The sequence below is a fragment of the Haliotis cracherodii genome, unplaced genomic scaffold, assembly GCF_022045235.1.
Source record: "Haliotis cracherodii isolate W230 unplaced genomic scaffold, xgHalCrac1.p SCAF_7, whole genome shotgun sequence".
NCBI classification, from domain to species: domain Eukaryota; kingdom Metazoa; phylum Mollusca; class Gastropoda; order Lepetellida; family Haliotidae; genus Haliotis; species Haliotis cracherodii.
In genome coordinates this window covers 35,724,592-35,868,770 of record NW_027266330.1, presented here as the reverse complement: position 1 = coordinate 35,868,770, position 144,179 = coordinate 35,724,592, and the positions used below count along the sequence as shown (strand labels likewise).

Genomic DNA, 144,179 nt, shown 5'->3' with positions numbered 1-144,179 from the left:
ACTGGTGTTTGATACTGTGATGGGGTTAGACTTGTGGCTAAGATTGGGTTGAGGTTCGACGTGTGATTGGGGTTTGGGTGGGTTACACTTGTGGTTGAGATTGTGGTGAGGTTACACTTTTGGTTGAGGTTTTGGTTGGGTTACACTTGTGGTTGAGATTGTGGTGAGATTACACTTGTGGTTGAGGTTGTGGTGAGGTTACACTTGTGGTTGAGGTTTTGGCTGGGTTACACTTGTGGTTGAGGTTGTGGTGAGGTTACACTTCTGGTTGAGGTTTTGGCTGGGTTACACTTGTGGTTGAGGTTGTGGTGAGATTACACTTGTGGTTGAGGTTCGGGTGAGATTACACTCGTGGTTGAGGTTTTGTTGAGATTACACTTGTGGTTGAGGTTGTGGTGAGATTACACTTCTGGTTGAGGTTGTGGTGAGATTACACTTTTGGTTGAGGTTGTGGTGAGATTACACTCGTGGTTGAGGTTTTGGTGGGGCTAGACATATAGCTAAGGTTAGTTTTAATGTTCTGAAAATATTCACAGTTCTGTGAAGCTTGTTATATGAAAATTGTTTTTCAATGCCCTAAACTCATTTAATTTTTAATTTTAATATTTTTAAGCATATATTTTAAAAGCAGAAACCTATTACTTTCATGTGTGCACCTGATTCCGACGTTTAAGACCCGGAGCCAAAGGGGGCGTGACCAAAGGAGATTGCGCTGTACGTTAAAATACTCGATATACATGGAACAATCCTTGAACAAAATGTGTATTCACTTGTAACATGCGCTGTAGGGTATGATGCCACCCACAGCATAACTACACGTATGGATGTCAATATTTCTCAGGACAGATCATATTGTTTTTTGTTTATTGACGCACAAAGCACTATTCCAGCAATAGGACGGCGATCTGTAATTAATTGTAATATGTCGTTTAATACTCTTTCATCTGGACACCCTAATTCACGTCTCGTTATAGCGGCCATCTTGCACGGCTATAACGTACCCATGTTGTTGTCCCACAAATACTCAACATCCCAATATCTCCAACATGGTCATTGTCTGTTCTGACGTCCATGTCAATAATAATAATAATAATAATAATAATAATAATAATGATGATGATAATGATGATAATGATGATGATGATGATGATGATGATACTACTACTACTAATAATAATAATAATAATAATAACAACAATAATAATAATGATGATGATAATGATGATGATGATGATGATGATACTACTACTAATAATAATAATAATAATAATAATAACAACAACAAATAATAATAATAATAATTAGGGATGTGGCTTAGGGACAAACTCCAGAATGACCATATCAAGGAGTACAAATGTGGACTAAAGACATTCTGTAGTTCAGAGCTGAACGCTCGCAATAAAGTGAGATTATTGTTGATTTGTTGATTGGACGAAACAGGTAATTCAGGCTATTGACACCCTCACACGAAGAATCATGCCACCACCCTGGTACTTCACTCAATCGCTTATATTTACCAATCATAATGAGGTGTGTGGTTTGATTAACACGGAGGCTCTTCATGATAGAATATCATTGTGCACTTTTGCACACATATATTTGTCTGATGATCCTCTTGTGAAGCATGTCAAGACTCATGGTGAAAACAAGGCATTCCACAATTTTCCTGAACGAGGAAGGGTTGTGGGATATAACCTCAATGTTAGTGTTGATTTTGTTGATGGTTCTGTACTGCTGGACGGTACAGAAATGAGTGTCAACGACCTCTGCATCGAGTTTATGTGCAGTTTGTTGAGAGGTTCAGCAACCCTGCAGAGTCCTTCGCTTGGATGAAGTCGCCTGGCCTGGAAAGTGAGACAGAAGGCTTTCTGTTTGATGCTCAAGACCAGTCACTTCCCAATCGAAGCCGTCAATGTGTGATTTTGCATCAAAATGTAAATATGAAATGTAGAATATGAAATGAATTTTTTTTTTGAGACTGTCTAACACATTGTCAGTGGATGCCCAGCTTGGCACAAACACAGTATCCTAAGCAACATGATGGAGTGGCTAGGTCATTTTATTACCGTCTTCGCTAGGAGGTCCATCCATGGTACAACCCAGAATATGTAGAGGGCGTCATGGAAACTGATAAATACAAAATTCTTTGGAATAGGCCCGTATACAGCCTCAGATCCATCCAGGCCAACAAACCTGATATTGTCCTTTTTGATAAATCCAATTAAATCAGTTATATCATTGAATTTTCTGTCCCTATTCACACTAATGTCAAGTTTAAGGGAAAACACGGCAAATATGCGGACCTCGCTTTCGAAATGTTACCCTTGCATCCCAAGTAGACCATTGACTCCCCATTGTTCTCAGTTCCTTAGGTTTGGTACGTCCCTATCTGTTGACAGACATTGGGAGAGTACCCGGGTTTGCTACCAGGAATACAGCCCTTCTGACAATTTTCGTAATGCAGAAGGCTGCAGTGTTGGGGAGTCTTCACATTCCCCGAAAATGTATGGGTGGGTTCGACTAGGCAGCGCTTCCTGAGAGAAGTCCCATTCGCTGTCTGGGCTGCGTGTAGAGGGGGCAAGGGCCCTGAGCTGATGATAAGCCTGACCAGTCTGACTGCCAGGACAAACCCTCTTTGCTGTATTTTCTATTTTAAATAATAATAATAATAATGATAATAATAATAACAATGACTGCTGTTTGTGGTTAAATCATGTTCACGTGGCACCTCGTTCCAGCTTCATTATATACTTAGAAGTTATAAATGTCCACCGATACCATACAAACATATCTGGTATGAAAGTAACGTCTCAAGGGGCGTTTTCGACACAGATTTCTCCCGAGAAACGTTTCCCAAATAGATTCATTTCTTCCAGCCTTTAAATCAAGTGTAAAATGAAACAAAAACGACCGTGACGTTTTTCACTGACATTTGTAGAAGTCGGAAACGGAAACCATTGCCCACTTAATCTGCTCTCAAACACTGGTGTCTCCTCGCCAGAGACATACCTACATTGATTGTCTATATCCATCAACCGCTACAAGCAATGTGACTGCATTTGTGTAGTTGTGGACGTGATTCCAGTGAACTTCACCGTATCTTGTACGTCATTTCTTCATTTTGGAGTATTAGTGTAACCTACGTTTACAGCACGACAAACAAGAAGCACACAATAGCCTATCAAAGACATAACGGAATGTACGTCTTTAAAATCCTACTTATATCGTTCTCTGCTTGAAAAAGGGGACGGTTGCAATTAGATAAATAAAAAGAGCAATACTTTGATATTTTATTATGACCTAAATTGATTTCTGTCTGGCTTAAACGTCACTGCGTTTGACGTCACAGCCACTGATGTGTGTTGATAAAATTTGTTTTTGCATATTTTTTAGTCTGTTGATACATGATTTTGTGGAATATACTATACTATATTCAACGCAGGTACTATCCCGTACGTAATAAACAAAATGTTGTACCCTTTCTTCACCGAATTAGTATCCATGTATTGTTTCCTGACAGGAAAAAACTGTGAGTGAGTGAGTGAGTTGGCCTTTGGGGCTGCTTTGAACACTAGGACAATATCTTGCGTGACGCTGGTCATACTAAATTTCGGGGGGGGGGGGGGGTCACTTTAGTGTCAATGGTGATAACCATTGTAAGAATTAACATCCGTTTCTGCAACACCCGGTGTTGTTAGTGTTGGTTTAGAAGGATTCGTGACTGTCACCCGTTTCTGCAACACCCGGTGTTGTTAGTGTTGGTTTAAAAGGATTCGTGACTGTCACCCGTTTCTCAAACACCCGGTGTTGTGAGTGTTGGTTTAGAAGTATTCGTGAATGTCACCCGTTCCTCCAACACCCGGTGTTGTGAGTGTTGGTTTAGAAGGATTCGTGAATGTCGCCCGTTCCTCCAACACCCGGTGTTGTTAGTGCTGGTTTAGAAGTATTCGTGAATGTCGGCCGTTCCATCAACACCTGGTGTTGTTAGTGTTGGTTTAGAAGTATTCGTGAATGTCACCCGTTCCTCCAACACCCGGTGTTGTTAGTGTTGGTTTACAAGGATTCGTGAATGTCGCCCGTTCAATCAACACCCGGTGTTGTTAATGCTGGTTTACAAGGATTCGTGACTGTGAGTATCATTTTTTTAACTTTCATTACATTGAGGTTTATTTCTTGACTGAGACTGAATATTAGTTCCCGAATTTCCAAAGGGGATGACGTTTTAAGTTACAGTTTTGGACGTACATGTGCACATTGGACGTCGTACATTGTCCGGATGAATGAATCGTTGTTAAGAGGCGGAGTTCAATTGGATTTCTACAATCGTTTCAAACAAGAGTGTCCATTAGATCGGGTATCCTCTTTAACAGGGTCCGGCCTACGAGATTTCACTGAATGCAATGGCATGAATGTCGTTGTTTGTGTGGGGACGTGTCTGGGTGCAGCGAGTGCACGCGACAGCATCTACAGACTCTGCAAGCCGTCAACAAATAAACAACACGAGGACCTCGTGCCCCTGTAAACCTATCTCGGTTGGTATGTTGCGCATTTGAAATATTGCGCAAACCTTATAAAGTGTTTTCGGACAGAGTACACAAGAACATTATGTAAAATGTTCAGAATAACTTGATCAGTTGTCAGTTTTCGATGAGCCTGTCTGTCCTGAAGAATGAAGTCTTTAAACTTGCTACATGTTTGACGTTAGGTAAATATATACGTTTTATTGCAATCACATAAACTTCTGGGCAAAAGAAAGTATAAACCCGTGTTTGATAGTGTCAAAAAATGAAGCAAACAAGAAAGGTGATGCGGTATCATAATTGTATATTGGATCTTACGTTTGCAGTGTTTCGGCAACAGTTTCAGCCTGGAGAGGTGAGGTGGGGTTCAACGTCTCGTCCAAGATTATTCCACTTATATAGCGACCTTACATGCACGTGTATGTGTGTGTGGCTGCTACTTCTACTAGTCCGGACTGATGCCGATTTATAGTGCTAGCCCACTGAGATACTATGCCGCAGTTTAACATGAATACCCTACTCAGACACAGTATACTGACTCCGAACCGACCCGTCCTTAATGCCGAGCTCCGGACACGGTAACAATAAGTACTATCTTTTAACGAGATCGAACCCCGGACCTTCCGTTCTCCGGGCAGACGCTCTACCACTAGACCACGGAGGCGGTGTTTCAGCTTAGTTCACATTTTTATGACGTTTATCACTTTTTGGTTAAATCCAAATTATTCTTTCTTTTGCCAGGTATTTTTTTCCAAGTATTTATTCTTGGGAAGTATATTTTAAATTAGTTTAAACATTATTTGAACAATTTCTTTAAAGTGAAATTGTAAAGCATTTTACGCCCTTTGGAAAACATATTTTATGAAAATTATTGTATGGTCCGACTTCAACCACATCATGATTAAGTAAAGGAGAATATGAAAAACATTTTAACTTGTGACGGAAGCTGGCGGAATATACATATTATATAGAAAATTACACAAAAATCATAACATTTTGATATCTAAAGGTTATATAATTGTTGAAGTGAAGACAATTAAGGAATATGTAATATTTATATCTAAAGGTTATAAAAATGTTGGTGAAATAAAGACTATTGAAGAATATGTAATTTGGATATCTATAGGTTCTAAAAATGTTGGTGGAGTTTAGACAATTAAAGAATATGTAATGTTGATGTCTAAAGGTTCTTGAAATGTTGGTGAAATAAAGACAATTTTATATCTAAAGGTCCTGGAAATTTTAGTAACCCAAAGTCAATTAAAGAATATGTAATTTCAGATCTAAAGGTTCTGGAAATGTTGGTAAAGTACATGTAATGATAGTTAAAGAATATGTAATGTTTATATCTAAAGGTTCTAAAAATGTTGGTGATGTAAAGACAATTAAGGAATATGTAATTTGGATATCTAAAGGTTATAAAAATGTTGGTGAAGTAAACACAATTAAAGAATATGTGATCTTTATGTCTAAAGGTTCTGGAAATGTTGGTAGAGTAAAGACTATTGAAGAAAATATAATTTTGATATCTAAAGGTTCTAAAAATGTTGGTGAAGTTTAGACAATTAAAGAATATGTAATGTTGATGGTTCTTGAAATGTTGGTAAAGTAAAGACAATTAAGGAGTATGTAATTTCATTTCTAAAGGTTCTGGAAATGTTAGTGAGGCAAAGACAATTAAAGAATATTAAAAGTTCATATCCGATGGTTTTAAAAATGTTAGTAAAGCAAAGACTATTATAGAATATTTACATTTAAATTTATAAATATTGGTGAGGCAAAGTAAATTATGAAAATCTAAAATGGTGTTCCTCGTGCAGAAAATATTTTATGAGGCCGCGTGAACTTGATATTATGTGGTTTTATTGCGCTTTTTGGGTTGTGCATGATAAAGATGAGGTGTTCATTAAATCTCAGTCATCTGGAATTCAAAGATTATTTTTTTCTTTATTAAAGTATTTAAACAAAACCTTCAAATCGAACACGGTACATATTTTTGTCAAACCTTGTTTTACTTGAAACACTGGAGAGTTTTGTTTGAGGGAGAATATTATTTCTAGTCACTGCTTCAACACATTTACTGAATGAATTTTTTACCGACAATTTCTTTTCAGAATATCCAGCATCTCCAGAGATTTGTTTTGTCTTTTTGTAATACCTGAAGAAAAATTGTTATTTTCTGGAACCAGTTATGTTTTACCCCAAAATAACATCAATTGCATCACATCATAACGGAAGTTCCTATCTGCCATGTTAAAAAATATATCTATAGCGTTCCCTCGTAATGTCATCACGGGACGAGGACGAGTTCTTAGCCAGGTGTTTTCATGGAAAGCACATCGACATATATGGCAAAGGGTGTGTTTCTCTTAATTGTGTTTATCGTGCGTTGTACTTTTATTATTCTTTACTTGATTTATTAGAAAATAGTCAATTCTTAATAACCTAAAAGGTGTTTTTAGGACTGCGAAAAATGATTATTGACAGAGCATTATTCTTCACATGATTTATCAGAAAATAGTCAATTCTTCATAACCTAACAGGTGTTTTTAGGACTGCGAAATATGATTATTGAAATATGAATAATAACTAAATATTATTCCTTTACATTCTTATTCACACAGTGATAATTGTTCATATCAAAACGAGTGTTCTAAGCTTGCAAATTAGTTTAAGTTGAAAATTCATTCAATTTTATATTTTAAGGATAAATGTCTATGTAAAAACAGTTTTACAAATAACGAGGAATTCAAAGGACGACAAAACTTTACACGATAAATCTGCTTTGAATGTTCTTTCGGATACGGGGGCGGTGGAATATTCTTGTGGAAAAAGCGGACGACAGTCCGGGTTGGATTCACCACACTGGTACAATGTGTTGCTCGAATGATGCCACAAAGCTGCGTAAAACCACATTCTCATTCACTCACTCACCCGTTAATAATAATTGGTCCCATTCGCTGTCTGGGCTGCGTGTAGAGGGGGTAAGGGCGCTGAGCTGATGATGAGCCTAACCAGCCTGACTGTGTCAGGATCACCCAAACCCTCGTTGCTGCATTTTTTATTTTAATCTGTAAATAATTAAATAAATAAAAAAATAAATGAATGAATGAATGAATGAATGAATGAATGAATGAATGAATGAATGAATGAATGATGATGATGATGATGATGATGATGATGATGATGATTGCATTCAGTGCAAGGCTCTAGCACCACGGTGGATAAAAAGTACAACTTACTCTCCTATTCGGCCGATGCGCTTAAAATCAACATTAAAATGTTGCAACAACACATTCACTGAAAATGTTCACATATGTATGGCAGCGAGTTATGTTGATGTGTTGGGAGGGGCCTCGTGGGGGATCAAATACGGCGTACCTCACCTACCAAAATGAAAACACCTGTAACGGTGCGAACAAAGAAGGATCAGGTCCCGGTATTTCTCTATGAAAAGTAACAACAGAACTCAGGCCCGTTATGGCCACAAAGGAATGGGCAGGACACTGACAACTCGACGGTAACTCTTCAATGCCGCTGTTCCTCCACGAACAGACAAACAACAAAACACAACAATCAAGAATGTAGCCGGTCGATACTTTGGCTCAGGGTCATTTTTAAAGTCAAAACAAACTCCGACCCCTTTCGTTCGCGCTCCCTGGTTCCTCGATCAATTAAACTCATCCGCAAATTAAATTATTCGATCAGAAAAATCAGTCCCCGTGTTTGAGATGGGACTGAGAAATCCTTTGATGGCGGGTCGCGCCATGATAAATCGCGAGAGGAATTTAAATTTGAACTTGTCCATGTTGACGTGCGGCCTACCAGGGAGGATGATGGACCTGTGGTATGAACACAAACAGCTTGCGAATTTGATAAAGGATCAACCGCTTCCTACATATTGGCCGACCCCCTCTGTCGTCTGCTCGTCTTCATTGCGCGGGAACTCTGTTTATGATCAGACAAACATCTGATACAAACATTGACACAGCAGGAGACGCCGCATATACATTCTAGAACGTTCTAACGCGTTTTCAACTCATCTCCTCCGTTTGGTATGTTATCAGCGCCATTGATGTAAAGTTTAGCGTTATTGGCTCATTGGTGTCTTAATCTGAAAGCGATTTTTTTTATTTCATTGGGAGAGGTGAAATATGTCGGACGGAAATAATGTAACGTGGGCAGAGTGCAAATGAACAGCATAGAGTGGTTATCTTAAACTCGTAGCACTGGCCTGGCTGTCGTCATCATCAATGTGACTCACGTCGCTGATGATGTTGCTGCATGCTGCCGACTCACGTCCCCGTTGCGTCCAATCCGCTCCTCGACATGCGGTCAGAAAAAAAATGAAACATTTTGTTTACCGACTTCGATTCGTAAAGAAAATGACATTCCTACTTTGATATTATTCATAAGACTATTAGAAGCGCAAACTGAAACAGAAGGAGTTGGGTGGGTTGCACTATTTATTAGAACAACATCAAGAAGGTGATCGATTAGCGCTGCTCCCCATTTTCTAACCTCATCTGTTTCTTTATTACTGTTAGATTGGGTAAGTTGGTCTTTCACTGTGGTATCGCCTATAGGTTTGCTCGACTTGTCCCCTTTTTAGAGCCTATATAGACAGGTCAGGTCTATTAGTCCTCAGTGTCATAGTCTATGAGATGGGTCAACATGTTTTCTGTTTCAAAGACTATAAAGTTAGGTCAACGTGTTTTCTGTCTCATAGCCTATATAGTTAGGTCAATTAGTCCTCTGTCTCATAGCGTATAAAGTTGGGTCGATAAGTCCTCTGTCTCATAGCCTGTAAAGTTGGGTCAACGTGTTTTCTGTGTCATAGCCAATATAGTTGGGTCTCATAGCCTATAAAGTTGGGTCAATTAGTCGTCTGTCTCATAGCCTATAAAGTTGGGTCAACTTAAACCTGTCTCATAGTCTATAAAGTTGTGCCAAATTTATCCTGTCTCATAGCCTGTAAAGTTGGGTGAACTTGATCCTGTCTCACAGCCTGTAAAGTTGTGTCAACTTGATCCTGTCTCATAGCCTGGAAAGTTGGGTCAACTTGATCCTGTCTCATAGCCAATATAGTTGGGTCAATTAGTCCTCGGTCTCATAGCCTGTAAGGTTTGATCAACTTGATCCTGTCTCATAGCCTGTAAAGTTGGGTCAACTTGATCCTGTCTCATAGCCTGTAAAGTTGGATCAACTTGATCCTGTCTCATAGCCTGTAAAGTTGGGTCAACCTGTCCTCTATCTCATAGTCTATAACGTTGGGATAACCTGTCTTCTCCAGTCTGAATATTTGATAATCCTGCGCCAATGTGTCTTATAAATATTATATTGGATGAACATGTATTATAATACTAGTATATCTCAGATTAGATTAGATTAAAATATTTTAGATTCCAGCATTATTAAACTTGTTGCCATCGGTTAATACATTAGCAACAATGTAGGTTTGTGGTAACACGTTTATCGCAATCAAAACCTGTTTACGAGTATTATTTTGTCACAAAGACTTTACAAGCAAGCTATAGCGTCATCCGAATGGAAACCTGAAGCTTCCCATGAGTAACCAAGGTCAATCACGATAAATGTTTACTTTGTTTTAAATAGTTGTTTACTCTCCACCCACACGTCCGGAGTTCAACTTCTTTCTCTCACGGGACGATGGGTAGCCTCGTGGTTAAAGCGTTGGCTCGTCACGCAGAAGACTCTGGTTCAATTCCCCAACAAAGATTCGATTCTCCATTAAGTCTGAATCTCCACATTATCTTGGTGTTGTTTATTATTAAATGTGCTGACTACAACTAACTTTCTTTGCCTACAACTTGAACCAATTTCCCCAGTCACTCCTGCGGTGGTAGAAATGTATTAGCTCACATAATGTTTTGTTTTCGATCACAGATGATCATTACTTAGGGAAGGACTCAATTATGTCGAAGACAGTTGCAGCTAGGAGAACTAGTGATAATGGATCGTCAATTTCCTGCAACAAACTCACTGTATTTGTCGGAATGAGAAGTAGAACTATTTGCGTACTTTGAGTCTTCTGTGATGTGTTATCGATTCCGGATTAAAGAGCGTTTTTCAGTGTACATTGTATATTGGTTTGAGTTGTCCATAGGGTTAGAAATAACCGGGTCCATAAACATCGTATGTGCGCAATCAAATTGTGACGAAAGGCCTAAATGACGTCACAGCTGAATATTGTTTTCGTCATTCGAAACTTGTGGTTTTCAAAGACGCCGGCCGTGATCAGTGCATTTTTCTAAAGGGAAGCTCAAAAGGATTGAGAAATAAGGTAAAACAGAATGATAACACTCGCATGTGTGTCATACAGACTTTACGAAACTCGTATTATTTTGCTCGAGCAATACAAGAATTCGTAAAATCACGCGCGTCTCTCTCTCTCTCTCTCTCTCTCTCTCTCTCTCTCTCTCTCTCTCTCTCTCTCTCAATTAAAACTGCATACCTATAGTCAGCTGGCGTGGATGTACGTCACTTCAGAATGAGACATTGTCTTAGGTGTACGTCACTTCAGAATGAGACATTGTCGTAGTTGTACGTCACTTCAGAATGAGACATTGTCGTTGGTGTACGTCACTTCAAAATGAGACATTGTCGTGACTGTTCGCCATATCTGTAATGAGACATTGCCGTAGGTGTACGCCACGTCAGAATGAGAATGTCGAGGCTGCACGTCACGTCAGAATGAGATTGTCGCTGCACGTCACGTCAGAATGAGATTGTCGAGGCTGCACGTCACGTCAGAATGAGATTGTCGAGGCTGCACGTCACGCCAGAATGAGATTGTCGAGGCTGCACGTCACGTCAGAATGAGATTGTCGAGGCTGCACGTCACGTCAGAATGAGATTGTTGAGGCTGCACGTCACGTCAGAGTGAGATTGTCGAGGCTGCATTGTCACGTCAGAATGAGAATGTCGAGGCTGCACGTCACGTCAGAGTGAGATTGTCGAGGCTGCACGTCACGTCAGAGTGAGATTGTCGAGGCTGTACGTCACGTCAGAGTGAGACAGTGTCGTATGTGTACTTTACGTCCTGTACGACATATCAGGAACGAGACATTGTCATAGTTGTACGTCACGAGAGCATGAAACGTTAACTGTTGGCAGATGCTATCAAGAAAAACGTGTTTATCTAATGCATATTGTTATCTACACGATAATCTATTCGGATAAATCTTCACGATTCGATAAATATTCGAAATATATCATCAAGCGAGACTATGATTATTTGCCACTAAACTGTCGGAAATGTTCTGATAAACAAACTTGACTGCAAGCAGGGACCACATATGTTATTAGACAAGAATATTTTTAATGAAGTTAAATTTATACGTGTTAGTATCCACCTTATCGAATAGCCTGAATATATACTACTCAGAAAAAGTTACGGAGCATCCGATTCTTTCATATCATTAAAGTTGTTCTAATACAGACATGGCATGACAGATTAACCATAGTGATAAAATTTATAATGAAAGAATCGGGTGTTCCTTAATTTTTTCAAGTTTTATGTTATAATATTATACCGCTTTTGAAAAGAATAAATGCATGTCAAGTTTTCCTCGCTGTATTTCATCGCTGGGAAGTTCATACGAAGAATGAGAGTGACTCTACCCAAAATTCCGTCTTGTCAGTCCGCTTTTTTTTCTTGTATAAAGCTCTCATCACCGACCCAGATTCCGATGCGCTACCTGTAGATCAACAACGATGCCTTAAGGTTACACACTACCAAATGTTTTCCCATAGACTTCTATAGTAACGTTATAATTTTTTTTAAATAACTAAGCATTCATCAGCTATTACCTGTACGTGTGTGCACAGTTTGGTCTTAGAGCAGCAATAAAAAAATATAAAATGACAAGCTAAGCCAGCTCCTTTTCCGAGTACCGGAAGCTAAACACACCAACCGCAGTTTCGCACCAAATGTCACCTACTTGAAAATAGCTGTGGTCACATTCAGCATAAGTCATCATGTTGAAAAAGACAGTACTAAATATAGAAAAACATGGTCAGTTTTAATAACTGGATGGATGTACATTTGAAAGACATAAAAATCTTACAGAATATCCTCCAATCACAGCCTGCAGATATCTCTCTATCTGCACTGAAGGCTCCCTACGAAAACCGCACTGTCCAAACTGGTTCTGATTTGGTGTAGTAGAACTTTTATGAGCATGTGGAAAGTGAAACCAATTTCGAACTTTTTTGTACTTTATGTTTCTAGGTTTGTCAGCACCATACCCGTGCTCGTGGGTTTCACCGACGTGGTAAACGTCTAAGACCTGCATCACTTGGGGGTTTCCTCCCACATTAAACTGACACGCCGTGATATGACTGGCATACTGTTAAAAGCGGCGTTAACCCCAACTCACTCACTCACTCACTGAAACTCTCGAGTCAAGTTTCAAACTGTGAACCATAATAGCACATATCAATTTATGTATATAAGAGCTTTATTTTCAACCCAAAGTGGGGTTGTTTTGTTTGTTAATTTTTAGCCTCCCGTCCCCCCTGAAGACGAGCATGGATGTGAGAGGCACATAGGATGATATGAATGGTCTTGTGTTGTGATGGATGGTCTTACTCTACTGAGTCGCACTATTGAATCAACTACACTTGGCGTGATTGTGGGGTCTCTTGTTTAGCTTGATAGGTAAGCCGTTGTCTGCTGCAGGCGACGTATAAAATATTCACGAGGTTTATTTTCCAACAGGATATTTAATTTGCAGTGAGAGTGTTATTTGGTCCCCGTGGCTCGTAGAGAAGGAGATCTCATTCCGAGCGTGGCTTGCGGCGAGAGTTGGCTACATCCGGGACATTAACGTAATTTGGAAGGGAAACAGTCCGCCTTTTTTGTCAATGATGAGTGTTGTGGGATAATTGAAATTATTCTCAATCTAAATTATAGATGGGAAACTTCATGAAGAACATTCAGTCATCAATCTACAGCGGTAATGAATGGCGCCCACTAGGCTCGGCGATTTCTCCAGCAAGGACGCCATCTTGTGCCCCGACAGGCAGACGATTGGATACTTTGAAAGAAATCTTGAAATGATGTTTTTGACGTCGAAACATAATTCAATTGATTTCTTTTGACCAAAAGTAATAATATATTGCTAAATTCAAGTTGCTTCATCTAACTATTTTTCAACTGAGCAGTTTGTGTTTGAGATTCAGAGACATTACTGAATAATGTGATGTTGCGTTTAACAGCATATTTATATGTTACTTTACTGCGCTTTATACAAACACTTAACGTGAGTGAATGTGCGTTTGTCGCTGCGTTTCCATATAAATAATCTGGTCTTGGCAAGAAAAACAAGAACTAAAATAAAAGCGAGTGGGTAGGTGAATTTGGTTTAAGGCCGCTTTGAATATTACCTCAGTTATGTCACGGGAAGAAGCTAACTTTGGAGGAAAGCCCGAAGTAATGCAGGTCTCAGATGTTTACCACTTTGGTGAAACCCACGAGCACAGTTATGGTGCTGACAAACCTAGAAACATAATCGGGGCGAACCGCGATTCGAACCCACAATCAGAGGTTTCTGACGTAGCCAACGGAAGCCACTTTGCACAGCGAATTGCGGCACCTGAGACGACTGGGCCACCCGTGCTCCGAAATAATATGAGCAACGATTCACCACATGGGTCACGCTTGCAGACAACAAGTCTGTTGTGTTCTCAACATATTTCGAAAGTCACATTATGTTAGGTCCTCACTATCCACAGTAGCCTATGGAAACCTAGAAGGGACATTGTCGCGTTGTCGCAGTGTCGCCCTTCAAAAAAGTGTCAAAATGCATCAAAGCGCGACAATGCGACAACGCGATATTTTGGCCATTTGGCGCATTGTCGCGCTTTGAATAATCGTTTTATTTTACCAAGGGGCGACAATGCGAAATTTTCAAGGTCAAAATATGTCGTGTTGTCGCATTGTCGACCCGTAAAACGTGTAAAAAAAGGCGTTAAAATGCGCGACAATGCGACAATTTCATAATGTCGCGTTGTTGCATTGTAGAGCTTTTGTTAATTTTACACTTTTTGTTTGGTTTTAGAAGAGCGACAATGCGACAACGTGACAATGTCCCTTTTAGGATTCCATAGTATCCCTTTGTAAGGAAATCAGAACAGCAGAATTAGGACATGGTTATCGCAATATGTATCATCGTATCTGTCGTGATAAAGCAAAGGTGTGTCCAGAAACCTATGATTATGGGTTCGAATCCCAGATTCCCCACGATTATGTTTCTAGGTTTGTCAGCACCATACCTGTGCTTGTAGGTTTCACCGAAGTGGTAAACGTCTGAGACCTGCATCACTTCGGGCTTTCCTCCCACATCAAGCTGACACGCCAGTTTTCTGTCTTCAAATATATTCTCGGAATGTTCACTTGCTGTTGATGCAGAAAGACCTGCATTATAGTATGACTATATAATCGCGGTCTCGATAAATCTCGTAATCCACACCCACTGTCGGCTGTTTACTTAGGCAAATCTTAGCACGATATTTCATCGCTTGATCGAATACAGGACTCGTCGCGGTTGTCACTGCAACTCGTAAGTGCGTGACACGTTAACCTTTTTTCATAACAGTTTCTGGAAAGTTTTTGAAGTGGAGTGACCCCTAACTCGATTCGAAATTGGTTTGAAAAGAACCCATGGACGATGTCCTTTGACCCAACCTAGGTCGTATGAATACTGATCATGCATAATCCAAAACAGGAAGTGATGTAAACCACATAATCCAGACGTATTACACCACAAACCGCTATAGTATAGAGTTACCTGCCCTTGAGTCGCCAATGTCAGGTACTTTGTTTACCGAATTCGGTAAAAAAAAAACACCATCGATCAATCCTAATTAAAAGTTGAAAAATTGACAAGAAACATTTTGCGTATGAAATATTTAAAAAGTTACTAAGCTTTACTAGACTTCACGATATTAAATAGGTGAGGGGTTTAACGTCGCGTCCAATATTATTGCACTTAGATAGCGACGTGCATGTAAGTGTGTGTGTGTATGTGTGGCTGCTTGTACTAGTCCGGACTGATGCAGATTTATAGTGCTAGCACACTGAGATACCATGCCGCAGTTTAACATAAATACCCCACTCAGACACAGTTTACTGACTCCGAGCCGACCCGTCCTTGTTTTAGCCCTTTAACGCAGAGCGCCAGACAGGGCAACAACAAGTACCATCTTTTTACCTCTTTTGGTATGACGCGGTCGGGGAATATTGCTGAGTGCAGCGTTAAACAACAAACAAACAAACAAAACAAACATCATCCCCCAATATGTCCCTGCTGCGGCTACCCCTGAGTAGGACGGACACACTCGGACAGTCCCATTCATAATGTGTTTCAAAATAAATAACCAGGGGTAATTACTGGGCAAACATATGCCGCAACATGGCCCCAAGACTGACCAGATAACATTGAAATGTACAAAATAATTGCTTCATCCATCAACGTCTGCCCCTCCGTCGCAGAAGCCCCCCTCCCCAAAAGCTGCACATACATTATCTTAGACCCCTGTCTCGTCTGACCCCGCCCCTAATGTTTCAGAGGGTTAATCATTATCTATGTCCGAATGTGTCATGTGATTGCCACGTGACTTTGATGCTTGACATGACGTCAGTGACGTTAACGAGGCTGATACTGAAGAGGTGCTGTTGCTTCATCTTTACAATTTGTCACTGGCTGATGAACTGGCCATTCCCGTGTTATCGGGTCTTCAGAGACGCCAGGGTTTGGTGGTGAAATCTTTCATTAACCACTTAGTGCAGAAATACCCCTGCTAATAAGGATAGTCAGGTCACTGGGGAATATTAATTACGGAGTCGGAATACCAGCAATTAAAGCGCGATACTTAGTATCGCGTGGTACCTAAATGCGGTATTGATAAAACTCTTCTGCCCGAAACAGCACAAAATCGGAAAATTAGCAATTAAAGGAATATATCGAGAGATACCCAATGGCTGGACGACCTACAGTAACACGTGACATAACTATGTAACAATGGAAGACCCTTTCTGCACAAGGTACTGGTATTATTTCTGCCAGTTAGGATTTATGTGAAAAAAACACACTCGTCGTCAAAAGTAGCACAGGGTCGGAAAACCGGCAATTAAAGGAATATATCGAGCGATACCCAATGGCTGGACGACCTACAGTAACACGTGACATAACTATGTAACAATGGAAGACCCTTTCTGCACAAGGTACTGGTATTATTTCTGCCAGTTAGGATTTATGTGAAGAAAATACTCGTCGTCAAAAGTAGCACAGGGTCGGAAAACCGGCAATTAAAGGAATATATCGAGCGATACCCAATGGCTGGACGACCTACAGTAACACGTGACATAACTATGTAACAATGGAAGACCCTTTCTGCACAAGGTACTGGTATTATTTCTGCCAGTTAGGATTTGTGTGAAGAAAATACTCGTCGTCAAAAGAAGCACAGCGTCGGAAGATAAGGTTATCAAGAGATACCCTAAGGCTTGAAGACCTATAGTTACACGTGACATAAATACATTACAGTGGAATTCTCTTTCTGCACAGAACCCGTGACGATCTCGGGTTAGAATAGGTGTTCTGAAACCCATGCTTGCCGTAAAAGGTGACTATGCTTGTCTTAAGAGGCGACTAACGGGATCGGGTGGTCAGGCTCGCTGACTTGGTTGATGCATGTCATCGTATCCCAATTGCGTGGATCGATTCTCATGATGTCAATCACTGGATTGTCTGGTCCAGACTCGATTATTTACAGACCGCCGTCATATAGCTGGAATATTGCAGAGTGCGGCGTTAAGCAAACAAATCTTTCTGCACAGGCCTAAGGTGCCACAGGAACAGGCCACAGATGAACAATTGACTAGCCTTTGCGCGTGTTTGTGGCGGGTGCCGTCGGTGGGGCGGGATACGCTCACCTTTTCGCGAACACCTGGTGTCATCACTATTTGATAGTCATTCATAAACACGTGCTCATGATATAGTCGAAATCACACAAACGTTTTTAGCGGAGATTTTTTTCGTCAGTTATGGCTTCTGTGTTAAAAATAGCCTTGCGCTAAATACCACAACATTTGAAAAACATCAAATAAAGGCAGCTATCGAGCAATAAGCAAAGGTTGGAAGACCTAAAGTGACACGTGACATAAATACATTACAGTGAGTTCAAGATGTTATAATGAGTTAGTGAGTATGGTTTTCGCCGCTATTAGCCATATTCCAGCAATATCACGGCGGGGGACACCAGAAATGGGCTTCACACATTGTACCCATGTCGGGAATCGAACCCGGGTCTCCGGCGTGGCGAGCGAACGCTTTAACCACTAGGCTACCCGACCGCCCCACAGATGTTATAACTACCACTTTGGACATACACATTTATGTTGAAAATCTCCTGCGCCAAAAAGTAACACGATAATGTAAACCTTGAGAATTAAGCAGCGCATGGAATGACCGCTCGACGACAGTCTTTAACACATCTACCACGATATTTAATTAACCAAGATTGATGTCGACATTTATGTTAATTTCAAAAGCTTTGTGTGTGCATTTCCTGCGTAGTTAATTAAAGGTGACACGATCTAGTGCAGAGCTACCCGAACTCTATTACCGTAAGCACTCTAACTTAATAGAATTATTAAACAACGGGAATGTATTTAGAGATCACCTGGTTATTGCATGTTTGGTTGAAATCACTCACTGTTACGTCACAGACGGAACCCACTCACGCGACGTCGTTGTCTCAGGTGGCGTGCACGTTGTAATAGGAAAACAGATTAAATGTGTCGTGGTCGTCGTGCCCAGAGTCAGGTCGCTTCAGGTAGAGGCTAATTGCCGTCGTTAACGTCGGTTCTCACTTATCACGACGCTGTCACGACAACTGGGAGGTTAACGGAACAGCTACATGCTAAGGGTGTACGAGCACGCCTTTGTTATTTGGAAACTTATCGACTGATTGGAGTGAGTGAGTGAGTTAATATTTAACGTCACATCGGCAATATTTCAGCCATATCGTGACGAGAAGATAGACATTAATAATACATATATTTAAACTTTATAAAATCCTGTCATCGAAGGACAGTACGATAACTGGCATATCACAGATTAGATTTAAAACTAGTTGAGGCACATTTAAAAGAAGAAAGAATGTGTTGACAACACAAAATAAAAATGGGCTAGAGATCGCCGGCAGCTGAAGGTAGCTATATAGATCACCATGCTAGGGTCCATGGGGACTTACAGTACTTTTGCTACCTGCATGGACCCCAGCCGGGGTTACATCATCCCTTCGGCTGTTAGCGATTATGACAAATTTAGCCAAAGTTAAACGAACATATATACTACTATTAAAAACGTGGCCGAAATAAATTTACTTTGAAAGACGTGGTCTTACATACTCTCTTAGGGGGTTGATGATTGGAGACAAAGGGAGAAATATGTGTATCTTATCAACGTCATCCTGTCATTTTCTCTGTAAACTCAGGATGAAGAGAAACTGAGTGAGCTATGTTTTGAACAGTATTTCAGCTGTGTCTGAATATATATAACGATTTGTTTGTTTTCTTTGTTGTGTAATTGAGTCTGCATCAGACAATCCAGGGGTTGAAATCATGAGCATCGATCGACGCTATTGGGAAACGATGACATTCATCAGCCAAGTCATCGAGTCTGACCACCCGATCCCGTTAGTCGCCTCTGACGACAAGCACTGACGCTTCATACGACAAGCATAAGTTGATGAAGACCAATTCTAATCCCGATCTTCATGGGTGGCATAGAAATAACGGTATATCTTAAAATCCCAATCCCGTTAGTTTTTAAGCCCCGTCGTCCGTGCGTGTACCACGGAGAACGCCTCCACATATACTAACAGATATCTCGATACATACACAACTATTTCATCTGGACACTTCTTAAGCCGGGCAGTACTGTGTGGGGGCGGTCGGGTAGCCTAGTGGTTAAAGCTTTCGCGCGTCACGCCGAAGGCCCGGGTTCGATTCCCGACATGGTTACAATGTGTGAAGCCCATTTCTGGTGTCCCCCGCCGTGATATTGCTGGAATATTGCTAAAAAGCGGCGTAAAGCCATACTCACTCACTCACCCAGTACGCTGTGAAGAGTTGGGCACAGAAAGCTATGATCATGGGTTCCAATTCCCAATTCGCCGTATGTTCCTTCCAGTCTTGTCAGTGCCACATCATGCTCGTCCGTTTCACTGAGCTGGTAAACGTCTGAGACCTGCATCACTTCGGGCTTTCCTCCCACACCAAGCTGACACGCCAGTTTTCTGTCTTCGAACATATCCTGTGAATGTTTACTTGATCAAGGGCAGACAATGATAGTGTACACGCGGAACAGATGCTAGAAAATATTCTCCTGAGCATCTGAACTTTCTTTCAGTTAAGGCGTCAAAGTTTGGCAATGACAGGTATCTTATATAATAACTTTCTAGTTTCTCATAACTTTCTAGTCACCTCTAAAAATGATACTTTCCACCAATATTTCGTTTTTGAACACGATTCTGACGATCAGCACCTCTAGCCATGTGGCCATATGAGTTCACCTGGTACATTAGAATCAATTTTACATTAACAGCTTTGTAACCTACAAAAGAAACACAATAAAATACAATCCCCCCGCCTACCCAGTCAGTTTGGATTTTTTAAAATAAAACGTCGCGGGAAAAAGGAACATTTTTTAACTGGCCTAAGGAAGAACATGAAGCTGAATATTTGTAAGCTTGTATGTGCAGAATACACTCCTCATTCTCGGGGTGGCAACTGGGTATAATGCACTTTTGCTGCGTGCAGACAGAGTTGATCTTAAACTGTCTTTACTCTCTCTATGCGACGTTTCGATACAGATGCTAGTACCTACATCAAACAATCTAGCATCATGAAGACAGGGTTGTGAATGTCAACTTTCTTCTTTTAGTGCCACATGTCGGTACACATGCTGTATCTTTATCAAGTTTTCTTGAAAATCACACAGCAGTTGAAATCCTTCAACCCTATCTTCACGTTACAAGACTGCTTATAAAGGAACTAGCACTTGATCGATAAAGGTACTAGCATCTGTTTCGAAACGTCGCCTTGAAATAATAAAGAAGTCATTGATACTACAGTCTCTAATATGCCACTTAAAGATATTTCCTGCCTACTAACCCAACTATCAAATTGAAGACTTACTCTGCCTAAATGTCTGCAGTGAAACAATCGACAATTTATTATTAATGAAATCTAACATTAAAGAGATTTTAATACGTTAATTGTTTAACAGTTAATCCACTACCCTATTTTGTCTCGTAATATAATAAAGCTGGCGGCAAACGTCTTATTAGTAATCGTCTTAGGGAGGCGAACGGAACAGCTGAAATGATCGACAACGGCGAAGTCTGTGATTTATCTTTGTCGGCGACATCCGAACCAATTACTAGTAAACATGAAATATTCACTCCGGACGATTCGGGGCATATTTCAGGAATTTAACGTGTACTCGATCCGTAATTCGTTGATTAGAAAGTAAATTGGATATTCACGCAAACATGCAAACTAAATCGTGAACGCGACAAAAAAGATAATTTGCTAATGGTTTATTAATTCAGGTTGAATCATGATATCGAATGGTTGCACTTATAACGTAAACGTATTTTCCAGTGTTTTAGGGTAGGTCACGTAAAAGAATTCTTATTTGCCTATTTTTTCTCAATAAAATAGGTAGGTCCAATATTAACTTTATCTTTTGTTTCATGAAATATGGATGAGAATTATTTCAAGAGTAGACATTGCTTGTAGCCATGACTGGTTACGTCAAAAAGTGTAACCTCGGAAAGGATAATCAGTCGGAATCGGAACCAATTTAACTGTAGCATGACGCAACTACAACATCATTGGGGTTGCGCCGATTTCTAGGGACGGTTGTGGATTAGGATTAGTATACTTTTTATTAAAAAAAAATAATTGTTAAAGCGAAAAGATCGGTAAGAGATAACAGGCGTTCTTCAGAAAGCGTTGGATTTCAAGCAACCATTAGCAAAGGTCCTCCAGCTAATTACTGGCGACGTTTGTGTCACCTGCTTCTAACGGAATACAGTGTGGCAGACATGTTTGTTGTATATCTATCTGGCGAGGAGACAAAAAGTTATAAAATACAAAACACGTGGAATTTTTTTATGTTTCAATCATTTCTTACAGTGGGAAATTTTCAAAATAAAATGATTGGAAAAATGTTTAATTTTCGTGTTTTTGGATTTGGCAGCATGCCCCCTTCAGACGCCCACGTTGGGATTTAAGGGAACAATAGGTCGGAATGTTCAAGGTTGGTCATTCAAAACTGCTCTCTTTGTCTGTGAATGTACAAAATGCGCTGATGTTTCATCAGGCTAAAGATGGATTTCGTAGGCTTTCAAAGTAGTTTCTATATTATTTAAATAATAAAAACACATTCAAAATTTCAGATTTAAATTGTGAGCATATGTGTGCTCCTTTTGTGTGGTTTCTTTTTATTTTCCAAATCGCTCCCTCCCTCTTTCCCTCTCTTCTTCATGCTCACTCACTCCCTTTCTCACTTACTCATTCACTCACTCACTCATTCACTCACTCACTCATTCACTCACTCACTCGGCAAAAACGGCAGCAAGCTACCATAGGTTGGTAAGTGAGGGGTTGTGCGCACAGAGGACCTCAATCTGTGAGGGGGGGACGGGTGGCCCAATCGTTTAAGGCGCCGCGATTCGCTATGCAGAGCTACGTCCCTTGGGCTCACCAGAAACCTATGATTGTGGGTTCGAATTCCGATTCGCCCCGATTATGTTTCTAGGTTTGTCAGCACCATACCCGTGCTCGTGGGTGTCAGCGAAGTGGTAAACGTCTGAGACCTGCATCACTTCGGGCTTTCCTCCCACATTGAGCTGACACGCCGCGATATAATTGGAATACTGTTAAAAGCGGCGTTAAATCAACTCACTCACTCACTCAATCTGTGAGACCTTACATTCACCCTATTTATTATATTCAGTTAATATTAACTTATCAGTTAAATATCGCAGTCATTTGAGCCTATGCGTATATTATACAAACGTACAAGGGCAACTATATTCCTGTTTTAGTTTCCAAATAGCTCAATATAGTTCAATTCTTGTTTTCATTCCAGAGAACTATTTCATGGACAGACATGTTTGTCGTAATAGCCGGTAATTAAGAGTGAGTGAGTTGGGTTTAACGCCGATTTTAACAGTATTACAGTTATATCGCGGCGTGTCAGCTTAATGTGGGAGGAAAGCCCGAAATGATGCAGGTCTCACACGTTTACCACTTCGGTGAAACCCACGGGCACGGGTATGGTGCTGACAAACCTAGAAACATAATCAGGGCAAATCGGGATTCGAACCCACAATCATAGGTTTCTGGCGCGTCCGAAGGGACGCAACTCTGCAGAGCGAATCGCGGGGCCTCAGACGACTGCCCCCCCCCCCCCCCCCCCCCCCCCGGCAATTAAGAGAGGTCGGGAGGCTTATATCTAGGTTAGTGTAACTTATCATAGACGCAGTCATCGATATTCCAGCTATATTCTGGAAATAATCGACTCTGGATCCCGCAAACCAGTGGTTGATAGCATAAACAACTATTCTCACCGTCGGTAAGGTGGCATACAAAGAGCCAGGTCATACACTGAAACCATCGGATCTGCATGCAAGACGAACAGCAGTTGTTTTGTGCACTTCGATCTGTGTAGTGTACGAGTTACCTTTACTATAAGGGACGGTGGGGTCGCATGGTGGAGTGGATAAAGTGTTGGCCCTTCACGCCTATGGCCCGGGTTCTATTCCTCACAGGGGTATGTATGTTAAAAACTTTTAGTTAAAAATGTTTCTAAAAGCGGGGTACAATTTTACTCATTCACTCACATTTACCATATAATATTGTTAAGGAAGAGAATTTATGGATGTCAACTTCTTTATCATAAACACAACATTTCGGAGTATATACTTACTCTTTCATCGGGTGATTAAATGCTATGTGGCAGAGAACACACATATGACAAGACAAGACAATTTTTATTCAGTTTTGAGGCCAGTGGCCCAAAATACAGACATATAAAGGTTTCACTTCTTAGAGCTATTATATATTTATACACACATACACACCCATACATATATAAATATATACCCATACACACATATACACATACATATATGTATACATATTTACACACATGTATATAGGAGAAGTACTAAGAGGTGCATATAGTATTGGGTTGTACCCAATTGTACCGGGTTGTTAAATACATGTATAAACATATACACACATATAGCACAGACACACACGTCGTATGTAGCATTCTTGGAAAATAGGTATATCAAGTGGTATTGAACATATTTCTTATTTTTTGCACATTGAATAGGTATAAACAGATATCACTTATCGTTTGTGTATTTTGAGTGTTCATAATATTTATGAATATGTTTACTGCACTGTCATTTCTGAAGTATTCACTAATATATTTTTTTATATATTGGTATATGCATCACATACAAGTAAAACATGAATATCGTCTTCTAAGTTTTATGTCATTTAGCCTACAATGAGGGCATAGTCTTAAATGGTATGGTATATTAGTGTTTCGTCCTGTTTCTGTCATAAGTCTAAAATTGCAACATCTAAATCTTGTGAAACAGATTCTCAAATGTAAAGGAATAGCAATGCATAAGTATGTTTCCACATGTAAAAGTGTCTTGTATAACACATAGCACATTTATGAGAAGAGTGTAGTGTAGAACATCAGTTTTGTTTAAAATTATCAAGAAGTCTTATTTCAAATAGTCTGATGAAAATGTTAATATTCCCAACATCATGACTAATCCATACTAAACCAAACCCAAATTGAAATAGAATATGTTTGATATGTGTAGCCCATGTGACTCTGCCAGCATCATCAAGAGACTTTAACATTAAATAACATTGATGAGGTAGCCTATTTCCATCTAGAGTGATTAGTCTACACCAGTACTTAACTACCACTGACATGTATGTTAGCTGAAGTGGAGCTCTACCACATTCACCCAGTACCATACTATTGCATGTACTTATACCAACTTTCCGAAGTATTTGCACATTCTTATCTGAACATTTTCATTAGTTTTACAATATGTTGTTCCCCAGATTTCTGACCCATAGCACACTATTGGTGTAACCATTGCATCAACAATCCCGAAAAGATCAGTACAATTAATATTACCTACTCTCTTTTGATACCTGTATATTGCCATAAGGGCTTTATTTGCTTATGAAGCAAGGCAGACTGTGCTTTAGTCCAAACTAGTCTGGGTGTAAATACTATACCTAAATATCTATAAAATGACACCACCTGCATACATATGTACCGGTAAGAACAACAGTAATAAGATAACAAAGGTGGAAACTAAACTAGAGAAGCCTTCTTTATGTGCATCACTTCCAAATGTCCCCTAAAGACTTAATATTGTTAATGTTCGATTAGCCCTCCTAAAAGTCGTTTAATCAGCATGTCTGGCTCCTAAAGGGCCCATCCCTCTGCTTTGATTCACTACAAATATCGGAGAACGACAGTATTTAAAGAGACATTGTACCAGCGCCTGTTAAACATCGGATAAAAAGTCTTTGTCTGGATAAAAATCTTGCTTGCTGCGGTAGGGTCTGCCTGCCTGGTCGTACCGGAAGCCGCCAGGGACGACCAATCATTACCGGTGTGCGACATGGTGGCGAGGTTGAACCGTCTTCCGATCATTGGTCAACAAGCAAATAAGAACTTACCGGTGTAAGGTTGTTTATGTGCCCCCCAATAAAAATATCCGGGGGTCGATTCCACATTTCCGATAATTTGATTTGTTCATCAATTTGGTATCCATGGGGACATTTCTTTTTTAGGTAGTATTCAAGTTTCTTGATTGTGTCGATCTTGTCATCAATTGAATAAACAACCATTCTTGCGGCCGGGTTCCGTCTTAGCGCAAACGGGCGTACCTAAAAGAATTGTCAACTCGTTGCGTAATGGTTCGCACATATTTCCCATGTATTAAATATATTTCAGATGCGATTTAAAGCACATCGTGATATGCTGAATTATACAGTATGATTGAACACATTTAATTGTCTTGGGTATATTTTTAGGTGCATGACGTATGTAAAACCAAAAATTATTTCTAAGGGATTCTTTGACGAAGAACTTGAAATCATACGCGCATTCTGATTGGTTCGACGTATTTTCGCACATGACATTCATCGATAGGGGGACGAGTCTTCTTGCAGGTTACGGAAAGGGACGAGTTGTGACGAATGTTTACAGATCCTCGCTCAGACCGGAAGTGTTTTCTGTATCCCTTACTCCTCGCAGCGATAGCCCGTTCGTGGAGCTGTCAATACCATCGCGGCCACCAGTGAAAGCTCCACACTGTGATAAGTAGCTACAACCATCCTTGGAGTTGAACTCGCAACCGACTGACAGTTATGTTTACAAACAAGTGACGCCTAACGTGACGGCGAATACTCTTATACCTGCTAAATTATTTTCTTTGTTTGTCAATTTGAATTTCTGTTTCTTTACAACTATCATCTAATTGGTATGCTAAGAATGTAAGAGGGACGTTGGTTGATTTTCCGTTCGTCTACAATCTCGAGCCAATCTGATCAAACAAAAAGGTAAATGAATTCATCTGGGAAATATGGTCAAAATTCTCTAAAATGGCATTCCCAAAGTCATAAACAAATGTATAAACATTACAATCATTTGGGGTCAGAGGCCAAATTTCAAGATTCTTGTAATGGCCGCGCCCACACTGGTGGCAGCGATGTTACCAAGAGTGTTAACGAAGGTGTCACGCGCTGGGAGGGAGCTTGATTACTCCCACGACAAGGACAGATAACTCACATTTCAGGAAACTTTTGAGGAGAAAAAAGACATCCGTGAGATCCAAAAAAGCACGTAACCCAGTTCCTATGGTCTAAATGTCACTGGTATTTCTAAATATAAATGTGTGATCTGTTAACCTTGAAGGTCACAGCCCTAAAGAAATCCTCAAGCGACAGCCGAAGACAGGTAGATCTTACATAACACGATCACAATTCCCATACTGCACACGACACCATATAAACTGTTCATGAACACCCTGCGAAGGTGAGGTGAGGTGAAATGGGGTTTAACGTCGCGTCCAAGATTATTGCACTTATATAGCGACGTGCATGCACGTGTATATGTGTGTGTGTGGTTGCTTGTACTAGTCCGGACTGATGTCGATTTATAGTGCTAGCTCACTGAGATACCATGCCGCAGTTTAACATGAATACCCCACTCAGACACAGTATACTGGCTCCGAGCCGACCAGTCCTTGTTTTAGCCCCTTAATGCCGAGCGCCAGACAGGGTAACAACAAGTACCATCCTTTAACTTCTTTTGGTATGACGCGGCCGGGGATCGAACCCCAGACCTTCCGCTCTCCGGGCGGACGCTCTACCATTAGACCACCGAGGCGCCCCCTGCGAAGGAATTTGCGGGTAGAAAACCCCCGTGACACTTATTGCTGAGTGCGGCGTTGATCAAAAACCAACCAACCAAACAAACAAACAAACTATTGCTAGCGTTGTATTATAAGATCTCTGGATGATGTCTCTGGTTAACAAGTTAATAATTGTAACCGTGTGATCTAATACTTTGTTATTTACGTTCTGTAACCTTTGCCCTTCTAGGATGAGTGGGTGAATTTTGTTTTACGCAACAATAAATAATATTCAAATTGTATAACGGCGGTATGTTAATACTCAAGTCTGAACCTGGAAACCCAGTGGTTGATACTATGAACACCGACCACTCCGTCGGGGCAGGATGTCACACAACGCTCATTATTTTAACCACCCTATTCTTACTTTCTTTTGGTCTAAAGGCAAGGATTGGGAACAGGGGACCCACTCCGCCCAAACTGTCTTGCAAAGTTTAAAACTCTATCCCGCGTTACGCGAAACACAATGCATGGATTGTTTTTGATACGTCGCAGATGAACACATTCTATCGGCCACCGTTCTCAACCAAAACTAGTATCAGGGTTTCATATTTAACCATTCCATATCAGGCGTTCTTACTTATATGGTTAACAGTCACAGAACACAACACGTCTGTATTGATTTTATCGAGGTAAAATTGAAATCCACAGGGAGGTATTTGTATCAACACCGGTCATGGCTTTTGACTGGTTTATTGGACGAAATTACACAAAGAGGACGGACACACGCCGGTTTGAAGGCCAAAATACACAGTTTTTTCACGTCAAAAGTAAACGAATCCACGTCACGTCCCTTAATTCACTAAATTGGGCTTCTAATCAGGTTTATTAAACGTTGTTAGTTTGTTGAATATAGGTTAACGTTGAAAGTAAAAACAACAACGTGAAGTGCACTGTGTAAAATAACTATATGGGATATATTCGGAAAGAGGTTTGTATGAATTATTTAAATCCTGATTCGGGAACAGTTTTTGCACTATACATATTTGTATGAATATTTACCATACGACACAAATTATTTATTAATGTAGATGCTGTGGAGATCCTTGGACAAGTGTGATATTTTTCCTATTTATTAAAAAAGTATGGATTTTGTATCAATAAAATAATATATTTACGTTCATAGTTAATAAAAAATCGATGGTCGCCTATTGAATAAAGCGAATATTTTTAGTGACAACAGTTTCATTAACGGTTACTTTGGACAACTTCACTGGCTGTATTTTTTAAAGTTGTTTGTTATTTTTAACTGTTGTTGATTAAACTAAAAAAATCTAAAATCACATCTAAAATTTAAACAGCTTTGTGATTTGTTATTTTTTGTAAAACTTCTTTTGGTCATTGGGTGGCTGACGCACTGTTCCATGGCCGTTATATCAGGTGAATAACATTGTTACATAGCCGTTATATCGGGTGAATAACACTGTTACATGGTTGATATATCAGATGAATAACATTGTAACATGGTTGTTATATCAGATGAATAACACTGTAACATGGCTGTTATATCAGATCAAAAACACTGTTAAATGGTTGTTATATCAGATGAATAACACTGTTAAGTGGTTGTTATATCAGGTGAATAACACTGTCACATGGCTGTTATTTCAGATGAATAACACTGTTACATGGCTGTTATATCAGATGAATAACACTGTTACATGGTTGTTATATCAGACGAATAACACTGTTAAATGGTTGTTTTATCAGGTGAATAACACTGTTAAATGGTTGTTATATCAGATGAATAACACTGTTAAATGGTTGCTGTATCAGGTGAATAACACTGTTAAATGGTTGTTATATCAGACGAATAACTCTGTTACATGGTTGTTATATCAGATGAATAACACTTATCAATGGTTGTTATATCAGATGAATAACACTGTTAAATGGTTGTTATATCAGGTGAATAACACTGTTAAATGGTTGTTTTATCAGATGAATAACACTTATCAATGGTTGTTATATCAGGTGAATAACACCGTTAAATGGTTGTTTTATCAGATGAATAACACTGTTATATGGTTGTTATATCAGATGAATAACACTGTTAAATGGTTGTTATATCAGGTGAATAACACTGTTAAATGGTTGTTATATCAGGTGAATAACACTGTTTTATGGTTGTTATATCAGATGAATAACACTGTTATATGGTTGTTATATCAGATGAATAACACTGTTAAATGGTTGTTATATCAGATGAATAACACTGTTAAATGGTTGCTATATCAGGTGAATAACACTGTTTTATGGTTGTTATATCAGATGAATAACACTGTTTTATGGTTGTTATATCAGATGAATAACACTGTTAAATGGTTGTTATATCAGGTGAATAACACTGTTTTATGGTTGTTATATCAGATGAATAACACTGTTTTATGGTTGTTATATCAGATGAATAACACTGTTAAATGGTTGTTATATCAGGTGAATAACACTGTTAAATGGTTGTTTTATCAGATGAATAACACTTATCAATGGTTGTTATATCAGGTGAATAACACTGTTAAATGGTTGTTTTATCAGATGAATAACACTGTTATATGGTTGTTATATCAGATGAATAACACTGTTAAATGGTTGTTATATCAGGTGAATAACACTGTTAAATGGTTGTTATATCAGGTGAATAACACTGTTTTATGGTTGTTATATCAGATGAATAACACTGTTATATGGTTGTTATATCAGATGAATAACACTGTTAAATGGTTGTTATATCAGATGAATAACACTGTTAAATGGTTGCTATATCAGATGAATAACACTTATCAATGGTTGTTATATCAGGTGAATAACACTGTTACATGGTTGTTATATCAGGTGTATAGCACTGTTAAATGGTTGTTATATCAGGTGAATAACACTGTTAAATGGTTGTTATATCAGATGAATAACACTGTTATATGGTTGTTATATCAGATGAATAACACTGTTAAATGGTTGTTATATCAGATGAATAACACTGTTAAATGGTTGCTATATCAGGTGAATAACACTGTTAAATGGTTGTTATATCAGATGAATAACACTGTTAAATGGTTGTTATATCAGATGAATAACACTGTTAAATGGTTGCTATATCAGGTGAATAACACTGTTAAATGGTTGTTATATCAGATGAATAACACTGTTATATGGTTGTATATCAGGTGAATAGCACTGTTATATGGTTGTTATATCAGATGAATAACACTGTTACATGGTTGTTATATCAGATGAATAACACTTATCAATGGTTGTTTTATCAGATGAATAACACTGTTAAATGGTTGCTATATCAGGTGAATAACACTGTTACATGGTTGTTATATCAGATGAATAACACTGTTAAATGGTTGTTATATCAGGTGAATAACACTGTTACATGGTTGTTATATCAGATGAATAACACTGTTAAATGGTTGCTATATCAGGTGAATAACACTGTTACATGGTTGTTATATCAGATGAATAACACTGTTAAATGGTTGTTATATCAGATGAATAACACTGTTAAATGGTTGCTATATCAGGTGAATAACACTGTTAAATGGTTGTTATATCAGATGAATAACACTGTTACATGGTTGTTATATCAGATGAATAACACTTATCAATGGTTGTTTTATCAGATGAATAACACCGTTAAATGGTTGTTATATCAGATGAATAACACTGTTATATGGTTGTTATATCAGATGAATAACACTGTTATATGGATGTTATATCAGATGAATACGACTGTTATATGGTTGTTATATCGGGTGAATAACAGTATCGGGTGAATAGAACTGTCATATATTCCCGTGCTATATCATTCTGATAATGTTACCGCAACATAAACTGTACAATCAAGACACGTGTTTTGTTTGTTTGTTTCTTTGTTGTTTAACGCCGCACTCAGCAATATTCCAGCTATATGACAGCGATCTGTAAGTAATCGAGTCTGGACCAAACAGTCCAATGATTGACATCATGAGCATCGATCTCTGCAATTTGGATGCGATAACATGCACCAACCAAGTCAACGAGTCTGACCACCTGATTCCGTTAGTCGCCTCTCACGACAAGCATGGGTTGCCGAATACCTATTCTATTCCGGATTTTCACGAGTTTTGAAATCCCATGGGGTTAGTGGGATTTGTTGTTTAATGAAGCAGACAGCAATATTCCATCTACATACAGCGACCTCTAAATAATCGAATCCGGGTCAGGAAAACAAGTGGTTGATAGCATGAGCAACGGTCCACTCTGTTGAAGTATAGCACGACACGCATAGGTCATAGTTCTGAAGAAGTGGAGCTGAAAGGCGTTTGAGTTTTTGAAATGGTCATTGTACCTGCCTCCTCAAAATATACTTAAAATAATAACGTAAATTTAAAAACAAGTCCTTTGTTTCTTCCCGATTAGCCTTACTTCAGCATTACCTCAAAAACATGAAAATTAAAAAAACAATATAGTATTTGTATTTCCATCACACGGTTTTAAAAAGTAATCCACAAACCAAAATTAAACGGAGGCTTCAATGGGTTCCCCTGGCACATAATTGAGAATGTTCAACCTTTGAGTGCGGTACTGATATATTTACGCTGAAAATGCGCCAGTTCCATGGCAACGTCGAGTTTAATCACCTGGACAAATAGAATATCCATTTCATAGAGTGGTGGCCAGTTAGAAGTCGAATCCGGGTTTTGACTTTGTAATTTATATTGAGGTAGTCAATATTTATCATTTAGTCTTTCGTTTTCTTTGGTCGTTTTCCTTTTAAAACAAAGCGTAGAAGGTTATTCCATTTTTGTGCCTCGCTTTACCTCGTGCGTGTGAGAGCTGAGTTGGATGGTCAGACTAAATGATTCTGCTGCTTGTTTTCCTGGTCCACACTCTATTATGTTTAGTGAGTGAGTGAGTATGGTTTTACGCCGCTTTTAGCAATATTCCTGCAATATCACGGCGGGGAACACCAGAAATGGGCTTCACACAATGTACCCATATCGGGAATCGAACCCGGGTCTTCGGCGTGACGAGCGAACGCTTTAACCACTAGGCTACCCGACCGACCCCTATATGTTTAGACTGATGTAATATTTTTGACTGCGGCGTAAAACAACATTCATGGTCAACGCTATGCGTTGACACTCTTTTTGAGAGGGGATGTGTGTCGTCCACAGTGGGATCCTCGCCCTTAAAAGTACGTTAATGACAGTTGTTAGTTGACAAGAGGGTAGACACACTCGATCATGCTGGCCTACGATCGTGGGTTCGAATCCCAGATCCTCACTGATTATGGTTCTGTGGTACGTCAGCGCTATACCTCTCCTCGTGGGTTTCACCCAAGTTGTAAACGCCAAAGGCCTGTACTCTTCGGATATTCCCCCCACATTGTGATCACAGCTCCAAACTGATTTAAACAAAAGCTTTATCGGAAATGGTGACTCTTTTACGAGCGCTTCGAATGCTTGTTTTTCGAGCACGACAAAGCAGTGATTTTGTTTGTTGTTTAACGCCGCACTCAGAAATATTCCAGCTGTGTGGCGGAAGTCTGTAAATAATCGAGTCTGGATCAGACAATCCAGTGATTCACATCATGAGCATCGACTAACGCAAATTGGATACTATGATATGCATCAACCAAGTTATCGCCTCGAGTGAGTGAGTTGGGTTTAACGCCGCTTTTAACAGTATTCCAGTTAAATCACGGCGTGTCAGCTTAATGTGGGAGGAAAGCCCGAAGTGATGCAGGTCTCAGACGTTTACCACTTCGGTGAAACCCACGAGCACGGGTATGGTGCTGATCGCCTCTTACGACAAGCATGGGTTGCTGAAGACAAATTCTAACCCGGATCTTCACGGGGGCAGTGATCATGAGCATCACTGGTTATTGTATAGAAAATACACGTCAAAATACAAAGTTACACAAGACAAATATTTTATTAATTCAGTTCATCACCGGCCTGTCAGCATCACCCCTTGTCATTGTATACGTATTCCAGGATCTCTCGGAGAGTGCAGTTTCTCATCTTACCAATGCCATCCGGACTTGTTGGCAGTTGAAATTCTCGATGCCACTGTAGATGTATTCCATAATTTCCCCGCCATTCATAAGAATTCTTTATACCCAGGAACCGTATTTGATTCTTGTCTGGGAAGAAGAAGCTCGCTGTTTCCATGTGGACGGACGATGGACTCTCCTTCGACAACTGGCGAACTGTTATTTCCGACAAAGTGGCGAAATCGTCATCTTTGAAGTCGTTGAATTTGAGGTACCATTCCCCGATGAATGTAGCGCCCCTTTTGGCTAGTATGACAGCATTATTCAACCCCCTATCGTTGTCTTGATGACCAAGAGTGACGTCATAATGCAGGATTGGCTCAAGAGGACGAAGAAGCAGCATGTCAAGGTCAAGGTAGATTCCGCCATTAACTGAAAAGAGTGTTTCATACAATGAACCGCAAAAGAAACGTCACTTCCTGAAAGTTTTCAATTGAAATATCAATGCGGGTTGTTTTTAGGTATCTCGTATTTGTCGCTAGTCTGTAATTTAGTAAGTCCAAATTTAAAGTTAACGGCCCAAAATATGTATATATTGGGTTGCCAAAACGCAATTTAACAAACGGCTATGGTACGAAGTCCCGAATGCTGTCTATAAAAATCAAAATGCACTTGCGTTTCCTTGTAACTTTCTGATAAACGGCACCCCAATATTTGGTTCCAAAATTCTTGAACCGATACTAGCGCCATTCCAAGACTTGAAGAATCTGAGAAACCAGGCTTTATGGCGACTGCATCCTGATGGTGACCTGGTATCGTTGCTGTATCTGTAAATGGTTCTCGCGTGGACATTAAAAGCATTGGCAACCATTCGTGCAGTCTGACCAGCATGCAGTCGTCATAAAGCATGTATATATTTGAGATCAGGGGTAGATCTTGCACGCTTGCTGTAAAAGGCGACTGACTATGCTTGTCGTAAGAGGCGACTAACGAGATCGGGTGGTCAGGCTCGCTGACTTGGTTGATGCATATCATCGATCCAAATTGCGTGGATCTTTGCTCTTGATATTAATCACTGATTTTTTCTGGTCCAGACTCGATTATTTACAGACCGCCGTCATATAGCTGGAATATTGCTGAGTGCGGCGTTAAACAACAAACCAACAACATGTATATATTTGATATAAAAAGACAAGAGGGTGAGATTTTATTTATTATCCAACATGATTCTTCCAACTTTTTTAAGTTTGTAATTAAGAAATAAACGAGTGTTTATCGACCCTCATGGTTTATTCTCCCTTCACTGTTTTATTGTACGATCACGAGTCGTTTATTTCTTATATGAGATATCAACATTGTGTACAGCCTCTTTAAGACGTTAAGAAAATGTACAAGCTTTGAAAATATTTACCCCTATTTATATAATGACGACTCCCTGATTACAATCCGACCTCAGCAAGTCGGACGAGTCAAATTATAACCAGGGGGAATACGTTGGTATTTCCCGGATATTCTCACAATCCCCACATCGATGACCTGTACCTTTTCTCCCAATACCGATTGTCATATCTCACCCGCTTTTGGATACGCTCGTTCCGTCATCGCATTTATCGGCGTTGCCCATCTACATCTATGGGGAACAACTCACTACTATACACACTCTCCTCTCAAAAAATAACATCGTCCAATATATGACGTCATCAAGTTCGGTGCGCATGTTCGAATCTCCAGAAATGACGCCATGATAGAACAATGTTTTATCGTCTAATAAACCACGCTTCGTTCTTCATTGTTCTCTGTGATTTATGGCGTAGCTATCTTATATACAGTAATAAGCAGTGTATTGAGTGTAAAAAGTACCGCTAACAGCTTCAGCAGAACCATTAGCGACGTCATTTGTTTGTATCGTGATAGTAACGATGGATGACGTCACAATGGTCTGCAAAGCATTGTGATGCGATTTCATAGCAGCGATATCTCCCGTGAGAGCCAGTTTGGATGATACATAATTATACGCATGGGTGCTTTGCAAAGCGCAAATCGCTTGTAAGCGATGTTCAGCGATTCGCCTTACAACGGTACAACTTTAACAAGCGCAATAATCGCCGTATAAGTGACACAGACACACACACGTGAACTGATGTGTAAGTGACACACACACACACACTCACACATGAACTGACGTATAAGTGACACACACTCACACATGAACTGACGTATATGTGACACACACACTCACACATGAACTGTGGTACAAGTGACAAACACACTCACACATTAACTGACGTATAAGTGACACATACAATCACACATGAACTAACGCAAAAGTGACACACACGTGAACTGACGTATAAGTGACACACACACTCACACATAAACTGACGTATAAGTGACACACACATGAACTGACGTATACGTGACACACACATTCACACATGAACTGACGCATAAGTGACACACAGACTCACACATGAACTGACGTACAAATGACACACACATTCACACATGAACTGTCGTATAGGTGACACACACATTCACACATGAACTGTGGTACAAGTGACAAACACACTCACACATTAACTGACGTATAAGTGACACATACAATCACACATGATCTAACGCATAAGTGACACACACGTGAACTGACGTATAAGTGACACACACACTCACACATGATCTGACGTATAAGTGACACACACATTCACACATGATATGACGTATAACTGATACTCACACTCACACATGATCTGACGTATAAGTGACACACACATTCACATATGAAATGACGTATAAGTGACACACACATTCACACATGAACTAACGTATAAGTGACACACACATTCACACGTGAACTGACCTGTAAGTGACACACACACTCACACATGAACTGACGTATAAGCGACACACACTCACGCGTGAAGTGACGTATAAATAACACACACATGAACTGACGTATAAGTGACACACACATGACCTGATGTGTAAGTGACACACACACTCACACGTGAACTGACGTATAAGTGACACACACGAACTGACAAAGTGACACTCACATGAACTGATGTGTAAGTGAAACACACACTCACACATGAACTGATGTATAGGTGACACACACATGACCTGATGTGTAAGTGAAACACACACTCACACATGAACTGATGTATAGGTGACACACACACACACTCACACATGAACTGACGTATAAGTGACACACATATGAACTGACGTATAAGTGACACACACATGAACTGACGTATAAGTGACACACACATGACCTGATGTGTTTACAAGTGACACACACACTCACACGTGAACTGACGTATAAGTGACACACACGAACTGACGTATAAGTGACACACACATGAACTGATGTGTAAGTGACACACACACTCACACATGAACTGATGTATAGGTGACACACACACACTCACACATGAACTGACGTATAAATGACACACACGCACACATGAACTGACGTATAAGTGACACACACATGACCTGATGTGTAAGTGAAACACACACTCACACATGAACTGACGTATAGGTGACACACACACACACACTCACACATGAACTGACGTATAAGTGACACACACACTCACCCATGAGCAGCTGCAATCTGATGAGATGCCCCGCCAGCTCGGTGGAGGTTATTTTCTTTTCCGCAAGCCAGACTGGCCTCTCCCTTTGGATAAACCTCACCCCCAGCTCCGCCTCCGCCTTCTGCCACCACGTCCCCATCGGCCTCATGTCACCGACAACATATATCGCCCATGGCTTGATAAACCTCCTGGCACTCAACAAACTCAGATAATGTATAAAAGAAAGTCGACTGACACCAAAGGCGACGTAGTATACAATCCTTGGAATAGCATAGCCGCCATTTTGAAATCCGAGTTCAGTAGCGTTTGGCAAAAGACAACTGCCAGCAACTAGGTTCTGTGTCTGGGCCTTGTACCACCTGCAAATGACGTCACTGGAATCCGCATACTCGTCACATAACCAGTCAGGTTCCATGCACGCGGCAGAAGAGTCGACATTTTCAATAGAATAAAACACGCACAGGTCATCATACGGACTGTCAGTTTCTCGGGACTCACTGTCCTCATGTGGTGCGCTGGTATTATCTGCGGCACGACGTAGAAAACCCAGTGCATCGTCATTGGGACGAGAAGTCATATCGGTGTCCCTCCACACGACGGACACCCGCTTCAGAAACAGGTAGACGATGATGATGGTGGCGAGAGACAGAAACACTGTCTGGTTTCTTTTCATGATCAAACACACAATTCCCATGAATCTTATAAACATGTTCTCTCAAAAACCAGAAACCTTTACACAGATTATCACGTCGCTTAAAAAGAGGAACAATTTGCCTGGTGAAAACCAGGCTAGCGGGTGCGTGTAGGTGATTAAGATCCCTGGTTTCGCGTTCGCTGTTGTGTTCGCAGGATCTGATTGTGATAGGGGTGACCAAAGACGCGGTTGACAGGTTTTGATGAACTGATTGGGCGATAAGTATCGGTAAACAATACAAAGGATAATGATATTTCATACCTGAAGTGGTAGTGCAGTATAGGTATGTATGTATTGTTTGTTTGTTTGTTTGTTGATTAGCGCAGCATTCAACAATATTCCTGCAATATGACGGCGGTCTGTAAATAATCTAGTCTGGACCAGACAATCCAGTGATTGACATCACTAGCATCGACCTACACAATTGTGATACGATGATATGGACCAACCAAGTAAGCGAGCCTGGCCTCCCGATCCCGTTCTGATCTTGATCAGATTGTCTGGTCCAGACTCGATTATTTACAGACCGCCGTAATATAGCTTGAATATTGCTGAGTGCGGAGTTAAACAACAAATAAACAAAACCAACATTATCTGTGTAATTGTGGTAATTATTAACAATCGAAATAGATATTCGTCAGAACATGTGATTTCTCAACGAATGTTGTTTCCTCAAGTATGTTAGAATTGTAAATGTAACCGACTCTCACACCCCTATCACATGTGCAGGTACACGAGTGTACACATTCTCCTCGGTGAGTGAGTTGGGTTTAACGCCGCTTTAAACAGTATTCCAGTTATATCACGGCGTGTCAGCTTCATGTAGGAGGAAAGCCCGAAGTGATGCGGGCCTCAGACGTTTACCTCTTCGGTGAAACCCATGAGCATGGGTATGGTGCTTGACAAACCTTGTAACATAATCGGGGCGAACCTGGATTCGAATCCACGTCATAATTTTCAAATTCACCAAAGGGACGCAACTCTGCACAGCGAATTGCGGCGCCTCAGATGAGAAGGGCGCCCTTGCATTCACATGAACTAAGACACACGCATACGCACACGCACACCCGTCTCGGTGCACAATGCAGGCTTATGTCAACAAGCACAAACGTGATAACTATTGAGACGTGGATATTTCAGTCTCGGATCATGACACGCGTCATAGCGATCCGCTATCACTTGCAGTGACACGCAAACTGTCTCCGACACTTCTCGCATTGCTTGTCTCGGTAATTCCATTTGCACAAATTGACGCCCCATAGTTCTAAACGTCTCTATTCCTACGATTAACATGGTACGCAATCAACTTTGCCTGACCACCGAGCTCACTTTAGACGATTCTTAAAATTAAAATTGTTATAGGCAGTTTTCGAAATTGCTGCCTTCCCGCTAGTCAATTGACAGTGACTTTTAATTGGGCTAGTAACACAAACATAAAGCTCGCTCGACTGTCTAGTTGAACAATCTAGTCAATACACAGTTATTTCTCATCAAGTCAGTTAAGGTGTCAATTAATGTTAAAGTCTGCTGTCATTTTGTTTCATTTCGTAGTTTACATTCCTGTCAACTCTCACTCATCTCGCGTGAGTCTCGCGCATTTATCACCTATGTCACGCTCACACGCAATTTTGAGAAATTCTCACGCATTCATATAAAATGTAGATAAAATATTTCTCTTTCGATTTATCGCGATTGCAACCAACACGGCGAGAACAAACATCATTCAAAACAAGTTTTCGCCTCCCTCACTCATTTAGACATCCAGGGGTTGACAGCTATGAGTTTATCGGAAGGCCACGCGAAGTAGTACACTGTAGGTTTTGTTTTGTTTGTGTGTTGTTTAACACCGCACTCCGCAATATTCCAGCTATATGTCGGCGGTCTGTAATTAATCGAGTCTGGACCAGACAATCTTGTGATTGACATCAAAAGCATAGATGCACGCAATTGGGATACGATGACATGCATCAACCAAGTCAGCGAGCCTGACCAGAAAATCCCTCACAGTCATCTCTTACAAGTATGGGTTGCTGAAGAACAATTAAAACCGGATCTTCAGGGACGAGTTCTATTACAGCATAATGTTTGACACAAACCCGAAGTGACATGTCAGTTGGAGTTAGGTTCAAAGTCGTTTTCAAGATTATTCAACTTATACTCACCGTCAAAAGAAACACGAATACCATACGTTAATATATGAAGAATTACTCATATTCAAGAGATATTAGATTGGTACGATGCTCAAAAGTGACTGTTTGTGAACCGATGCTCATGAACCCATCACATGTGATGCAGTAGATCCATAACTGTTTGTTTGTTGTTTAACGCCGCACTCAGCAATATGACGGCGGTCTGTAAACTGATAATCGAGTCTGGACCAGACAATCCAGTGATTAATATCATGAGCATCGATCCACGCAATTGGGATCGATGACATGCATCAACCAAGTCAGCGAGCCTGACCACCCGATCCTGTTAGTCGCCTTTTACGACAAGCATAGTCACCCTTTACGGCAAGCATAGTCACCTTTTACCGTAAACATTGGTTGCTGAAGACCTATTCTACCCCGTAATCTTCACAGGTAACATCCATGACTGAGATGCACCACTTGTCTGTGCAGGATCATGTGTAAAGTGTGGAAATCACATGCAGCATATCTTGATAAGAATAAAGTCACTTTGTGGGAACACTTTTTGTCATTTATTGGTACACATTGGAAACATCTCTTCTTAGCATACTTCTCTTTATGTTTCTATGGTTTGCGTTTCTTTTGGTGGTGAGTATATAGTGACCCGCATGCGTGGGTGTGTGTCTCACTCTGTGTGTGTGCGTGCTTGTTTTAGTCCGGACTAATGGCGATTTTATAGTGCTAGCCCACTGAACATGAATACCCCAGTAGACACACCTCCATCAGCTACATCAGCTCCATCAGCCACCAACTCCTGAGTTATCTCAGTGCCAGGCAGGGTAACAAGTTCCATCTTGTTTTATTTCTTTGTCTGTTGTTTAACGTCCTACTCAGCAATATTCCAGCTATATGACGGCGGTCTGTAATTAATCGACCCTGGATTAGACAATTCAGTGATTGACATCATGAACATAGATCCATGACATGCATCAACCAAGTCAGTGAGCCTGACAACCTGATCCCATTAATCGCCTCAGGACAAGCATAGGTTGCTGAAGACCTTTTCTACCCTGGATCTTCACAGGTCTCCGTCTTCTAAAGTCTTTCAGTAAGGTAAGACACCACTAGAAGATCTCAATACCTTCCGGGCTGATGCTCAAAGTGACTTAAACGTCCGCACTGCGTTGAAATCCAGACTAGGAAAGGTGCCCATAAACCACGGACCACAACAGGGGCAAATTTGGGCTTCCATCTCAAAATCATCAAATCTTGACAGCCAGGAAAAACAGAGCAGCACTACAGTGAATAGTGAGTGAATATGGTTTTACCGCTTTTAGCGATATTCCAGCAATATCACCGCGGTGGACACCAGAAATGGTACTGTACCCATGTCGGGAATCGAACCCGGGTCTTCAGTGTGACGAGCGAACACTTTAACCACTAGGCTACCCGACCGCCCCTGGGCCACCCATGACCCCTCTTGATGATAGACCTACCCTGAAGAGTACTCATGTGGAATGCAGTCACTACAAAGCCAGAACAGTCTTAATTGTTGTTTATTTCAATGTTTTGAAGTTACTGAATTATGTATATACATACAAGATACATGATGGTTGGAGAGAAAAATAAAGAACTTTAGGTCCTTGATAATGACTAAGTTGGGTTTTATGTCGCGTTTAGCAATATTCCAGCAAAATCACTGCAGGGGACACCAGAAATGGGCTTTGCACATTGTACCCATGTCGGGAATCGAACCCAGGCCTCCAGCGAGACTAGCAAACGCTTTAACCACTAGGCTACCCCACTGCCCGATTCTTGATCATGTGTTATTGTCTAATACGAATGAATAAATTCTATTTTTTGTATTAAATGTAAAATTTGTTTTCATAAAATACTTTAGTTCATATAAAAAATTAATTTGTTTATGAAAGAATATTCAGAAATAAATACACAGAAATTGATGTATTGCTGGCACCACATACAGTGAAACCTGCTTATTCCAGCCAGTACACTTCTGGGGAATGTCCAGATTAACAAACCATGTGTACAGATGGATTTTCTTTTATACATAAGAATACATCCCCGACAAGATTGAAAGCGGTGTTTCCAGTCTAAGAGGGTCCGGTCTAATAAGGATTCACAGAGAGTGTTCACAATACTGTCACAATAAGACTTCCAGAGTTTATCAACTGATTTTACAAATATTAACTAACATCTAGATCTAAACAGATTACACCTGCATGTTAACAAACATGAGTTTTATTGATTCAGTGAGGTTTTAGCAATAGTCCAGCTGACAACTGGTCCACCACATCATTTAAAACCTACAAATATATCTCCATACATACTGAATATTTCCAGCAAACCCTGGACGTAAATAAAGTACGTGTAACCCGAGCTGTGTACATTCTCATAAGCAATGATTGGTCTATATCTTATAAGCAATGATTGGTCTATATCTTATAAGCAATGATCGGTCTATATATTATCTACACAATCTCATAGCTGCAATTGAGGGCTTCACATTAAATGCAAACATAATTTTAGTGGCCAATAAAATATACGAATTTATTTACATGCAAATGTACAAATATGTTATCTAACCTTCCAGAAACATGAATCAATATTTGACTCATCTGTAAACTTGTCTGGGGGTCACTACAAAACTGACTTACAACAGCCATAGTTTGTTATTTACCACATTCAGCAATATTCCCGTTATATGACCAGTGCCCTGTAAATAATCAAGCCTGGACCAGATAATCCAGTGATTAATATTTATGAGCAAATAACACATATCGTCGTATATTGACTGTGATATGAATGAGTGAATATTGTTTTATGCCAGAATTATTTGTATTCCAGTCCTATCACTGTAGAGGATTCCAGAGATGGACTTCACACATTGTTCCGACATCAGCCAAGAGACTAACACAATCCTGGACACTATATGACATTACTTTGGGGCAGAGGCACATCTACGGGAAAACTCCCTTCTTTTGACAGCCTCTGCCAGGAAACATTGATTACACAAATATGACATTACTTTGGGGCAGAGGCACATCTACGAGAAAACTCCCTTGTTTTGACAGCCTCTGCCAAGAAACATTGATTACACAAATACAAATATCTACTCTAATCTTGGGATGGTCCCATGTACCACAGTTGTCTAAAGAAGATACTCAAATGAGGATTGGGTGTTGTCATATGCTCATACTATCAACCACTGGTTTATCCAGTGGACTTGATTATTCTCAAATATTAGTGTCGGTCAGCACACATCAAGGTGAGTGTGCCCTTGACCTTACGTCCATGAGGTGTTTGGGACCTATTCCTCCCTGGAGTGAGTGAGTATGGTTTTACGCTGCTTTTAGCAATATTCCCGCAATATCACAGCGGGGGACACCAGAAATGGGCTTCACACATTGTACCCATGTCGGGAATCGAACCCGGGTTGTCGGCGTGACGAGCGAACGCTTTAACCAGTAGGCTACCCTACCGCCCCATTCCTCCCTGTGATGTCACTGTGATGCTGCCTTAACCGATATTCAAATGGCAAACCAAGAATCAATTTCACACATGGGAATCAAACCCAGGTGTTCATCCTGACAAGCCAACGCTTTACCAACTGGGCTATCCCACTATGAAGGGAGTCATTAATTCAGATCACACAGATCAACAACAAATGGTAAATAAGTCTGTATACTGCTCCATCTCCACATGATCACACCAAGCTCCGTCGTAACAAGCACTTCAATGCATAAATTATGTAACAGTGTGATGCAACTGTCTCTTTCAACACCTGAGAACAACAATCTTCTTCTGCACCAGATGACCTTCCAGTACTTCATTTACATAAGGGCAACAATTGCTTGAGTTGAGTGTCCAAGTTCTTGTCATCCTAACCAAATATTAATCCCGAGTTGTTATTTCATTTGAGGACGAAGAGGCCATCAAAAAGTTTTGTAAGATTGACTTCAGAATATGCGTTAGTCTTGAGCCAGCTGCCGACAGTGTCTTTCAGCGTCTTGTAGGATGACTTGTACACACCCACGGCGTTCTCCCCTCGGGCGTTCTTCTGGCCAGGCTCTGCAGTCAAAAGGTAATTTCATCACATTAGGGATAGTTGTATCGATGTGCTGAACCAGCATGTGAAATTTGGTATCACGATCCCATCAATATGCAATGTGGTCACCTAGCAGGTACTACTTTTAGTATTGATTGAGTTTGGTTTTAGGCCACCTTTAGCAATATTCCAGCAATATCACGGCGGGGGACACCAGAAATGGGCTTCACACGTTGTGTTTACATGAAAGAGAATGAGACTTTTCAACTTTTCAACACTTGTTTGTTTTGGACTTGTGAAAACTCTAAACCAACAGGTAAGGCTAAAATATGTCAAAATGGTTTAAGAGGTTTTATGGAAGCATGTATCAATTGTTGCATCAATGGAGTGCCTGTGAATGCCTGTGAGAGACGTAAGTGCCTGTGAGAGACACGTGTGCCTGTGAGAGACGTAAGTGCCTGTGAGAGACGTAAGTGCCTGTGAGAGACGTAAGTGCCTGTGAGAGACGTGAGTGCCTGTGAGAGACGTGAGTGCCTGTGAGAGCCACGAGTGCCTGTGGGAGCCACGAGTGCCTGTGTGTGCCTGTGAGAATCTGTGTGTGCCTGTGAGAGCCTTGAATGCTTGTAACAGCTTGTGTGTGCCTGTGAGAGCCTTGAGAGCTTGTAAGAGCCTGTGAATGCCTGTGAGAGACGTAAGTGCCTGTGAGAGACGCGTGTGCCTGTGTGAGCCAATGAGAGCCTGTGAGCCATGAGAGCCTGTGTGCCTGTGAGAGCTGTGTGTGCCTGTGAGTGTCTGTGAGAGCCTGTGTGTGCCTGTGAGTGTCTTTGAGAGCCCGTGTGTGCCTGTGAGTGTCTTTGAGAGCCTGTGTGTGCCTGTGAGAGCCTGTGTGTGTCTGTGAGAGCCTGTGTGTCTGAGAGCCAATGAGTGTCTGTGTGTGCCTGAGAGCCTGTGTGTGTCTGTGAGAGCCTGTGTGTCTGTGAGAGCCTGTGTGTGTCTGTGAGAGCCTGTGTGTGTCTGTGAGAGCCTGTGTGTGTCTGTGAGAGCCTGTGTGTGTCTGTGAGAGCCTGTGAATGTCTGAGAGCCTGTGAGTGTCTGTGAGAGCCTGAGAGCCTGTGAGTGTCTGTGAGAGCCTGAGAGCGTCTTTGAGAGCCTGTGTGTGCCTGTGAGAGCCTGTGATTGCCTGTGAGAGCCTGTGATCTGAGTACAACTTACTTGAGTCTTGCAGCAGTGAGATGGCCTTCTCCGTGTCGAAGATGAACTGGTAGTAACACAGCTGTGTGTACAGTGCCGAGTCTGTGAACTGAGATAAGGAATCGGGTACGTGATCCATGCAGATGATTGGGCAATGTTTTTCAGCACATTTACTTAATTCAGAGGAATCTTGACATTGCATTTTGAGATTACAGTCAATGCAATAATATAAAACTAAGCACTATCTTTATTGGTCCTGTTATCACTGAGATACATCTACAAAACCATACATAAACTTAGTTATTAGTTGTTTCATGTTAATAACAATGTGGAATTTTTTTTGTATCATTTGCTGCAAACTTGGGGCTGAATGTCGACCTCTGACAAGTTCATTCTTTTTCCCGATCATGAGTTTGACATCAACAATCAAACTGAGTTTGGATTAGATCTACATTCAACATTATGCCTTTATACGAACGAGCCCTCGGTACATCGGAATCTATGAATTATTGATGTGTTTGTTACCTCAGGCTGCAGGATTCCCCGGTGACACATTCCGCACACCGGATGCCCTCTCTGGAACATCAGCGGAGTTTTCCGTGTCCGAGCTCCGCACGCTGAATCCTCACACCTCAACCAGCCCTGGAACAGTGGAAGCTCATGCTCAAGAAGTGTCCTATTTCAAGACTGAACCCATGTGTCAGTTTCATCTCTCTTAACGGCAAGTTTTGTTAACCACACTGTGGACAGTATTTCCGTTTTATCATAGTGAGTCATGTTACTGCGGAAAACGTAAACTGATGCAGGTGAGCAGCATCTACCACTCTGGTGTGATCCAGGCAAGGGAATTCCCTGACTTTAAGAGTACAGTTTCCACCCTTGAATCGACAACCGGTTCCTAAACAAAAATGGCAACTGCCATGCCGATTTCATTACATTGCAGGATTTGCATGTTTTTAATCAAAGTCCTCAAAAGATTTGATGCACTCCGCAAGTAAGATCCCTTTTTTTCCAAAATAGATCTTGATTATTGATCAGATTATCGAGACTGGACGCCGCCATTTTGTTTGAAGCAAATGCAAGTGACATGAGAGGTGAAATCTGATTGGTCAATAGGAAGGACATAGAAGGGACATAACTTGTAATAGCCAGTGGTGACGCTACAATTGAGCCCAGAAATTCCAGCCTAAGTCAGCAATGGTGGAAACTGGACTTTCAGAGTCAGTTAATTTCCTTGCCTATGATGTAATCCACGATGCAGACATAATGTCCCTTTGTAATGATGAGCGTATATAGCTGGACTTGACTTACCTCGTAGTAACACTTGACGTGTTTCCTGATGGCCAGCACGAGCCTGTTCTGAATCTGGGGGATGTACTCGTTGGGCACCATCTTGCACTGGGGGTTGGAGCACTTGGACAGTGAGCACTCCAGGGGGCTGTCCTGTAACACAGACAGTGACGGAGTGAAGGAAGGAGGAAGGTGGGATTGAGTGAAGGAATGAGAAAAGGAGTAAATGAATTAGTGAGTGAAATGAGTGGACGGTTGAGTGAGTGAGTGAGTTTGGTTTTTATGCTACTTTTAGCAATATTCCAGCAATATCACGGCGGGGGACACCAGAAATGGGCTTCACACATTGTACCCATGTCCGGATTCGAACCTGGGTCTTCGGCATGACGAGCGAACGCTTTAACCACTAGGCTACCCGACCGCCCCCTGAGTGAGTGAGTGAGTGAGTGAGTGAATGAATGAATGAATGAACGAATGAATGAATAAGAAAAGGAGTGAGTGAAGGAATGAGATCTAGTTGGGTGGGTGTGATTGAATGAGAGTAAGTGAAGGAATGAGATCTAGTTGGGTGGGTGTGATTGAATGAGAGTAAGTGAAGGAATGAGTGAGGTATTCAAGCCATATTGCAGTGCTGGGCGTAAATTGTGATGTCAGAAAGGAAGGGTCAGTGAGGGAGGGAGTAAGTGATTGCTGTTGAATGGAGCATTACCAATATTACAGCCAGATACTGACAGCTCTTATATAAAACTATGTGTCTTTTGACACAAAATCATGATCTTGAAATGCTAAATAGTGTGTTCAGGAAATGAAATGTTCACAAAACCCCTTTTTCTCAGACAACTTGTTCGAACCATTCGGATAAAGAGAGCCACACACCGTTCCAAGAAAAACACCATCCATGATTATTTCCCTCCCGCAGTCCACCGCCGGACATTTGACCTTGAACCTGTCGCAATCCTTGTAGCGCTCCTCCTCCGACATCTGTGTTCCTCCCAGGAGAGCATCATCATCGTCATTGTCATGGTGCTGAGTCTGATGGCGGTAGCCTGTTGGGTCAAGACCTGTGGGTAGAAATGGAGTGAGTGATTGAGTTGTGTTTGATGCCCCTTTTAACAGTATTCCAGCTATATCACGGCGTGTCAGCTTAATGTGGGAGGAAAGCCCAAAGTGATGCAGGTCTCAGACGTGTACCACGTTGGAGAAACCAACAAGCACAGGTATGGTGCTGACAAACCTAGAAACATAATCGGGGCGAACCAGGATTCGAACTTGGGTATAAATGGAGAAATAGAAAGGTTAGTACGTTCTCCATATTTCCAGCGTTTGTATTTCGGTAAACCTACACCAATGCCTGGATCAATTCCCGTAGTTCTTGTGATCTCAAATGACCCAACTTTGATTTTCATTTACATTTTACCAACCAATCGAATGTCAAGATAATCAAATAGAAAATGGGTAAGGGATGTAAGCGATTGTAGTGCCACGACTATCATATCTCCCACACTTTAACATAGAGGTAAGATAGTCGTAGCGCTACAATGGCTTTACTAAACGGCCCCTAGACACTATCCTGGAAGGTAACGGGTCCCAAAACACTTGTTATCAAGGGTCCTCTGAGAAGACTCGTTCAGAGGATCCTCCCAGCATGCACTGCACTAGGGAGTAGTTATTGAATTCTTTCAAGGAGCATTAATTTTTAGATTCAAGATTTGTTATTGACAAGGTTGCGCCCCCTGTGTCCCCCCCCTCACCTAGACACTGGGCCAGGTGGGCAGCGTCGGTCCCCTCGATGGGGTCACAGAGTCGCGCCACCACGGGGTGCACCTGCTGGGCCAGGTAGTACTTGGTGTCTGAAACAAACAACAGGATCTGTTATAACAACTGACTGTCAAGCTGGTGCCAATTAACGATGATGATGATGATGATGTTGATGATGATGTTGTTGTTGATGATGTTGTTGTTGTTGTTGATGATGTTGATGATGCTGTTGATGATGTTGTTGATGATGTTGTTGATGATGTTGTTGTTGATGATGATGTTGTTGATGATGATGATGATGTTGTTGTTGATGATGATGATGATGTTGTTGATGATGTTGTTGATGATGATGTTGACGATGATGATATTGTTGTTGATGATGTTGTTGTTGATGATGTTGTTGATGTTGTTGTTGATGATGATGATATTGTTGTTGATGATGTTGTTGTTGATGATGTTGTTGATGATGATGATGATGATGTTGATGATGTTGTTGATGACGATGTTGTTGATTATGATGATGTTTTTTATGATGATGTTGATGATGATGATGTTGTTGATGATGATGTTGTTGATGATGATGATGTTGTTGTTGATGATGTTGATGATGATGTTGTTGTTGATGATGTTGATGATGATGATGTTGTTGTTGATGATGATGATGATGATGATGATGATGATGTTGATGGTGAGGGTGATGATGGTGATGATGATGTTAAGGGTTGTGATGATGATGATGATGATGATGATGATGATGATGATGAAGAATCCATTAATATGATGATCAATAATGTGCCAGATTCCATCTACCAAGTGATTGCTCATGGTGCTACATTATTAGCTTTGAGTCCCTACATGGGTTCATGCCGATATAGTATTAAACAATGAAATGTTGAACTATCAAAATAGAGACAAAATACTTTAGTAGCAGCATCAAACACTCATGGCAGGTTGGTGTCCGGTATAATGTATGTGTACCTATACTTTGTGTCAGGTCTGACATAACTGAGATTATACCAGTCTTCAGGATATGTTATAAGAACTGACTATCAAGCTGGTGCCAATTAACAATGATGCTGATAATGATGTTGAGTGAGTGAGTGAGTGAGTGAGTATGGTTTTACGTCGCTTTTGGCAATATTCCAGCAATATCACGGCGAGGGACACCAGAAATGGGCTTCACACATTGTACCCATGTCGGGAATCGAACCTGGGTCTTCGGCGTGATGAGCGAACGCTTTAACCACTAGGCTACCCGACCGCCCCTGATGATGATGATGATGATGATGATGATGATGATGATAAATAGACAGCATATGATGAGATCCACAGACTCACATCCTACAAGGATGTCATACTTTTCTGGATGCAGCATGACCTCACTCACCTATTTTAAGGTTGTCTCCCTTTGCTAGCTCTTCAGGGTGGTAGGCTCGCTGAGATGGCGGCAAGTTGGACCCATCCTGTAATCACACATACAACATAAGGAACAGCCTTCCAGGACACCTTGTCCAGGGATTTATTATCAATACCAAACTTAGCGCCGTTGGCAGTTATATTGGGGGGAAAGAGTTATATACATATTATTACAAATTGGATTTTTTTCCCTAATATCTTATATTCGTAAATTCAGGCATTTTAACATTCAACATTGCATTCAATGCAATAATATAAAACGAAGCTCTAAAGACTTCCTCTTCATGGGTCCTGTCATCAGTGATATACAGCCACCTCTATGAAGCCATGACGTAAGACATAACAATGGGATGAATTGAGAATTTTTTAGTCCAGATTGGGATCTCTTGGTGTTGAATTGGGGTCAAATTAAGCCTCTGGAAGTTATCATTTCAATATTACATATGCAGTCAGTGACATTCTCCCAACCCATACAACAAACTTGACCAAGGATCCCATGACACTGGTGGAGTATTTCGCTGACTCAGGGACCCCCTACCTGGCAGATTATATAGGAGATGGTGTCTCCCGCCCGCATGCGCTTGCCTCCCTTGCTGTTGAGTCGCAGCGCCACCTGGACGTGAGGAAGACTCTTCTTGTCCGGGTAATCCTCGGGGTTCTTCGTCAGTTGCTGCAACAGACAACGTCCATTTATCCCACAAATAAGAAGAAAAATATATTCATCATTTAGTAACTCTCCATCAATATCATGACATGATTCTGGATTCATGATCAGCATCATATATTTCATGACGCAAGACGGTAATCTGCATCATATATTTCATGACACAAGACCGTAATCTGCATCATAAATTTCATGACTCAAGACCGTAATCTGCATCATATATTTCATGACACAAGACCGTAATCTGCATCATAAATTTCATGACTCAAGACCGTAATCTGCATCATATATTTCATGACTCAAGACCGTAATCTGCATCATATATTTCATGACTCAAGACCGTAATCTGCATCATAAATTTCATGACCTCAGTATTGTACATTTCGTTAACCTCAGTATCATAATCTGCATCGTAAATTTTGTGACGTTAGTGTGGTAACCCTTGCTGACAGTCAGCGCCAAACTCCTACCTTGGTGATGTGGAACAGCTCTACAGGGATTTCATTGTTGGCCACTTTCTCTCCCACCTCGATCAGCTTGGCGTGTATGGTCTCCACAAGCGTCTCTCGTGTCTCTCCGGAGAGAATCTGACTCACAACAAATCTGAAGAACAAATTCATACAGGTAGCTATGAGTTTTCTCAGAGACAGGAAACTGTTCTGTCTTGCAAGGCCAACTCTCACATAAAAGAACATGTGATCATAAACTGAGCCACTAGCTCAAAGTAACAGTTCATTCATATTTTAGTTAGCCAAGGGCCAAATAGTCAGCAGTTTCATCAAGCTCTGTACTTTAGTCATTCCCCTTACACACACACTCACAGTACCCCTGTCTGCCTACATCTCTAGAGTACGCTCACAGCACACCTGTCTGTGCCTACATCTCTCGAGTACACTCACAGTACACCTGTCTGTGCCTACATCACTAGAGTACTCACAGCACACCTGTCTGTGCCTACATCTCTAGTGTACACTCAAAGTACATCTGTCTGTGCCTACATCGCTAGAGTACACTCACAGTACACCTGTCTGTGCCTACATCTCTAAAGTACACTCAAAGTACACCTGTCTGTGCCTACATCTCTAGAGTACACTCACAGTAGACCTGTCTGTGCCTACATCGCTAGAGTACACTCACAGTACACCTGTCTGTGCCTACATCTCTAGAGTACACTCACAGTACACCTGTCTGTGCCTACATCTCTAGAGTACACTCAAAGTACATCTGTCTGTGCCTACATCGCTAGAGTACACTCACAGTACACCTGTCTGTGCCTACATCTCTAAAGTACACTCAAAGTACACCTGTCTGTGCCTACATCTCTAGAGTACACTCACAGTAGACCTGTCTGTGCCTACATCGCTAGAGTACACTCACAGTACACCTGTCTGTGCCTACATCTCTAGAGTACACTCACAGTACACCTGTCTGTGCCTACATCTCTAGAGTACACTTACAGTACACCTGTCTGTGCCTACATCTCTAGAGTACACTCACAGTACACCTGACTGTGCCTACATGTATAGAGTACACTCACAGTACACCTGTCTGTGCCTACATGTATAGAGTACACTCACAGTACACCTGTCTGTGCCTACATGTAAAGAGTACACTCACAGTACACCTGTCTGTGCCTACATCACTAGAGTACACTCACAGTACACCAGCCCGTGGCTACATGTATAGAGTACGACCCGTGAAGATCCGGGGTAGAATAGGTCTTCAGCAACCCATGCTTGTCATAAAGAGGCGATCGGTTGGTCAGGCTCGCTGACATGGTTGATGCATGTCATTAACTCATTTCTGTGGATCGATGCTCATAGTGTCACAGACTTGATTATTTACAGATCACCATCATGTAGCTGGTATATTGCTGAGCGCGGCGTTAAACAATAAATAAATAAACAAATAAAACAAATGTTTATAGTACTCTCAAAGTACACCTGAATGTGCCTACATTCTGGCTTTGGACTAGTAGTTATTGTCTCAGATTGACATACAAAGAGACTCATGACTGTACTTACTTTCCTGCCTCCTTGGACAAATCACACCAGTCCCGCCGGACGATGTCCAGCCCCTTCAGTTCCTCCGACGTGGTGATCTTGCCGTCCGCAGACCGACTCACGCTCAGCGCTGCATACTTCTTCTTTTTCAGCAACAGCATTGACTTGAAGACTCCATCGATGTCGATCTCCAGCAGCCGGTACAGCTTGTTTACCTCCGACTTCACCTGCACAGGGTCAGTGAGTGAGTTAGGTGAGGTGAGATGGGGTGAAGTGAGGTGAGATAAGGTGAGGTCAGGTGGGGTGAAATAAGAAGAGGTGAGGTGGGGTGGGGTTGGGTGAGGTGAAGTGAGGTGAGGTGGAGTGAAGTGAGGTGAGGTCAGGTGGGGTGAAGTGAGATGAGGTGAGGTGAGGTGAGGTGAGGTGAAATGGGGTTTAACGTTATATAGTGATTTGCATGCGTGCTTGCGTTAGTACGGATTGATGCTGATTTATAGTGGTAGCCCACTGAGATACCATGCTGCAGTTTAACATGAATACCCTACTCAGACACAGTATACTGACTCCAAGCTGACCAGTCCTTGTTTTAGCCCCTTAATGCCGAGCGCCAGACAGGGTAACAACAAGTACCATCTCTTAACGTCTTTTGGTATGACGTGTCCAGAGTGAGTGAGTGAGTATGGTTTTATGCAGCTTTTAGCAATATTCCAGCAATATCACAGCGGGGGACACCAGAAATGGGCTTCACACATTGTACCCATGTCGGGAATCGAACCCGGGTCTTTTGCGTGACGAGCGAAGGCGCGGCCAGAGATCAAACCCCAGACGTTCCGCTCTATGGGCGGAAGCTCTTCCACTAGACCACGGAGGCAGTCCTTGCATGTCTGACAATGCCATAGATTTCAGGGTAATATCATCAGGAAATGCAAGAAAAAAACCAAAAAACACTAAATATGTAATAAACAGCCAGAAATGTTTGAGAAATACATGAGATTTGTTTCCGTCTGTCCACCCTGTAGACAACGCACCAAGTGTTCCACCTGACACAAGATCTCACCTTGTTCCACCTGACACAAGATCTCACCTTGTTCCACCCAACACAAGATCTCACCTTGTTCCACCCAACACAAGATCTCACCTTGTTCCACCCGACACAAGATCTCACCTTGTTCCACCCGACACAAGATCTCACCTTGTTCCACCCGACACAAGATCTCACCTTGTTCCCCAGCTTGAAGACCTGGTCAAGGTCGGTGCAGTTGGAGTTGATCATGATGGAGTCCGTGTCTCCGTAGATGACGTCCAGGTTCATCTGTAGAAGCAGGGGTTTGCACAGTGTGGTTAGGAATTATTTTACATGTTGACGACAAAAGAATCATTTTCCAGCAGCCCCATCCCAGAAGGGGATTTTATGTGGCACATGCGTCACTATCAGGATAGATATGATCCAACAGCTGAACGGAGGAATGCATCATGAGTTTACAATGAGTGAATGTTGTTTTACGCCACAGTCAGCAATATTCCAGCAATGTCAACTGATTCACTGTTATCAAGTCTTACGATAAGCATAGGTATTTTTTTACCCATTCATCCCCTGAAACCAGACAGGGTTACAAGCAGAACGGATGAATATATCGTGAGTTTACAGTAAGCGAATGTTGTTTTCCGCCACATTCAGCAATATTCCAGCAATGTCACAGCAACATGTAAATAATCTAGTCTGGACCAGATAAACCAGCAGGGTTAGAAATTGGCACTAGTCCTGTAGTCCTTACCAAACTGCCCAATAGTAAAGGTATCCTAAGGACTAGTAGCAATTGGCCCATTTTAAGGGTTTTGCTATATGCCATCAATATAAGGACTAGTGGACAAAAACTATTAGTTTCTAACCCTGAGTGTGTCCAGTGGTTGATATGAGGACATTCCATGACCTCGAGGTACAGTGGCACCTGAATCGAACCACCTGATTCATTGTAATCAAGTCTTACGACAAGCATTGGTAACTTTAGACCAATTCATCCCCTGAGGCCTGACAGGGGTAACGAGCTTACAAGTTGCAAAGACTCCTCTATTCAAGGCAATCAGGAAACTTTCATGTCTGGTTCTTTGTCCTCATTCCTAATTTACACCGGAATAAAGGAGGGTTTTCCGTTACCTCTTAAAACTGGGGGTCAATGATGTCCTACTGTTCTCAGACTTCTCTTTGTGTAACTTATTTTAATCCACAAAAAACTCCACTTGATTCAAAAGTTCATTTCATGATAAAATATTGTTAAAAGTGATTCGGGACTGACCAATCAGCAGGTAATTCTTTTGCTAGCAACAAATGTTCTCTCTGAAAGCTGCCAAACATTTTTTTCTTTTAATGGACTGGTCATCTAGTAAAGGCATGAGTGGGCCGGTGGGATTGGTCTTAGGACTGTATCATATTTGGCTGATCCCCTCCACATATTGTCACACCTGTCCATGTACCCACTCCACATAATAAATGTCATGTCCCTAATTAATGTTGGTTGGTTGGTTGGTTGGTCGTTTAACGCCACACTCAGCAATATTCCAGCTATATGACGGCGGTCTGTAAATAATCGAGTCTGGACCAGACAATGCAGTGATTAATATCATGACCATCGATACACGCAATTGGGATCGATGACATGCATCAACCAAGTCAGCGAGCCTGACCACCCGATCCCGTTAGTTGCCTTTTACGACAAGCATGGGTTGCTGAAGACCTATTCTAAATAATGTAATTTCTTATTTAAAAATGGTACTGTGTCATTTTTCATCCCCCCCCCCCTGCCCCCCAACTTGTGATAAATTTTGGAACCCCAATCTCTAATGTTTTTCATGAACCTTCCCCAGCCCTTAATCTCACCAACCCTGCCAACCCTATAACAAATTACCAGTCCCTAAACTTATCACTTTTCTACTATTTTAAAAGGACCAACATGATCAAAATTAGCTTACCGCTTGCACAAGGTCTTTAGTCTTCAATAAAATCTAAAAGAAAAAGGAAATTGAAGCTTTATACATAGCACAAAACACAAAATACAACAAGACACAAGGGCCGCTGACCACAAGGGCTGCTGACCACAGGGGCCAATGGGATTTGGTGCGAAGAGTCTCTGACACTGATAACTATGCTGCTAGCTGACTGATAGAGAAGGGTGGTGCTACCATGGTTACAAGTTTGTTTGTTTGTTGTTTTACGCTACACTCAGCTCTATATGATAGCGATCTGTAAATAATCGAGTCTGGACCAGACAATCCAGTGTGACAATATGAGCACCCGTTCGTCGCCTCTTACGACGAGCATAGTCCCCTTTTACGTCAAGCATTAGTTCCTAAAGAACTATTCTACCCCAGATCTTCAGTGGTGCCATGGTTACAAGAGACGATCACTGGCAGCAGTGGTTATCATCAGATACATTCGGGTTTTCTTGTTGTTTTGATGGAATTAGAAACAAAGGCCAATCTGTTGTCAGGAAAAACGGCAAAAATGCAAAATTTCTAAACTGGTTAATAGCAAAAGGCAGCAGTTTATCCCGAGCCTATCTATGGTATGATCAGCAAATTTTGAACAGTCTTTTGGTAATGCCCTGGAACAAACACAAGACTCATTTGCATCAAAGTCCAATTTGATGTCAAGGATTTCGGAATAAATATATAAAAAAGTGCTAATTTTTTCGGCATATAGGTTGAGGACTAAACCTAACTCTAAAATCCTACTGATCAGAACAAATTATGTTGTGTTCATGATAACAAACATTCATGCCATAGTTGAATTTCTTCAGAGTCTGGCCATCCTAGAGTTTACAGATCCAAATATACATTATGAGAGAAACAAACACATGGTCAAAACAGTAAGGTCAAATAAAGGTCAAAATTGTAAATATCTTGGAAAGTGGAACGTATGTGTTGGGCTCCACAACTTACTAAACATATCAAATTTCTTAACTTTGGAAAAGAAATGATTCAAACCTCTTGAAAATATTCAGATCTAATCATTGGTGGGAAAAGCATGTAGAGTTTCACCTTCATCAGTTCCTTGGTTCTTTGTACTTGGTACTACATCTTACCCACCATGTTTCAGAGTTAAGAAGATTTATAAACATATTTTTTTTTAAATCAAAGATGGCTAGCTGGCGAGCAGCCATATTGAAATTCCAATTTTGATGACTTGAACAAAGTTGGACCCCCTCACAGTTACAAACATCCATACAAAATTTCAGATGAATCCATCCGGCCATTTTAGATAAGTCAAACATGTGAAACTTGTGCGTGACGACAACAGTGAGTGAGTATGGTTTTACGCCGCTTTTAGCAATATTCCAGCAATATCACGGTGGGGGACACCACAAATGGGCTTCACACATTGTACCCATGTCGGGAATCAAACCCGGGTCTTTGACGTGACGAGCGAACGCCTTAACCACTAGGCTACCCGACCGCCCCCACGACGACAACAGACGCAACACCAGCTCATAAGGCCTTTCCAACAAAGTGAAAGGCACCATGGCTAGACTGATAGCTGTGTGGTTTGATTAAGAAATAATGAATAAGTATCATGGTCATGCTCTGAGACCCATTTCCATATCCCTCAAACTATTTCCCACGCGAGTGAGTTAAATCTTAACTCAGTTGGGAAGGAAATAGTATTTTTATTTTTATTTTTATGACAAAACACAGTAGGCTACAACTACCTTAATAACAAAACACAAGATTTATCACACAAAAAAAGTTAATTAAACGTTTAGTTCAGTGAAATTTTCTCAACTATTATCAGTTGTTCTGTCGATAGTGCTACATCCCCAGAATATTGTCACGCACATGGACACAATCTCACGTTCTTGTCTTTAGTGAGTCTTAAATCTCAACAAAATGGATTCCACAAACCAAGCCAAAGATTCAACCCTTGGACATCATCCAAATTGTATTAACTTTAATAATATGGTGACAAGTCCACGAGCAAAGTCAATGATTTCCACCACAATCTCCTCGCCATGACAACCAAGTGTGAAATGTCTCCGTAATGAAAGCACAACCATGACGATCCCACATCCCTTTCAAGATTAACCTCCCACATCCCCCAACCATCAGCATCGACTCCAGGTCGTCTTTTCCTATGGGAATACAGTCCAGAATTAGAAATAATTTCTCCACGTTGCAAATCCCACTTAACCCTTGTCTTTATTGAGAGTATCACTTGGAAGGAGACGAGGTGATTGTTTGTTTATTCAAGGCTAGTTTCATATTACGAGATCGCCTCACATAAAGGCATTGTTTTAAGCTGAACTTCATGTTGGGAACCTGATGCTGGCGTTGTTAATCCTTGTTGACGAGCTACCACTTAACAAACAAACAACAGTGAAGACGGACCAGGAAGTGGGACTATTTCAGTTGATGGTGATGGTCTCAAATCTAGACAAACACAGCAAATTGGAGTTAAGGGATTGTGTCAAAACTTTCAAAAGTAAACTTCACGTCATAATTGAACACATTAAATTCTTTAATAGCATTAATCTGTAGTTCTAGAACAACTCCTTATAAGATGGAGAAAGGTTTATTTGAATATAACATGTTGAATTTGAGTGTCGTTAGTTGTAGCTGTGGTCTTCCAGTCAATAGGCATCACACACTGTTTGTATGTGTACAAAAGCCCTTACAATTACCTCTCAAAAGGTGAGGTGAGGTGAAATGGGGTTTAACGTCGCGTCCAAGATTATTGCACTTATATAGCGACGTGCATGTACCTTTATGTATGTGTGTGGCTGCTTGTACTAGTCCGGACTGATGCCGATTTATAGTGCTAGCTCACTGAGATACCATGCCCCAGTTTAACATGAATACCCCACCCAGACACAGTATACTGACTCTGAGCTGACCAGTCCTTGTTTTAGCCCCTTAATGCCGAGCGCCAGGCAGGGTAACAACAAGGACCATCTTTTAACGTCTTTTGGTATGACGCGGCCGGGGATACAACCTCGGACCTTCCGCTCTACGGGCGGACGTTCTATCACTAGACCACGGAGGCGGTCGACCTCTCAACACAAGCAAGCAGTATGAGGAACATATTGTATTGTGCCCCAGAATCCACAGGGACCAGGTATGGAGGAGAGGGAATCCACAGGGACCAGGTATGGAGGAGAGGGAATCCACAGGGACCAGGTAGGGAGGAGAGGGAATCCACAGGGACCAGGTATGGAGGAGAGGGAATCCACAGGGACCAGGTATGGAGGAGAGGGAATCCACAGGGACCAGGTAGGGAGGAGAGGGAATCCACAGGGACCAGGTATGGAGGAGAGGGAATCCACAGGGACCAGGTAGGGAGGAGAGGGAATCCACAGGGACCAGGTATGGAGGAGAGGGAATCCCAAAGAGGCGGGCCTCAAAGTTTAAATTTTAACCCAGTGGTTACAAGTATTTGTTCGAGGTAGCCAGTGGTAAAATCAAGAAGTCAAGCCAATATTGTAGCCAAAAGCATTTGAAATTATCTTTCATCAAATAACTATTATACGTACAAGTCATAGCACTAGTCTTGGAATTGTATATTAGTGGAAACTGTACTTGAGTTTTGTTATTTGTGAATTTATATTCCTAGATTATATAGGTACATCCTTGCTTATCCAATAAACTATCAACTAAAATAAAATACTAATTACATTAACATTTATGCATTTCGGTTCATTCTTGAATAATTTGCAAGTACAATCAGTAGCAGACATGTTTATTTTTGTGTCTACATATGTGTAGCAATAGAATTTAGTCGCCACAAGATATTTTTGAAGGTAGTCATTTGGCTACCTCAGAATTTAGACAGTAGACAAATTGAAATTTAGGTCACATTGGCCACTGTTTTAGTCCCAACTTCTTCAGAAAAGTTCAGAAAAAAGAAAACACTAAAACCTTCAATAGCGTTTAATCTCCTGTATTCTACATATTTATGTAAAGTTAGGCTGTGCCAGTGTAGAGATAATGAACAATTTTTGACAGCAATCAATGCTGTCATTGTAATGGAAAAAAATTCAATTTGTTACAGATTCAAGCAAATTCAGCAGAAGTAACCAATCATTGCAAGAGACATTTCTATGTGGTTACTGACAATGAGTAGTTGTACCCTGATGTTTTGTCTTCGAACTATGAAAATTATGTTCAAGGGGCACTGTCCATTTTCACAGTCTTATCAAGGCCAAATAATAATTCAATGACTTTTCGAGAGACCTAAAAAATATCACCATTTTTTTTTACAAAACCATGTTGCTGTCCCGACTGCATCACCCAATTTAACAATCAAAATATCAATAGTACTAATTGGGCAAAGTCGCTGTACATATTGCCCTGATCATGTTCCTAGGATCGTCAGCACGATACCCGTGCTCATGGGTTTCACCGAAGTGGTAAACACCTAACACCTGCGTCAATTCATGCTCTACCCCCCCCACCCCCACCCCCCAATGAAGCCGACACCCCATGATATATACTATTCAAAGTAGTCCCAGACATTAAACCAAACTCACTCCTTACATAAAGGATGTTGCTTTAATTTACGTTAGTACTTTTGAGACGGTCCCTGGACCACACACCCCTCGCTATGTCCCCCTTCCATTGCAGTCCAGCCTCGTTGGTTCAGGTAATTGAGATTACGCAGATGAAGTATGCAAACATGTCATTTGCTGTTCATGCCGATTGCCGTGAACCTTATGAGAAAATAGACTGTAATTTCTGTCTGTATAGACAGGCCCGGCAAAGCTAATTCCCGGTTTGCTTGGTAAATTTAGTTAAATATTTCAATGTTAAGTGAAAAACCTGTGTTAAATAGAATTTGAGGACTTTTCACCCACACCTGTCCCCCGTCCATTAATATGCCTGTGTGATGTTGCTGCAGATTGCATCCAACACTTAGCGTCAGCCTGCAGAAACTCAGGTTACGAGGGAGTTATGACTCTCAGAAAGCAGTTTCTAAGTCTGCTACTTAGTGTGTGGGTTTGATGCTGTTTTAAGGATAATTTGGGGATGCAAATTGGCACCAGCAGCAAACCTGAGTCACTAATGGTAAAGGAATCCCAAGGCTTGCAGAAAACAAGGTTTTTGGGGTGTGCTTATATTATGGTGAGGTGAAATGGGGTTTAACGTCGCGTCCAAGATTATTGCACTTATATAGCGACGTGCATGTACCTTTATGTGTGTGTTTGTGTGGCTGCTTGTACTAGTCCGGAATATGCCGATTTATAGTGCTAGCTCACTGAGATACCATGCCGCAGTTTAACATGAATACCCCACTCAGACACAGTATACTGACTCCGAGCCGACCAGTCCTTGTTTTAACCCCTTAATGCCAAGCGCCAGACAGGGTAACAACAAGTACCATCTTTTAACGTCTTTTGGTATGACGCGGTCGGGGATCGAACCCCGGACCTTCCGCTCTCCAGGCGGACGCTCTACCACTAGACCACAGAGGCGGTGCTTATATTATGTTATTACTATGCAGTAGCATAGTCCTAAGTGTTGTTCCTATAGTGTTTGAATATAGGGAACCTAAACTTTTTAACTATTAACATGATGATTTTGCTTTTAGTTTTTGTTTAACGCTGCAATCAGCAATATTGAATCATTTTAAAGGTGTTCTGTAAATAAGGAGTCTGAACCAGAGCGAGTGAGTGAGTGAGGTTTTACGCCACTTTTAGCAATATTCCAGAAATATCACGGCAGGGGACACCAGTAATGGGCTTCACACATTGTACACGTGTCGGGAATCGAACCTGGGTCTTCAGCCTGACAAGCCAACGCTTTAACCACTAGGCTACCCGACCGCCCGTCTGAACCAGACAGTGATTGATATCATGATCCACACAATTAGAAAATGATGACATGCATCAACCAAGTCAGCAAGCCAGACCACCCAATCACGAAAGTCACCTCTTATGACAAGCATAGTCGCCTTTTACGACAAGTATGGGGTGCTGAAGACCTGTTCTACCCAAGATCTTCACTGGTCTGATGATTATGACAAAGACCCCTTGACTTTCCTACATTATGACAAGGAAGCCTTGGCGTTCATGCTTCATTTCTAACACTATCTGGGTCAGTAAATGTTCCACGTGAGCTGTTGTAATCATTCCACTTAACCTGCAATCAGATAAGCTGCGTATTTGCATAAAGTACCCCCCAAAGAATATACAAAACCCAATTACTTTCACTTAACGCATGTATTAAATGAAAAACTCAAATGTAAAAAAACAGCGCACGTAAATACTCAATGAAGCTTTTTCAGCATGCATGCAACGGAGCTAATTTCCGAAACACAATTACGAGCTAATTTACTTTCCCAGTCAAACCTATATATTTAGAACCATCATATACATCTAAAACATTATTTCATTTTCTTAAAATCTCTAAATGTTTACTCATTTTGGGAAAAAACACATGCCCAAGGAGACACCACATGTAATACTGTATATCGCTGTGTATAAGGCGAGTTTTTCGTACCTAAAATGAGGGAGCTAAGAAGGGGGGTCGTCTTATACACGGAGTCGAAGATCTCACATTTTTTTCCACTGGCGATGTCAACCGGCGTCCGATAGCCAGCCCAGCATTTGACAATAAAACTTCGCATTTCGTCCTAAATAACTGTTCCAATAACTATTTCCATACATAAACATGATTTGTATCTCTTTTCCTTGAATAAAGTTTAATAATTTCTGCAAATAAAGTTGAAATGACCCTCGCCTCGATGCAGATTGTCAAACCACCTGACACGGTAAAACAATCAACCTCCGTGAGTAGAGAGCCGGAAGTACTGGTAAGCATTTGCATAATGCACATGTGACCTAACATGTGATAGCCGGTGAAGCTGAAATCAATTCCCACTGTACTTCATTGTGGGGCAGGACTGGAGCCCAAGAAACTCTCAGGAGCCAGGCTCACAGGACCAATCCAAACAGTCATACTTGATTGTGTCCCATACGACTTGAAATGCATATCCAACAGGGTTTGACTTGACGCAAAATAGTGCATCCTTTACACATACACTTTGAGAACAGACCCATATAATTCACAGGTCAATTCTTTATGGCTATGAGTATATGATGCACTATTTGGCTTCTTATAAAACCCTGTTACCATGGTTACCCTGCTATAACACTAACAAACCTTCTTTCAGTGGCATTTAGAAGTTGGAGTGATGAAGTAAGACGAGTTCTATGGATGCACAAATTGTAATAAAGAAGTTGTTCATCCATAGAACTCGTCTTACTTTACTAACATACCTTGCGTTCAAGATTACTGCACCTGTATAGTGACGTGCATGTGTGCGTACGTGTGTGCGTGCGTGCATGTCCATAAATTGAAAATGAGAGATTACACAAATCAAAATCTCCTATCTGATTTTAATTTTATGTTTAACCGGCCAGTTTCTAATTTTAGCAACTTCAAACCTGTTTTTGACAGATCAGACTGGTTTGACTGACAGTCAATGGCTTCATTTGACAGTTTCACCCACATCCATTGGCCCGGCCACTACCAGGCAGTGCCGGTCACTCTCAGATTCATCAAAAACTTCAGGTTTTTGACATTCTCATCAAATAGTGTGCTGTTTCTCCCAAATTATACTACTCAAAAGAAGTTAAAGAACACCTGATTCTTTGGCATGACATGACATTTTAACTAGTGCAACATAAAAGAATGGGGTGATGTTCATACAATGATTGGCACAGACTCTATAAAGGTTCATACTCCAATGAACTCACACAAAGTGAAAGTCAATTCTAATAATTTTTTTATCACAATTTCTTCCCTCAAAGGATGTAGGCCAAGATCTAAACACAGTTTTATTTAGTACGTGCAACTTCATGTTTACACTGACAGCCATACAACAATAGGGCTTCCACGAGTCCAAATTTTTGGACTCAAGTACCCGAGGGGTGAAACTCAACTCGTACTCGAGTACCCGAAAATAGGACGTTTTCCCCTGTATGACGTTCTTCAACTTGGCGTGTAGCAAGTACACAAGATTCCAGTGACCAGTTGTTTAGAAAATGAGCATGAAAATGTTACAGTTATATATCCCTCGGTAGCAACACTTGTCCACATGTCGGTCGTGAGAGCAACATATGGGATTGACTGTAACTTGATTTTTAGTTCTGATTTTGTATCGTCAAAGGTCTTAATCAGGTAGTTGTGAATCGTGGTGGAGCACGGTACTTGATAGTTCGGATTTAATTCTTCACAGAAATCTCGGAAGCCTTCACCTTGGACAATATTCAGTGGTCGTAGATCTCGGACACACATAAATATAGTCTTTCGTGTTACTCTTTCATACCACGCTCGATCAACAGGCTTTTTATGCCATAATTGCCAAACATACCAGGACCTAGGGTGGCTTGCTTTCGAACTGTACGTGTGAGATCAGCGTCAGCGCTGGGATGTTTGCTTGTCAGATGTTTTCTCATTGTGCTAGTCGTGCTGCCAGTGTAACTAAGGATAAGGCCACACAAATGGCATTTAGTTTTCTTTTTAACACTGTCTAAATCAAAATGTACCCACACGTTTGATTTTTTATCCCTCTCCATTGCCAGTGCAAATGGCATGCAACCGTAACGTGAAACAAGCAAAACAGATTGATTTCCCCTTGTTGTGTCGTTCATACACTTATGAACGTCAATTTCATGGTCATGTGACCGACCTCTCGTCCAATGGAAAAGCCATATATCATGTAAACTTCAAATCAAAAAATTATATATGTTTGACACAGGGGTCCGGAAACCGTCATATGCGCCGGACATGTCCGATTGGGAATCTCAAATGTCCGGTTTAAAATATTGCATACCGGACATTTAAATTTTTCTGTCCGGACATTTTAAAAAGTATTGTCTGGACATTCGTAAATTTTGACCGGACATGATCAACAGTTAGGACTGAGCAATTTCTGTTGACACAATGAAGATTATCTACACTAACAAGCTTTGTTTTGATTGCTGTAAATACATCGTACCTACAATGATAGTCCAATCGGTCAATCACTGTAATAGGCAATAAACTGAGTTCACACTGATTAATCGAGGATTAATTATTGAGAACATCTAGTTAATTTGAGTAAAATGTGTTTACAACTGTACATAAATACCTTGCATCATCGATGTACCTCATTATCCTCACAATGCTACGATACGTAACCTCAGACAAGAAGCGAAAGCATGACGACAGCCAGTCGACCGACGCAGATCAGTCGAGCAGATCTGCCAAACCCTCAAAGTCTGAATGATCATTTTGTAAGTCGTGGCTAACGACTTTCACTTGGTTGACATACAATGAGGATTTGCAGATTTTATTGTTTTCAGTAGCTAGTCGTATATTGAATCTTGATTGACCGCCATTTTGCTTTCTGTGACAATCGGTATCAAATTTTTTTATGGTCAATAATTAAGAGGAAAAAAATATTGAAATAACTATTGCTATCAACGATATTTTAGGATTTAGGATTATATCATCTGTCTTGTTTTTAAATAATCTTTAGTTTAAAAAAAACACTTTTCCGGTGAGTTTACGTGATAACCAAATATGGGATAATAGTCTCGATCCAAATGTTACAACGCGTACACTTGAGCAGACTCATGAATATTAATTAGACCGTTCACTACGTTAACAGATCATTCTTATAACAGAAACAAACGTATGTTTTCCATATATATCTAAAATGATATTATTTGTTATTAACTGTCCGGTGAATTAAACAATTTAACTTGAAACAATTCATAATTCATCATATTATGAATACGTAACAACTTGTAATGTGTGTGTAAAAAGTCGTACTAAAATACGCTTTTTGAAGGGGTCGTGGCCTAAATGCAAATGTCAGATTGGGATTTTAAATTTTCCAGACCCCTGGTTTGACAGCATCATTTGCCTTTTGCCAGTCACCAAGCTTTTGAATCATGTAATACATTGCCAGGTCGGATAATATAATATGATGATCACACTGTCTTTGTTCTTTGAGGTAAAAGTCAATAAAAACCCTTTGAAATCAAAGTGACCAAAGCGGACACTTCATCTGTTGTATTCCGTTGTGATACATTATGGCTAACTGACAGTCTGTATACTGTTGGAGTTAGAAAATGCCTACAAGTCAAAAGGGATACTGCACTATTACCAGACACAGTGACTGACAGCACGGAGTTATCAGTCCGAGGCACATTTTGGTGCCATTATCCGGAACATTCCTATAAAGGGAAACACTATCTGACTTGTAATAATTGTTATACTTGGAATAACACTTTCTTATTAATGTGCAAATTCTTTTACTATTTTTGGTAGAGTCCCATCGGGATTCAAATCCACACTCTCAGAGTGAAGCACCAAATCGCCAGCAAACAAAGTCAGCCACCGAGGATTCCTGAAGAATGAAAGTCCGACAACTGGTAGTTTTGATCATGTACTTTGTGGACGCCCCTGACAAGCAGGTCTCGGATGTTTACCACTGCGGTGAAACCCACGAACACGGGTATGGTGCTGACAAACCTGGAAACATAATCGGGGAGAACCGGGATTCGAACCCACAATCATTGGTTTCTGGTGTGCCCAAGGGATGCAACTCTGCACAGCGAATCGCGGAGCCTTAGACTGGGCCACCCATGACCCACCTTTTAGAAAGTCGTCAAATGTAACAAAGTGTTGAATAACAATTGTCACATGTGACCACTTTCAAAAAGGCATATTGTATTCATAACTATCTGACTTCAATTAGCTATTCCCAACAAAATCAGGTTGTTGTTTAATGACGGTCGGCAACATTCCAGCAGTATGATGGTTGCCTGTAAATTTTGGAGTCTGGCCCAGACACACCAGTGGTTGATTTTATAGGCAACGTCACATACGACTCAGGGTCTGGGGGTGTGAGGGTTATGTTGTCAGGGTCTGGGGGTGTGAGGGTGGTAATGTCAGGGTCTGGGGGTGTGAGGGTGGTGTTGTCAGGGTCTGGAGGTGTGAGGGTGGTGTTGTCAGGGTCTGGGGGTGTGAGGGTGGTGTTTTCAGGGTCTGGGGGTGTGAGGGTGGTGGTGTTAGGGACTGGAGGTGTGAGGGTGGTGTTGTCAGGGTCTGGGGGTGTGAGGGTGGTGTTTTCAGGGTCTGGGGGTGTGAGGGTGGTGGTGTTAGGGACTGGAGGTGTGAGGGTGGTGTTATCAGGGTCTGGGGGTGTGAGGGTGGTAATGTCAGGGTCTGAGGATGTGAGGGGGGTGTTGTGAGGGTGTGAGGGTGGTGTTGTGAGGGTGGTGTTGTGAGGGTCTGATCGTGGCAGGGTGGTGTTATCAGGGTCTGGGGGTGTGAGGGTGGTGTTGTCAGGGTCTGGGGGTGTGAGGGTGGTGTTGTCAGGGTCTGAGGGTGTGAGGGTGGTGTCAGGGTCTGGGGGTGTGAGGGTGGCGTTGTTAGGGTCTTGGGGTGAGAGGGTGGTGTTGTCAGGGTTGGGGTGTCAGGGTCTGGGGGTGTCAGGGTGGTGTTGTCAGGGTCTGGGGGTGTCAGGGTCTGGGGGTGTGAGGGTGGTGTTGTCAGGGTCTGAGGGTGTGAGGGTGGTGTTGTCAGGGTCTGGGGGTGTGAGGGTGTAGGTGTCAGGGTCTGGGGGTGTGAGGGTGGTGTTGTCAGGGTCTGGGGGTGTGAGGGTGGTGTTATCAGGGTCTGGGGGTGTGAGGGTGGTGTTGTCAGGGTCTGGGGGTGTCAGGGTCTTGGGGTGAGAGGGTGGTGTTGTCAGGGTCTGGGGGTGTCAGGGTGGTGGTGTCAGGGACCGGGGGTGTGAGGGTGTAGGTGTCAGGGTCTGGAGGTGTGAGGGTGGTGGTGTCAGGGTCTGGGGGTGTGAGGGTGTAGGTGTCAGGGTCCAGGGGTGTGAGGGTGGTGGTGTCAGGGTCTGGGTGTGTGAGGGTGTAGGTGTCAGGGTCTGGGGGTGTGAGGGTGTAGGTGTCAGGGTCTGGGGGTGTGAGGGTGTAGGTGTCAGGGTCTGGGGGTGTCAGGGTGGTGTTGTCAGGGTCTGAGGGTGTTGGTGTGGTGGTGTGAGGGTGTTGATGTGGCGGTGTGAGGGTGTTGGTGTGGCTGGGTGTGGTGTTGTCAGGGTGAACAAACACACTGACATATGTTGACAATGACACCTCCCCTCCACCCCGTCTGAATCTGCCATTGATGCCTGTGGCCCCCTGTCATTTAGTTGCCCGTTATGACAAGCACTGGAACTGAGGAGGACCTCTTCTAACCAAGCATCCACACAAGGAAGCAGGAGAACCTTCACCGACTTACCTCTCTGCCCTTGCCTGTGATGAGGGCGGCCAGAGGTTTGGCGTAGAACCGGGAAAACGTAAAACCAAGACAGCCGTACATGCTGTTGGCCGTCAGCTTCAGGGCCTTCTGGCGGATGTCGTACTGAAACAAGGCAAAGCTCAATAGTCAGGACAAACTTTGAACGCCCAACATAAATATATATGGCAAGAATTTAGAATTCTCGAGCCTGATTGGCTGGCTAAAAAGTTGACGCAACCTCTTATGGGGCTGTCATGCAGAGAGGTATCGTATTGGATAGGGCTGCAACGAATACACAATGACGTAAATACGATACGTATCACAAATATCGGGTTTCGAATACGAATATTTATTTACGAGTACGAGTCAGCAGTTGATGTATTATTTATAATATTCAATGAAAAATACAGCGATCACTCGCTACAACACTATCTTTGGGGTCCAAATAATTGATGATTGTTATGGACAATCAGTCGTTTAACCAGGTTGGAGTTGTAGATGACCCACACAACAGACTACTGCGTGGCTTGTCCACTTTCCATTTTGCATATCTTGCTTTGACTACTTCAAGTAAAAAACACTCTTTTAAATTTTTTTGGGGTAAATATTCGATTCTAGTGACCACGAATAACGAATTCGATTCATCGAATATGAGAGTGAATCTGAGCGCATGCGTGCGTGCTTGCACTAGCCCACTGAGATACCATGCCGCAGTTTAACATGAATACCCCACTCAGACACAGTATACTGACTCCGAGCCGACCAGTCCTTGTTTTAGCCCCTTAATGCCGAGCGCCAGACAGGATAACAACAAGTACCATCTTTTAACGTCTTTTGGTATGACGCGGCCAAGGATCGAACCCCGGACCTTCCGCCCTCCGGGCGGACGCTCTACCACAAGACCACGGAGGCGGTCTCTTGGGGGATACATGATGGGGGTCCAGGGGACTCGAAGCCCTTAAATATAGGGGTCCCAGCTTAAATAATGGAGGTCCCAAGCTACAAAATAGGGGTGCCAGAGAAATGAAACAATTTCAATACAGACTGCGCATGCTCAAAGGACGTTAGTTGAAAGAAGACATGGAACTCCCCAAATGAAACGAATCTGACTGACTGGGGTGTACTCAGTAGGTACCTACCTGCATGTACTGTTCCGGAGCGAGATCAGGCGTCTTCATCAGCTGCTTCACTTGACGTCTGCTCTCCACCAACTTCCGGATCTCTGTTGGCAGGATGCCAGGTTCAAGGTCAGGGTCAGGGAGGTCTGGCAGTGCTTCTTCCTCATCTTCTTCCTAGCAGAAACAGCAGCAGATGTGAGTGTTATTACCGTGGTGGCAGATACCAAAACTTACTAGTTGCCTAAACTTAAAACTTACTACTTGCCCAGTCTAATTTACAACTTGTCCTGCTTAGTCAGAGAAAAGAAGATTGACATGGCTCCCATGGCCGAAAGCTAATGACATTGTGTGATCATTGCTTTCAGCCATGGGAGCCGTGCCAATTTACACTTGTCAGAGGGGTATACAAAGTATGTGATCTGGACTACCAGTTGTTTCATTTTAAAGGAAGCCTCGGTGACTGTGTGAGTTAGACTTTGAGTGCTGGCTATTAGATGACTCACTCTGGCAGTAAGGGTTCTAATCCCAGACGGGACTCAACCCAAAGAAATACAAGAATCTGTACTTTATTGTTATAGTGAGTGAGTGAGTATGGTCTTACGCCTCTTTTAGCAATATTCCAGCAATATCATGGCGGGGTACGCCAGAAATGGGCTCACACATTGTACCAATGTCAGGAATCAAACCCGGGTCTTCGGTGTGACGAGCAAACGCTTTAACCACTAGGCTACCCGATCGCCCCCCATGCTGAGTAATATTTACTTTAGTATGTAGAAAATAGGATCTGTATGTGCAATCAGTGTCCAACACTTTAGCTCCCAATATATCATAGCACATATCACAATGCAGCACAATTTTTGGCCAGAACACAGCCCTAACTTTGAGGGCCACCTGCTCCACAGAACGCTGACCACATACTGACTGTGAGTGAGTGAGTTGGGTTTAACGCTGCTTTTAACAGTATTCCAGTTATATCGCAGCGTGCGAGCTTAATGTGGGAGGAAAGCCCGAAGTGATGCAGGTCTCAGACGTTTACCACTTCGGTGAAACCCACGAGCACGGGTATGGTGCTGACAAACCTAGAAACACAAACTGACCGTGTGTTCCTTCTTGACGACGGGGGTCCTGGTAATGGTGGTGAAGCAGATGTTGTACTCCTGGATGATGGAGGGGTACAGACTGTTGAAGTCCAGCAGCAGGATGAACTTGTCATAGAACCCTGAAACACATCATCACATCACACTTAGTAATGATATATTTCAGGTTGTTGGTTGGTTGGTTGGTTTATTTGTTGTTTAACGCCGCACTCAGCAATATTCCAGCTATGTGACGGCGGTGTGTAAATAATGGGAGTCGACCAGACAATCCAGTGATTTACATCGCTGATCTGGTACCAGGCAATGATTCATTCATGGTTTGTCAGACCTTGGCAACACTGACAGTGGCTACAAAGCTACATGAACAGTTACCTTTCTTGGGTTCCAACACCAGGCCACCAGCATAGGCCGGTTTCCGCCGCCCTTTCCGAGACTTGGAGGAGTTGTCTTCCCCTTCAACATCGTCAGTCTCAGTCTGTAGACAACATAACCTTGAACTTTTACACATCACAAGGCTTGACAAATACGCTGACCAACTAGACAAAAGCCAGTGACATTTGACCCAAGTCGGTCTTTCAGTCACTGGTTTGTATGGTCAGGAGTTTTTACAGGCTCCTGTTGGGCCACAATAAAATAACTAGAAAGTGTTTTTACTCGTAAAAACATATGTCTCCCCCCACTCCCCTAACCCCCATTCATTCGTTTACTTCACGTTAAACCCCATCTCTTCATTCCCACCCTCCATTACTAAATAACAGAGACAAAAATAGAACTCCTAGAAATTTCAAACACCTAATGGGCACCACTTCCGGACTTGGTTAATATGTTACAACTTCATGAAATAATATTGAACAGTTTTTGAGTTATGGTCCGGAAACCAAGCTTACCCCCATTCAGAGTCTATGTTCAACTTATCTCCATGGAAACGAGAAAAAATAAAAATGTCAAAAATCTCTAAATAGCAAAAGGCACCACTTCAGTGCTGGGTTAATGTGTATACAAAGTTTCGCGAAAAAATATTAAACGGTTTCTGAGTTATGGTCAGGAAACCAAGCTTACCCCCATTCAGAGTCTATGTTCAACTTATCTCCATGGAAACGAGAAAAAATAAAAATGTCAAAAATCTCTAAATAGCAAAAGGCACCACTTCAGTGCTGGGTTAATGTGTATACAAAGTTTCGCGAAAAAATATTAAACGGTTTCTGAGTTATGGTCAGGAAACCAAGCTTACCCCCATTCAGAGTCTATGTTCAACTTATCTCCATGGAAACGAGAAAAAATAAAAATGTCAAAATCTCTAAATAGCAAAAGGCACCACTTCAGTGCTGGGTTAATGTGTATACAAAGTTTCGCGAAAAAATATTAAACGGTTTCCGAGTTATGGTCCGGAAACCAAGCTTACCCCCATTCAGAGTCAATGTTCAACTTATCTCCATGGAAACGAGAAAAAATAAAAATGTCAAAAATCTCTAAATAGCAAAAGGCACCACTTCAGTGCTGGGTTAATGTGTATACAAAGTTTCGCGAAAAAATATTAAACGTTTTCCGAGTTATGGTCCGGAAACCAAGCTTACCCCCATTCAGAGTCAATGTTCAACTTATCTCCATGGAAACGAGAAAAAATAAAAATGTCAAAATCTCTAAATAGCAAAAGGCACCACTTCAGTGCTGGGTTAATGTGTATACAAAGTTTCGCGAAAAAATATTAAACGTTTTCCGAGTTATGGTCCGGAAACCAAGCTTACCCCCATTCAGAGTCTATGTTCAAGTTATCTCCATGGAAACGAGAAAAAATAAAAATGTCAAAAATCTCTAAATAGCAAAAGGCACCACTTCAGTGCTGGGTTAATGTGAATACAGAGTTTCGCGAAAAAATATTAAACGGTTTCTGAGTCATGGTCCGGAAACGGTGGGAACGCCGACGCCGACGCCGACGCCGACGGGAACCGTGCCAAAAACAATATGTCTCCCTCCATTCTGGGGGAGACATAATTATTACATTTTCTTGTGAGGCATGAGGCATTTGTTTTTATATTTTGTACTTAATTTCAAAATAACATTACAAGGCATTGGTATACATCATTAGGGGACAAGGACCAAGTGATTAGGGAGTCATGGCAAGTTTGATTCAAATCCTTCACACAACATGATAAGCAGTATCATCCAAAACTGGCTCCCACAGGAGATATCGCTTGGATGAGATCAAGCGATATCTACACTGTAGATATCGCTGCAATGAAATTACATCACAATGCTTGAAGACTATTGTGACGTCACTGGATTTATCAACTCGTGGTGATATATTTGACATCAAAAGACACGAGGGTGAGATTTTATTTATCATCTTACATCATTCTTTCAACTTTTTCAATTTGTGATAATAATACGCAGTGTCTTCAGTGTAAAAAGTACTGCAAACAGCTTCAGTAGCAGAGCCATTAGTGATGTCATTTGATTGTGACGTCATGGTAACCAATGACGTCATAATGGTCTGCAAAGCATTGTGATGTAATTTCATTGCAGCGATATCTCACCCAAGCAATATCTCCTGCGGGAGCCAGTTTTGGATGATAAACGGAGTTTGGCTACTTCTACCCCATTCTTGGTTCATTGCCCTTTCATACATTCAGATTAGGGAAGATAAGACAAATGCTGTTCAGTATTTTTCAAAATCAAAATTATCAAAAGGCACCAGTTCACCACTAGACTGATCTATGTAGCAATTTTCAACACGATACATTTAACTGTTTTGAAGTTCTTCTTCGGAAATGGAAAAGGACTCATTTTTGTCATGACAAAATCATGAAAACAAAACAAAATATAAAGCATAAAAGTCCCAAAAAATAAAAAGCCAACAGATGGGAATTTGACTTTGCTACAGACTTTGTGCTGAATACCGGTCTAGATAAGGAACTCCCTGCATGTACTGTAACATGAAGTAAGTGAAGTATGACACTATCCTCCCATCAATTATAAATTCCAGAGTTCCTGTACTTACAGCTGCTGCTTTTTTCTTGTACTCCTTGTCCGGGGGGATGAAGTTCTTGTCATGGAAGGCATGCAGCAGCAGGAACTCGTTCCGCTCCGAGCGCCCTCCCAGCAGGGTCCGTGCCTGGAGACAACAGATACACACTCATTGCCTTCTAAAGAACACAGTGGAAGTTGGAAATAAAAACATTCTTCGTTGATATGTTGGTTGGTTGGTTTGTTGTTTAACGCCGCACTCAGCAATATTCCAGCTATATGACAGCAGTCTGTAAATAATTGAGTCTGGACCAGACAATACAGTGATTGACATCATGAGCATCGATCTACGGTATTGGGACCGATGACATGCATCAACCAAGTCAGCGAGCCTGTCAACCCGATCCCGTTAGTCGCCTTTTACGACAAGCATAGTCGCCTTTTACGGCAAGCATAGTCGCCTTTTACGGCAAGCATAGTCGCCTTTTACGGCAAGCATGGATATGTAGTCCAATGTTTAAGATATGTGCAAGAAATGTTCACAACAAATTGTCCATTGTACTACATTGGAAGTGCCAAAGTTGTGATGTTGGTGTTGAGTACCAGAAAAGATTCAGAGCTTGATAGAGGAAAAGCAAGCGATGGTGTTTCCTCCTGTCTACAGCTGTACAAAACCAGGGGTAGATTTCACTACATATTTATAAATTTCTGGCCCTTCAGCAAACTGTGGGGCTATGAATATTTTAGAACTGCTCACCCCTAAAACACCTTTGCCAGCACTGAGATTAAGATTTTACACAATATTACAAAATGGCGGCTTTTTGTAACTCTACCGAGATGATCGACATATATCTTTCTTTGAGTTAACGGTGACCTCACCACCCCTACATATTTTCTCATCAAAATTACACGATTCCTGAGCAGTGTCCAATTAAAAAAATGAAAAACACAAAGAATGGGTAAAGTTTTTTCTAGCCAGACGTGCCATCTACTTTACGTTTCAGCAAGCCCTTTGTAATTTTAACTGGCCATGGGCCAACGGGCCAGCAGTTAAATCAACCCCTGAGAAACAATACAGCATGGAATATTTTAGGAGTGAGTGAGTGAGTTGGGTTTTTATGCCGCTTTTAACAGTATTCCAGTTATATCGCGGCGTGTCAGCTTAATGTGGGAGGAAAGCCCGAAGTGATGCAGGTCTCTGACGTTTACCACTTCGATGAAACCCACAGGCATGGGTTAGTGCTGACAAACCAAGAAACATAATCGGGGCGAGCCGGGATTCGAACCCAAAATCATAGGTTTCTGGAGTGCCCAAGGGATGCAACTCTGCAAAGCAAATTGAGGCGCCTTAGACGACTGGGCCATCTGTGCCGCCGAATATTTTTGGAAACAGGAAACTCATCAATAGATTTTCATTCAAGAGCAGGATGAGTGAGTGAGTGCGTTGGTTTGACACCATGACGTTGCCACAGATGGTTGTGATCTGTAGAGTCAGGGGAAGGAGAGTTTAACTCACCATGATGTTGCCACAGATGGTTGTGATCTGTAGAGCCAGGGGAAGGAAAGTTTAACTCACCATGACGTTGCCACAGATGGTTGTGATCTGTAGAGCCAGGGGAAGGAAAGTTTAACTCACCATGACGTTGACACAGATGGTTGTGATCTGTAGAGTCAGGGGAAGGAAAGTTTAACTCACCATGACGTTGCCACAGATTGTTGTGATCTGTAGAGCCAGGGGAAGGAGAGTTTAACTCACCATACATTGCCACAGATGGTTGTGATCTGTAGGGCCAGGGGAAGGACAGTTTAACTCACCATACATTGCCACAGATGGTTGTGATCTGTAGGGCCAGGGGAAGGAAAGTTTAACTCACCATACATTGCCACAGATGGTTGTGATCTGTAGGGCCAGGGGAAGGAAAGTTTAACTCACCATGACGTTGCCACAGATGGTTGTGATCTGTAGAGCCAGGGGAATGATATTCAGCTCATACATGATCCTCAGGATGTATGTGGAGTCCACCAGTGACAGCTCTATGAGCTGCAGCAGCTGTTTGGAGGAGCTGAAATACAAAAGGATTGTATTTAACACTCTTTCAATATATCTATCACAACCAGGCTACAATAAATAAAAACAACAGCGTTATCACTATCCCCCGCCATGGGTCACACTAGAATCTTCTTTGTTCCTATAGTAGTGAAAATAAACCATAAAATAGAGTCTATAAAGACTCAAGAAGATATAGGCACTTAGGTTGCTTTATGTCATCAGAAAAAAGGATTAAATGTGAAATGAATACACACAAAATGCCCCTTCTCTGGATAAAAAATAACAACAAAAAAAACCTCAAAACTATAGAGCGATTCTGTACTGAAGGAGGCGTCACTACATGATTTTGTTTCTGCTTCAAGCTCTTCCCATAGGATGGCACGACTCGCAAAGACAAGTCCATTTAGTGTAGCAGAGCATGCTGTTCTGACAGTACCACGTACCTGTACATATTTCTAATGTCATCAAACTCCAGTTCCACACGTTTTTGCTTCAAAATCTGATTAGACAATTCTGTTAGGTCGTAACTACGGCAACGGAGTAGTTCGCGTGCTGATATTTTGATGTCGCACAACAAACGCCCACATGCAGCAGACTTCTCACTGAAACCACGTCCTCCATGACCACTCTGAAAAATATCATTCATTCAGAATTGAATACATTGGCAGAATGTGATTTAACATGTTCATTTTGGTAATTTTTAAAATTTATAAACTTCACGTCTATACAAATTTGAAACAAAGCAAGGATTTTCGACAAATTGTATCACTTAGAGATGTGACAGCTGTACTTACCGAGAGTTTAGGCATGGTCGTCCGCTTCAGCCTTCCTATCTTGGACCAGTGTGGTATCTTGTTGGCATTGATTCGATGCAGGAAGATGTCGATGTCAAACCCAAAGATATCGTGACCCTGAAATACAGTTTCTAACTGGAGAAATATCCTCTCAAGATAAGCCTTGTGCAGAATCATCAAATTTCCCCAATTTACTCCCAATTTACTTAAATAATACATACATTTCAAGACAATATTAATAGCACAACAATTGTTAATATTCCAGCAACATGGGGAATGGGTACCTGATATGCTGTGGATATATAACCTTCTAGCGCCCGTAGGCAGTTTGGGTCTATACTCCCCAGGGAGTTGAGAATGATAACTGGAATGCAAACGAATCCACTGGTCGGGGAACAAATGAACAACATTTGAGCAGATACTAGTACCTGGATCCCTGCAGTATATTATAAGGGTAACGCTATTTTTCAGGACATTATCATTTGCAGAAGCCCGAGGTCTTCCATTAACGGCCCGACGAAGGAGGGCAGTTGAAAAGACCGAGGGCATCTGCAAATGATAATGCCCTGAAAAATAGCGTTACCGTTATCATAGCTAAAATGGATGGAATTTGTTATCTAATAAAAAGAAAAATTTTCTGCAATCAACACAAATGTCACTGACCCACTTTTACAAACGTCAGAGAACAAACCAGATGAGGTCACTATTCAACGTGACGTCACCTATCCATATCCTATGACGTTGCCTAACAAGGGCGTGATAGTGGCTCCTTTGTCATGCAATATGAGGGCATTATCGAGTTACAGTGGCCTGCTGATTTCTGATAACATGCAGGCGGTTTACTGATAATTCTATCCATTTTAGCTATAAAAATGTATAACATACCACATACAATACAAAGGATGGGTTGGATTACTTTCCTTCTATTGCCTGGCAACAAGTCCAGTACTTCGGGTAAATGGTGGAATACATCACTTGACAAAATCGTAACCCATGAGTACTGCCAGCATCAGCAACATTTGAAATCCGTTTCCATAGTTGTCAGATTGACATTATTTGTCTGATCCAGATTATCAGCGAGATAACTATCCCCCACACGTACCACGATGATGTCCGGGTCGACTTTATGTATCTTGGCCAACAGGAAACCCAATAGCGCCCTCTCGTTAGGAAGGATTTCCGTCTTCATTGTCCGACTCTATGCACAGAGAAGTATGGTGTAAACTTATAGTCCAAAACTGGCATCCACAGAAGGTACTGCTTGTATGAGGTCAAGCAATATCACCTTGGTATCACAGAGAAATTGCATCACAATGCTTTTTAAGAAAACGTCAACAGTCACCATAATGTCACAATCAAATGACATCACTAACCTCTCTGCCACTGAAGCTGGTGAGCGAACTACTTACTCAAGACACTGGCTAGAGGTGTTTGAAATTATTTCAAAACCCAACAAGACAGTCGGATAGGTGACCCATAAATGTTGCCTGCCCCCATTTAGACACCATCAATATTGAAAAATCGCGAAAAGTATGACCCAAATCATGTCTTGATTCAGTTGAGTGAGTGAGTGAGTGAGTGAGTGAGTGAGTGAGTGAGTGAGTGAGTGAGTGAGTGAGTTGGGTTTAACACCGCTTTTAACAGTATTCCAGTTATATCATGGCGTGTCAGCTTAATGTGGGAGGAAAGCCCGAAGTGATGCAGGTTTGAAACCCACGAGCACAGGTATGGTGCTGACTAACCTAGAAACATAATCAGGGGGAACCGGGATTCGAACCCACAAACATAGGTTTCTGGCGTGCCCAAGGGACGCAACTCTGCACAGCGAAACATCGCTCTTAATTGTAATAAAGAAGTTGTTCATCCATAAATTCTTATCCTTACTTAGTACTCCAACCTCTAAATGCTTATCAAAGAAGAAACTATATTATGGCAGCCTTCAAAGAGGTTGATATAACAGGCACCGATCCACACTATCTGGTACAATGATACACAATCAATAATGGGTCTTCAGCAACCTATGCATGACGTAAAAGTTGATTAGGCTTGTCGTAAGAACCAAATGACAGCATCGAATGATCAGACTCGCTGATCTGGTTGATGCATGTCATCGTACCCGAATTGCGTGGATTGTGGGTCATGATGTCAATCACTGATTTGTCTGGTCGAGATTCGATAATTTACAGACCGCCATCACATAGCTGGAATATTGCTGAGTGCGGCTTTAAGTAAACGATAAACAATCAATAATGTCCATTTTGTTGCCTCTTTCTACCAGCACAGGACATCATTATTTGTTGCTCAATGCTGCACTTGGCAGTTTTCCACCTATAAAATGGCAGCCTACAAATACGTCTGGACCAGACAATACAGTGATCGATTGATATATTGAGCAACGAATCACGCGTTCGGGACATGATGGCACTTATCTAACCCAGTCACCAAGGATCTCAACACGATCAATTCCGGAGTCTCTTACAATCAGCCTACGTTGCTGGGAACGAATATATATTCCAACCCAGTACCCCCACGGGGGTGAGACGATAGTCTACACAGCTACACTAACCTCTTTCTGGGCTTTGTCCTTGAAGTCATAGGGGAATATACAATCATTGGGCCTCGATATCGCTGCAAGAGAGAAAATTTGTCACAGAACAGTTACTTTCAGAAGTGGACCATCCTCGTGGATCCAGGATGAGATTTCAGGTTTATTCTCTCCACACATTACACAATATTCCACAAAGCATTGACTCTATCCTGGCACAAGTCCACTCAGTCTTCATTAATGGGTTTGTAAACACTACTGAACAGCAGCACACTACTAGTCAGTACTCACCACAGAAGTGTTGCTGGAAGAGCTGTGAGGGAGCTGGCTTGTCCATGTGGAAGTTGTTGTGAAGCAGACTGGCCGCCCCGATGATCTGAAAGTATTGAAGGGGAGGTAACTCTGCTGCAGGTTAATATGCACACATGACGCTAAAAAACATTATTTGAAATTGAGATTCAAAGCATATCGCTTTGTCGCAGAACATTTAAAGTTAAAGATGGTTTCTGACTCACGATATCACATGACATCTTGACCAGACTTATGTGTTGTTTCACAGCTGAAGTTTTGAAATGTTAAAATAAAGAAATAAAATGGCTGTTTTTGAATGAATAGCAAAATCTGCAAAACCCAGAAATTCAGTCAAATGGGTCGTACAGTACACATTGTAAATTAAATGTTATACATAGTATTGTATGGTGTACATTGTATTGTATGCTGCATTCTGTATTGTACTTTGTATTGTATACTGTATATAGTAATGTATGTTGTTCATTGAATGTATGTTGTACATTGTATTGTATGCTGTGCATTGTTTTGTATGCTGCATAATGTATGTTGTTCATTGAATGTATGTTGTACATTGTATTGTATGTTGTGCATTGTTTTGTATGCTGCATAATGTATGTTGTTCATTGAATTGTATGTTGTACATTGTATTGTATGTTGTGCATTATTTTGTATGTTGCATAATGTATGTTGTTCATTGAATTGTATGTTGTACATTGTATTGTATGTTGTGCATTATTTTGTATGTTGCATAATGTATGTTGTTCATTGAATTGTATGTTGTACATTGTATTGTATGTTGTGCATTGTTTTGTATGCTGCATAATGTATGTTCTTCATTGTATTGTATGTTGTACATTGTATTGTATGTTGTGCATTGTTTTGTATGCTGCATAATGTATGTTCTTCATTGAATTGTATGTTGTACATTGTATTGTATGTTGTGCATTATTTTGTATGTTGCATAATGTATGTTGTTCATTGAATTGTATGTTGTACATTGTATTGTATGTTGTGCATTGTTTTGTATGCTGCATAATGTATGTTCTTCATTGAATTGTATGTTGTACATTGTATTGTATGTTGTGCATTGTTTTGTATGTTGTGCATTGTTTTGTATGTTGTGCATTGTTTTGTATGCTGCATAATGTATGTTGTTCATTGAATTGTATGTTGTACATTGTATTGTATGTTGTGCATTGTTTTGTATGCTGCATTCTGTATTGTACTTTGTATTGTATACTGTATATAGTAATGTATGTTGTTCATTGAATGTATGTTGTACATTGTATTGTATGTTGTGCATTGTTTTGTATGCTGCATAATGTATGTTCTTCATTGTATTGTATGTTGTACATTGTATTGTATGTTGTGCATTGTTTTGTATGCTGCATAATGTATGTTGTTCATTGAATTGTATGTTGTACATTGTATTGTATGTTGTGCATTGTTTTGTATGCTGCATTCTGTATTGTACTTTGTATTGTATACTGTATATAGTAATGTATGTTGTTCATTGAATGTATGTTGTACATTGTATTGTATGTTGTGCATTGTTTTGTATGCTGCATAATGTATGTTGTGCATTGTATTGTATGTTGTGCATTGTTTTGTATGCTGCATAATGTATGTTGTTCATTGAATTGTATGTTGTGCATTGTTTTGTATGTTGTGCATTGTTTTGTATGCTGCATAATGTATGTTGTGCATTGTATTGTATGTTGTGCATTGTTTTGTATGCTGCATAATGTATGTTGTTCATTGAATTGTATGTTGTGCATTGTTTTGTGTGTTGTGCATTGTTTTGTATGCTGCATGTTGTACATTGTATTGTATGTTGTTCATTGTATTGTATGCTGCATGTTGTATTGTATGCTACATGTTGAATTGTATATTTTCTTTGTACTGCATGCTGTTTTGTATGTTGTTCATTGTATTGTATGCAGCACGTTGTATTGTATGCTGCATTCTGTAATGTATTGTATTATAGTGAGTGAGTGAGTATGGTTTTACGCCGCTTTTTTGCAATATTCCAGCAATATCACGGCGGGGGACATTGTACCCATGTCGGGAATCAAACCCGGGTCTTAGGCGTGGCGAGCATATTGTATTGCATGCTGTGTGTCATATTTATGTTGTACATTGTATTGTATACATGCTGCATTCTGTATTGTATGGTGTATATTGTTCTTTATATTGTATGGTGTATGTCATATTTATGTTGTAAATTGTATTGTATACATGCTGCATTCGGTATTCTATGTTGTATATTGTACTTTATATTGTATGCTGTATGTCATATTTATGTTGTATATTGTATTGTATACATGCTGCATTCTGTATTGTATGTTGTATATTGTATTTTGTATTGTATACTGTATGTCATATTTGTCGTATATTGTATGTTGTATATTGTACTTTTTATTGTATGCTGTATGTCATATTTATGTTGTATATTGTATGTTGTATAAGGAAATCTTTAAATCAAGAAAAACAGTGATGACATAAAGTTGGAGCATCATGACTTGGGCTGGAGACAGTCCGGCACAGGTCGGTGTTACTAACCTCGTTCTGGTGGGTCTTGGGGTTGGGGAGGGTGAGCAGGTTGAGGGACATGACCACGAGGGGCGGGGCAGCCACAGAGGCGTCTTTCACCACGGTGATGAAGTCAGGCCTTGTCAGCACAGCCTGAAATACACCGACTCAGGGCTAGACGATCCACCAATACATACATGTATGTTACATCAAGGTTGTTGAAATGAAACAAAATGACACGCGGATGTGCACACTTTGATTAAAAAACAGCTGCATTTTTCAGTCCATGGCTGTTTTTCATGTATGTTACATTTCAATAAAAAAAAGCAAGGTCTTCGGATCTATTTTTTTATTTATGTATAAAATTTTCAGCTTTCATAATCAGCTTGTGTCTTTGTTTCTGAATCAGAATACATTTTGTGTCATACCTTCACTATTGCGAGATGGACCCAATAGCTCTAATTACCCATATAATAATCAGTGAGTAAATGAAGGACTTCGGTCACCACAATACATTTACCACTGTTGAAATCAACGGTCATAGGAATGGTGCTCACAAACTCAAAACACACAAAATTCAAACCCACAATCAGCACATCTTGACCGAACTAAGAGACACAACTCTGCACAGTGAATATTGATGCTGATGATAACAGGTCACTGGACTCACCTCAACTTTACACCAGCTGATGGGAGGATTCGGGAGCTCTGAAACATGGTCAGAGGAAAGTCACAGTAACTAAACTCTACGTCTCCAACAGGGTCAAGGTCATGCAAGTTTACATTTCATTACCCATTGGTTAAAAATAACCCATAAAAATGTGCGCTGGTGCAAATATCACTTCACACACACCAGTGTAATATTTACGTCTTCTCAACAGCATTGTTGATGTCATTCGAATCTTATTTTAGTGTAAGGTCAGAATGATGTCACACAAGAAACAACGTCAAAGCTGAAGATTGTTGATGTCATTTGACAGTTTTGGTTTTCTAAGACGGTGTTTGTGATTAGTGCATTTTTCTAAAGGGGATAAGAATAAGGAAATAATTGGTAATAATTCATGTATTACACTCGCCCTTCCTCGGGAAATACAAGAATTCTTTTCGTAAAATCAGTGTGACACACATGCTTGGATAATAATTTCTATATTTTACACTTAGTATCATTGTGTATGAAAATGTACACTTCAGGCCTCATGATTCAATTTGTTACAGACTTGAGCACATTCAACTCTAACATAACCTGCAAATAATTGGACTGACTGAGTATGGTTTTACGCCACTTTTAGCAATATTCCAGCAATATCACGGCGGGGGACGCCAGAAAAGGGCTTCACACATTGTACCCATGTCGGGAATCAAACCCGGGTCTTTGGCGTGACGAGCGAACGCTTTAACCACTAGGCTACCCGACTGCCCCTCAAATAATTGGAAGGGAGATAACTGGTTTCTGACTACAAATAGATACAAATGTTTATTTTCTCTGAAGACTTTAACAGATGCATGGTAATTAATTTGAGATGAAATTCAGGATTAATTTCAAACATTGACTTATAAATTGTTGCTCAAAACTGATGGGTTAAATCTCTGATGTGTGAAATCTGATTTCAAAGGTAGGTTACAATTACGCAGTGAACAGAAAAAGCGACTTACGTGGTGTTTTCAAGTCCAGCCAAGTTGGGCCCTTCATCTTCCTGTCCAACAGCAGCAACTCTAAACTGGAACAGACAAAATAGGAAGTGATCAGTGCTTAATGGCACTTTGAATAATATTCCTGTTACATCTGAAAGTCACCTTTAAAGAAACACTGACTACATTTCTCTGAGAAATCTAGTCAGTATTTCTTTAAACTTCAGTTTTCTCCCTTTACTAAATGAATTACATAATGATTTTCAACGGTATTGTTCGATGATTGAAATGAATAGCAGAATTATTATTCAACAAAACTGCAAATGTTGCTGTCAGAGCAACAAATGTCTTCAAATGTGCCTCTGTCCGTCCAGCAGTGAATGGGTACCCCGTATGTGAGGTGGATGTTTTGTTTGTTTGTTTCTTTGTTGTTTAACGCCCAGCTCAGCAATAGTCCAGCTATATGACGGCAATCTCTAATAAATCGAGTCTGGACCAGACAATCCAGTGATTGGCATAGATCCTAGCAATTGGGATACGGTGACATGCATCAACCAAGTCAGGAGCCTGACCACCCAATCCCGCTAGTCGCCTCTTACGACAAGCATGGGTTGCTGAAGACCTATTCTACCCCGGATCTTCACGGCTTGTGAGGTGGATGTAAAAACCTTCCAGCGCCTGAAGGCAGCATGGGTTCTGTACTCCCCAGGGAGTTGAGAACGATACTGGAATGCATACGAATCACTAATCGGGGAACAAATATAAACCACATTTGAGCAGACTCTGGATTTCATACGAGTTTTACAATTTCTTTTAACAAATTTTGACCACCCACCAAAGGTTTTGAAATAAAGAAGCTGAAAAAACAACTAAAACCAATTAAGACAATTTTGAACAGTATTTCAGTTATATCAAGGCGTGTCACCCTAATCAGGGAGGAAATCCAGGTGTGATTAACAGCAACCGGTATGGTGCTGACAAACCTAGAACCATGATTAGGATGTATCTCGGATCCAAGCCAATGTTCATTGCACCATCTACTGAGGGACAGATATATGCAAAGCAACTTGCAACACTTCAGATGACAGTGGGTACAACGTGGGAAGCCCGTTTTCCGGTGTCACCCGCCGTGATATTGCTGGAATATTGCTAAACAATGCTAAAAGCAGCGTAAAACCATACTCACTCACTCTGATGACAGGGCCACCTGGGGCCCTCCCTGTATTTGGTTGGTTGGTTTGTTGTTTAACGCCGCACTCAGCAATATTCCAGCTATAGGACGGCGGTCTGTAAATAATCGAGTCTGGACCAGACAATCCAGTGATTAATATCATGAGCATCAATCCATGCGATTGGGATCGATGACATGCATCAACCAAGTCAGCGTGCCTGACCACCCGATCCCGTTAGTCGCCTTTTACGACAAGCATAGTCACCTTTTACGGCAAGCATGGGTTGCTGAAGACCTATTCTACCCCCAGAATCTTCACGGGTCCCTCCCTGTAGTGATAACGTACCTTGAAGTGTTTGTGCCAAACACGTGGCTGAAGGTTTCTCCCTGTAGGTTCATTGGCAGCTGCGGAAGGTCGGCCTGCATCAAACAAGCATTGCATACTTTGAGCTAGTTTCGTAATTAACACACGTAACGACAGAAGACAGTTTTTCATTTTTATGTTGTAAGCGACAGGAAGTAAACATCCAACTGAAACTGGATAGTTTTTATTAACAATTTTTTCATATCTACGTCATGATTTACATCACTTTTCAAGTAAATTCAATAAGATACCACCACATTTCCAGCACTTTGATGATAAAACAGCAGAACTAAACTACTTTTCATCGGCCATGGTTAAATTCAAGCATCTCAAATCTGTGCAAAGCCTGCAGTATACTAAAATATTAACAAACACTATTTCATAGCTCATGTGAATAACATAGCAACTTTAGGCTCCAGTCCGAAACCCGAGCCTAGTAAAATTCTGTTCAGTCTTGTAAGCTCAGCTAATAATACTCCATATTTTAACACTAAAATCTACCTAAATGATCTTAAGAGCCATATTTTGCACAGATGGCAACCTAACGGCGACCTCTAAATAACCACGTCTGGGCCAGACAACAAGTGGTTGAAATAATCAGCGCCATCCACGCAACTGAGCCTGTCTACCAGACCCAAATTTGTTGCCACTTACGATGAGCAGTAAGGGGCAGGGGACTTGCTGTAACCCTGGTCCCCACGGGGTCTCTTGACAAAGGCAGCATGTCATTATTTCTAGTGTTCTAGAACATATTCTCTATGACTTATTATAGCTAAAATGGATAGAATTATCATTAAACCGCTCGCATGTTATTAGAAATGAGCGGGCCACTGTAACTTGATAATGCCCTCATATTGCTTGACGACGGGCCATTATCATGCCCGTTGTTGGGTGACGTCATAGGATAGGGATAGGTGACGTCACGTTCAATAGTGACGTCATCTGGTTTGTTCTATGATGTTTCCATATTTGTAAAAGTGGGTCAGTGACATTCGTGTTGATTGCAGTAAATGTTTCAAAACCGATATTGTTGTTTATTTTTATTTGATAACAAATTCCATCCATTTCAGCTATAATAACGGTAACGCTATATTTTAGGGCATTATCATTTACAGAAGCCCTCGGTCTTTTCAACTGACCTCCTTCGTCGGGCAGTTAATGGAAGACCTCGGGCTTCTGCAAATGATAATTCCCTTAAAAATAGCATTACCCTTACAATATGCCTTCATACTTGACACATCTGCAAACACTTACAGCATATCGGACTTCCAAATACTCAGACTCCACCGGCACATCGGTCTTCTCAAAGGCATACTGTTTGGTCACTTTCTGGCAACAAATTCACATACGAGGGAGGAAATTAGCATTTCTTAGCTACAAAGACAAATTTGAAACTTAAATTTTGTCATGGGATTTCTACCTTTATCTTAATCACCAAAGAAAAAACAGCTTGGTTCATGAAAAAAACATCAGAAAACAATGGTCCCTGAAAACAACTGAAATCTACTGTAACATTGTTATATACCTGGAATATTGACACCGCATCTATGTAATGTCAACATGCCCAAAAATACAATCCCAAACACATATGTGTCAAAATGAACATCAATGAACAAATCCCATTCATTATGAACACAAAAGGATTTCTACAGGTTTTGATCATTTCTTAAATTATACAGATCCAGTTGGACAAAAAAGTGGTTTTTTTTATATCATTAATACTTATTCTGACTCATACTAATTACCTATCTCATCCCATTTCCGAAAGGTAGCGGAAACTTCCGGTGCTTTGTTCCCAGATACCAGAACACCTCACCCAAACACACCTCTGAGCTGCACAGGAGAACCGGAACCATGTGACCAGGCCGATATACTCGTCACTCTCTCACTTCCCTTACCTAACGGCTGAAACACCCATCAGGGGATGAGGGGCTGGCCGGGTTGTGAAAAGTTTACCAATTTATTGTGGTCTTAAAGAGTTTGTGTTCAGTACACATACCAAGTTTCACGTTGATAGAAGCTTACCATGCACTTGAACTTCATTATCTTGTGTTTCTCGGATATTTTGTCGTTGAATTCGGAATACACATCATTCATGGCGACAGGGTCCCCCGTGTCCTCTCCGGTCTTTGGGTTCACACGCTGAAAAATCAATGTCCTCGTTCATGAAGCGGTCTCCATTTTATTTAAGTTGCCATGGCAACTCAGTAAACATTGCTTAGACACCAAGAGGACATTTTTAATAACTACCAATGGTAACGCAATAAAAGCAAGATAAAACGTCAAACACAAACCAGTACTGGGTAAATACAGACATGTGGACTGTAAATTCAAGCACTTATTTAGCAAATTGTTCTCAAGGTTTTAAAGGACCATTTTCATTCAAATTGTTTGATAGGCATTACTTAGAAGTTGATGGATGACAAGGTAGACACAATTTTATGGATAACAACTTCTTTAATACTGTGAAAAGCGATGTTTCAGTATAGATCCTTGTTTTGCTTGACATTGGTGCAAGGATCTATACCGAAACATCACTTTTCACAGTACTGAAGAAGTTGTTATCCATAAAATTGTGTCTAGCTTGTCATTTTCATTCATCCCAAAGTACATCCTTTGTCATTTGAAAGAGGGGGGTGTCGATATAACATTCATGTGCTAGTTTCGTAATTAACACACGTAGCGTATAAAAGACAGAAGACAGTTTTTTATGTTGTAAGCGACAAGAAGTAAAAATCCAACTGAAACTCGATAATTTTCATTAACAATTTTTTCATATGTACAGTGATCTTATCTACATTCCATCACTTTTCAAGTAAAGTCAATAATTGAAAAAATACCACAACAGCAGAAGTAAACTACTTTTCATTGGCCATAGTTAAATTCAAGCATTTCAAATCTGTGCAAACCCTGCAGTATATTACAATCAAATTGTCAAGCAGAAAAAGGCCAACTGTTAGTCAAGAAGAAACAATCAATTCCAGATGTGTCATAACAAATCAGGCACAGCGAGACATCAGCTACAACCAACCAAATTCTAATCCCCTGAGTAGCAATTTTACCAGTATTATTGCTGATGTAAATAGACAACAAACTTCTTGTAAATAGAGCCCTTGGTGTATGGATCAGGAAATATTAAAACTACAAAATCTATGACTGGAGATTCAGACACCACAAAATGTGAAGTGAACTCTACAAGCAACGCACAGACATGTAAGCAGGGTGAGAAATTAATTAGTTTACTACATTTTTACTTGTCCGCAAAAATAGCCCGCTAGTGGCTAAAGAGTCACCATATATGGTAAAAGAGGTAGGGATCAACGGGTAGAAGAAAGTAGACTCGAGAACCTGTGTCTAAAATTGACCCCGACATGAGTACCCAATTCCAGTGGTTATATGCCACACATTCAACATTGTTTCTTATTTCTCAGCACAGTCGAAGTCAGCATGCGACAAGACACTTTACAGTTTCCAGTTTCTGTTCTATGTCTGCAACATGTAGGAGAGAGATGTGAAGATGTTTGTTATCTCCCCTGGTCTGGTTTTTTGACCCCATCGAAATCTGGCAGAGCCCTAGTCAATGAGGAAATTCCAATAGACCTTCTTGAATTTTACTTTTTTCAGACAAGAGGTAATTCAAACACGGTTGGGTGATTCTGGACAGACAAACTGACTTCATCAACTATAGCCATCAATGTCCAACCTACCGTGGCTCGAGGCAGGAAGTAGACGCGTCTCTCGATGTTCTTCACCGTCACGCAGCAGCTGACGTGCGTCTTGGCCGAGTCTATCCACACCTTCCCAAACAGGTAAATCACACCTGGAACCCAAAACATTGATTTTAACTGACCTTCATAGAGGAATAAATATTGCTGAAACCATTTGGGATAAGATGTGTTTTTGTTTTTCAAGCGCATAACACTCGATAAATTTTTATTACACTATGAATCATAAACAACTGCTATTCTTATCTTTTTTAAACTCTGAAACGTGCAACGTAGATCTTGTTAGGTAGGCAGAGTAAGTATACTAAGTATATCCGCCCCCTACAACTCAAACCTCGGTGAAACCTCTGATCATCTATAACGCTCATCAGTTATTTGGACCCAAAAGGTAGCGTTCTAGCAAGGGATCACTGTATCACAAAATGTACATGGCTATGCAACTTAATGTGTATAATTTAGTTTATACAAAGAAAAAATATATTTGTAAGAGGCCCATGAGATGTCTGTGGGAAAACTTACTTTTCTTACTTGTGAAATGTGGTATATTGATTGTTGCAATATTGTTATGCCTACTTGTACAATTATGTAACACTACAATACAATTGTGTTTTGCTGCCGTGTACAATTGTGTTTTGCTATCAGTTCTACAATTGTCACGCTGACTTGTACAATGCGTAGGTCTTCAGCAACCCATGCTTGCCGTAAAAGGCGACTATGCTTGTCGTAAAAGGCGACTAACGGGATCGGGTGGTCAGACTCGCTGACTTGGTTGATGCATGTCATCGATCCCAAGTATGTGGATCGATGCTCATGATATCAATCACCGGATTATCTGGTCCAGACTCGATTATTTACAGACCGCCGTCACATAGCTGGAATATTGCGGAGTGCGACGTTAAACAACAAACAAACAAACAAACAAACAAACAAATTGTACAATGCGATTCAATGAAAGATAACTCCCACTTACTACAATGCGGAATCGAGCAGTTTGAGCTATGGTGACCCTTGTACAATTGTCATCCTGACTTGTACAATCTTTATACTATCTCTTGTACAATTGTGTTGTACACTTAAGTTTGACTGTTGGCACAGTTGTGTAATCCTGTTGTACAATTGTTATGCTGCCTTTAACACATTTGTTATTTGTTAAGTGTCCCTCAATTGAGATTCACCAAATCAATTAGATTGGGACTTCTTACAAGATTATCTTTCCAGAAATATAGAGTATTTGAAAAAATTGCATAGGTTATGATGTGAAATAGTCATAAGGTGATTTTTTCAAACATCATGGCTACCAAACCTGTTACCTGACCTCTACATACTTGGCTGCATGTATGGATCTTCATAAGCATCTAGCCAATAGAATCGCAGCACCTGACAGCCCGACCTTGACCTCTACATACTTGGCTGCATGTACTGATCTTCATAAGCATCTAGCCAATAGAATCGCAGCACCTGACACCCCGACCTTGACCTCTACATACTTGGCTGCATGTACTGATCTTCATAAGCATCTAGCCATTAGAATCCAACACCTGACACTCCCGACCTTGACCTCTACATACCTGGCTGCATGTACTGATCTTCACAAGCATCTAGCCAATAGAATCGCAGCATTTGACACCCCGACCTTGACCTCTACATACTTGGCTGCATGTATGGATCTTCATAAGCATCTAGCCAATAGAATCGCAGCACCTGACACCCCGACCTTGACCTCTACATACTTGGCTGCATGTACTGATCTTCATAAGCATCTAGCCAATAGAATCGCAGCACCTGACACCCCGACCTTGACCTCTACATACCTGGCTGCATGTACTGATCTTCATAAGCATTTAGCCAATAGAATTGAAGCGACTGACACCCCGACCTTGACCTCTACATACCTGGCTGCTTGTAATGATCTTCATAAGCATCTAGCCAATAGAATCGCAGCACCTGATCCCCACTGTCATTGGTCGTCAGGGGCAACTGGGAGGAGTCGACGTGCACATCAGTGACTGTCATTGGCTCTTCCATTTTAACACTTCCCCAACCAGTCGACAGAAACTCTCCACTGAAAACAAATTCTGGTTGTTTACTTAGGTTTGGGCATACAATAAACTACAGTCATAACAAACCCCAAGGGACCATTACTTTTAGTTTGTTCTATCCGTTGTTCATTATACATATTTTGAATGTCGGACATCTTGGATTAAGTCACAAAAAAGTGCACTGTACATGTGCTGTATATTCTTAATGCATAACATAAATAAAAACATGTTTCTATCATTTTGCTTTGACTATTCGTTGAAAGACATATTTCATCACTCTAGTCATCACATTTTAAACACAGACTATATCCACTTCAAAGGCTATAGCCTACACTGTGTTGCTATTGTTATTTGAGGATGTAATTTGAGGACAAATGTCAGTACTTAAAGAGTAAATCAATTGTCTTCAATTGCTTATTGCCGCTTTGAACAGCAGTGCCTGGCTGCGGATGACACATGACACAGAGCTCCAGATAAGCTTTTGGTGTTGTGGGTATTTTACCCATGCATTTTAAAATCATTGGGTATCAGTAATTCAATCTGAGTATTCAAATTTCTGTTACCCACTAGTTTTTACACATGTGGGTATTTAAGTTAAATATTTAAAAACACTATTCATCTAGTCCCTGCGAACTGGTGTCATGTGGGTTCGAGAGCTTTATAGGACTCAAAAATACCACGATACTTCCACAAGAAAGTGTGATGGCAAATGATCATGATGTAACTGTCATCGGGGAGTTTGGCAAGGTTGACGGAATGCCCGTTTATAATTCAAAATAAGTTGCTGATTTGCTAATCGAATACGCAGGGTAACTTCACATTAGTTTGATGATACGCACAAGTTTTATTTTTGTAGTGTATCTGTAATGTTCGTTGCGTATTTGATACGCTTGGATTATATTTTACTGCATATTTCTGCATTTCTGATGCGTATTTCACGCAGATACGCAGCTTATCTGGAGCTCTGCCAAGAGTAATGCTGTCTTGTTGTCGTCTCTTGGCCATGAATTCTGTGACACGTGAGGAGCTCAGCTCAGGGATTAACAGTTCGTTACACACTTAAACATTATCGTTGTCGGAGTACACACGGGACTACAAGATGAGTTTGCTGTATCCGTTATTTCGTTATGAGCATGTTCGTTATATCCATCAATTCTATATGATAAAATATACAGCAAATGGCCGGGACCAAACAAACAGTTTGTAATATATGTCAGTTCATTATAAGTGTGTTCGTTATAAGTGAGTGAGTGTGTGAGTGAGTATGGTTTTACGCCGCTTTTAGCAATATTCCAGCAATATCACGGTGGGGGATACCAGAAATGGGCTTCACACATTGTACCCATGTCAGGAATCAAACCCGGGTCTTCGGCGTTACGAGCAAATGCTTTAACCACTAGGCTACCCGACCGCCCTCGTTATAAGTGTAGTTAACTGTATTTCTATAACCATTATAACGTGACAAGATGTTTTCCTCGTAGACAATCTTCCTTTTATTTCATAACTTGTAAGGGAGCAGTTGGTCATATTTAAGTGCAAAAATCAGGTTGAGGGGAAATTTTGCTTCTTATGCAAAAATCTATCCTGGTGTTATTTTGGCTCCTATTCATAGCTTATCAGTTAGCTAACAACAAAACAGGTAAGGTGAAATGGGGTTTCACATCGCATTCAAAATTATTGCACTTATATAGCGATGTGCATGTGTGTGTGGCTGCTTGTACTAGTTCGGATTAATGTCTGTTTTATTGTGCTAGCCCACTGACATACCATGCCGCAGTTTAACATGGATCCACTCAGACACAGTATAGCGATGCCATTCCATGTGCGAGGCAGGGTAACAATAAGTATCTTGTTAATTTCTTTTGGTATGAGGCCTGGTATCGAACCACCAACCATCCAGGCAAACACTCTATCCACTACGCCACGGAGGCGGTCAATGAAACAGAAACAATCTGGTATATATTTAGCCACAGCTGTTTTAACTTTGTTAACTGTGTTACATTCAACTTAAAGAAGATACCGTATTTGATGTAATAAGCGTCCAGGGGGGCTCTCGAAATTTGAAATAGGAGGCTCTTAATAGAATAATATTTTGGAGAAAAAAAACCTGAGTTGAAAGATTGTAAATTTCGTGGTTTATGCTGACAGCCTGAATAATTATACACGAATAAATAAGTCTTGTGTACCTTGATCAAACGGAAGGGGTGCTAATTGGGATTGTTCACAAGCCAATATATTAGCAAATATCGCTGTGGGCGCTTATTAGGGCGGAGCCTTATTACGTCGCATACGGTAAGTGACTGTTGAGTACGTACTTGGTGGCGGGTTCTGTCTTAACTGTTGGTTTCTCCTCCTTCACTGCAGGCGTCAACACTTCTGGCACCTCGTCATCGAAGTCAATGTCATTCAGGTCCATAGCAGAGTCGTCTGGAAGAAAGGAAACAATTGAGTTTTACAAGTATTCAAACTTTTCATTTAGGTTTAAAACATAAAAAAATTGGTTCTCAGGCAATGACTTTTGAAAATATAGTCCAGGTGGGCAGCATTTTGTGTGTGTGCTTGTTCAAACTAGTATGTAACCAAATAAACACCTGTGTACCATCAACCTGGGAAAGGGCCTCTCTACATCAACAAGCATACAAACTCCTATTGCCGCCATGACCACAACACGAGATCCACAGTAAAGCAGTGTGCATGTAAAGGGAAGTAACTGTGTGCAATATTGGATCGCATTGTCTTCTTATTTTTTTATTTTTTTTAAAATGGAAACAAAACCGAAATGTGCAGCAGACGTTATGATGATGCGGGCGGTGCCTGAGAACTAAGACTATTTTGTTTTAGCGTTTTATTCTTGGCCTGTCAGGTAAATGTCTGTCATAAGCCTCAAGTCACACAGGATGTGGATGTTTACCACTTTCGTGACACCAACTAAAGGGGAGATCATTCAGGGCGACTTCAGGACTTGAAAAACATCATCAGTGGATTGGGGCATGGTTAAAAGACAAGGGACTGGTTATCTGGTTCCGGGCAGGGTAACAACAATCTTTTAACTTTTTGGTATGACTCAGCCAGTGGATTGTTTGCAGGAGTGAATTAAACACCAAAGTCGGCCGTTATATAGAGAATCTCACCTGAGTGTCTTTTCATATCAAATATATCAACACGAGTTGATAAAAAGTGGGAAAACTCTGAGGCTTGCCGAGTATTTATTTCCACTTTTATCAACGAGTGGCGTACAGGTCCTAGGTATATACTGTAACACAATGGAGAATACTCCTGATAATCGAGGATGATGTCAGGCCTACCTTGAGACACGACATCCGTGATATCGTTCTTGTTGTCATCCACGTCCATGCTTCCATAGTCCTCAATCTCTGGCATGTCGTCTACAGGCTCCTGCTTGACCTTCACATGTTTGACCTTCACCTCCTCGGAATACAGCTCCCTCTTGATGTTCCGTGGTTGTTTCACCGACTTCATCGGCTTAACGCGGGGGGAGGACTTGTCCATGCTGAACGGGTTGGCTGGCCTACAAGAAAAACCACCAGATTAGCACTGCTACTAAAAAACTCATAGTCACACAATCCAAGGATGAGAATGGATATTTTCCTTTTCAACTGTACCTTCTTTGCAATGGAATGTGGTCGATAATTTGGGGGTGTTTGTGGGGGGCAGCCATCAGATTCTAACAAATTTGTGGTCACTAAACTTTGCGGATCCGTGGAAGATTCTCATCCCTTTGAATCACAGAAGTATGATTGTGAAACTATACCTTATAAACCTTCTGGCTATTTGTGTAACTCGATATGGAGTTTTTGAAATTGTGGTAACACCTCGTTACAATCATTGTAAACCCTTGATAGAACAAAAACTACAACAATGAATGAGTGTCAGTCAAAGCAAAACGTCAAAGCACCGTTCCGAACCCACGAGCTGAGGTCACCGGTTTCATTGAACGGAGTTCACGACTGCAGGCGATATTTCATCTCTGATACAGGTTAAACATTTGAGAGTTTTTATTACAGTTATTTAATTAAAAATGTTGTCTATGCGATGAGTTGGTTTTTAAGTTGAACAAACCATTTCTCCTCGGGATTTCTAGAGATTTTACGTCCCCCTCAGTATGTCACCTCATGTCAGGGTTAACAATCGCTGGTAATCCCTCGTAGAAATGGTTTCTCCTATACGAAGATCTCATGTTCTTTTTTGTAAATTGTAAAACAGGACTTCTCTCCCCTCTCATTTCAGGTATTTTTTTGTCAGCTGGACAGTCGTGCTTGACAACGGTATAAGGATCTATACCGAAACATCACCTTTACAGTATTAAAGAAGTAGTTATCCATAAATTGTGTCTATTTTGTCAACTAAAAATACAAAAGGCCTTTCATGAGAGTTCATGAGAGTGTACAGAATGATGGCTGACTGTGACAGTTAGCTACTAACTTGGCTGGCTTGGTCTTGTTAACTTTGACCGGCACGGGTTTGAACGAGCTGCTGTTGGGGCCTCGGTGCAGCTCCTCCATAAGGTCGCCTAGCAACTCATCATTCTCCAGGGTCACATTTTTCTGTAAAAAGAGACACCAGATATGAAACTTCAGTCTATATACCACACCTGCAGCAGGCGGACGTTTCCGTTCCTGGTTTGTAGTTGAAGTGTACATAGTTACCTCACAATATCTAAGGAATAATTATCATTCTTTGTTTATTGTTTTCACCTGATGTTACAGAGAAACACTGTGCTTAATCCAAAATTCCAACCTCAATGTGATCTTGGCAGTGACCTTGACATTCTTTAAACGTTCAGAAGTTACGACAACTTCCAAACTTCGGGATGTTGCAAGTAAAGATGCGACAGTAACTGACAATAAATGATGCCTCAAAGATGACCATGACCTTGTGTCAGGATTTTTTAAAATACATGTAAAAATGAAGTGTCAGTGTTACCTCTGGCTTCTTCTTGGAGGTGACGGCCGCTGCGGCAAACATGCTCTTGATGTCGCTCTTGGGCTTGGTCCCTGGACGCACAATATTCTTGTGTTTCTTGTCCGTTTTTTTCTTAGCTGAAGGGAATCAATCATGTTTTTTGGTCAATATGCATCCAACGCATAAAAAATAACTAAATCAATTACCCCGCAACTGATATGTATTTTTTATGTTTGATACCAGAGTCATTGTTATAAAATTGGTGCTATATCACAGTGGCCTGTTAATAATAATTTATGGACCAGACAACTGATATTATAAGCAATGATCCAAGCTGTCAATTAAGTCGCCTCTTACGACAAAATGAGGTTGTTTGGACCAATTCTGATCCAGAATCACCACGGGGGAAAAAAGGTTGAAGTATTTGATGGGGAAAATTGTGTATTTCTGTAAACATCCATACTTTCAACTTTCGTGAACTCGTCGCCATCCAGATCCTCGTCAAAGATTTCTCTTCCATCTTCCACATATCCTGCTCCGTCTAAAGAAGATGAAACATAGTTAGAAAAATTACAGATGTATCGAGGCAGCCGGTAAATAGCCAAACTTGGACAGACAAACAGGTGTTTGATACTTCGTCCCCTGGGGGATAAAGAACCACCATCACGGCCTGAGGAACACTTACCGTATTCAACATAATAAGCGCCCAGGGCGCCCTCAAAATTAGAAATAGGGGGCTCTTATTAGATTATTTTGGTGAAAAAAAACAGAGTTGAAAGATCGTAAATTTCGTGGTTTATGCTGACAGCCTGAAACGTTTATATACGACAGATATTATTTTTCCAGAATTTAATTGCCGATAATCAAGGGTGCATATAACAAACATATTATTCACGAATAAATAGTCTTGTGTACAAAATATCAATCAGAAGGGGTGCTTATTGGGATTGTTCAGTAGCCAATATATTAGCAAATATCGTCGTGTGCGCTTATCAGAGCGGGGCGCTTATTACGTCGAATACGGCAAATCCAATCTCATTAATATCAGATCTTCGTTCTCGTTACTGTTTGTTTCTTTGTTTGTTTTTAACGCCGCACTCAGCAATATTCCAGCTATATGACGGTGGTCTGGACCAGACAATCCAGTGATTGATATCATGAGCATTGATCTAAGCAGTTGGGATACGATGACATGCATCAACAAAGTCAGCAAGTCTGACTATCCGATCCCTTTAGTCGCCTCTTACGACAAGCATGGGATGCTGAAGACCTATTCTACCCCGGACCTTCTTGGATATCTTGCTACTGCCAAACAAAGATATGAGGACATCCCATCATGTCCATTACGGGTCCCGATCTGCGTTTAATGAGATGGGCTTAAAATCAACTCTGAGACAACCATATGGTTAGGGGATTTTATTTCACGGTGTTCCTTTTCAGATTAGGTTACACTTTCTGTATTTTAAACTTGGCAAATTTTTGCTATATTTTTTATATTTGGCATTATCATGCTGAAGTTGTATGGGTCAGGGAAAAACCATTCTAGTTGTGTTTCGAGTACAGGATATTTACTATTTGCACATTTACATCTCAATATATTTTCATTTCAAATAAGGTTTGTCGCTTTATCATGATAACCATACATCCCCAGTGTCTTAAGGTGCGGTCAAACACCGTTGTGTCGAAGATGAAGGGACCTACTTAAATACTTGGACTTACCCAAGGTTCAACACAACTGTGATTGAGTGAGTTGTATTTTACGCCGCTTTTAACAGTATTCCAGTTATATCACGACGTGTCAGTTTAATGTGTGAGGAAAGCCCGAAGTGATGCAGGTCTCAGACGTTTACCACTTCGGTGAAACCAACAAGCACGGGTATGGTGCTGACAAACCTAGAAACATAATCGAGGCGAACCGGGATTCGACCCCACCACCATAGGTTTCTGGCGTATCCAGGGGACACAACTCTGCACAGCGAATCGCGGCGCCTTAGACGACTGGGCCACCCGTGCCCCCTCAACACAACCGAAACATGATGAATGAAGAAGGAATACGAGGCGCCAAGTTTTAACTTCGAGAAAAACATAAGTTCGACCAGAGCTCCAGATAACTTTTTGAGCAATTGAGTTTTTCCTCTAGGGTTTCTATTTTAATTGGGTTATTACATTTTTCATTCGGTAACCAATATTTTTTCACTCATCTAGACATCACTCTATTGTGTTTTTCCCACAATTAGTGAACATTTTAAGTTTAAGATTTAAAAAAAATGAAATAATGCTTTTGATGTGTATAACTGTTCTATATATATATAGACTTGATATGGAAAGTAAATTAGCTCATAATTGTGTTTCGGAAATTAGCTCCTTTGTACGCATGCTGAAAATGGTTCATTGAGTATTTACGCAAGCTGTTTTTATACATATGAGTTTTTGATTTAATCCATGCGTTTCTGTACGCAAGTTAATTGAAAGTAATTGGGTTTTAAATATTTTGGGTGGGTTTTTTACGCAAATAAAGTGCTTATCTGTAGCTCTGTTCAACACATCCAAGTTCGACACATTTCATATTTCGTAAAATTTTACCATCATCTATGATCCAGTCATCTTCCTGCCGCTGTCTGACGATCTCCGAGTATTTACTCTCGTCCACCACCTCGTACACATCCTTCTCTTCCTCCACCTGCACACAAAGTCAGCCATGGTAATTTGATTTGGTTTTGTTTGTTGGGTGTCACAGTTAGCATTATTCCAGGTTTTGACAGCAGACTATATCAGCTGTATAATCAAAAGTCAATATTATAAACTACGATCCACATACTCGGGTACAATGACACGCAATACTCCAAGCAATCTCATTAAAATCAGACCTTAGTTCTCGCTACCGCTAAACAAAGATCTGAAGACATCCCAACAGGGGACACGTCAGAACGACCTTTCATTCGACCAATCAGTGCGTTGCTTACCAGATTATGAAAGTGACAGTCGGAATGTGATTTCTAATCATGCAACATCGAAAACATTAACATGGGGGTATTCCGAACAATAGTTACGGGTTTAACAACTGAATCCTTACAATCTAGACCATCTATTAGCCATTCCAGAATGTTTTTTGTTCAGGTTTCAAATTTTTAATCGGGAATTTGACAAAACATGTTTCGAAGCGAAGTCGCCAATTTGAAATTAGTGCCGTAAAGCACAAAAAAGCTGCCTTCTGATTGGTCATTCCATTGGTCAGTCAAAGTTCGCGCAAGGTCGGTCTGACGTGACCCGTAATGGGATGTCCTCAGATCTTTGTTCAGCGGTAGCGAGAACTAAAATCTGATTTTAATAAGATTGTACACCAAGTCGCCGAGTCTGACCACCCAATGCATTAAGTCGCCTTTCGTTATGGTGAGTGAGGGAGATATAACCAGGCAGTGTCCCCGCTGGCTTTGGAAATTGCCAGTCATGGTGGACTGGAAACTCTAAAAATTACCAGTCCCCACTAATTTTTGTCAGTCCCAACTTTCAACAAATAAAAAATGTATGAAAATTACCTGGTTTTAATTCCTTCAACATCATGTTCAATGCAATGCATCTTGCAGTAATTCAGTTAGATCTCCAGGTCATTCACACAAAGTCTAGTCACAAATTTCTCCTTTTTTAAAATATTTTTACACTAAGTCGCTAAAAATGCATATTAAAGATCAGTTATGGGCGTCTGTCATTTCATCCATCCATCATGACCACTATCCACATTATCACTGATTCATTCCAGACTTTGAAGTAATTATCAAAATGTACAGTACACTACACAAATATTGGCAGCTAGGTCCCTTAAAAATAATTATTGGCAGTCCCCCATCCCCCCAATTTTGTAAGTCAAGGTAAAACCCTGTGTAACACTGGTTTGAACAGTATCCAGTATTCCAGTTATATCATGGCGTGTCAGCTGACAAACCTGGAAACATAATCAGGGCGAACCAGGGTTCAAAACTACAATCATAGGTTTCTGGCGTGCCCAAGGGATGTAACTCTGCACAGCGAATCGTGGCGCCTTAGACGACTGGGCCACCCGTGTCCCCTCTTATATTACAGAAGATCACGCATATCAAGAACCTACTACTACATGGGTACGGGTAAGATTGTTGGAGGACACAGCATATAGCTACATCATTTTGGCAGCTTATATATATATATAGCTGTGTCACCGGGGAAGGTGAGAAGTTGCTCAAGTTTACATTTTACTCCAGCAAGGCTCATTCAGCATGTGATTTTTCTCTCTCTCTTTGATTGAATTCCTTTTATACCGCGACAAGCTGTTGCTTCACTATAAGGTATCCTGATGAAAATGTACAGCTCAGGAAAAGTCCTATATGAGTATATCCTATACATTGTACACATTTGGGGAATCAAACCTGGGTCTTCAGCGTGCTTTAACAACTAGACATGCCCACTGCCCCATATTATGGCTTACAAAGAACATAAACTGTCTTGAATGTAAAAAGAAATTGTAACCCTTGGTTGCAAAATCTAGATTAATCAAAACAATCATTAGCTTACAAAAAACGTTTGACAAATGTATCCAACTTAAATGTGTTCTTACCTCATACTTATTCTTCTCCCCCTTCTCTTTGGTCTTCCTCAGTCTCTCGAAAGCAGCTGATCTGCCTGTCTTGTCAATCTTCTGACGCTTCGACCTTCCCCGCACACCAGACTCTGAGAACAAATTATCAAATCAAGTTGAGTGAATCTTACATACTTAACATCAATTCAATCAGGATCATACTTGGGTAAATATGACAAAGTTTAAAGTCTATTTGTGTGTATAATGTCAACATGACTACACTGATATATAACCCCTTCCATCCCAATCCTTGTAAGGATTTCGCAAACTTGTTTAAGTAATCATAAACCACAAATTGATAGTGGTAGATAGGGCTGGCTATTGATATAGATCATAAGAGATTGATAATGGCTAACTAAATATTGATCAATTATCGATAAATATCGGAGAGGGAACTTTAAGCAAATATGCAAGAAAGTCTCGAAAGAAATTAAGAGATATTTCACACATATTTAAGCATGGATTACTTTGTGGACATTAGGGGAGGGTCATTATTTTCAGGACATTAGCTAGTGCATCAGCAAACCTACTGTTTTTATGGCACGTCGTATATATACATTTAAGGCCTATGCATTTCATCATAATTCTTTAGAACTCTGACAACAACAATACCAATCTTTAATTTAGTCTAACTGTCATTGAATAATACGCCAACACTTCATCAGTTGTCTGATACTTTCAACATGTTCAATATTCAGTGAATGTCATACTTTATGATTATACTGTCACATCTCATCAGTAAAATCATCATCATCTCATCTCCAAAACAGATGATATTCGATAACAATAACAATGTCCGATGGCAGCTCGTTGTATCCATCACTTCAAATTTTGTTGACACACGAATAATCGGGACAATTTCTACACTGTAGGATCCATGATAATATAGTAAAAGCTTATTCTTTTCGTTCCATCTTATCGATCTTTTAATATACATCAAGAAATAGAATAAATACCATTTTGATCGTCGTTTCCCACTTCAGCAGGCTGAGGAGGCGCCATATTTCCCGCTTTAATTTGTACTCGCAACACCACTTAGAAAAAATCATCACTTGAATTTGGAGAAATAGGCATCGCTTTACGGTACGGAGCTTTAGTTATTTTGTGTCATTCAGAATCCTTCGGGTTACAGATAGGACGAGGAAGTCAGAATGTACAACACGACAATGGAGTTCACTCGGGGAAACGTCACGCTCACTGCGTTTTTTTACGTAATTTATGAACTGTGTCTTTGTTGAATCTATTTGTGTCTATTTAACTGCATAGGAAATTTCTATTTTCTTTATTAGCTTCTGGTACTTTACGTGGCGTGGTTGCTGGCTAACCATGTCACTCAAATATTTATGAAATGTTATGGATTATCGGATATTTTTTTTTAATTTTACATTTGATGAATCGATATGCATTTCATTTGTGTCACAAACTCATCATTACAATGCTATATACAGCTGAAATAAAGATAATTGATAAAGATAACAGCGTGGCCATTTGCTAGATCATGCGACGATCAAAAGGGGTGGGGAATAATTTGTGTTTTCTTTTTTAAATCTGTTTCCGAAAATGTTTGGGAAAATAATTGGGTTGGACCAATAAAGAACATTGTGATTCTATTCTGGTTTGAAACACACCCCTCCCCAGTAAACAGTTCACTGGACTCAAACGCGCTTGAGTGAGGGATACAACAGCTAGTCCAAATAAGAAGTAGTTTAAAGGTGAATGCAACATTGTCATATGGTCAATACTTCACGGGTGTGTATGGTATACCGAATATAATCTTTTGAGGAACGTGGTGTATACGCAGCCGTGAAGGGTTGACGATTGGAAGCTTAGGTCACGACAGTCTCAACGATAAGGTATCCTCGGGGGATAAATGCAGTATAATTATGAGCTATATAATATTTTTCTGTGAAAATAATGATTAAAATACCATATACCGATATATTTTAAAGACAACTAACGAGAGAAAACATTTCGTGTGTTTGATTACTGCAGCGTGACGTCTTTTATATGTAGATGTTAATGGTGCATTGGGATACTGGCAGCAGATGGGAAAGTATCAATGCAGCTGTGCGTCCAAGTCCAAATTCAATTTAGCGCAGTCCGACATACAGGTCTCAGAGACCGCCTCCGTGGTATAGTGCTAGAGCGGAAGGTCGTGGGTTCGATCCCCGGCCGCATCATACCAAAATACGTTTAAAGATGGCATTTGTTGTTACCCTGCCTCACACATTGTACAGATGTCGGGAATCGAACCCGGGTCTTCGGCACCGACGAACGCTTTAACCGCTAGGCTACCCGACCGTCGCTGCTCGGCTAAAACAAAGGGCTGGTCGGCTCGGAGTCAGTATACTGTGTCTGAGTGGGGTATTCGTGTTAAACTGCTGCATGGTATCTCAGTGGGCTGGCACTACAAAATCGGCATCAGTCCTGACTATAGTACATACAGACATACGCACGCACGCACGCACGCACGCACGCACGCACGCACGCACGCACGCACGCGCGCGCGATATATGTGCAATGATCTTGGGCGCGACGATAAATACGAATTCACCACTTAGGCCTACATTGAAAACATAGTATGTCTCTCTCCTCTCCTTATTATCGTCATTACTACTTTCTTTTATTACAAAAGGACACGCCAACTACACTATATCATAATCGGATATTTCCCATTTTAAGAATCTCCGATGAAGATGTATCTTACTTACCATAAGTAGCAATATTCCAGCAATATCCAGGCGGGGGACACCAGAAATGGGCTTCACACATTGTACCCATGTGGGGAATCGAACCCGGGTCTTCGGCGTGACGAGCGAACGCTTTAACCACTAGGCTACCCCATCGCCCTACTAACCATAACCATGTTCCCTTCAACAATGCATTGTAATCATTAAGTCCTTGAGCTGAATGAACTACATTCATATTGTGTATACATCGTGGGAAGGGAAGAACTTGTATTTATTTTGCAGTCCCTAGTTATTGACATGTACTCTGCAGGTCTATCTCTCAATAGATGCGTATAGAACGTTTAATATAACGGCAAACCGTCTGCTATATTTACCGAAAGAAAAGTATGACTCTGTTGTTACAAGTAGTTTAAGCATTGATTTCAACGAAAACGTGTCGAGCCACGCAATAACAGTTTCTCGACACGATTTTGTGTCACGATTATCGGTGCCCAGATGCATATTGCAGTAATTGATATAGAAGAAGATTATTGTTGTTGGCATCATGTATTATGTTAAATATAAGCATTGTAAGCGGGTGTGTTTGCGTAAAATAACAGCCAACGTGACCTCCTTAAGCCACTAAAATGTTTTTAAAAGCAAAATGTATGTGTTAAATAAAAACAGTAGTAGAGGCTAAAATAAACATCTTCATGACGTGTGGTATCTCTCTCTCTCTCTCTCTCTCTCTCTCTCTCTCTCTCTCTCTCTCTCTCTCTCTCTCTCTCTCTCGCTCTCTCTGGTTTAATTGTCGTGTAAGCCTCGTGCATGTATCTACAGTGAATGGCGTGTATAATTCGTGAGGTTAGATAAACTAAGATAATTTGTATGTAGATAAACTGCTAGACTAAAATCTAATCTCTGAAATGAACATATCGTACATAAAAAAACAGTTGTTCTGTTATCTTAATAAAAATATCATAAAAAGGAGCCTAGTATTTTCTGATACTGCAGTGATCTAGACTTGCCAAACATTATAGACTTGCATGGGCTGTATTTGATATATAGTTGTATCAGGGTCTGTAAGACAGACTAATAAACTGCACGCTTTACATGATATACCAGATATACAACATTACCTATTATCATTAACAGTCCATGATATATTTTGTTATTCTGTATAGGGTATACTTATCTGTATAAATTATTTAATATTTCTTTTATATATGCACGTGTATAGATTTGTAGGGCTATTTAATGACGACAATGTTAATGCAAATTACAAAATTCGAATTATTTTCACATCGACAATAAAATACATTTCAATTTAACAATGTCATCAAATGAACATACGCTTTACTGACGAAGAGGCTAATCATATTGATGTAATTAGACTGTCGAGTCGTGCTGTCTACTTGCATACAGACATTCATTGAAGCCTAACATGCATCTCTATTGTGTTGATACAGAGGGTGTTACATGCTTATTTATTGTTTAGCTAAGCCAGTACTTAATTGTTTTATGACATACGATAAGCTGGGTCATCTCAGTCGCTTGCACAATGCCATATTGTATTTATATATGGCCGAAGGGCATGTGCGATCGTGTATATATCAATTCCGACCTGGGCAATGTAAACAGTATATGAAAAGAACACATGTTCCACTAAGGTTGACTTTTGCAACACACCTTGTAGTGATATCGCATCTATATTCAGCCATTGAACAAAAGGTATAGTTATATGTATGTGTCCTTCTATATGCCATTGTTTACGTAGTGATATAGATTTTAAAGAATCTGCCGGGCAAAAAGAAAAGTATACATCCATGTTTGATTGATGGTGTCAAAAAATGAAACAGACAAGAAAAGTTTACTCGATAGTGATATATTTGAAAACGGGTATCATAGTTTGTTTGTAGTGTTTCAGCGACTGTTTTCAGGCTTCTAACGGTTAGACAATGTTTGTATTTTTTGGTCAAATCCAATTCTCCACTGAATACTATCTTTTCCTCGGTAGTTTATTTTCAAAGCTGTGTTTTTAACCCACCCAATGTTGGCAAAGAATAATGGCTGATAAGGAAATATATTCACATTTTCAAAGCTTAAACAATATTGAATACACTGATAAAACCCTATTTGATGCAAATGTCTGTGTTTATTGAAACTTACACAAACACACATATATATCATACGTATGCTGTGCGATATTTGTTTATCTTTGGAACAGATTAATTTGTATCAAATCTTCCTCTAGGTCGACTTTAAGAAAGTTTTCAAACCGTATTACCGATGTCGTAAATGGATAACAGTAATTACAGCATCTTCATATATATTCATTAAAATGTTGCCCAGTGCAATATAAACTTATACAAGTCAAAAGAAGTTAATTAAGGATCACGATTCTTTCAGTACCATTTATAGTTAATCTGGCATATGTCATGTCCTCAACTTATTTTGAGTAGCATATATCAGTTGCATACTTACTGTTCCTAACTAATTCGAACCCAAATCAATTATATGGATTCACCAATGGACGACAGGCTATGTTTTAGACCATTTTCGGCAGAAATATACATTTAATATATACTTAAGCTACGTAAAACTGATGTGATTACTTTATTTGGTAGGACCCGCTGTTGTCACGCTACTCGTGTAACAATTTGAAGAAACATTTAGGACCTCATGCATACATGAATATTGAATATGTATATAAATGGATATAATTTTGACGACAGGTGAAGCTCGTACGTCGTTGTGATGAAGTTAACAGCTGTTACTGACGTGGGAGTTGCGACACAGATGATGTAAGTCATGAAGTTTGCATTAATACGCCGATAAACCGAGAAATTGTACATATTATATTTTGTTTTATTTGTAATAGGCTATATTACGTCATGGTGTATTTTCAATAACTAATCCTTTCAAGAAAACAATCTTGTCATTTTATTTTTTTATCACTTTATAGCGATATGGTGCAGGTTCACATATGAGGAGAAAATAGTTATCTTCAGAAAAAACCCACGATATTACGCCACTGTTGTCTAAATGTGTGTCAATTTTACGAATGTCGAAAAGTTAGGTCAGATGAAGAGCCCGCCGTCAGCTACACTGACGATTCGTCAAAAGTCGCCATATTCCGTGGGAACAGTTCTCCCGGGGCATGACGTGTCCGCGAATAATAAATTCATTAATGTACACAACAAAAGTGATGACGTAGTACGCAAGTACACATGGCATAGTAAAAAGCGGAAAGTGAATCATTGGCAGGTGTTGACGAATGTAATATTAACTTATTATTGGAAATAGAAACCACAAGAATCCACACATTGGGCTGCGAGGTGAGTGTGGTACGTTTCGTAGCAATTAACACTGCGATCTCACAATATAACGGCGAAATCTGACAAGGTTGCACCGACCGTTCTCCAACCGCTGCGATCAGGTGATTTCACTATAACGCATGTTGGAGGGCTGAGGGCAGTACACCCTCCACAGAAGGACTATACCCTGGACCTGCTATCTCCGCGAGGTTATCGTACTTGTACAACGTTTGACAGGTGCCAACATGGTCTAATTTCGTCGCATTGACCTTTGATAAAGTAGTTTTGTTTGGAGATAATGACAAAGTCGAAATATTGACCGAATTCATAGTTTATATTAGTGATCATATCCTTCAGTTTCATTAGATCTGTAGTTCTACCATCGGTGAGCTCTGTACTTACTGTTATGAGAAAACGGGAAGGCACGAATGGTTGGACTGTCTCTGTGTTGTGTCTAGTTATCAACAGTTACCACAATGATTTCGACAAGAAAGTAAGAACTTTTTCAGTGATGTTGTCACCAGGAAGTACTGGTTTTAGGTCCTATACTAAACAAATCAGTATGTTGTAGATGGTTTACCCTGGGCTGAAATTGGTACCCAAATCAATACTTGAGTATCTATTAGTAATTAACTTGCCAAGGCTGCATCTGCAAGTCCCAACTTTGCAAAGCAAACAAGTATAGGAATTAAGGCACTGGGACACACGTGACTCCCTAAAAGTTTTAAATAAGAAAATGGAATTTCACGTCAACATGCCTGTGTATGTCAAAATTGTGCATTAATTCCTCATTTCATGTAAGATTACCATTTTGTAAAGTAATATTCAGAAAGTCGTTCACTCTACCTGAATTGTTAAATATTTCACTTTAGTTTTTAAGAAATAACACTTTCGGAAAACATATGTGACGAGGAAAATTTTTCTTTTATCAAACAGTGGAAACATTTTATACGTCATCTTTCAAATGAATTACCATGTCTGTTTAACTGCGAATTGTGTTAAGAAATATTTCTTCCACCTACTGTACTTTTCTAGCAGCTCCCACGTTTGTGTCATAATTAGAATGTGTTTGTCGGTGTTTGAGCCTGACTTAAACCTTTTTCCAGCTGGTTAAAAAATCGTTTAAAAATTAATAGATAAAAGTTGTTGTTTTTAAATATCCGATGAAGGAAAATGCAATTTGTGGAATTTCAAACATACCTTCACCATTATTAGGATGTATGGTCTGTTTTAGTTTTCCATAGATTTTCCAATGATCAAATTAATTTTATTTTGTGTTTATACTTTGTTGCTTCACAGTTGTTACTTGATAAGAACTTTTTAAAACAGATATGATATATTTTTTAAATTTAGAAAGCCAGTAGAATCTACCTTTGTAGTAAAACAGATCAAGTTGATATTGTGTCTTTCCGCCAACACTTGACAAGGAGGAAATACAGTTGTATATAAGAGCAGTATCTTCTGACAGTTAGAAAAATTGCTTAAGTGGAGCGGCTGTTTTCTGCAATGGCTGCTAAGAAATGGAAATAATGATAACGAGAAAGGGAGATAACTCTCGAGTACTCAAGTAAAAATTGACTTCTCGAGTAGTTATCAAACTTGACACATACTCAAGTACTCAGGTAACCATTTCAACCCTTTGCTGTATCTAGTTCATAATGGGGAGGTGACTTATGACTGTGCCTCAAATTCAAACTTCACCATGAAGTTTATACAGAAGTGGACCGTCTCCATGGTCACCGATTCGTCCCTGGCCGCATATTTATATACTGTACCAAAAGTCTGTAAAAGATGGTACTTGTTGTTTCCCTGCCTGGTACTTGTTGTTGCCGTGCCTGGTGTTCTTAAAGACATAAAGCAAGGACTGGTCTGCTCGGAGTCTGTATACCGTGTCTTAGTGGGGTATTATGTTAAACTGCGGCATGGTATCTCATTGAATGATATAAGTCCAGGCTAGTACAAGCAGCTTCACACTTGAATGCACATTGCTTCCTAAGTGCAATAATCTTGAATGCGATGTTTCCCTCCATTTCACCTTCAGTTTTACTGATTACAAGAATATGTATATGATGTATAAGAATTCATCTTGCATTAATGACTGTGTTGTCTTCTTTCTGCGTAGCCATGTATAAGAGCAAGTGAGTTCTTCCCGTGTTCATACACATCTTTGTTTCCTATAGTTTTCATGCTTCAGGCTTGGGCTGTGCTGGTGTTCCTAGCTGTGGTAACCATATCTATATGCTGCTCCCTATAAACACATTTGATTTATCTTGTTGTTCCACAGAGCTATGGGCTGTTCCATATTTTATTTTGCCCTTATTTTGTATCACTTGGGTTACATTTTTTTTTTTTACAAACCTTCAGTTCATGAAATAAATAATAAATATAATTAGACTCTTCATATATTACTTTTGTAAGGATATAGATTCGGTAGGTGTTGGAGAGACAAAAGATAATTCAAATTTTCATTTTTCCTTCAGGCATTTTTGAAATGTGACAGAAATGTTAAAAATTTACTGTGTTTACATGGGGACATGAAGCTATGAATGGTATTTAAGAAAAAACTTACTGGTCATTGAGCATGTACCATTTGTCACAATCAGCTAGCTCAGACAGGGACACAAGGGTGATTTTTACAAACATGATTATCTAACTCAGGGTTAATAAAGATAGCTTTATGGTGGATTTGTTTTCAACATTCCTAATTTTTACATTTGGTAGATCTGTAAAAATTTGAATGCTTTAGTATTTATGACATCTTCCTGAGGCAAGGGTGTTAACTGACTACGATAGTTCAGTTTCAACCCTTGCCGAACCACACTGGAATTTCGTTGCTCTATCTTAGTGCTACCAGTGGCTGTTATGAGTTATGTCCCTTCTATGTCCCTCCCACTGATCAGATCTGATTCCACCCCTCATATTACTTGCATTTGCTTCAAACAAAAAATACGGTGCCCAGTCAAGACAATCTGATCGATAATCAAGATCTATATTGTGATATTGTGTCTTACCTCGCAAAGTGCATAAAATCATTTGAGCACCTTGATTAAAAACATGAAATCATTTGGAAAATATCTGTCGACGCTCAGTTGACGGTACACATGCTTTGCAAACCCTGCAGTGAAATCTGCACATTGAAATCCATGTTATTCACGGACTGGATGTCTAGTTCGTTGGGCGATTTTGATTGGACTATGCATAAAATTGTTAGTCCAGCCAAAATGTAACTCTGGAATTCCAGCCTAGTTCGGCAAGGGTGGAAACTGGATTTTTTAGTCCGTTAACTCCCTTGCCTTGGGAAGATGTATTTATAAATAGTGATGCATGTACCGGTATTGCTTCATCACTGGTGCTTCCCTCACAGGTGCTGTGGTCATGTCTATATCATGAGAGGCAGTTACATTAGAGAGGCGGTCGGGTAGCCTTGTGGTTAAAGCGTTGGCTCGTCACACCGAAGACCTGGGTTCGAATCCCGACATGGGTACAATGTGTGAAGCTCATTTCTGGTGTCCCCTGCCGTGATATTGCTGGAATATTGCTAAAAGCGGCGTAAAACCAAACTCACTCACTCAGTTACATTAGAGTGAGTGAGAGAGTTGGGTTTAATGCCGCTATTAACAGTATTCCAGTTATATCACGGCATGTCAACTGGGACGAGTCCAAATTTAGTACCCGTGTACTCATCCCCCTATTACCCGACCCTACCCTGGTACCCACTGTAGGTCTCAAGAGATACAAAATGTCCGATTGGGAATTTTATTTTACCACAGCACTTGCAAAACGTATTTAGATACATGTATTAAACGATCTGGTCATGCATACACTGAAGTTGACTTAAGTTACATCTTTAGTCAACTATATGAAAAGTTAAAAGGAAGGATCTTTATTCAACCATCTAAAAAGTCAGAAGGAATGGGTGCATAGTCAGAAAGAAATGCGAACATTAGTGACTTGTAGTGTAACCATAGAGTTCTAGATAATTTTTGTCATTAAACAATATATCACGTGACTAACCACGGGTACCCGGGTCCTACTCAGTACCCACCCGACCCAGGTACCCGAGTTACCCGTCCCAGCCCTAATGTCAACCTGTGCTGTTGCAGGTGGAGTGGGTTGAATGGGTCTTCAGCAATCCATTCTTGCCGTAAAAGGCAATTATGCTGTCGTAAGAGATGACTTAAGGGGATCTGGTGGTCAGGCTTGCTGATTTGGTTGATGCATGTCATCGTAGCCCAATTGCGTGGATCGATGCTCATGATATCACTCACTGGATTGCCTCTTCCAGGCTTGATTATTTACAAACTGCCTTCATACAGCTGGAATATTGCTGAGTGCGGCGTTAAACAACAAACAGACAAAAAATTAAGTAAATTAAGACATTTGCCTCATTCAATTTGCTAACTGTGAATCAAGTTTTGTTTGTGGTGATCATTTACAGACAGCCTACTGAGGCAGTAGATCATGAAGTGATAGATGTATGAGATATAAAATGGTTTGGGTTGTAACCTAATGTCATGTTTGCAGGAGGAAAATGGCGAGCCGGAAACGGGATAGAAATGGAGAAGTCATAGCAGACAACATCGAATTGAAAAGGCCGGTGAGTGTTGTCTTCATTCCTGTTGGAAGATAAACTCAGGACCAGGGGTCCGGAAACGGTCATATGCGCCGGACATGTCCGATTGGGAATCTCAAATGTCCGATTTAAAATATTGCTTACCCGACATTTAAACTTTTCTGTCCGGACATTTTAAAAAACAAACAACGCTACCTTCGGAGTCCAAATAATTGATGAACGTTATCGTATCTCTTCAACGACCTCAGGTGAATAAACAGGCATCCAGTCAGGACTTTGCTAGGTTTCAAACTGGATGCGTCCAATATACATCACCAATAGCACCCACAAATTTGATAATACATTATGTTAAGCTACATTGTAACAAGGCTGTAACCATGGTAACCCATATAATATAATAAGCTGTAACCATGGGAACAGAACCCTGTTGGGATTCCAGGTTAGAATTGGTCCACAGCAATGTATGCTGGTCGTAAGAGGTGAGTTAATGGCGAGGTGAGGTGAAATGGGGTTTAACGTCGCGTCCAAGATTATTGCACTTATATCATCATATATGTATATAGCGACGTGCATGCACATGTATGTATGTGTGTGGCTGCTTGTACTAGTCCGGACTGATGTCGATTTATAGTGCTAGCTCACTGAGACACCATGCCGCAGTTTAACATGAATACCCCACTCAGACACAGTATACCGACTCCGAGCCGACCAGTCCTTGTTTTAGCCCCTTAATGCCGAGCGCCAGACAGGGTAACAACAAGTACCATCTCTTAGGTGAGTTAATGAATCAGGTGGCCAGGCAAGGTGACTTGGTTGATAGTGACGCTTGATGCTCACAATATCAATCACTGGATTGCCTGGTCCAGAGTTGGTTATTTACAGACATACAACATTGCTGAAATATTGCTGATTGCTAAAACAGTAAACATTGGTATCATCGCTCTTTTTGTTTTCTTTTGTTGAAGAATATTGTGATTACTGTCCAATGACATACACTATTTTGGGAATAATAAATTATGCTATATTTGCTTTACACATTCCCACGGTAGCTTTCACTGTGGATGGAATGAATGTCGCCATCTCCATCCCTCTCATCATCAACCTGACACAGTGGTTTAGAATTTAGAGACTGTTATAAATTAACTGCTAGAAAAATTAAAAATAATCTCATGGGGGGGGGGGTGGGGGGGTGGATATGGGGCTTGCTCAGTTGCTCAGGGGCTGATATTCGGCCTACAGCAAATGTCTGTCAAAATTCCCAAAAAGGAACTTATGAATTCCCAATTCATGTTGATATGGTTATATCTAATGTTATGGCTTTGTCAAGGTAACTTGTGTTTCACTGATAACAGGACCAATAGAGACAAAGAGGTTTTAGGATTATTTTATATTATTGCATTGATTGCAGTGTTAAAATACCTCCGAATTTAGGAAAATAAGAACTTAAACAAAATGTCAATTTTGAACAAAATAATTATTTTTATCCCAATTTGCCTGGAAAGGACTCTTAGTTTAGTCAGCTGGAGTAGTTTATGAATGTAGATTCTCCCTACATCTTAATTTTTAGCATAAGGGCTACGACAGGGATACTATATGTTTGGATTGTGTTTGAGACAACACACAAAAGTCAAATCTTGAACAGGCCACTTGTTTCAGTGGTGTATTTTAACCAGGCATCAACTTGGCTCCTGATGTGATAAAACATGGCGTAATACATTGTTGCAAAGAAAAAAAATCTGATTGCCCCTGTATTGTAATTTGTATTGAGCAACTATTATATGCAGGAATGTGTCACATCTGCCTGTCTCATTTCGATATGAACGGCTGGTAGGGTAGACAGGCAGTTAAAGCATTCACTTGTTCAAGTCAAAGACGGTTGAATAGAGGTGTTTGGAAAATATGGGTACCGTATCCGACGCAATAAGCGCCCAGGGCACTCTCAAAATTAGAAATAGGGAGCCCTTATTGGAATATTATTTTGGTGGAAAAAAAACATAGTTGAAAGATACATTTCATGGTTTATGCTGACGGCCTGAACTGTTTATATACAACAGATATATTTTTCCAGAATTTAATTGCCCATAATTAAGGGTGCATATAACACACGAGTGCGTATTATACACGAATAAATAAGTCTTGTGTACATTGATCAATTGGAAGGAGTGGTAATTGGGATTGTTCACTTGCCAATATATTAGCAAATATTGCCGTGGGCGTTTATTAGAGCGGGGCGCTTATTATTCCGTATACGGTATATTGCGTTTATCAAAATCATGCATATTTTCTTCTTGTTGGCAAAGTTTACATGAGTGACAAGTCGAGTCAAATATATGAGATTCAGAAATAAGCAAGTGATTTCCGTGATCGAAAAAGTGAAACTATTTGTGACCAGCTTCCTATATATTATGTGTCTGTTACACATGCGTTGTAACCATAGCAACATCCAACAAAATGGCAGACAACTACGAAGTTGTCAAATATATGCCGGAAAAGTCCAATGTATTGGCCAATTTCGTTCTTAAGAATGGAAATTTCATCAGACACTTTAAGATAACATTGTTGTGTGCAAAATCTGTGATTATTTTGTGAAATAAATTTAATGATGCACATACATCAACATCATCCAATGAAAATGTGATGTAGTGCAAGTATTCACGAACTTCATGAATGCATGCAATATTTTGTGGTACATTAGTGCTATTTATTGCAATATGAAAGTCAGGCCAATACCCATGACTACGAGTGAAACCTATCCATGGTGCCTCTCCTGATAGAACACAGCATCTTCACGAGGCAAGGGAGTTAACTGACTATAAAAGTCCAGTTTCCACCCTTGCCGAACTAGGCTGGTATTATGGAGTTACATTTTGGCTGGACTAACGAGTCTATGCATAGTCCAATCAAAATCGCGCACCGAAATCGAAATCCGGTTCGTAAGTGTCATGAGATTTTGGTCGACTGCAGGATTTGCAAAGCATGTGCTTGCTAACTCGTTGTCAACAGATATTTTCTAAATCTTTTCATGTTTTTAATCGTGATTTGATGCACTTCGCGATTTAAGACTCGTTTTATCACAATATAGATCTTGATTATCGATCAGATCGTCTTGACTGGGCGCCACCGTTTTGTTTGAAGCAAATGCAAGCGATACGAGAGGTTGAATCTGATTGGTCAATAGGAGAGACATAGAAAGGACATAACTCGTAATAGCCACTGGTGGCGCTATGATCGAACCCAGGAATTCCAGCCTAGTTTGGCAAGGGTGGAAGCTGGACTTTTAAAGTCAGTTAACTCTCTTGCCAGGGGAAGATGATAAGACAGCTGCAATGTATTGCAACCCACTCTTAACTTCAAGCCAAATGCATCAGTTTTTCTTCATAGGATTGCCAAACAGCGAAGACCCCTTTCTGTCCTCTGAAACGGAAGATACCTATCAAAATTTGAGTAGTCTATAATTGTTTTTATTATTTATGCACTTATTATAAATATATTAATACATGTCGTATCATTATCAATCTTGATGTTCTTCAAACTGGTTTGTAAACTTCCTGCTTATTATTTTGTTTTTTTGATTATCTATTCTTATTTAGAATCCCTGATACAAAAAGCAAGAGTTGCACCCACGGAAGTGCAACTGTCTTGCTGCTTGTAATTCATGTACGAAATCAGTGATAGTTGAATGGTCATCCTGCCTATGTTAATAGATCATTATAGTGTCATAGCAGATTATTTGGGACGACCTTTGTCTGAATGAATATTTAATTCCTAAAGCTAACTACCATGTACCATGGCATGAATATCATTATACGTCTAATATCACTTAATTGCCATTACTTGTGAGATGCTAATCCCCATGATTAATCCCCATCGTATTGTGCATTGACTGTCAGTCTTTCTGAATGAACTGTGCAACTGTCCCTTTTCATTATTAATGTTGTTAAAATTTATGACTTATCCCTGTCAGAAGACACTGGAAAGGCTACTCTTGGCCAAGAGACGACAACAAGACAGCATTACCCTTGGCAGAGCTCCAGATAAGCTGTGTATCTGCTTTAAATACGCATCAGAAATGCAGAAATACGCTGTGAAATAAAATTCAAGCGTATCAAATACGCAACGAACATTACAGATACGCTACAAAAATATAACTTGTGCGTATCTTCAAAATATTGTGACGTAACCCTGCGTATTTGATTAGCAAATCAAACTTATTTTCTAATTATAAACGGGCATTCCTTCATCCTTGCCAAACTCCACAATGACAGTTACATCATGATCATTTGCCATCACACTTTCTTGTGGAAGTATCATGGTATTTGTGAGTCCTATAAAGCTCTGTAACCCACACGACACCAGTTTGCAGGGACTAGATGAATAGTGTTGTTTAATATTTAACTTAAATACCCACATGTGTAAAAACTAGTGGGTAACAGAAATTTGAATACTCAGATAGAATTACTGATACCCAATGATTTTTAAATGCATGGGTAAAATACCCACACACCAAAAGCTTACCTGGAGCTCTGCCCTTGGCCTAGCTGGGGTTAGACTGGGTCCTTGCCAAACTGACCAATTGTAAAAGGATCAAGGACTGGTACTAGTAGAAATTTGCCCTTTTTAAGGGTTTTGCTCTGTGTTATCATTACAAGGACTAGTGGTCAAAAGTTTCTAACGCTGCCAACACAACTACCACTACCACTATGTGCTGGCCTGGCACATAGTGCTTCTTGTATATATCTACATGTATGAAGCAAACTTATATACAGCGCAGGCTAATGTGTCCATGAACCAGACACCTTGGATATAGGAATATGCAAATAATCATGTTCGGTGTCACGTGTCTGTAACCCATGCAATATGTGCGTTGTTAATAATATTTAGTGTTTCTAAATACTCAAATATCAAATGAATTATAAACACAGCTTGTTTCAACCTGCTATAACAGTGTGATATATATATATATATATATATATACATGTCATTACTGAGTCTAGTCTGTGTTTATATTATGACATACATGTGAAAGATTATTTCATGATAATGATTGTGATAGTATGGTGAAATTTGGTCTGATTTAAGAAAAAATTATTTATTCATTATTTTCAAAAGTTGGTTTTATTTTTCCGGACAATTATATCGCATCAATAATGCACTAAAAGTAATTGTTCATCCATAGGTAGAACAAAATCATATAAATGTGTTTTTAAGTGGTATTATTCATGGATAGATAGCCTGCTAGCCCAAGTCAGTTTTCCTTATGTTATGTTTTGTTTGTTTGTTACTTAAAGCCATACTCAGCATCATTCCAGTGATGTGACAGTGGTCTGTACCAAAGTTAGTTTGGACAAGACAATCCAGTGATTGACATCATGAGCATCAATCTATGTAATTTGGATATGATCACATGCATCAACAACGTCAGTGAGGCTTACCTGGATCTTCATGGGGTTACAAGCATGGGTTGCTGCAGACCAGTTCTAACACGGATCTTCATGAGGTTACAAGCATGGGTTCCTGCAGACCAATTCTAACACGGATCCTCATGGGGTTACAAGCATGGGTTGCTGCAGACCAATTCTAACACGGATCCTCATGGGGTTACAAGCATGGGTTGCTGCAGACCAATTCTAACATGGATCTTCATGAGGTTACAAGCATGGGTTGCTGCAGACCAATTCTAACACGGATCCTCATGGGGTTACAAGCATGGGTTGCTGCAGACCAATTCTAACATGGATCTTCATGAGGTTACAAGCATGGGTTGTTGCAGACCAATTCTAACATGGATCTTCATGAGGTTACAAGCATGGGTTGCTGCAGACCAATTCTAACATGGATCTTCATGAGGTTACAAGCATGGGTTGCTGCAGACCAATTCTAACATGGATCTTCATGAGGTTACAAGCATGGGTTGCTGCAGACCAATTCTAACATGGATCTTCATGAGGTTACAAGCATGGGTTGCTGCAGACCAATTCTAACAGGATCTTCATGAGGTTACAAGCATGGGTTGCTGCAGACCAATTCTAACATGGATCTTCATGAGGTTACAAGCATGGGTTCCTGCAGACCAATTCTAACACGGATCTTAACGGGGTTACAAGCATGGGTTGCTGCAGACCAATTCTAACATGGATCTTCATGAGGTTACAAGCATGGGTTGCTGCAGACCAATTCTAACATGGATCTTCATGAGGTTACAAGCATGGGTTGCTGCAGACCAATTCTAACATGGATCTTCATGAGGTTACAAGCATGGGTTGCTGCAGACCAATTCTAACAGGATCTTCATGAGGTTACAAGCATGGGTTGCTGCAGACCAATTCTAACATGGATCTTCATGAGGTTACAAGCATGGGTTCCTGCAGACCAATTCTAACACGGATCTTAACGGGGTTACAAGCATGGGTTGCTGCAGACCAATTCTAACACGGATCTTCATGAGGTTACAAGCATGGGTTGCTGCAGACCAATTCTAACATGGATCTTCATGAGGTTACAAGCATGGGTTGCTGCAGACCAATTCTAACATGGATCTTCATGAGGTTACAAGCATGGGTTGCTGCAGACCAATTCTAACAGGATCTTCATGAGGTTACAAGCATGGGTTCCTGCAGTCCAATTCTAACACGGATCTTAACGGGGTTACAAGCATGGGTTGCTGCAGACCAATTCTAACAAGGATCTTCATGAGGTTACAAGCATGGGTTGCTGCAGACCAATTCTAACCTGGGGTTACAAGCATGGGTTGCTGCAGACCAATTCTAACACGGATCTTCATGAGGTTACAAGCATGGGTTGCTGCAGACCAATTCTAACCTGGGGTTACAAGCATGGGTTGCTGATGACTATATATCAGACTAGTGTAATGTTTCAGGTTATTTTCTGGTGCTGATTATTTTTAAATATGTTCAATGGGGTCTGTGGACCGTGTTTGGAAAGTGGACTGACACACAGAACCTTATATGTTATTGGTGTCTGTTTTCGATTTGTGCATTAGTTTGTGTCATTTCAGTGCTGGCTGCTATTTGTGACAGAGGAGCCAGCTGGCCAAGCGGGTTGTCACAAGGGTATTATCCAGGCATTGATTTCCTGGATATATCATGTATATCGTATGTAGTGTATTTATTCCTAGTCCAGCTATTAAAAGACTTGGATGCCAGTTCTCACTCTTTATTATTGACTGTGACCTGATGTTGCTGGATATACTGTATTGTGTCCTGGTTTTACTGGACGTAAAACACTATGTCCCGCTTTTACCGGACATAAAATATTGTGTCCTGGTTTTACTGGACGTAAAATATTGTGTCCTGGTTTTACTGGACGTAAGATATTGTGTCCTGGTTTTATTAGACATAAAATACTGCCTGGTTTTACTGGGTGAAAATATTGTGTCCTGGTTTTACTGGACGTAAAATATTGTGTCCTGGTTTTACTGGACGTAAAATATTGTGTCCTGGTTTTATTAGACATAAAATAGTGCCTGGTTTTACTGGGCGTAAAATATTGTGTCCTGGTTTTACTGGACATAAAATATTGTGTCCTAGTTTTATTAGACTTAAAATACTGCCTGGTTTTACTGGGCGAAAATATTGTGTCCTGGTTTTACTGGACGTAAAATATTGTGTCCTGGTTTTATTAGACATAAAATACTGCCTGGTTTTACTGGGCGTAAGATATTGTGTCCTGGTTTTACTGGACGTAAAATATTGTGTCCTAGTTTTATTGGACATAAAATACTGCCTGGTTTTACTGGGTGAAAATATTGTGTCTGGTAAATATAAGTTTCACCCCCAAACCCACACACAGGTTTCTGTGGCTTTAAGGTATGTCATATTGTACCTATGGCCTTCGTTAACTTTACATTTTTTGCATCATCTGAAACGGCAAAGTCTCTAATAAAGGTATCTCAAGATAGTGCATGGACCTTTGTTATAACGTGGCCCTAAGGGCTCCAGTCGGACTGTGATGACTGATGAGGGACAAGATAAGTTTCCATAATCTGTCTGCTCAACAATTTGACGTTGGCTTGATTGGAAACCACACAGTATTGATCTCATTGATTTGTCTTTTTCAGACGTGAATTAATTTTCATTGCATGAATCGTTATCGTGAATTTTATCTTAGGAGTGTGATCGTCGAAAAACCAGCACGACCCTGTTCCTAGTGTCATGGGTGGCAATGAATGCTTCAAATAGGGCCTCGTTATCTCCTGTCACCAGCATCCTCCCTCGGATGTTATGCAACAAACACTTAATGAGTGGTAGCCTTATTGACGTTGTTGCCTGTGCAGAAGTTCCTCGAACCAAGGTGTATTGATCGAGGGTACATTCCACAGTCCGATCAGCCTAGAGGAGTTCGTGTTCGTGTTCGTGATTATGTCGGATGTGTCGACTGTGTCTGATATGTTTCAGCAAATAAGCCATGAGACATGCCCACCATAACAGTCACAGAATGACAATGGTAAAGCAATTGGAACTATTTTGGTGTGATGACTAGTATGTGTATATGTTTTATTGTGACAACCCAGTCAATGGGAATGTATGCAGAGCTCCAGATAAGCTGTTGTGGGTATTTTACCCCTGCATTTTAAAATCATTGGGTATCAGTAATTCTATCTGGGTATTCAAATTTCTGTTACCCACTAGTTTTTACGCATGTGGGTGTTTAAGTTAAATAATTAAAAACACTATTCATCTAGTCCCTGCAAACTCGTGTGGGTTCGAGAGCTTTATAGGACTAAAAAATACCACGATACTTCCACAAGAAAGTGTGATGGCAAATGATCATGATGTAACTGTCATTGTGGAGTTTGGCAAGGTTGACAGAATGCCCGTTTATTTTTTCAAAATAAGTTGCTGATTTGCTAATTGAATACGCAGGGTTACTTCACAATATTTTGAAGATACGCACTAGTTTTATTTTTGTAGGGTATCTGTAATATTCGTTTGCGTATTTGATACGCTTGGATTTTATTTTACTATGTATTTCTGCATTTCTGATGCGTATTTTACGCAGATACGCAGCTTATCTGGAGCTCTGCTGTATGTATGGAGAATTGGGTTGTGTCATCGGTGGCTTGTTGCCATGGTCCTATTCTTTGGCAAAGCCTTTGTGAAGTTCTTACGTACCAAGAATAAGCACATGCACAAACTCTTTCAGGGTTTATCCAAACTGGGAACAAATTGTTATTTTGTCAAATGGGTCATTGAACACAAGTCGCTTCTATCAAACCATTTAGTTGGTAGTGTATAAACTGAGTTGGGAAATTTGTAATTTCAATTGGAGAATATTTACGGACATTTGCTGTAGAGTTGGCATAAAAAATCGGCCTCTTATCAGACTGAGATAAATCCCTGTCTTCATTTAAGTTTGACGACCATAAGGGACCAGTCATTATTGAAAAGGGTGGGAGAAGCAGTGAAAAATGAAAATTACAATTGGTTTCTAATGAAATTTGGGGTCATCAAATCTACAGTTGACATAGCTCTAAATTGAAACTACAGGTTTAAGGCTAAATTAGGCTTCAGTAGAATTGTATGTTTTCAAAATGATTATTTACCAGTCGTCCAGCATAAGTTTTCCAGGAATAGATGGTAACCTTTTAATGGTTCTTGATACGGTTTTCCAGAATGATGTCTCAATTAGGTTTTAGATGGCAGCTGGTCACCAGTCATAGACAGATGGTTTGTTCACAGACTTATATAACGGATTATATAGGTCAATGGTTTGTTTAAGTGGTCAAACTTTTAACTGATAGAAATGCTAAGCAAAATGTCACGTTTGCACCATACTTTCTGTATCACAGGGAAACGCTATCAGGAGCTTTTGTGACTTGGTCAAGTACTTTTCTTATTGTGATGTTCATTGGCCCGATTGTATATATTCATCCAATCATGAACGGTATTGCATTTATTTGTTGTTATGGCTCATCTACCTTTTTTTGTTGATTTGCGAGCACATAGCATGAGCAATTTGTGTTTTGTTTACTTGACTTACTGACTTTTGCCATTGACTTATTACATTTCTTGGGTCCAGGAGCGGTCGGGTAGCCTAGTAAAGTATTAACTCGTCTCACCAACGACCTGGGTTTGATTCCCGACATAGGTACAATGTGTGAAGCCCATTTCTGTGTCCACGGATGTGATATGGCTGGAATATTGCTAACGGCGGTGTAAAACCACACCCTCTCACTGACTCACTCACTCACTGACTCACTCACTCACTCACTCACTCACTCTTCGGTCCAAGTCGGTGACCTATGTACGGCGTTTTGTGTCAAAATCACTGCATATTATGGATGTGGATTGCTTGGTCCGAGTTAAACAGGACCTACTATTTAATACTGGTATTCTTATATTCTTAGGGTAGGGTGGGGTGGGGTGGGGGGCTGTTTTTGTTTGTTTGCTGCCATATATAGAAAATAGTATTGTGCAAGTGACTGAGATGACCCAGCTTATCGTATGTCATAAAACAATTACCATATTCGATATAATAAGCGCCCAGGGCGCTCTCAAAATTAGAAATAGGGTCTCTTATTACAATATTATGTGGGTGAAAAACAACAGACTTCAAAGAGCGTAAATTTCGTGGTTTATGCTGAAAACGACATATATATTTTTCCAGAATTTAATTGCCCATAATTAAGGGTGCATATAACAAACATATTATGCACGAATAAAAAGCCTTGTGTACATTTATCAATCGGAAGGGGTGCTAATTGGGATTGTTCACTAGCCAGTATATTAACAAATATCGCCATGGGCGCTTATGAAAGCAGGGCGCCTATTACGTCGAATACAGTAAGTACTGACTTAGCTAAACAATAAATAAGCATGTAACACCCTCTGTATCAACACAATAGAGATGCATGTTAGGCTTCAATGAATGTCTGTATGCAAGTAGACAGCACGACTCGACAGTTTAGTTACATCAAGATACTTATCCTCTTCATCAGTAAAAGGTATGTTGATTGGCAACATTGGTATATTTAAATGTATTTTATCGTCGATGAGAAAATGATGATATTTTCTTACTAAAGTAATACAAAAACATTAACAGTGTCATTATTACATAACCCTACAAATATATGCAGGTGCATATATGAATAGATATGACCCAATTTACACAGATAAGTATATCCTATACAGAATAACAATGAGATCATCATGCACTGTTGTGATAATAGGTAATGATGTATATCTGATATATCATGTAAAGCATACAGTTTGTCTACATACTAATAGTCATAGTTTATACAGCCTCGTGAATTATACATGCCATTCACTGTCGATACACTGTTACCAATACCGTATTCAACGTAATAAGCTCCCCGCTCTAATAAGCACACAGCGATATTTGCTGATATATTGGCTAGTGAACAATCCCAGTTAGCACCCCTTCAGATTGATCAATGTACACAAGAACTATTAATATTTGTGTATAATACGCAAGCGTGTGCTATTATGCACCCTTAATAATAGGCAATTAAATTCTGGAAAAATATATGTCGTGTTTAGTATGCACAGAGTTTTCTTTTTGTATCATTTCAGGCTGTCAGCATAAACCATAAAATTTATGACTCACCAAAATTGTATTCTAACAAGAGCCCCCTATTTCTAATTTTGAGAGCGCCCTGGGTGCTTATTACGTTGAATACAGTAAGTCTTTTATATTATACAATGTTGGCATGAATAACTTCATATTTGTGGGCATATTGGAGGACTGGGAATGATTACATTTGAATCTGACAAATGCAGGGTCCAAATGCTCAAAAATTAACTTTTTTCTTTAAAATGTATAATAACCAATTCCCAAGCTATCTTTGTGGTTTGATCCCAAACTTTGTCTCAGAAACTACAATTTATAATTTAAGAAACAGTTCTGAACTACAAGGAATTTATAGCTGTACTTCTTCTTACGCCAAATCCTTTTTACCAGACACAATACACTTATGGAATGCTCTACCAAAGTCCAAAGAGTCAAGTAGTCTGTCAGAATTTAAAAACCTAATTAAGAAAACCGAAAATAAGACTTATTTTGACCTTAGCTATGGCACTCGATTCTTGTAGCGACCTAAACGCCGATAAGTATTATAACAGACATTTAATTGACAGTCCATGTTGCTCCTGTGGATATCCGAGTGAAAACGCCCTACATTATTTTTTCACTTGCTGTAACTTTACTCAGATAAGACTTAATATGCAATTTTACACTACCGGTTACAACTTGGATACTATTGTGAACGGAAACAATGAACTTGCTCACTCTGAAAACCCGAAATTAGTTGAATCCGTCCACGATTTTCATCATCAAGATAAAACGTTTCAGCTCTTCACAAATTAATAATTAAATAATCGGACAACAACCTCATGATTGACTATTACTTTTGTTACAAACGACTTGTTAGACAAACATATTATTTAAATAATGTCTATATCGATGACGTCACATCCTTCATCTCAATATGTAACATATGTTATATGGGAGCGGTGTTAACATAAGCTGTAAAGCTTGTTCACCAATCCCAACTCATTTCAATGAATAAAAATATGTTTAAACCAAATGCTCAAAATCTCCCTCAAATCTGAAAACACATGTTTATCTCCAACATCCAGCTTCTACTGATCCCGATCCGGATGTTGACTCATACTGTTGTTACTGTGGTACGTGTTGACTTGATGTAGGGCAACCTGATGCTCCACGCCACATTGTTATGTACAAGTAGTCACCAGGAGCATACTATCACAGATAGGGGCATGAACTTGGACCTCTGCAGTTACTCACTGAGCAGATGAAGCAGATGACAACTTGATTGGATGCTTCATAATGAAGCCTTTGAACTTTGGTTCTCCCCTCTATGCGACACTCACATGTTGGACTATTCTCAATGATGATTGACTCATAAATGTGATAATTGTCCCATTATTGACTTGGATGGGCTGTTATATCAATCCAAGCAGTCATACCATGTTTGATAGTGAGGATGTCAGCTGAAGGGTCCATGTCATAGTTATAATGATAAAAAGGATTGTTCAGGTCCCTAGGTTTCAGTAAAGATTTTAAGACACCAAAAACTTCAGGAATGGATCAAGGATTTTTCGAATGGTCACATAATTGTTTTAACCTTTCTTTTTTCATTCCCCAAATTTGATGAAAACTGCCATTCTACATAGGGAAATGGATACCACTTTCAAAAAATATAAAGTTTGATCAATATTCATCAGAACAACTTTGGCAACTTCAGTTATCAAAGAACTGTGTGACGTTATAGCATTACAGTGTGATGTCATGTCTTTCTGACAACTGTGAGAGTGAGTGAGTGAGTTGGGTTTGATGCCCGCTTTTAACAGTATTCCAGTTATATCACGGCATATCAGCTTAATGTTTGAGGAAAGCCCGAAGTGTTGCAGGTCTCAGACGTTTATCTCTTTGGTAAAACCCATGGGTATGGTGCTGATAAACCTAGAAACATAATCAGGTATTACTGGTTTACCAGTAAATTGCAATACAATATTTCTGTGAATATGTATCGCAATAGGATCGCGTGGAACTGGTTCTCACGATACATTCGGATAACTTTGAGAGATTCTGTTAAGGTTCCATGCCGCATTCAGAAGGGTTAGAGAGTACTTTATAATTTGACATGTCCTGGCCCGATATCGAGACCGTGCCGAACAACAGAGGTCAACAACAGAGGTCAGGCAGCTGTTGGGAAACATTTTAGCCTTGAAATGTCTTCATCCTGGTAAAATTATTTTGCCATACGTATCGCTGCGATTCGCTGTGCAGAGTTGCGTCCCTTGGGCGTGCCAGAAACCTATGATTGTGGGTTCGAATCCTGGTTCGCCCCGATAATGTTTTTAGGTTTGTCAGCACCATATCCATACTCGTGGGTTTCACCAAAGTGGTAAACGTCTGAGACCTGCATCACTTCAGACTGTCATCCCTCATTAAGCTGACACGCCGCGATATAACTGGAGTACTGTTAAAAGTGGCGTTAAACCCAACTCACTAACTCACTCACAATACAGCATACAGAATTTCTGTCAATAACCATCCCCAGTGCTGTTAAACTATAGCTCAAGAGCTTGTGTGCTGTATAGTTTCTCAGTGTGTGACCATGATAACATGATCGTCACCTCTTGGATTTAACCCAGATATTGCTGACTAGGACATCTAGACCTACTTACTCACATTGAAAATATGTCAAACTTCCATCCACCGACCATGCTGTGGCTGTCTGATAAGGGTGTCCTGTAATATTTGCACTGACCATGCTGTGGCTGTCTGATCGGGGATGTCCTGTAATATTTGCACTGACCCTGCTGTGGCTGTCTGATTAAGGATGTCCTATAATATTTGCACTGACCCTGCTGTGGCTGTCTGATTAAGGATGTCCTGTAATATTTGCACTGACCATGCTGTGGCTGTCTGATTAAGGGTTTCCTATAATATTTGCACTGACCATGCTGTGTCTGTCTGATTAAGGGTTTCCTGTAATATTTGCACTGACCATGCTGTGGCTGTCTGATTGGGGATGTCCTGTAATATTTGCACTGACCATGCTGTGGCTGTCTGATTAAGGGTGTCCTGTAATATTTGCACTGACCATGCTGTGGCTGTCTGATCGGGGATGTCCTGTAATATTTGCACTGACCATGCTGTGGCTGTCTGATTAAGGATGTCCTATAATATTTGCACTGACCCTGCTGTGGCTGTCTGATTGGGGATGTCCTGTAATATTTGCACTGACCATGCTGTGGCTGTCTGATTGGGGATGTCCTGTAATATTTGCACTGACCATGCTGTGGCTGTCTGATTGGGGGTGTCCTGTAATATTTGCACTGACCATGCTGTGGCTGTCTGATTGGGGATGTCCTGTAATATTTGCACTGACCATGCTGTGGCTGTCTGATTGGGGGTGTCCTGTAATATTTGCACTGACCATGCTGTGGCTGTCTGATTGGGGATGTCCTGTAATATTTGCACTGACCATGCTGTGGCTGTCTGATTGGGGATGTCCTGTAATATTTGCACTGACCATGCTGTGGCTGTCTGATTGGGGGTGTCCTGTAATATTTGCACTGACCATGCTGTGGCTGTCTGATTGGGGGTGTCCTGTAATATTTGCACTGACCATGCTGTGGCTGTCTGATTGGGGATGTCGAGTAATATTTGCACTGACCATGCTGTGGCTGTCTGATAAGGGATGACCTGTAATATTTGCACTGATGTCCCCTTGGAAACAATCTAGTGCAGACAAATAACATGTTACTGTGAGTGTATTCATTGCCAGTTCTTGCAATGGTGTAAATTCCAAGTTTGATCAGCGGTTTAGTTCCCCCTTGGGGATTCCACGTTAAAACTAGTCTCCAGCAACTAATGCCTGACCTGTCGCAGACTGAAAAGGTGTCTAAAAAAACTAGTTGTATACTCCCCAGGGAGTTGAGAATGAATATCAATCGGACACTGATGCACTGATCAGGGTAATAATGTCAAAGGCTTAGAGCATGCTTGTGCAATATAAATCTATAACATATTAATGATAATTACAGATGTATGATATTACCGGTATACCACGATTTCAAATACTAATTAATATGATTTTCTGATAATTTTCATCTGGTTGGTAATGTTTACATCAGTGCTAATTCTACCACCAGAGGGCAAATCTAAAATATTTATATGTGGACATGTTAGTCTTTCTGAAGAAATAATGGGGGAAAATAATTTTTTTATGTCTTGCATTTTATTGTTGGCCTGCTGTTGGCTGTTGGCTGTTGAAAGTGTTGACTCTTCTGATAAGTCTGCTGATTCTGTGAGGGAACTTTCAGTACAGAATCAAAGAAAAACTTCAAGTCATTTAGTTGGGGTATTTGTATTCAGGGTCATAACAAATTACAGATGAAAGAACACATGCAATATATTGTGGTGCGTATCTCAATATATTAATAATTATTGCAATTTTTTGCAATATGAAAATCAGGCCAATGCTCATAACTAATAATAATTTGTAAGACTATTATCATCCGCGTTTGGGATCTACAGTTCCTATGATTTATAAGGCTTATGAGTCGATATTACTGAGTTATTCTGTTTGTGAAACGGTCATCAAGAATCTACATTTATGTTATAGCAAACACCTGTTGACCACCTGTGTTTGTTGTGTGATGGTATAGACCTGAGGTTAAGACACAACTGTAGCAGACTTCGACATCATCATTTTCATCCCAAACAACAAGATCTTCAAAACTGTAGAATACTTCTTCACCAAACTCGGCACATAGATAGGTCTAGTGTGAACTGGTGCCTTTTGATAGTTTGGGAATTCAAGTTTCCATGGCAACAAGTTTCATATATTTATTCACGACAAGTTTTTACCATTGCAGGAGATTTCAATGACTTAGTCCTCTTGTCATTTGTTGGATGCTTGTTCGTTGTTTAACGCAGAACTCAGCAATATTCCAGCTATATGAAGGCAGTCTCTTGTCCTCTTGTCATTGTGCCAGAAAGTATGAAAATTGTGAATTGGGTTGATATTAACCTTTATTAATATGGCTGTGTTCACCATATTCCTTATCAATTGTGTATCATGATATTAAACAGAGCATTGAACATGTGACAGCAGGTCTATTTTCTGCTATAAAACTGTACACCTTTTAATTATTTGGTGTTTATTAGGGCTGTGTATTGCCTGGAAGTTTCTAGTGATGTATATTGTGTTACTGAGGCCTGTATTGTGATACTGACTACAATATATTGGCATCTACATATTTAGAGGGAAGACATAAAATATTGTTGGTTGCGATGATGTGCAAACTGTAACAACTCTCTGGAACTGAGATGGCTACTGGAGACACTGACTGTGTTTGCGTAAGTAATGTTGAGAGGCGCTGGCGCCGGTGCACGTTGTGAGATTGATTGCTCCGCCTGCATATTTCACCATGACATTACATCGACGACATACTGCTGTGTTTAATTTATCTCATTATCAATCATGCCCAGGGACTGCCTCAGTGGTCTAAAGGTAGAGCGTCCGCCCGGAGAGCGGAAGGTCCGGGGTTCGATCCCCAGCCGCGTCATACCAAAAGACGTTAAAAGATGGTACTTGTTGTTACCCTGTCTGGCGCTCGGCATTAAGGGGCTAAAACAAGGACTGGTCGGCTCGGAGTCAGTATACTGTGTCTGGATGGGGTATTCATGTTAAACTGCGGCATGGTATCTCAGTGAGCTAGCACTATAAATCGGCATCAGTCCGGACTAGTACAAGCAACCACACACACATACACGTGCATGCACGTCGCTCTATAAGTGCAATAATGCGACGCGACGTTAAACCCCATTTCACCTCACCTCACCTCATGAGACTTATATGTGTATTTTGTCCTCCAAATCTGAATTCTACAGGTTTTGTTTGTTTGTTGTTTAATGCCACACTCAGCAATATTCCAATGTACTTGGTTGATACATGTCATCGTATCCCAATCGCATGGATCAATGCTCGTGATGTCAATCACAGGATTGTCTGGTCCAGACTCGATTATTTACAGACCGCCGTCATATAGCTGGAATATTGCTGAGTGCGGCGTTAAACAACAAACAAATCTTAATGTTGCCACCAATGTAGGTCCCATCACAATACATACTGTTGAAGTTTTGTATTGCCATATTCCTGTACATTGGGGAGCTGGGTGGAGTCTGGGATCTTGGATGGAGGCTAGATATCTGTTCGGCTACAGCTGCAAAACCAGATATTATTCTCGTTAAAACTGTGAGCCCAAATATTTTACTTTAAAGAACACCTTGCAATAATGTTAGTGTTGTAGCAGACAATTTCTTTTTCAATAGTCCGACGATTAATTCTCTTTTTTAAGCACTTTCTGTGACAATCTTTTTTTTTATAGACTGTAAATCGTTAAATAAATGCATCTTCAAAAGAATGCGACCACTGGCCCCTTGCCAAAAATGTGACACCCCATCCTCTCAAGCATCATTGGATTTATGTCAGGTTTATAGGAGAATCCTCACCTTAATCCAACCTTACATTAATCCAATCACACACCAAATAGCACTGTTTATTAGCGCTGAGTAGAGTACTTCCGCGAAAACAATACATGCGCGCTGGCTTGTGTTGGCTTTTGATGCAGTCGCTTAGAACAAAGACACTGTATTGGGTGGTGTCCGTCTGGACTTGCAGATGTGATCAGTGATGACATAAGTGTGTAGAACTCTTGTCTTGACCCCAGCAGCGACAATTCACAGGATGTGATAAGTGTTTGAATGACATTGTTTATCTACTTGTTACAAGTGCTGCTCAATAAACAGTGATGTGGAATACATAGTTGTTTGTTTTCAGCGTATGTCTAAGTTGGTATTTCTGCTATCCAAAATGTCTTATTGTTGATGTAAATGCGATGTTTAATGATGCGAGCAAAGACCACTCGCATTTTTCGCATTTAATTCACGCTCGGGTTAATTTCAAGATTTACAGTATATATTTTGTATATATAAAATCTCAGCCTCCCCTCCTAATATCAAATATTTGTCCCTGATTAGCCTGATATTGGCATGACCAATAACATTGTTTGTCATGTTTGGCTTATGTTGTTTGGCATTTCGGAAGTCAGAGTACAAAGGTTGGTATGACTGAAGCTGTTGATGCATTGATGGCTGTTGACCTCCGGACCTGCTCCATGCTGCTACTTGTGTCCGTGGCGACCTCTGTTAAGTCATGTAGGTGAAAGGTCACTGTAGGTCCTCCGGGGATATCAGTGATAGGGGAGTGTGAAACTGTGGATGATACAAATACCTCATGGCCAGTGTATTAAGTCTCAATACCGTTATCATACATGTCCTGCTTTGCTGACTATTGTGACATCATCGTTACCATGACATCACAATCAAATGACATCACTAATCTCTCTGCCACCGAAGCTGGTCAGCTGTACCAGCATACCAAGCATCCTTTTCAGCATTTTTTTTGTCGTAGCTTTGTTTTTGATGTGATGTAAAAGGACTCGATTTAGCTAATGGAAGTTGGTTGGTTGGTTGGTTTGTTGTTTAACGCAGCACTCAGCAATATTCCAGCTATATAACGGCGGTCTGTAAATGATCGAGTCTGGACCAGACAATCCAGTGATTAATATCATGAGCATTGATCCACGCATTTGAGATCGATGACATGCATCAACCAAGTCAATGAGCCTGACCACCCGATCCCGTTAGTTGCCTCTTACGACAAGCATAGTCGCCATTTACGGCAAGCATGGGTTGCTGAAGACATATTCTACCCCGGAATCTTCATGGGTCAGCTAATATAAAACAGGGGCGGCGGGGTAGCCCAGCCGTTAAAGTGTTTGTTCACAACACCGAAGACCCTGGTTCGATTCCCACATGGGTACAATGTGTGTATCCCATTTCTGGTGTCCCCCGCCGTGATATTGCTGGAATATTGCTACAAGCGGCGTAAAACCATACTCACTCACTAATATAAAACATGCATCAGTGCAACCTATAACTGAAAAATGCAGCCTAATATTTATGTCCACCTGCACTAGGTGCATGTAACAATAATTCTAAATTTGTGTCTGCCTAAGCCTCACTTGTCCGCACAACATCGATCTTGAACATACTATATACCCCTAAGGCACATTTACCATACTACATCACTAATCCCTGTGTTATGTGTAATTGGTCATGCTTTCATGGGCCTGACATCATCAGATTGTGGGTACTTCAAGATTATGTGCACATGTTCCTATTATGGTCCATAGCAATACATTATTAATTAGGGACACAGGTAGTAGACTGGACTATGTTTTAACTTTGATAAATGTATGGGACCAGGGTGCTGCCTGGTTTTGTCTGCTGCAACTGCACATGGTGAAAGTTAAATCAAGTTCTTAAATCGCGCCCTGCGTCACTTTCCCTCTCTCCCATCACTATCACATAGTGTCTCTCGCTGCACCAGTAATAATAGACCCGTGAAGATCCGGGGTAAAATAGGTCCTCAGCAACCCATGCTTGCCTTCATAGGCGACTATGCTTGTCGTAAAAGGCGACTAACGGGATCAGGTGGTCAGGCTCGCTGACTTGGTTGATGCATGTCATCGATCTCAATTGCGCAGATCGATGCTCATGATATTAATCACTGGATTGTCTGGTCCATACTCGATTATTTACAGACCACCGTCATATAGCTGGAATATTGCTGAGTGTGGCGTTCAACAACAAACCAACCAACCAACCAGTAATAATTGGTAGGTTATACTGAGCATCGTGCTATTTGAATCGGGCACAAGACGAAGCAGTGAAAATGAATGTGTCCACGGTATCATACTGTATAACGGAGACACTGGATAATCGAGGATGACGAGGACCATTTTCACACATGAACATGATGTCACAAGGGTTTAACCATTCAGAGAACACTGCCATATGATCTGTACAATATTAAAAAATCTGTCATTTTAAGGAAATATTTCTGTCATCAAAGGAAATGAATAGTAGCCCAACTGAGTCAGTTTATGTGTATATTTGTAGCTGGAACAACACGTATGCAATGTATTTTAAAGATGAAACAATGTAAGATGTTATTTCCTTGTTGCTGCAGAACATGGGTCCCGCACCCTACCACTACGAGCCCCTGGCCATGGAGAACCTGGCACTCTGTGACTACACAACCAGGTTCAGCTTGGAGCAGGCCAAGTCGGGACAAGGTGAGGGGTCACAGCAACATCAGTTACAACACCCTCAGCAACCACAATAACAACATCCACAGCAACTACAATAACAACACCACAGCAACAACTATAACAACATCCACAGCAACAACAATAACAATAACAACATCCACAGCAGCAACAATAACAATAACAACATCCACAGCAGCAACAATAATATCCACAGCAACATCAATAACAACATGCACAGCAACAACTACAATAACAACATGCACCGCAACTACAATAACAAAATCCACAGCAACAATAATATCCACAGCAACAAGTACAATAACAACATCCACAGCAACAACAATAGAAACATCTACATCTACAACAATAATATCCACAGCAACTACAATAGCAACATCCACAGCAACAACAATAACAACATCCACAGCAACAACTACAATAACAACACCCACAGCAACAACTACAATAACAAAATCCACAGCAACAATAATATCCACAGCAACAACTACAATAACAACACCCACAGCAACAACAATAACAACATCCACAGCAACAACTACAATAACAACACCCACAGCAACAACAATAGAAACATCTACATCTACAACAATAATATCCACAGCAACTACAATAGCAACATCCACAGCAACAACTACAATAACAACATCCACAGCAACAACTACAATAACAACACCCACAGCAACAACAATAGAAACATCTACATCTACAACAATAATATCCACAGCAACTACAATAGCAACATCCACAGCAACAACTACAATAACAACATCCACAGCAACAACTACAATAACAACATCCACAGCAACAACTACAATAACAACACCCACAGCAACAATAACAATATCCACAGCAGCAACAATAACAATATCCACAGTAACATCAATAACAACATCCATAGCAACAATAACAATATCCACAGTAACAACAATAATATCCACAGTAACATCAATAAAAACATCCACAGCAACAATAACAATATCCACAGTAACAACAATAATATCCACAGTAACATCAATAACAACATCCACAGCAACAACAATAACAATATCCACAGTAACAACAATAATATCCACAGCAACAACAATGACAAAACAACCACAGCAACAAAAACAGCCACAGCAACAACAATAACAACATACACGACAACTACAATAACAAAATCCACAGCAACAACTACAATAACAACATCCACAGCAACAACCATAACAACATCCAAAACAATAACATCAGCATCCATAGTAACAGTAGCAACATTCACAATAACCACATCCACAGCAACATCTACAATAACAAAATCCACAGAAACAACAATAACAACATCCACAGAAACAACTACAATAACATCTTGTTTTGTTGTAGCAACCCGACCGGTACGAGTTTACGCCGATGGAATCTACGACATGTTTCACAGTGGCCACGCCCGACAACTAATGCAAGCCAAACTGGCCTTCCCAAATACCTACCTCATAGTGGGAGGTGAGTATGTTGTTTCCATGGTAAAGATGTTACGGAAATATGAAAGTTTGAAATTAATGTTAATCCCTTAAATGGACTGGGTAATGTGAACATTTGTATACCTGTAATTTTGTGAATTAAGAACAAATTTAATTAATTATCTGTATTTGGAATTTAGCATGGAAATCAACAGGTCCTCAATGTTGGAAATTTAGATTTTTAGATTTCCCTAGATTCAAACACTATTCTCAGGGTCACAAGGACCCCTTCTCCTTTTATTTTCTTTCCAAGATGATTTTCTCAGAGATCAAGGGTGCCGACTACTTTATCCTGCAATAATTTACACTTTTTGAGGTACGTCATAATGGACTGGCCTCATGGAGCTTTTCAAATTACCTCCCCTGTTATCCCTGGAAATAAGACGTCATGCGTCCTCATGCTTTAACTATAGTTCAGAGCAAAACTATACTTTATTACACTACACATGAGGTTAGAGCAAACTTTATTACTTAATCACTACAAACTTACCTCTTCCTGTTACAGTTATCATTTGCCAAAACTATTGTCTGAAATGGCAGTCTATTTCAAGAAAAATAATCCATTCTCCACATTAGTACAATGTGTAGAGCTGTTTTCTGGTGTCCCCTGCCGTGACATATTGCTGGACTATTTGTAAAAGCGGCATAAAACCATATTCACTCATCACCAATCTCATTAAAATCAGACCTTAGTTCTTGCTACCGCTAAACAAAGATCTGAAGACATCCCATTAGGGGTCACGTCAGAACGACCTTTCAATCGACTAATCAGAGCGTCGCTTACCAGATTATGAAACTTTAACAGGGGATATTCCGAACGATAGTTACGGGTTTAAAGACTGAATCCTTACAATCTAGACCATTTTAAATTTTTAATCGAGAATTTGTAAAAAGCGAAGTCGCCAATTTGAAATTAGTGCCGTAAAGCACAAGAAAGCTGCCTTCTAATTGGTCATTCCATTGATCGGTCAAAGTTCGCACAAGGTCGGCCTGACGTGACCCGTAATGGGATGTCCTCAGATCTTTGTTTAGCGGTAGCCAGAACTAAGATCTGATTTTAATGAGATTGACTCATCACTCACTGTACAGTGGTATCCGAATGTTAAATGTTCTTTCCTTTGACAGTGTGCAATGATGGTCACACTCACAAGATGAAGGGCAGGACTGTCATGAACGAATCAGAAAGATACGAAGCTGTCAGACATTGTCGATACGTTGACGAAATTGTCACAGATGCACCATGGGTACTGACAGAAGATTTCTTAGAAGAACACAAGGTTCGTGACTGGAGATTTTGTGTTAGAATAGATCCACACATCCTATGCTGGTCGTAGGAGGTGACAAATGGATTGGATGGTCAGGCTCAGTGACTTGGTTGATTGTTGTGTTTGAAATAGCTGCCTACCCGCTAGCCAGATGCCAGTGACTATCAAATTGGGCAAGTAACATTTCAGCAAAGCTTGGGCACGCCAGAAACCTATGATTGTGGGTTCGAATCCCGGTTCGCCCAGATTATGTTTCTAGGTTTGTCAGCACAATACCCGTGCTCATGGGTTTCACCGAAGTGGTAAACGTCTGAGACTTGCATCACTTCGGGCTTTCCTCCCACATTAAGCTCACACGCCGCGATATAATTGGAATACTGTTAAACCCAACTCACTCACTCACCCAAAGACCAGAGTAAAACTTATGATATTGTTTTGAGCATTTATTTATTTATTTATTTATTTATTTATTTATTTATTCCAACCTAAAGGACAGGTGTATAGTTATACCAAGGAATTCCATCTGTCCGTCCGTCCTTCTGTCTCTCCTCCCAAGGAAATGTTTTGTGTATGACCTATATCTTGAAAACTACTAGATTCGTTTCAAACTTGCCTATAGGAGAGGAACTTTACGAAGGTTGATTTCAATATTTTAATTTTCTGCAAAGTAGAGCTATTTTACATTTTCTTACTGTCATAATCACCACACATAAATGATGTAAGGTAACCCTCCTAACTGAAGTCCCCACTTCTATTGCAGATTGATTTTGTGGCGCATGACGAGCTCCCGTACACGGCGGGCTCCAGCAATGGGGACGTCTACCAGGGCATCAAGGAGAAGGGAATGTGAGTTACACCCGAGAACAGGCCTACCAATGAAAACTGTCATATGTCTTCAAGACACAAGGAAACGCAGCTTAATACAAGAACATATCCAAAGACTTATAAACATTGTCATAAATCTGAGAGCACACTACCGAAAACTTGGAAACGGCATCACCAACTCCTTTCAATGTCTGCACATGCCTAGTTTGAAGATTGCTGTCTGTGTGTTTTAGCGCTTTCCTGCCATGTTGTTGGTAGTGCCCTCAGATTTGTAATGATGTTTCTTAGTTTTTGATATGTTCTCATTGTTCTGTGTTTGCCGATTTCTTGTGTATTGTTGACATAATCAATCTCTTTAAAATCAGATCTTAGTTCTTGCTACCGCTAAACCAAGATCTGAGATCATCCCATAACACGTCACGTCAGACCGACCCTGCGCGAACTTTGACTGACCAATGGAAGGACTGACAAGAAGTCAACATTAGCCAATCAGAAGGCAGCTTTCTTGTGCTTTACAGCATTAATTTCAAATTGGCGACTACTCTTCAAAACATATTTTGACAAATTCTCGATTAAAAATTTGAAACCTGAACAAAAGAACATTCTGGAATGGATGGTCTAGATTGTATGGATTCAGTTGTTAAACCGGCAACTATCATTCGGAATACCCTGTGATAAAGTTTTCGAGGTTGCATGATTAGAAATCACATACCAACTGTCACTTTTTGTGATCTGGTAAACAACGCTGTGATTGGTCAGATGAAAGGTCGTTCTAACGTGGCGCCTTATGGGATGTCCTGAGATCTTTGTTAAGCGGTAGCAAGAACTAAGATCTGATTTTAATGAGATTGAGACAATAGGACAGTTTTTGATTGCAGCCTGTCATTGCGAGTTATGTCCCTTCTAAGCCTCTCCTATGGAGCAATCACATTCCACCTTTCTTATCACTTGTATTTGCTTCAAACAAAGTGTCGGCGCCCAGTCAAGACAATCTGATCGATAAGCAAGATCTATGTATTGTGATAAAATGAGTCTTACACCGCGAAGTGCATCAAATCATGTTAGCACCTTGATTATAAACATGAAAAGATTTAGAAAATATCTGTTGACAACGAGTTGGCGGTGCACAGGTTTTGCAAATATTCCAATCGACTGAAATCTGCATGACAGTTTACGAACAGGATTTCGATTTTGTTACGCAATTTTGATTGGACTATGCATAGACTCGTTAGTCCAGCCAAAATGTAACTCGATAATACCAGCCTAGTTCGGCAAGGGTGGAAACTGGACTTTTATAGTCAGTTAACTCTATTGCCTCAGGAAGATGCAGCAATCTATGCTTACCGTAGATGGATTGGGTAGTCATTGTCATTGTACCCGGACAGGGATGGTACTCATGACATCTATCACTAGTTTGTGTGGTCGACTTCAGACTCTCATCCCATGTTGTGATACAGTTACCATGGTTACAGTGTTCAAAATGAAGTATGAAAGTCAAGGCCCTTGTCACTGTGCTTATGCCAAAGGATTCCTGGGTCCCAAAAGTCAAAACTTCTAGACGCAAACCTCAATGACATTGCAGTTATGTAATTGATATAATGTTCAGACCGATGTAAAACCCCACTTACTGTGTATCCTAGGTTCCTGGCTACAGAGAGGACGGAAGGGATCTCCACAACTGATGTGATTGCCAGGATCATCAAGGACTATGACATGTATGTGAGGAGAAATCTCCAGAGAGGATATACAGCCAAGGAGCTGAACATCGGCTTCATGAAGGTAGGTTGTAGTCTCACATCACAGCCAAGGAGCTGAACATCGGCTTCATGAAGGTAGGTTGTAGTCTCACATCACAGCCAAGGAGCTGAACATCAGCTTCATGAAGGTAGGTTGTAGTCTCACATCACAGCCAAGGAGCTGAACATCGGCTTCATGAAGGTAGGTTGTAGTCTCACATCACAGCCAAGGAGCTGAACATCGGCTTCATGAAGGTAGGTTGTAGTCTCACATCACAGCCAAGGAGCTGAACATCGGCTTCATGAAGGTAGGTTGTAGTCTCACATCACAGCCAAGGAGCTGAACATCGGCTTCATGAAGGTAGGTTGTAGTCACACATCACAGCCAAGGAGCTGAACATCGGCTTCATGAAGGTAGGTTGTAGTCTCACATCACAGCCAAGGAGCTGAACATCGGCTTCATGAAGGTAGGTTGTAGTCACACATCACAGCCAAGGAGCTGAACATCGGCTTCATGAAGGTAGGTTGTAGTCTCACATCACAGCCAAGGAGCTGAACATCGGCTTCATGAAGGTAGGTTGTAGTCTCACATCGCAGCCAAGGAGCTGAACATCGGCTTCATGAAGGTAGGTTGTAGTCCAGACATACAAAGAACACTTTTTATAGCCAGACTGTGTAATTTCATGATTAATTTGCGTACTTCAGTATGGAGTTGTTGACATGGTATTTCCAGTGTTATGTGCTCACGGTAATGTCTTTCCGGTGGGGGAAAAAACATCAAAACTCGTTTTGGTTTGTGGTTGTTTTTTTAAAAAGTGTGCACTATACTCAAGAAAATATGGCAGGTTGTAGTTTCACCAATAAGGTTTAATAGACTAAACAAATGAATCTCTGGTGACCTGACAGTCTTGTGTTTCAGGAGAAGCGTATCATCTTCAAGGCTAACTATGAGAAGATGGGGGAGAAGGTGAAAGAGAAGGGGAAGGAGTTCTATGACAAATGGAAGGAGTCTGTCGACAAGGGCAATGAGCTCATCCACAAGTGGGAGGAGAAATCGAAGGAGTTCATCGGCAGCTTTCTCGACATGTTCGGCAACAATGGGAAACTGGTAAGAATACAGTGACCTGGACAGGTGGATACTCATGGGGAGGTGGAGGTTGGCCGTTGGATATTCTTGGGGAGGTGGAGGTTAGCCGTTGGATATTCTGGGGGAAGTGGAGGTTGACACATTGAATATTCTAGGGGAAGTGGAGGTTGGCTGTTGGATATTCTGGGGGAGGTGGAGGCTGACCTTTGGATATTCTGGGGGAGGTGGAGGTTGACCTTTGGATATTCTTGGGGAGGTGGAGGTTGGCCGTTGGATATTCTGGGGGAGGTGGAGGTTGGCCGTTGGATATTCTGGGGGAAGTGGAGGTTGGCCATTGGATATTCTGGGGGAGGTGGAGGTTGGCCGTTGGATATTCTGGGGGAGGTGGAGGTTGGCCGTTGGATATTCTGGGGGAGGTGGAGGTTGACTATTGTCTGGGGAATCACATATATTGTCCAGCATTGGTGTCCTGACCAGAGGATTGTAACAAAATACTTATTATTATACTAATTTGGGAAAGTTGGCAGCTGTGATATCCCAAGTTACGCTACTGAGAATTACTTTGCACGACTCACTCACTCTGATAATGTTCACTGTCACAGAGCAGCTGGTTTCAAGAGAGCAAGATCCGGATCGGGCGAGCGATGTCCCCCACATCAAGTCCATCTCGCGATGACTCACCTTCTCCGTCCTCCAGTGAACCTTCCAGCCCACCCACCAAGAGAGGGCGCTTCTCACCGGAGCTGAGATTTGAAGAAATTGAGGATGAAGACTTATAAGAAGTTGTTGCCTTATAAATTTTGAAACTGATTTGTGAAATTACCCCCTGAAAGAATGTAGAAAATTTTGGTTCACCTAACTTCTGAAATGGCCACATGGTATATAATTGATATGAAGAAGACAACATTTATAACATTTTTGTCATTGCAATATTAAATGGATATTCAGGAAATATCCCTTTGTATTTCTCATGTCATGAGACATGGCTGAGCTATGTGTATTGTTACTATGGTAACCAGTATAACAGTGACGTGCAGTGGCTACAGTTTCTGCTATTGCATGAAATACCTGAGTTAATTGATTGTCGTGAATAAATCCAAGCACCTTTTCATGACCTTCGTGACACAGAGACAGATGTGAATAATTTCATTGTCATTGACTGCACTGATGAATTATGTCATTGGTCAGATAACGTTTCATCATTATGTCATATTATGTTATTATGTCTGATAGATATGCATCCTCCTAAACTCTGATAGATGTGCATCCTCGTAATTCCTGATAGATATGCATCCTTGTAAACTCTGATAGATATGCATCCTCGTAATCCCTGATAGATGCGCATCCTCGTAATCCCTGATAGATACGCATCCTCGTAATCCCTGATAGATACGCATCCTCGTAATCCCTGATAGATACGCATCCTCGTAATCCCTGATAGATACGCATCCTCGTAATCCCTGATAGATACGCATCCTTGTAAACTCTGATAAATACGCATCCTCGTAATCGCTGATAGATGTGCATCCTCATAAACCCCAATAGATACGCATCCTCGTAAACTCTGATAGATGTGCATCCTCACAAATTTCGGTGTATGTGTCTTGCTGTTCACTTGACACAAATCCCAAGGACAAGATCAACAGGGAACCTAATATTGTAGGAATTTGTGGCTTCTTATGTAGTTAACCAATCACAATCTTTTACAAGTTGTGTTAGGAAGGGAGGTAACTCCTCACACAGAGAGATTGACAGTCACTCTATAAATGAGTGAAAGGAATAATCGGAAGATAGTAAAACATTTTGTCATTACTTATGTATGTATATTAAGGGAATTATTCCAATGAAAAAATGGACTGGTATTTGAAGAGTGCCATTGCTACAAATACATTCCTAAGGAGCACAATAGTTTATTGGTCCATATTGGACCCCATTTCTATACATTAAATGGCTGGTGCTGTCCCCACTTTTGAAACACACAGGATACTCTTTCACAAAGATATTTGTGGGTAAATTTTTAAGAATTTTTTTTTATTTAAGCCAACTTTTTTTTCTTTGCTAATACAGCCTAAGGTTGTTGTCACCCATCCTCGATGATCCAGGGAAAATTATAGCTCCATTATTACATCTCTATTACCACTAATTTAACATAGAGTTTCTACACATAATTTTATTGGACAGCTTGTTTTAGTGTCAGATCATTTGAATAACGAAATTATTATGACAAAACTATATTGACAGTGGAGATGTAGTACTGTAACATGAAACACTATCACCAGAGGCTTTTTGCTTCAAAGTAGGGTATAAGGGATATATTCTTCTCTCAGAAATCCATGTGCAGGCTGTCTTCTTCGTGGTGGGGTATAAGGGATTTATTCTCCTGCTTATTTATTTCCCTCCACGGCAGGATAACTAGTATTTTATCAAGATCACGTGAACCAATCAGATCTCATCATTCTGACATGGAAGTATGATAAACTGGATTATCAGGGATGGTTGAGATTGGAGTTTGGTATTTTGTGTGAAGGTGTACCAGGAGAATATTCATTTAAGGTTTGGCATAATAGAATATTTTCATGCAGGGTATATTCTCTGATTATCTGATATGTTTTATGTACACGTGAGCGGGTGATATGAACTTCAACGCTCTAGGCTGACAACTCGGGTGTTGAAGTCCGTATCATCCTTGAGGAGGGTGCTAACCAACTTATACCATGTGGGCCACAAGCGTAATGAAGTTAAATCAGGATGCAGAACCCATCTTCTCGAGGCAGGTGAGTTAACTGACTTTAAAACATCAGTTTTCACCTTTGCCAAACTAGCATGGAATTATGGAGTTATATTTTGGCTGGACAAAAGAGTCTAGTCCAATCAAAATCCCGTAACGATATCGACATCCAGTTAATAAACAACATGGCAGCTGCTGTGCCGAATTTGGTCGACTGCAGGATTTACAGAGCATCTGTCCCAAAACTGGGCATCGACACATATTTTCCAAAACTTTTAATGTTTTTAATCAAGATGCTCAAGTGATGTGATGCATTCGCGAGGTAAAGCCCCTTTTATTGCAATAAACCTCTTTATCATCGATGAGATCGTTTTGACTGAGCGCTGCCATTTTGTTTGAGGCAAATGCAAGTGATATGAGAGATGGAATCTGATTGGTTAGTAGGGGGGATTTTGAAAGGACATGATCTCTGGTGGTGCTACGATTGAGCCCAGAATTTCCAAGCTAGTTCGGCAAGGATGGAAAATGGGAGTCAGCTAACACCCTTCCCTCGGAAAGATGGCAGAACTGTAAAGACTTGCTCCTTTCTTGTCCGAATTGATTCGTCCAACTTTGGCACATTGCACTTGCAGCTCGTTAATAAAATAAACCAGCCCAAACAATGGACAACACAAGCGCTAGTGGTATTATTCCTGAATATAGACTTGGATTGGTCCCACTTTACAGAGAGGGCAGCAAATACAGTGATAGTAAAATTTAAAAGAAACACCTAAAGATTTTTATTGATTTTTTCTCAGAATGAAAACAAAGGAACTGTTTGCTATTTATTCAAGAAGAGAAGGGGGACTGTAGTGATGACAGAATACTGCATCTGCAAGAGTCAGGTTATTACCACAAGCTATATTCTGATTTTGATGGACACATACTATGAAAAGAGGGCAGATGTAACAATCATTATCATTGTGTTACTGAGGTAACCAGGTATTTTTTAGGTACATTTTCTATTGTACTTTTTTAAGGGGCTTTATATACTTTTTATTAATGATATCAATGTTGATTTGTCCTATGACTGGGGAAAAGAGCATATATTGTGAAAATTATGTTTCATTTTTTATTTATCTTAACCGAGAGCAAGTATTGTGTGTGTGCATGGTTTGTTGTGTTTGTTTTTTGTCTTGAATCAAGGCCAGGCCAAGTTTTACGTCATATTTTTGGGGAAACGTTTCCAGGGCCCTGTTCCTCAAAGCAATCGTAGTGCAAAGATGATTGTAACTCCCATACCTTGACATAGACTTACGGCAGTCGTAGTGCAAAGATGATCGTAACTCCCATACCGTGACATAGACTTACGACAGTTGTAGTGCTACGATCGCCTTGAGGAACGGGGACCCGGATGGTATGTGTGGTTCAGGTGGACACGGAATTGTTGAGATGATGATTGAGGCTGGGACTTCATCTCAGTTGCCTATGGTGCCGATTTCCATGATCCTATACTCCAGGATTTGATTCCCAGATTTGTCCTGATTTTGTTTCCAGGTTTGTCAGCACCATACCTTGTGGGTTTCACCAAAGTGATAACGTTGAAGACCTGCATCACTTTGGGATTTCCTCCCACAATAATTAAGCTGACACACCGTGATTTATAAACTGAAATATTTTTCAAAATGATGTAGAGCCTCACAAGCTCACTCACTGAGGTCAATAAGATGGAAAAATGAGTTGATAATAAGGATTCCAGATATTTTGTTGAGAATGCCTCTATGTGTTAGTTGTTAAAAAAGATCTCAAATAATATAAATAAAAACTATCTTTAAGTTTAAGTACATGGTCCTCAATAAATTGGTGTCAGTCACCATCATCAACACTTGATAGAGGTACCAGCCTCTGTACCAAAACATCACATTGAAAGAATAAAGGAACTGAAGTCCATAGATCTAAATCGATCTTAATAAAGTCTTCTTTTGTGTTTCATCCCATGCAGAAAGATATACTTAAATATACATGGAGTCAAGATTCCGGCCTTCTTCAGGCACTCCTTTAGGTTAGCACTACATTATTCAAGAGTAATGCTAAGCCGAAAGAGAGTGCCTGACGGAGGCCAGGCGGCCCAAAACCTATTTACATTTATCATCCAAAACTGGCTCCCACAGGAGATATTGCTTTGATGAGATCAAGCGATATCTACACTGTAGATATCACTGCAATGAAATTACATCACAATGCTTTGCACACCATTGTGACGTCACAATGAAATGACATCACTAATGGCTCTGCTACTGAAGTTGTTTGCAGTACTTATTACACTGAAGACACTGCTAATTATTGAAAAATTTGAAAGAATGATGGATGATAAATAAAATCTCACCCTCGTGTCTTTTGATATCAAATATATCAAGACTCGTTGATAAAAGTGGCAAAAATCCTCGGCAAGCGTCGGAATTTTTCCACTTTTATCAACATGTGTTGATATATTTGATATCAAAAGACACTCAGGTGAGATTCTCTATACATATTTGTGTATTCAATAAAAACAACAAAATTTAAGGCAAGTTAATCTTTAAAACAAAAGAAAACTTGGTTCTGGCCTAAACTTTGAGGCAGTACTTTGTAAAGGACTGCTGACAGTATGAAGCGAGACGTGACAGGGTTATGAGTGCTCTGATTCTTTTGGTCAGGTAATAATATGGAGAAAAATATGTGAAGACTTTCTGTGATTTGTCTTGAATTTTGAGATGTACATGCGTTAGGGGTGAGTGTGATTTTAGTCATAACATTTTTTGTGTGCGGTTGAATGATTTTTGTCATCAGATTGTGCAATGAGTTTGGTACATGTGACCTTTTGTCCTATTTATAGCAGCGACTACCAATGTGGCATTTAGATGTTGTCACTAAGATGCTTGATTAACTGTTGTTGTTATCTTGAAGCATTTGTCAATCATAAGATCATTACCATCAATCACTGAATCATTTCCGTCAATCATTCATAGAGGCTAGTCACAAACATTAGACCTAGTGAAAAAAACATGCAGAATTCATCTTTGCCTTGATATTTCTATTTTTGTAAATATTGAAAAAACTTTAAATTTGAAATTACAAGGAGATGATAATTGGACATAGGCCCCCTCTATAATGATTGAGTGAATTTGGTTTTACGCCGCTTTTAGCAATATTGTATTTCCCCCTATATACAAGTCTGCAGGTGATGGACAGGAACTTTGTCCTCATTGAGGATTAACAGTAACTTCCTATTTTGTGCATCTTCAATACGTTAATACACTATGTTCTTCCATCACCTGGGAATATGTATGGCTGGTGTGTCGTGATGCGACCCATGAAGATCCGGGGTAGAATAGGTCTTCAGCAACCCATGCTTGCCGTAAAGGGGACTATGCTTGTCGTAAGAGGCGACTAACGGGATCGGGTGGTCAGGCTCGCTGACTTGGTTGATGCATGTCCTCGATCCCAATTGCGTGGAAAAATATATTGCAGGCATAATCTTAGCACTCAATGGCTTCTCTGTCCCGATGAAACCAGGACATGGAATGATCCTTGGATAAAAATATGACCACCAAAATCTGGACGTATCTATTTGCAAGGGATGGAGTAACGTAATGTATTCAAATCTATGAGTATTGACAACATATTTTGCTGGTGATGAAGGCAAATTAACTATTTCACTTGCTGTAAATTTTGCTTGCCATTGACTATACATAAAGTTATTTGAAATGATTTTCATGAAGATTCTGCTTCATATGGCCTCGTCAGCTTCCAATCAGGTGTATCCAACTAAGACATAATTCTGTGCTTCTGTGTACATAATCACACTCGATTTTCATAATACATTGCTGTATACATCATCATATCCCACTGAGACAATAACACTATGTACTCGCCTCTCTCAAGTGTGATGCACATAGAGAATTATCTTGAATAACCAATCTCATTCAAATCCAATATTTCCCTCCCATACCATACCTCTCAGCATGAAAATCTGAGGACGCCTCCATCATGGGTCAAGTTCTGATTTGAATGAGGTTGGTGAATAACCAGCCAATCAGTGACAGGAGAAAACTGGCCTGAGCATTTGATTGGCTGGAGGGACTGGACGGTGTTTCTGATTGGTTGTCTTCTTGTTCCAGGTATTATTGTTGTGGTTGTGAGACAGCTGACAACTGATGAGCAATGATTTTCATTTACATTTGTGGCAGTCAATCCCAATGGCCTTAACTTATTTACTAACAATATTTAGGTGAAATTAGCATTTTAGAATATGTATTTAACTATTTATGTATATTACATAGAGGATTCATCACAAGTGTTTTTTAATATGGGAAATATCAACCGAGTCTTAGTTAATCGGTATTTGCCGAGCCTTTGGCGAACCAAATACCGATTAACGAGACGAGGTTGATATTTCCCATATTAAAAAACACTCATGATGAATTCTATTTATCATTTTCACATTTTTGCTTCCCAATTAAGGAATAATTGCATTAAACATTAACATCAGCAACTTGTCGAAATCTTACGTATAGATCGTGCGTAGTGATACATGTTTTCCATAGCCGTGTAAACCAAAATTAACAACCTCTTAACTCCTTTATGGCGTATTCCTTCGCTGAGAAAAAAAGTTCCTCGGATTATTTTAAACAAAATACTTAAACAGACTTTTGCAGAATAATTGAAATAATGTCTCCAACATCAAAGGTATCCATGTTGTTTGTAAACACCTACTCATGTGCACCGGCGAAAAAAGTCCCACTTCC

General features: G+C 40.4%; 3 protein-coding genes across 8 annotated transcripts; 1 reads left to right on the top strand and 2 right to left on the bottom strand.

Moving 5' to 3' along the window:
• Positions 1–33,043: 33,043 nt before the first annotated feature.
• On the bottom strand, positions 33,044–37,383 carry LOC139447166 (uncharacterized). The gene is made up of 2 exons (XM_071228361.1): positions 36,675–37,383; positions 33,044–33,504 (listed from the first exon to the last, which is right to left on the bottom strand). Exons 1-2 carry the CDS (start codon positions 37,381–37,383, stop codon positions 33,044–33,046), a joined length of 1,170 nt encoding a protein of 389 aa, XP_071084462.1.
• A 4,567-nt stretch (positions 37,384–41,950) lies between these two features.
• Positions 41,951–100,014, bottom strand: LOC139447170 (DNA polymerase alpha catalytic subunit-like). The gene is made up of 39 exons (XM_071228372.1): positions 99,960–100,014; positions 98,983–99,095; positions 96,981–97,077; positions 94,861–94,938; positions 94,419–94,534; positions 93,918–94,039; positions 92,780–93,003; positions 91,790–91,901; positions 89,328–89,497; positions 87,418–87,530; positions 85,736–85,852; positions 84,965–85,039; positions 83,693–83,766; positions 82,200–82,264; positions 81,217–81,254; positions 80,577–80,699; positions 78,015–78,099; positions 77,745–77,806; positions 76,281–76,376; positions 75,179–75,295; positions 74,828–75,012; positions 74,268–74,397; positions 72,369–72,482; positions 69,743–69,845; positions 69,371–69,492; positions 68,295–68,447; positions 67,156–67,278; positions 54,853–54,885; positions 53,105–53,197; positions 51,907–52,112; positions 50,353–50,485; positions 49,757–49,888; positions 49,190–49,265; positions 47,796–47,894; positions 46,921–47,105; positions 46,066–46,197; positions 45,280–45,396; positions 44,776–44,863; positions 41,951–43,586 (listed from the first exon to the last, which is right to left on the bottom strand). Exons 1-39 carry the CDS (start codon positions 100,003–100,005, stop codon positions 43,429–43,431), a joined length of 4,425 nt encoding a protein of 1,474 aa, XP_071084473.1. The 5' UTR covers positions 100,006–100,014; the 3' UTR covers positions 41,951–43,428.
• A 4,407-nt stretch (positions 100,015–104,421) lies between these two features.
• On the top strand, positions 104,422–142,846 carry LOC139447167 (choline-phosphate cytidylyltransferase B-like). Of its 6 annotated transcripts, XM_071228364.1 has the most exons (10): positions 104,913–105,010; positions 107,112–107,127; positions 109,514–109,586; positions 130,177–130,282; positions 131,639–131,755; positions 132,898–133,049; positions 133,798–133,883; positions 135,503–135,641; positions 136,518–136,706; positions 137,288–142,846. In XM_071228364.1, exons 2-10 carry the CDS (start codon positions 107,114–107,116, stop codon positions 137,462–137,464), a joined length of 1,053 nt encoding a protein of 350 aa, XP_071084465.1. In that variant the 5' UTR covers positions 104,913–105,010; positions 107,112–107,113; the 3' UTR covers positions 137,465–142,846. The 6 variants fall into 6 exon arrangements, with proteins under 6 accessions (XP_071084464.1, XP_071084465.1, XP_071084466.1 ...); XM_071228363.1 differs by lacking the exons at positions 104,913–105,010; positions 107,112–107,127 and adding an exon at positions 104,422–104,476; XM_071228365.1 differs by lacking the exon at positions 107,112–107,127.
• Positions 142,847–144,179: the final 1,333 nt, after the last annotated feature.

What these genes read in the sequence shown, in the direction of transcription:
- LOC139447166 (XM_071228361.1), bottom strand. Translation starts at nt 37,383, where the DNA reads ATGTTTATAAGATTCATGGGAATTGTGTGTTTGATCATGAAAAGAAAC. An exon ending in CAGATTGCAGCTGCTCATGG is followed by an intron (nt 33,505 to 36,674) that starts GTGAGTGTGTGT and finishes CACTCTTTTCAG; the next exon opens with TTAATGGCGGAATCTACCTT.
- LOC139447170 (XM_071228372.1), bottom strand. Translation starts at nt 100,005, where the DNA reads ATGGCGCCTCCTCAGCCTGCTGAAGTGGGAAACGACGATCAAAATG. An exon ending in AGCTGTTCCACATCACCAAG is followed by an intron (nt 49,889 to 50,352) that starts GTAGGAGTTTGG and finishes TGTCTGTTGCAG; the next exon opens with CAACTGACGAAGAACCCCGA. An exon ending in ATGGTGTTTTTCTTGGAACG is followed by an intron (nt 46,198 to 46,920) that starts GTGTGTGGCTCT and finishes TCTGTGTTACAG; the next exon opens with GACAGCCCCCTGGAGTGCTC.
- LOC139447167 (XM_071228363.1), top strand. Translation starts at nt 104,430, where the DNA reads ATGAAGTTAACAGCTGTTACTGACGTGGGAGTTGCGACACAGATGAT. An exon ending in GGAGTTGCGACACAGATGAT is followed by an intron (nt 104,477 to 109,513) that starts GTAAGTCATGAA and finishes TCATGTTTGCAG; the next exon opens with GAGGAAAATGGCGAGCCGGA. An exon ending in ATTTCTTAGAAGAACACAAG is followed by an intron (nt 133,050 to 133,797) that starts GTTCGTGACTGG and finishes CTTCTATTGCAG; the next exon opens with ATTGATTTTGTGGCGCATGA.